The sequence below is a fragment of the Mobula hypostoma genome, chromosome 10 (genome assembly GCF_963921235.1).
Source record: "Mobula hypostoma chromosome 10, sMobHyp1.1, whole genome shotgun sequence".
In the NCBI taxonomy this organism is placed as follows: Eukaryota; Metazoa; Chordata; class Chondrichthyes; order Myliobatiformes; family Myliobatidae; genus Mobula; species Mobula hypostoma.
In genome coordinates, this window is record NC_086106.1 from 56,939,987 (window position 1) to 57,084,165 (window position 144,179).

General features: G+C 43.5%; 2 protein-coding genes across 2 annotated transcripts; one reads left to right on the forward strand and one right to left on the reverse strand.

Moving 5' to 3' along the window:
• Positions 1–37,740: 37,740 nt before the first annotated feature.
• LOC134352545 (uncharacterized) lies at positions 37,741–92,306 on the reverse strand. The gene is made up of 8 exons (XM_063059803.1): positions 92,166–92,306; positions 87,613–87,753; positions 80,426–80,560; positions 79,348–79,479; positions 75,408–76,597; positions 47,211–47,250; positions 44,968–45,084; positions 37,741–41,346 (listed from the first exon to the last, which is right to left on the reverse strand). The coding sequence occupies exons 4-8, from the start codon at positions 79,365–79,367 to the stop codon at positions 40,146–40,148; spliced, it is 2,568 nt and encodes an 855-aa protein (XP_062915873.1). The 5' UTR covers positions 79,368–79,479; positions 80,426–80,560; positions 87,613–87,753; positions 92,166–92,306; the 3' UTR covers positions 37,741–40,145.
• LOC134352546 (T-cell-specific guanine nucleotide triphosphate-binding protein 2-like) lies at positions 92,077–112,988 on the forward strand. Its single transcript, XM_063059804.1, has 3 exons — positions 92,077–92,149; positions 95,913–96,138; positions 111,036–112,988. Exons 1-3 carry the CDS (start codon positions 92,077–92,079, stop codon positions 112,198–112,200), a joined length of 1,464 nt encoding a protein of 487 aa, XP_062915874.1. The 3' UTR covers positions 112,201–112,988.
• Positions 112,989–144,179: the final 31,191 nt, after the last annotated feature.

The window sequence follows — 144,179 nt, forward strand, 5'->3', positions numbered from 1 at the left end:
CTTGGTCTTTTATTATTCCAAATAAAAGATAAAATAATAGAATCAATCCGGTCAAAAAACTTCTTAGTCAGAAAAACAGGGATTTTCTGAAATAAATATAAAAATTTTGGTGAAATCATCATTTTGGCTATATGGATGCGACCAACAAGTGAAAATGTAAGTGGGTTCCATCTACTAAATAAATACTTCATAGAATCTACCAAGGAAACAAAATTAGCTTTATAAAGATCCTTATATTTTTTAGTGATTATAACACCTAAATATCTAAAGGAATCCGTGGCTTTGAAAGGAGTACTATCACATATAGAAACAGATTCATTTAAAGGAAACAATTCACTTTTACTAAAATTTATTTTATATCCTGAAAAATCTCCAAATTCATTAAATAATTTTAGCAAGGCAGGAATAGATTCCTTGGGATTGGATATATAAACCAGTAAATCATCAGCGTAAAGAGAAATCTTATGAATAGTCCCATTCACAAAAGTCCCCATAAATATCTTTAGCTTCATGAAGAGCAATAGCAAGGGGTTCTAGAATTAAATTAAATAACAAAGGACTTAACCTTGTCTTGTCAACACCCCGTGAAAACTGAAAAAAAGGGGATCTACAGAACTTTACAGCCCCGTAGCTTCAACCAAAACCCAAACATGCAGACTGTTCTACAGAAACTGACTGCTTCTACAGAAAGATACTAAATGAAATATTCTATAGCATTAGCAATAATAATCTTAACCATGGCATTACATTCTCCCTGCACCAAAAATCATTGAGTCCTGATGACTTTGAGATTTATCAAACAATTATTAATCACACATTATTCAAATAAATTGTGTTTTCAGGATCCCAATCTATTTGTAAATGGTAGTAACATCTCTCACTCTGGGAATAGATGGAACACTTTGCTTCTCTGCTGCATCATATGCCAGCCTATCCGGGGGTTTCTGCACTACCTGAGACCTTCTTATCTCATCTTCAACCTCTTCAGCCTCAGGTACTCCTTGAGACCATTTCTGTCTACTTAGGAATGCGTCCATTCTGGCAATTACATGAGCCTTCCAGCAACTCTGGTCCCTTTGTCACCCAAGTGATGTCAGCTTCATCCCTGATTACATTGGAGCTCAGCTTTACATTGCTGTCTAGCATTGCATCTTCCTGTCCATAAGTAGTTTCCCCACCACCAACACCCCTCCCCCCCACCTACATCTGAGTCAGTCTTAGGAGATTCAGGAACCTCTTCAACAATTTTTGAGGATTTTGCATAAGGTAACAACATTTAGTGGTTGGGTCCTTTTCAGTTCCTTCTGTTGATGGCCTCTCTGTTTTTCTCCTTTTGCAAAGAATTCTCCTATTATGTGTAGGTTCAAAGTCAGGTTCTCGGTCAACATGTACCTCCTGCCCTCTGGGTAAAATGTGATTCTGATGGAGAATTTTGATAGGTCTTTCCCATCTGCTGGCTTCACCCGGAAAAATGGCATACAGTATTTGACACCTGGCTCTCCAGGACGTAAGGCGTAGACAGCCAGCAGTCAGTCTACTTATGCTTCCATGTTAGGGCAAATTTCTTTATTACAAACTCTGTCTCCAGGCATCAGTTAAGAAATCCTAATCTTTTAATCATATCTCCTCGTTTGCTTCGTTTTGCTTGAAAGTAGAGACCGCAGCGAGCTAATAAGCCTTTTGCAGTTCTTTCCTCATATCAAACACATACTTAAGATACATCTTCTCTGGCAAGTCTTCACCGCTGACTCCAAAACAGAGATCTACAGGCAATCTCGCTTCGCGCTCGAACATCAAATAGTATGGTGAGTAGCCAGTAGCTTCATTTTGCGTACGGTTGTAGCTGTTGACTAAATGTGAAATACACTGACTCCATTTACCTTTTTGCTGATATCCAGGGTTCTAACCATGTCGAACAATGTCCAGTTGAATCTTTCAGGCTGGGGATCACCCTGAGGGTGATAGGGCATGATCCTTGACTTATCAACTCCAAACATACTCAGTGACTCTATTTGAGCCGACTCTCAAAGTCACTGTGTATTATTCTTGGGAGGCCATAATAAACAAAATACTTTTCCCATAACACTTTGGCGACTGTGGATGGCCTTTGATCCTTTGTGGGAAAGGCTTGAGCATATCTGGTGTACTGATCAATGCTGACCAAGACATTTGTAACATTGTTGGAATCAGTCTTTATGCAAAGGAAATCCATATACACTAAATCAAGTGACAACATGCTCTGTAAATGGGATAATGTAGCAACTCTCGTAGACAGCATCTTCCTCTGAATACATTGAATGCTTGACTCGACCTTACCTTCATTTGGGGCCAATAGAACTGATCTCAGACCAATCCGTAGTCTTGTCAAATTCCAAATATCCTGAATCATCATGACCTCAACACAATCCTCCGATGCTTGTCAGGTTAAACCAACTGGGAAAACAGAGGCCGGTCTGGAAAAGACGTGACCCTATATAAAACCTGCATTTTGCCCCATTCCATCAGTAGGGTGTATCATCCTTTCAATGTGGACCATATCCCCTTTGCCAACAGGAGACTAAATGGCACCTATAGAGGGGTCATCTCACTGGGCCATTGCCAATTTTTCAGGACTCAATGCAGACAACAGCTTCGTAGCCACAGTGGTCAAGTTGCAATAAGATAGTGGAAAGGTGCAACCAAAACCTAGCTTACTTTGGAGTATTCCTTCACAAATCTCTTGTAGTACCTACAGAATCTAACGAATGAGCATAGGACACTCACATTCTTGGGCCTTGGCTACGTGGTCACTGCCTCTATCTTGAATGGATCCAAAGCTACTCCATCCAGTGACATTATGTGCCCAACGTAGTTGATTGACGTCTTACAGAACTGGCACTTGTCCAGTGACAATTTTAGCTCTTCAGGTTTCAGGTGGTCTAGCACCTTCAGTACCCTTGCCTCGTGCTCCTCCAGTGTAGACCCAAATACTATGAGGTATCTAAATACACTAGTGCCTCAGGCAAGTTCATGTCCCCAACAGTCTTCTCCATGATGTGATGGAAAGTAGCCAGCAATCCTTAGGTCCAGCATCCTGAAACCTTTTGCTTCACCCAGGTAGGCCAGAACATCCTCGCTCCATGGAACAGTACATTGGTCTGGGACTGTACGTCTGTTCAGTGTCCAATAGTCAACACATTCTCATTCTTCTTCCTCTCCAACACTATGGGTGATGGATAAGGACTCCTTGACTCTGATAATTCCAGCTTCCTTCAGTTTCAGCAGATGCTGCCAAATATCTTCCACCACCGCTGATGCTAACTGTCGAGACCTTTCTCTGAAAGAGGTGTCCTCTGTCACTCAGATGGTGTGGCAAGTGCCCTTGGAGCACCCCACATCAAACTTGCCAGTAGAAAAAATATCTTTGAGCTTCAACATCTTCTCCATTGGTCTCCTTTTCCATCTCTTAGGTACCGGGGAGTCACCAAAGTTGAATGGCTTTGCTGGTAATTGTCCTGATCCAGGAGATAGTCTCTCTCCTGGTTTTCTCACCAGAAAACAAGATGTTATGGTCCCCAGAAAAACATATGTCATTGGTATCCTATGTCTGCGGGTGATCTCTCTGTCTGAGGTGCTCCTGACAATCACTGTCATCCTATTGACATGAGCAGGCAAAGGTTTCTGCAGTTCAGGTCTCACCAGCACCCCAGCAGGTAAGCATGACTCTTCTTTGTGATCCTCTGGAGGGCCTCGAGATCAGGAATTTGGGGTTTCCTGTCCTTTGAGCCACTTCCGCAAGACAACACAACGGGTTTGGACTCAGTGTTCCAGATAGCTCCGCGTCTATGCTCATCATCCTGCTTAGAAGAAATTTGTATCTTCTCAAAAACAGCTCTGAACATGGGTGGATGGGCAAGGTATTCAAAAAATCTCTCCGTTTCTTTCCTTGCAGGCTCACACAAATTCCCTATAGCTGAGGGTGAAGAATTTAAGGCCAAGTTGTTTGAGACTGGCTTTGGAGGGCATTGCAGAGGTTGTTCACCAGGTTGACTCCAGAAATGAGGGGGTTAGACTATGAGGAGAGATTGATTCGCCTGGGAATGTACTTGTTGGAATTCCGAGGAATGAGAGGAAATCTTATAGAAACATCTAAAATTATGAAAGGGATAGACAAGACAGAAGCAGGAAAGTTGTTTCCACTGGCAGTTGAGACTAGAACTAGGGGGCATAGCCTCTAGATTCGCGGGAGAAGATTTAGGATTAAGATGAAGAGGAACTGTTAGAGCAAGGTGAATCTGTGGAATTCTCTGCCCAATGAAGGAGTGAAGGCTACCTCAGTAAATATATTTAAGACAAGGTTGGACAGATTTTTGCTTGTAGGGGAATTAAGGGTTATGGGGGAAAGGTGGAGATGAGTCCATGGCCAGATCAGCCATGATCTTATTCAATGGTGGAGCAGGCTCGACCCCTGCTCCTATTCCTTATGTTCTTATATGAAAGGTCTAATGGGCAATTAAGCGGGTGGTGAAAATTCTGAGATGGCTTCAGCGATTACATCTCCGGTGTAACGGCAAAATGTACCAGCGGAGAATCAAAGTTATCATTGGCTGCGAATGTTCTTGGGAGTCAAGAACATGGAGGCCTAGGGAGAAAGAAAGGGGGAAATATTATTTATATACACACATTCTTTTTCTCTCTCTCCTTTTTCTCCCTCTGTCCCCCTCTCTATACTCCTTGCCCATCCTCTGGGCTTCCCCCCTCCCCCTTTCTTTCTCCCTATGCCTCCTGTCCGATGATCCTCTCATATCCCTTTTGCCAATCACCTGTCCAGCTCTTGGCTCCATCCCTCCCCGTCCTGTTTTCTCCTATCATTTTGGATCTCCCTCTCCCCCTCCCACTTTCAAATCTCTTACTAGCTCTTCCTTCAGTTAGTCCTGACGAAGGGTCTCGGCCCGAAACGTCGACTGTACCTCTTCCTAGAGATGCTGCCTGGCCTGCTGTGTTCACCAGCAACTTTTATGTGTGTTAATTAATCCTTACAGCAATTACACAGCACTCAGCAAATCGCTGGACCACAGTCCCCACTATGAAGATCCCTCACTGGGCTCATATGGAAACTTGGCTCGCTAGCCAGCTCTGCTAGCAGCCACTGGACTTGGCGGTGAGGCCACATTTCTTAAACAATATACCCCAAGGGTTGTTATGATATGGAACCAACCAAACAGGAAAGTTGGGATGTTTCGATTACCGGAACCCTGATTTGAGCGAATGCTGTGTCCATACTGCTCATACACAATTATGTGCAATTGCAAGGAATAACAAGATCGTAAACCACATACAACTACAAAGAAAGTGCATTTACTAATTTCAGCTTTATCAAACAAATATTAAGAGGAAAATAAGAAGAAAAAAATAGAAGGACCCATTAGAATTAAATGTCTGAGGTTTCCATTGATGCGACTATTTCAACTGCTCCTTTAAATGTAAGTTGTGCTTCAGTTAAGAGCTAATTCTGAAATCTTTCTGCTAAGATTCCACAAAATAAACAACCCCTCAGTGCATCATTAAGCTCATCACTGAAATAACAATCTCAGGCAATTTCTTCAATTCAGCCACTTACATAGAAATGCACTCCCTTCCTTTTCATTCCACTAAGGCGGGAGGGGAAGATGGCGGCGCGCCTGCGTGTGCGCAGCCCTCCGGTGAAAAATGATATTGAATCTGTTAAATAGGGGCCATGGACAATTCTGGTTTGATCGAGAACGGACGTGAAAGCACAGAGGAACATCTGGAGAAATTTCTGAAACGCCTGTTCGCTGTTGTCGTTACTGTGTAGTCGGGAATCTTTCGGAGGGTAGGCTTCAAAATCCCTGGCCTTGCCTGCTTTTGGTGACCGAGATTGAGGTCGAAATGTTCAGACAGAGATGGCGCTCAGTACTTGGTGTCAGAGAGCTGATCAGAGCTCGAAGTTTTCAGATGACTCAGAGTCTGATTGTGGTCGGCATGGCAGGGAGAGTTTTTCTTCCTTCTCCCGTCTGCGTGAGATGTGGGACATTTGAGAAACTTTGAACTTTACTGTGCTGATGAACTTCTTCATCAAGTTATGGTATTGTTGCACTGTTTGTAACTATATGTTATAATTATGTGGTTTTGTCAGTTTTTTCAGTCTTAGTCTGTCTTGTGTTTTGTGATATCACACCAGAGGAAATAATGTACCATTTCTTAATGCATGCATTACTAAATGACAATAAAAGAGGACTGCGTGTCTTCATAATCTAATGAAAACCAAAGCGTTCTGCAATCAAGAATGGTTTAGGTTCTAAATGTTCCTGCATTACTTTCATAATAAGGGTTTCCCCCGCCGTCCGAAGGTAGAGCGTTCCTATGAAATGGTTCATAAGCCGAAATGCCATAAAGCGAAGAAGCAATTACTATTTATTTATATGGGAAAATATTGTGAGCGTTCGCAGACCCAAAAATAACCTACCAAATCATGCCAAATAACACATAAAACCTAAAATAACAGCAACATATAGTAAAAGCAGGAATGATATGATAAATACACAGCCTATATAAAGTAGAAATACTTTTCCACAATCATTACTGAACTGTTCTCCATAGCAAAAATCTCACGCAAGCGCTGTTGGTAAGAACACGCGCAAGCGCTCTCCAGTAACCTTTTAAGCTATGAAGCTGCCAAATCATACCAAATAACACGTAAAAATACACAGCCTATATAAAGTAGAAATAAAGTATGCACAGTGTAGTATCACTTACGGGAATTGGGAAGACAGCGAGCACACTGATCATAGTGTGTTACACTGAGTCATTGCAGGTTGGGTGGTGCAGTGGCCCCTACCCTCCAGGCCGCTGAGCGATACATTGCCGCGAAGAACGCAGGGGTCCAGCGGTAGTCAGGAGGTACACAGCACATCTTTAAGAAAAAAGCCGAAACAAACATGCTAATTAATTAGGTGCCGCCCGTAATTGTCGGCCCAGATCAGTGCCGATTTCTGATTGCATCGTCTCTGATCTGGGCTGACAATTATGTGTCAGCGGCACCTAATTAATTAGCATGTTTATTTCGGCTTTTTTCTTAAAGATGTGCATTGCGCCTCCCGGCTACCTTTGCATTCTCCGCGAATCGGTATCTGTCCGTGGCCTGGGGGTTGGGGTGGTGGGACACTGGGGTGTCATCTCGTCGCCTGTTTCCATTAGAGCAGGCAGCTCATCTTCTTCTATCTCTGCCCGCCACGATGTCGAAGGTCGAGGTTTGCCGTCTGCTGTGGTTGATGTGGAAGGCTTGCTTGACTGCTGAGACTCGCGTATTTTTCTATCACACAGTTCTTTAATAAGGACTCAAACCATCCTGCAAATATTCCCTAAACTGACGTACCCTTTCAAAATTAAAGTCGTACTTTATCATTACTCATTCGGTTTCGATTGTTATCCTTTTTTCTTCCAATTGCATCAGCTCTTCATCTGTAAGTTCTTGGTGATGGGATGCCAAAACCTCTTCAACATCATGTTAGTCAACTTCCACAAGCCAAACTCATGTTGTCCTTACTTCGTTCACCACTATCGAAACGCTTAATTATGTCTAGTTTTACAGTAAGTGAACGCCCTTACGAGCTCTTTCAGGCTTTTCCAATACCATAGAACTCATCTTGCAAATGGCTGCTCACAGGCACGTGTTAAAGCAATGCTGTTCCGAATCTGGGGAGAGCGGCTGCTCGGGGTGTGCTGCCTTTTATCGTGCGTTGATTTTTTCGCGCGCTGAAGTTTTTTTTCGTAACAGTGAAAACACATTCTAAAAGCGAAAACAGGGTACTAATGTAGGTCTTTCGTAACAGAACAGGAATTCTGCAGATGCTGGAAATTCAAGCAACACACATCAAAGTTGCTGGTGAATGCAGCAGGCCAGGCAGCATCTCTAGGAAGAGGTACAGTCGACGTTTCAGGCCCAGACCCTTCATCAGGACGAAAGGTCTCGGCCTGAAAAAAGGCGTCCCTCAGTCTCTGGCTTGCCTGACCAGTAGAGGGTGTAGCCGGCACCATGTTCTTGAAGGTTGCCTTACTCTGGGAAGCGAACTTCACTGAGAGCAGCGATGTCGACATTCAGTCTTGAAAGTTCATGCGCAACTAGAGCGGAGTGTCATTCTGGGCGACCACTGTCTGCTGTATTGAGCATGGTTGTGAAGTTCCAGCATGCGAGCTTTAGTCCTTGCACTCCTTGTGAGGCAGGTGTGTACCTTTTCTTTTTTGTTGTTGTTCGACCACATTTGAGGATGCCCGTTGATGGCGGCCAGCCAGCTGGGGGAAATGGAAATGAGCTTTGGTTAGGCCACCTTTACTAGGCCCCTCTCCGTGTAGAGCAAGCAGTGCTGTCCCTAGAGAAGGCTGCTTGGTCGTTTAGGGTGCTGCCGAATGATATCATTGTCTCTGGGGTCAACATCAGTTGACCCATACAGCTGAACCGTCTTCATGTACGATCGGAACTGTGGCTTCCAGTGTCATCTTCCTCCTGCCGTTTTCGCCCCTTTCTCATTGATGCAGGGCTTGATGAATGGTCGGGGAGGAAGGTCGTAGATGTGGGCGTGTCCTTCGGCCTGCGCAATGGAATTTTAGGTGGAGTGCAGTGTGCGCAGTACTGGCCCCACCCTTATACCCAGGGTTCATCTGCCATAGCCTAGCAAGCTGGGATGGTGACAGCGAGGTCCTCGGGTCATAGGATTTACGCCGGAGTGTCCTTCTCCTGGGTGGGTGACCCGACGAGGCTAACAAGCCCCACCTGCCTGGGTTTGGATTTTGAGTTGTCCTTCTCTTAGGCTGGCTGTCAACCAAGGCTAAAAAGCCCAGCCTACCCATCCAGTTATACCACCAGACACTCGGTCGCCCCATGACATAGCAAACTCAGTGAAAACGGCGGGGGGGGGGGCACCAACGAGAAGGTGTTGCTACAGACGTCAGCAAGATGAAGGAATTGGTTGTTGACTTCAGAAGGAGCAGCGGACCGCAGGAACCCATTTACATCGGTGGTGTGCAAGTGGAACAGGTCAAAAGCTTTAAGTTCCTCAGGGTCAATATCATAAATGACTTGACTTGGTCCAACAAAACAGAGTCCACTGCCAAGAAGGCCCACCAGCACCTTTACTTCCTGAGAAAGCAAAAGAAATTTGGCCTGTCCCCTAAAACCCTCACTAATTTTTATAGATGCACCGTAGAAAGCATTCTTGTAGGGTGCATCACAACCTGGTATGGAAGTTGTCCAGTCCAAGACCGGAAGAAGCTGCAGAAGATCATGAACACAGCGCAGCACATCACACAAACCAATCTTCCGTCCTTGGACTCACTTTACACCGCACGCTGTCAGGGCAGTGCTGCCAGGATAATCAAGGACACGACCCACCCAGCCAACACAATTTTTCTCCTTCTTCCCTCCGGGAGAGGTCTCAGGAGCTTGAAGACTTGTACGGCCAGATTTGGGAATAGCTTCTTTCCAACTGTGATAATACTGCTGAACGGATCCTGACCCGGATCTGGGCCGTACCCTCCAAATATCCGGACCTACCTCTCAGTTTTTTTGCACTACCTTACTTTCCATTTTCTATTTTCTAATTATGATTTATAATTTAAATTTTTAATATTTACTATGGATTTGTACTCCAGGGAGCGGGAAGTGCAGAATCAAATATCACTGTGATGATTGATGTTCCAGTATCAATTATTTGGCGACAATAAAGTATAAAGTATGTAGGAGAGGCCATTTGCAGTGGCCTGCTGCCGAGACAATAACCACACGGCGATCACTACACCGGGAAAGGAGAGTTGATGTATTGCCCGTACACTTTCCCTGGGTGAGCGGGACATCAGGCCCAGTCCTCACCCGCCGCCACCCCCCAAGCGGATCCTGCAGAAAAGGACAAGTTTTATACTGATCTATGCAACCTCGTATGGAACGCCCCTGCAGACAACAAGGTCCTCAGCCTTGGTGACTTCAATTACAGAGTAGGCCAAGATACAGAAGCCTGGAAAGGAGTACTTGGCAAACATGGTGTTGGAAACTGCAATGACAACAGGCGCCTTCTGTTAGAGTCTTGCGCGGAGCAGCAACTCACCAGCACTAAAACCATTTTCCAGCAGAAAGAGAGTCTGAAGATAACCTGGATGCATCCTCAGTCCAAGCATTGGCACCTCATAGACTAAATCTTGGTGCACCAGAGAGACCTTCCATGGAAGGTCTTACTTACCCGAGTGATGCCCAGTGCAGAGTGTCATACAGACCATCATCTTGTCCGCTGCAAACTCAGTCTCCATTTCAAACCCAAGCCAAAGAGAGGAGGCGCTCCAAGGAAGAGGTTTCAGGTTGGCAACCTCCAGTCAGCTGAAGTGAAAGCAGACTTTCAGACAAATCTTCAGTCGAGGCTTCAGGATCCCAGTTTCCCTACAGACTCCTCTCCAGAAGTCCGTTGGAAACACCTAAAAACCACCATCCTGAAAACTTCTGAAGAAGTCCTAGGGTTTTCCATAAAGAAGAACAAGGACTGGTTCGATGAAAACAACCAGGAGATCCAAGAATTGCTGGCGAAGAAGAGATCCGCCCACCAGGTGCATCTTGCTCAGCCGTCTTGTCCTGATAAGAAAGCAGCCTTCCGCCTTGTACGCAGCAACCTCCAGCGCAAGTTTCGAGAGATTCAGAACGTGTGGTGGACCAACCTCGCAAAGAGAACGCAGCTTTGCGCCGACACTGGTGACGACAGAGGGTTTTATGAAGACCTGAGAGCGGTGTGCGGCCCTTCGCACCAGGTGCAGAGTCTCTTGTGCAGTGCAGACAGTCAGACGTTCTTCACAGAAAAGGCGTCCATCCTGAACCGGGACATTTCCAGACTCTCTTTAGCACCAACTGTATGGTCCAAGACTCAGCAATTCATTGCATCCCACAACAGCCAGAGAAAACAGAACTGGACAAAAGTCCAACCCTAGAAGAGACAGTCAAGGCCATAGAGCAGCTGAAAAGTGGCAAGGCAGCGGGCGTTGATGGAATCCCACCTGAGATTTGGAAGCATGGGGGCCCAGCATTACACACCAAACTCCATGAGTTCTTTGTCTGCTGCCGGGAACAAGATAAACTAACACTGGACCTCTATGATGCGGTCATCATCGCCCTGTATAAGAACAAGGGGGAAAAGTCCGACTGCTCCAACTATCGGGGGATAACTCCGCTCTCTATTGCAGGAAAAATCCTCACAAGAGTATTCCTGAACAGATTGGTGCTCATCATTGCAGAAGAACATCTCCCAGAGACCCAGTGTGGCTTCAGAGCCAACAGGAGCGCCACCAACATGATATTTGTTCTCAGGCAGCTCCAAGAGAAATGTAGGGAACAGAACAATGGATTGTACGTGACATTTGTTGACCTTACCAAAGTGTTCGATACTGTGAGCAGGGAAGATCTGTGACAAATCATAGAATGACTGGGGTGCCCCCCAAAGTTCCTCAGCAAGGTCATCCAGCTACATGAAGATCAGCGTAGCCAAGTCAGACACACCAGCGACCTCTCAGAACCCTTCCCAATAGGCAATGGAGTAAACAAAGGCTGCGTCCTCGCACCGACTCTCTTCACCATCTTCTTCGGCATTATGCTCGAAAGGGCCACAGAAGACCTTGATGACGAGGAAGGTGTTTACATCCGATACTGCACTGATGGCAGCCTGTTCAACCTGAGGCGATTACAGTCCCATACCAAGACATTGGAGCAACTCACGCGAGAGCTACTCTTCGCCGACAACGCTGCCCTTGTTGCCCACACAGAGACAGCCCTGCAGCGTACAACATCCTGCTTCGCAGAGGCTGCAAAGCTCTTTGGACTGGAAGTCGTCTTGAAGAAGGCAGAAGTTCTCCATCAGCCCACACCTCAGAAAGATTACCACCCGCATCACCATCGGTGAGGTAAAGCTGAAGACAGTCCACCAGTTCAGCTACCTGAGGTGCACCATCTCGTCAGATGCCAACATCGACAAAGAGATTGGCAACAGACTGGCAAAGGCAAACAGCGCATTCGGCAGGCTGTACAAAAGAGTCTGGAACGACAAGCATTTGAAGAAAGGCACAAAGATCAGCGTGTACAGAGCCATTGTACTGGCCACCCTCCGAGTCGTGGGTCACCTACCGACACCACCTACGACTCCTTGAGCGTTTCCACCAGCGCTGCCTCCGCACCATCCTCAACATCCACTGGAGTGACTTTGTCACCAATATTGAAGTCCTCGAACAGGCGGAGGTTACCAGCATCGAGGCCATGCTGTTGAAGATGCAGCTGCGCTGGGCAGGGCACGTCTCCAGGATGGAGGATCATCGCCTACCCAAGATTGTGCTGTATGGCGAACTCTCCACTGGCCATCGTGACAGAGGGGCACCGGAGAAGAGGTACAAGGATTCTCTGAAGAAATCCCTTGGTGCCTGTCACATTGACCATCGCCAGTGGTCTAATCGAGCCTCCGATCGCAAGGCTTGGCGACACACCATTCACCAGTCTGTCTCCTCCTTCGAGAACACACACAGGGCTGGCATTGGGGACAAAAGGAGAAGGAGAAAGATCCGTAACACAGCAGCACCAAACCCAGAACAGAATTTCCTTTGCAGCCGCTGTGGCCGGACCTGCCTGTCCCGTATTGGCCTCGTCAGCCACCAGCGAGCCTGCAGCAGATGTGGGCAGCCCTCTTCCTAAGTCTTGATTCGCAAAGTCAAACCATGATGATGAATGGAAAACATCCATCCCTCTAATGTCGTCCGCTAATTGTACTTTTTGTAATGATTATAATCAACTGGTACTCATTGTTTACGAATGCATAAATTCTGTTTTCTGCTTTTTTAAAATTCGATCATGTCTTTCATAGAAACATAGAAACATAGAAAATAGGTGCAGGAGTAGGCCATTCGGCCCTTCGAGCGTGTACCTCCATTTATTATGATCATGGCTGATCATCCAACTCAGAACCCTGCCCCAGCCTTCCCTCCATACCCCCTGATCCCCGTAGCCATAAGGGCCATATCTAACTCCCTCTTAAACATAGCCAATGAACTGGCCTCAACTGTTTCCTGTGGCAGAGAATTCCACAGATTCACCACTCTCTGTGTGAAGAAGTTTTTCCTAATCTCGGTCCTAAAAGGCTTCCCCTTCATCCTCAAACTGTGACCCCTCGTTCTGGACTTCCCCAACATCGGGAACAATCTTCCTGCATCTAGCCTGTCCAATCCCTTTAGGATTTTATACGTTTCAATCAGATCCCCCCTCAATCTTCTAAATTCCAACGAGTACAAGCCCAGTTCATTCAGTCTTTCTTCATATGAAAGTCCTGCCATCCCAGGAATCAAACTGGTGAACCTTCTTTGTACTCCCTCTATGGCAAGGATGTCTTTCCTCAGATTAGGGGACCAAAACTGCACACAATACTCCAGGTGTGGTCTCACCATGGCCTTGTACAACTGCAGTAGTACCTCCCTGCTCCTGTACTCGAATCCTCTCACTATAAATGCCAGCATACCATTCGCCTTTTTCACCACCTGCTGTACCTGCATACCCACTTTCAATGACTGGTGTATAATGACACCCAGGTCTCGTTGCACCTCCCCTTTTCCTAATCGGCCACCATTCAGATAATAATCTGTTTTCCTATTTTTGCCACCAAAGTGGATAACTTCACATTTATCCACATTAAATTGCATCTGCCATGAATTTGCCCACTCACCCAACCTATCCAAGTCACCCTGCATCCTCTTAGCATCCTCCTCACAGCTAACACTGCCACCCAGCTTCGTGTCATCCGCAAACTTGGAGATGCTGCATTTAATTCCCTCATCCAAGTCATTAATATATATTGTAAACAACTGGGGTCCCAGCACTGAGCCTTGCGGTACCCCACTAGTCACTGCCTGCCATTCTGAAAAGGTCCCATTTATTCCCACTCTTTGCCTCCTGTCTGCTAACCAATTCTCTGTCCACATCAATACCTTACCCCCAATACCGTGTGCTTTAAGTTTGCACTCTAATCTCCTGTGTGGGACCTTGTCAAAAGCCTCTTGAAAATCCAAATATACCACATCCACTGGTTCTCCCCTATCCACTCTACTAGTTACATCCTCAAAAAATTCCATGAGATTCGTCAGACATGATTTTCCTTTCACAAATCCATGCTGACTTTGTCTGATGATTTCACCGCTTTCCAAATGTGCTGTTATCACATCTTTGATAACTGACTCCAGCAGTTTCCCCACCACCGACGTTAGGCTAACGGGTCTATAATTCCCCAGTTTCTCTCTCCCTCCTTTTTTAAAAAGTGGGGTTACATTAGCCACCCTCCAATCCTCAGGAACTAGTCCAGAATCTAACGAGTTTTGAAAAATTATCACTAATGCATCCACTATTTCTTGGGCTACTTCCTTAAGCACTCTGGGATGCAGACCATCTGGCCCTGGGGATTTATCTGCCTTTAATCCCCTCAATTTACCTAACACCACTTCCCTACTAACATGTATTTTGCTCAGTTCCTCCATCTCACTGGACCCTCTGTCCCCTACTATTTCCGGAAGATTATTTATGTCCTCCTTAGTGAAGACAGAACCAAAGTAATTATTCAATTGGTCTGCCATGTCCTTGCTCCCCATAATCAATTCACCTGTTTCTGTCTGTAGGGGACCTACATTTGTCTTTACCAGTCTTTTCCTTTCTACATATCTATAAAAGCTTTTACAGTCAGTTTTTATGTTCCGTGCCAGTTTTCTCTCATAATCTTTTTTTCTCCTTCCTAATTAAGCCCTTTGTCCTCTTCTGCTGAACTCTGAATTTCTCCCAGTCCTCAGGTGAGCCACTTTTTCTGGCTAATTTGTATGCTTCTTCTTTGGAATTGATACTATCCCTAATTTCCCTTGTCAGCCACAGGTGCACTACCTTCCCTGATTTATTCTTTTGCCAAACTGGGATGAACAATTGTTGTAGTTCATCCATGCAATCTTTAAATGCTTGCCATTGCATATCCACCGTCAATCCTTTAAGTGTCATTTGCCAGTCTATCTTAGCTAATTCACGTCTCATACCTTCAAAGTTACCCCTCTTTCAGTTCAGAACCTTTGTTTCTGAATTAACTATGTCACTCTCCATCTTAATGAAGAATTCCACCATATTGTGGTCACTCTTACCCAAGGGGCCTCTCACGACAAGATTGCTAATTAACCCTTCCTCATTGCTCAAAACCCAGCCCAGAATACCCTGCTCTCTAGTTGGTTCCTCGACATGTTGGTTCAAAAAACCATCCCGCATACATTCCAAGAAATCCTCTTCCTCAGCACCTTTACCAATTTGGTTCACCCAATCTACATGTAAATTGAAGTCACCCATTATAACTGCTGTTCCTTTATTGCACACATTTCTAATTTCCTGTTTAATACCATCTCCGACCTCACTACTACTGTTAGGTGGCCTGTACACAACTCCCACCAGCGTTTTCTGCCCCTTAGTGTTACGCAGCTCTACCCGTATCGATTCCACATCTTCCCGGCTTATGTCCTTCCTTTCTATTGCGTTAATCTCCTCTTTAACCAGCAACGCCACCCTACCTCCTTTCCTTTCGTGTCTATCCCTCCTGAATATTGAATATCCCTGAACGTTGAGCTCCCATCCTTGGTCACCCTGGAGCCATGCCTCTGTGTTCCCAACTATATCATAATCATTAATAACAATCTGCACTTTTAATTCATTCACCTTGTTACGAATGCTCCTTGCATTGACACACAAAGCCTTCAGGCGCTCTTTTACAACTCTCTTAGCCCTTATACAATTATGTTGAAAAGTGGCCCTTTTTAATGCTTCCCCTGGATTTGTCGGCCTGCCACTTTTACTTTTCTCCTTACTACTTTTTGCTTCTACCCTCACTTTACACCCCTCTGTCTCTCTGCACTGGTTCCCATCCCCCTGTTGTGAACTAACCTCCTCACACCTAGCCTCTTTAATTTGATTCCCACCCCCCAACCATTCTAGTTTAAAGTCACCTCAGTAGCCCTCGCTAATCTCCCTGCCAGGATATTGGTCCCCCTAGGATTCAAGTGTAACCCGTCCTTTTTGTACAGGTCACGCCTGCGCCAAAAGAGGTCCCAATGATCCAAAAACTTGAATCCCTGCCCCCTGCTCCAATCCTTCAGCCACGCATTTATCCTCCACCTCATCGCATTCCTACTCTTTCCTTCCGAAGAACACATGCTGCTCTTCTATTTTTAAAATTGAATATTTTGTTGCACTTCAACAGGTAGGTTGTCGTCTCAGGTTCTTTTTTTTTAAAAAAAAAACATCATCGCCGCTGTTTTGCTTTGTAACTCCAAAACTTTAAACCAATTCAAAGAAAGATGTGGGATTCTGAAATGTGAGTCTAAGATGTGTTTACTTTAAGCAAAGTACGGATGTGTCACGTGGTAGTGCCACGACGTTACAATCACGTATGTTTAAATATTGTGGCGAGCATTTGGTCCATAATGACAGACGAGGAAGCTTTTCACTCAACAATGGTTTTATTGTGATAGACACAAACAGACCAGGTACTATGACCCGGAGAGTGAACCCAACCAGCCTCACACCGACGGGGGAGGTGACCATCACACACCCCGGTTACAGTTAAGGTGACCCACAAATACACAAGCAAATAACTATCTAACCCAAGCAAAAATGTAACAATAAACAAACTGGAACTTCCCACCATAATCCCATAAAAGCATTTTAACACAAGAACAATGAACAGTACTGGTCATTAGAAATGCAGGGGTGGGCTATTGACCACGCCCCCACCCAGAACGTCACAATATAACCATGTTGAATTATGTAAGTTACTAAGGTTACTTTATCGAACAATATATTTGGACGATTACTCAAGTATTACTGAAATATTTAAATACGCAACAGCCCCGTTCCCATGTTCTTTTGAAAGCTGCAGGAACTGACTGGGTTGTGTAAGTTCAAGGTGATTCCGTGCCCACGAATGTGTAGCAGGTGAGTGCTCGGACTCGGGGGCGGGGTGGTGAAGGTGAAAAACATTGATAACAATGCCAGAAACCATCTCTACGCTGTGTTATTCACTAGACCCAAACTTTGTTGGGTGTTACCACCCCCTTGGCTCCCAGCCCACATCCCCGGTGCTCCCTCTCCCTTTCCGGCCATTACATAACAACCATAAGCAATTGATTTACGATGCACAGCGAAAGAAATTAGGAACTGCAATTCAAGGCAGTGACAAATAATTGCAAAATTGTTTCAAATCTATTAAAGGCTACACATACAATTATTTCATTAATTAATTACAGTAAAAGTACATCAACAATTTTCGAGTGTACGTTAGCTGTCCAATTACTCACTGATTCATTGTTTTTTCGCCTTTCAGTGAGATGGATGGGTTTGGGGCAGTGAAATCCTAAGAACTTTATACAGGGGCACAATTGAGAGCATCCTTACTGGCTGCATCACTGCCTGGTATGGGAACTGTACCTCCCTTAATCTCAGGACTCTGCAGAGAGTGGTGCGGACAGCCCAGTGCATCTGTAGTTGTGAACTTCCCAAAATTCAGGATATTTACAAGGACAGGTGTGTAAAAAGGGCCCGTAAGATCATTGGGGACCCAAGCCATCCCAACCACAATCTATTCCAGCTGCTACCATCCTGGAGTGGTACCGCAGCATAAAAGCCAGGACCAACAGGCTCTGGGACAGCTTCTTCAACCAGAATATCAGACTGATGAACGCACGCTGACTTGAGTGTACACTATATTACATTGACTGTTCTATTTATTATAAATTATTTAAAATTACTACGATTGCACATTGCACATTTAGATGGAGATGTAACATAAAGATTTTTACTCCTCATGTATGTGAAAGATGTAACAAATAAAGTCAATTCAATTCAATTTTTTTTCACGCATCAGGCTGAATGTCAATCAGGAGTCTCAGATCTCCACGTTCAGTCTGTTTCATGACTCTGAAAGAAGTTGAGACACTGCACTGAAACAATGCTCCACTGAATATGATGTTGGAAAGGCAACAAAGAATATCTTGACCTTTTTACACAGTGCAGGATAGAGTTCTTTCTGTAACCAAAAGTCTTGATATGATTTTTTGACCCTCAGCTTCAGCTCAAATTCATTTCAGCAAGATCATTTCTTCCCCCATCCTTCCTGTTAATTTCTCATTACAGGTATTCAGGAATGCATTTATTACCCGATCTGTAATTTGAATCGAGGGAAGACTCTGAAATCTCTCTGACATGTCTTTATACAGCTCTCCCAGGTGGGCACAGTATACTTGAAGATCATCAGCTGGTATTTTATCTTTGTCTTCCAACTCAGAGAGGATCAGAAACTGGAAAAGGCGATGACAGACAATGTTGCACTTAAATATGGTTAACTTGGACAGCATTATGGAGAGGAAGGTCCGATTTTGGGTGTGGATTATTTTACTCTAAAGTCGCTTCCATCGAGCTGATTGCTTCATTTAAAGTCAGCAACCCTCCTTCCCATTGGTTGGTTAACGTGCTACAGTGCCCATTTCCTGTTCCGGGCACTCTGAGGTAGAACATGTGGAGGGTTCGTTCTCTTTGTTTTCTGCCACCAACTTCAGGCTGAGAGTTGCGACCAGCACTGAAGAACCATTGGGAAACTACATTACAGATGTAGATGGACCCCAGCCTCATGTTTGGTTAGTAAAGTATCCATATGTAACATGTTTACTCATCTGCTCTCCCACATTACAAAGACTGGTTTGACTTTGATAAGATTGACATTATTTCATTGCAATTGAAGATTGATTTTATTAAACTTTGAGAGTAATTCTGACATTAACTCCCATAAGCCAAACATGCCTCATACTCCTGAGTTGATTACTGAATGAAGCGTTCCTGTCTTTAAAGTATTTTAGCACAGTATCAGAAATATGTAAAAGCACCTCAGCCAGTTTCCTTTTGAGAGCCATCTGACATCTGTGAGTAACAGCAAGTGTTCAAACTGTTCATCATTCTCTGAACAAAGCTCTTGAAATTGAGAGCATGGCATTTGATTTTATTTACCAGAGTTAACAGTACTTAATCATCTATGCATCTGATCATTGATTTTTCTGTGATAAGGTGTGGACCATAAGGCCATAACACATAGGAGCAGAGTTAGGCCATTCGGCCCCATCAAATCTGAACCACCATTTGATCATGGTTGATTCATTTCCCCCTAAATCCTATTCTTTTGCCTTCTCACCACAATCTTCTAAATTCCCACGAGTACAGGCCCAGAGCCTTCAGTCGCTGTTCATGTGATAACCCGTTCATTCTCAGAGTCATTCTCGTGGACCTCCATGGAACCATCTCCAATGTCAGCACATCCTTTCTTAAATAAGGGGCCTAAAACTGCTCAGAATACCAAGTGATGCCTCACCATTGCCTTATACATCCTCAGTATTACATCCTTACTTTGATAGTCTAGTCCTCTTGAAATGAATACTAACTTTCCATTGGCCTTTTTCACCACTGATTCCTGCACAATAACTCCCAAATCACTTCGCACCTTAGACTTTTACATTTTCTCCCCATTTAGAAAATAGTCTACTATTTCTTCTAACAAACTGTATGATTAAACACTTCCCAGCACTGTAGTCCATACACCACCTCATTGCCCATTCTCTTCATCTGTCTAAGTCCTTCTGTAGCTTCTCTGCATCCTCTAACCCTCCACCTTTCTTTGTATCATCCACAATCTTGGCCAGAAAGCCATCAATTTCATCATCCAGATCATAGACATACAATGTAAAGAGAAATGGTCCCAACACAAACTCCTGTGCAACACCAGTGGTCACCAGCAGCCAATCCGAAAAGGATCCCTTTATTCCCACTCTTTGCCTCCTGTCAATCAGCCAATGCTGAATTCATGCTAGTACCTTTCCTGTGCTACCTTGGACTCTTAGCTTGTTAAACAGCCTCATGTGTGGCACCTAGTCAAAGGCCTTCTGAAAATCCAAGTACACAAAATCCACTGATTCTTCTTTGTCTTCTCCCATTTGTTACTTTTCCAAACAACTCACATAGAATTGGCAGGTAAGATTTTCCCTTTCAGGAAACCATGCTGACTTTAGCCATTTAACATGTGCCTCAAAGTACCCTGAAACCAGATCTTTAACAAAGGACTCCAACAATTTCCCAGACACTGAGGTCAGGCTAACTATAATTTCTTTTTTCTGCCCCCCTCCTTTCTTGAAACATGGAGTGACACATAGAACATAGAAATTTACAGCACATTACAGGCCCTTCAGCCCACAATGTTGTACCGACCATGTAACCTACACTAGGAACTGCCTCGAGTTTCCCTGGCGCATCGCCCTCTCTTTTTCTAAGTTGTGTGTACCTACAGTATCTAAGAGGCTCTTAGAAGACTCTATTGTATCTGCATTTACAAATTTTCCAGTCATCTGGAACCATGCCTTGAACTTCTGGCTTACTGCTAGTGTCTTCCACAGTGAAGATTGATGCAAAATATTTATTTAGTTCATCTGCCATTTCCTTGTCCCCCATTACTATCTCTCCAGTGTCATTCTCTAGCGGTCCAATATCTTCTCTCTGCTCTCTTTTACTCTTTATTTCTTTCAAAAAAAATTTCATATCATATTTTGATATTATTGGCTAGCTTACCTTCATATTTCATCTCTTTGCCCCACATTTTTAGTTGCCTTCTGATGGCTATTAATAGCTTCCCAAACATCAAACTTCACATTAATTTTTGCTCTATTATATGCCCTGTCTTTTGCTTTCACGTTGGATTTGACCGCTTGTCAGCCACGGTTGTGACATCCTGCCTTCAGAATATTCCTCCATCTTTGAGATATATATAGATCCTGTGCCTTCCAAATTGCTCCCAGAGGCTCTAGCCACTGCTGCTCTGCTATCACCTCTGCGAGTGTCCCTTTCTAATCAACTTTGGCCAGCTGCTCCATCATGCCCTTTGCTCCACTGTAATATTGAGACATCTGACTTTAGATCCTCCCTTTCAAATTGCTGGGTGAACTTGATCATATGGTCACCAAGGGTTCCATAACTTTAAGCTTCCTAATCATATCTGGTCCATTACACAACACCCAATGCAGAATTCCTGATCCCCTAAAGAGCCAACTTGGAGTCATTCCACAAATTCTCTCCCTTGGGATCCAGCATCAACTTGATTTTGCTCATCTATCTGCATATTGGAATCTATCACATTGCCTTTTTGACATGCCTTTTCTATCTCACACCATACTTTGTAAACCACATTCTGGTTACTTTTCTGAGACCTGTAAATAACATCTGTCGGTGTCTTTTTACACTCGCAGTTTTTAACTCTACCCACAAGGATTCTACGTTTTTAATCCTTTTTCACCTCATTCTAAAGATGTGATATTATTTTTTCCCAGATGATCCACACTCCTCCTCTGCCTACCTGCCTGTCCCTGATAGATTGTTACCCTGGAAGTCCTGCTTTTCAGCTTTCCACCAACCTCCCTAACGTCTCTCTTTGGAACCTGCTCTCTTCCCCTTACAATGTCATTGGAAACCAATATGTACCAACACATCCAGGTGCTCACACTCCCCCTTTAGAATGTTGTGGACACGATTGGAGACGTCCCTGATTCTGGCACCTGGGAAGTAACATACAATCCGGGTGTCTCTATCGTGCCCACAGAATCTCACCTCTATTACTGTGAATAAGTAATCTCCTTTCACCACTGCATCTCTTCTTTGTCCCCTTCCCTTCTGTGCCACAATGCTAGGCTCAGTACAGAGACCCGATCGTTATGGCTCTCCCCTGTTAGGTTGACTCTCCTCCCCAACAGTATACTTGTTGCTGAGTGGAACGACCACAGGTGTAAACTGTGCTGGCTAAATATTTTCCTTCCGTCTCCGGACAGTCACACATCCATCTGCTTTCTGCAACATAGGGATAAACACTTTCCTGCAGCTCCTGTCCATCATCTCCTCAGTTTCCCTTATGAACTCAAGGTCCAGCATCTGCAGAATTCCTCCTGTTTGCGTCTTTAACATGTTGTCTTTCACATCTCATGAAAATAACAAAACACAGCCCCTGGAGCCTTTTTTTACTGCCCTAACTATACACTTACAGATGAGCAAGAAAAAGTTCACCAGAGAGAAACCATAGAAACCATAGAAACTACAGCACAGAAACAGGCCCTTTGGCCCTTCTTGGCTGTGCCGTACCATTTTCTGCCTAGTCCCACTGATCTGCACATGGACCATATCCCTCCATACACCTCCCATCCATGTATCTGTCCAATTTATTCTTAAATGTTAAAAAAGAACCCGCATTTACCACCTCGTCTGGCAGCTCATTCCATACTCCCACCACTCTCTGTGTGAAGAAGACCCCCCTAATGTTCCCTTTAAACTTTCCCCCCCTCACCCTTAACCCATGTCCTCTGGTTTTTTTCTCCCTTTGCCTCAGTGGAAAAAGCCTGCTTGCATTCACTCTATCTATACCCATCATAATTTTATATACCCCTATCAAATCTCCCCTCATTCTTCTACGCTCCAGGGAATAAAGTCCTAACCTATTCAACCTTTCTCTGTAACTGAGTTTCTCAAGTCCCGGCAACATCCTTGTAAACCTTCTCTGCACTCTTTCAACCTTATTTGTATCCTTCCTGTAATTTGGTGACCAAAACTGAACACAATACTCCAGATTCGGCCTCACCAATGCCTTATACAACCTCATCATAACATTCCAGCTCTTATACTCAATACTTTGATTAATAAAGGCCAATGTCCCAAAAGCTCTCTTTACGATCCTATCTACCTGTGATGACACTTTCAGGGAATTTTGTATCTGTATTCCCAGATCCCTCTGTTCCACTGCACTCCTCAGGGCCTTACCATTAACCCTGTATGTTCTACGTTGGTTTGTCCTTCCAACGTGCAATACCTCACACTTGTCAGTATTAAACTCCATCTGCCATTTTTCAGCCCATTTTTCCAGCTGGTCCAAGTCCCTCTGCAGGCTCTGAAATCCTTCCTCACTGTCTACTACACCTCCAGTCTTTGTATCATCAGTAAACTTGCTGATCCAATTTACCACATTATCATCCAGATCATTGATATAGATGATAAATAACAATGGACCCAGCACTGATCCCTGTGGCACACCACTAGTCATAGGCCTCCACTCAGAGAAGCAATTCTCTACCACCACTCTCTGGCTTCTTCCATCGAGCCAATGTCTAATCCAATTTACCACCTTTCCATGTATACCTAGCGACTGAATTTTCCTAACTAACCTCCCATGCGGGACCTTGTCAAAGGCCTTACTGAAGTCCATGTAGACAATATCCACTGCCTTCCCTTCATCCACTTTCCTGGTAACCTCCTCGAAAAACTCCAACAGATTGGTCAAACATGACCTACCACGCACAAAGCCATGTTGACTCTCCCTAATAAGCCCCTGTCTATCCAAATGCTTGTAGATTCTGTCTCTTAATACTCCCTCCAATAACTAACCTACTACTGACGTTAAACTCACCAGCCTATAATTTCCCCGATTACTTTTCGATCCTTTTTTAAACAACGGAACAACATGAACCACTCTCCAATCCTCCGGCACTTCACCCGTGGACAGCGACATTTTAAATATTTCTGCCAGGGCCACCCCAATTTCAACACTAGTCTCCTTCAAGGTCCGAGGGAACACTCTGTCAGGTCCCGGGGATTTATCCACTTTAATTTTCCTCAAGACAGCAAGCACCTCCTCCTTTTCAATCTGTACAGTTTCCATGGTCTCACTACTTGATTCCCTCAATTCCATAGATTTCATGCAAGCTTCCTTAGTAAATACAGACGCAAAAAACCTATTTAAGATCTCCCCCATTTCCTTTGATTCCGCACAAAGCCGACCACTCTGATCTTCAAGAGGACTAATTTTATCCCTTACAATCCTTTTGCTCTTAATATACTTGTAAAAGCTCTTTGGATTATCCTTGACTTTGAGTGCCAAGGCAACCTCATGTCTTCTTTTAGCCCTCCTGATTTCTTTCTTAAGTATTTTCTTGCACTTCTTATACTCCTCAAGCACCTGATTTACCCCCATCACCCAGCCTGTTCGCCCAAGCCTGTTGAGTAAAAGCCAAAAATCTCTCCTCTTCTATCAGATTCCCCCTTTTCCGGCCCTGTATCTCTTCCACCATTCAACTTCCCAGCTCCTCATCAGCCCTTCCCCTCTCCCAGTTTCACCTATCACCTTGTGGTTCTTCATCCCCTCCCCCCACTTTCTAAATCTGACTCTTCACCTTTTTTTCCCTGTCCTGATGAAGGGTCTCGGCTCGAAACATTGACTGTACTCTTTTCCATAGATGCTGCCTAGCCTGCTGAGTTCCTCCAGCATTATGTGTGTGTGTCTGTCTAAATATGTCCCACAGAAGTTCTTAAATGGCAGGGGTATGCAACCGTAGCTGACAAGGGAAGTTAAGAACTGGACAGAAGATAAGTAAAGGACATATAAGGTAGATAAAGCAAGTGGGAAGTTGGATGATTGGGAAGCTTCTAAAATCCAAAATACACAACTAAAAGAGTTATAAGAAGGGAAAGATGAAATAGAAACATAGAACCATAGAAAGCCTACAGCAGAATACAGACCCTTCAGTCCACAAAGTTGTGCTGAACATGTCCTTACCTTAGAACTTACCTAGGCTTACCCATAGTCCTCTATTATTCTAAGCTCCATGTACCTATCTAGTAGTCTCTTAAATGACTCTATCGTATACACCACCATCACTGGCAGTCCATTCCATGCACTCACCACTCTCTGCGTAAAAAAACTTACCCCTGACAACTCCACTGTACCTGCTTCCAAGCACCATCTCATCTGTGCCTACTTTATGAGGATAAACTAGCTAATCATATAAAGTGGGATACTAGAAGTTTATTCAGTTATATAAAGAGTAAAAGGGAGGTGAGATTTGATATTGGACCACTGGAAAATGATGCTGGTGAAGTAGTAATTGGGACAAAGTAGTGGTGGAACTTCTATAATCTTCATAATAGACTAAGGGCCTCTTGGTCGATCTGTGTGCAATTGCATTCTGTGATCATGAAGCAAACGCAATTGGACATTCAGATTCCATCTTTCATAGAGTGTGACCAAACAGCTCCAATTCCATAAGGGGACACGTGCACACCAGTCTGATGGGTTGAGATGGGTCATAATGGGTGAGCAGTTCATCTGATGTTATTAGTCACTTTGTTTCCTTGAATACTCTTTCACATCTTTCTGATCATTGCCACTTTGCTTCTGTCTGGAACAGTGCATTCAATGGATTCAGCACGGTAGCAATGATTGAGAGAAACCGGTGGTAAGGGTTTATAGGGCCCAAGTATGACCTGAGTTGTGACCCATTTTCCAGTTTGTGTGCCTGTAGACACTGCTTCAGTCCTTTCTTGTGACTTATGTAAGCCATGCTTGTCAATAACAAGTTCACATTGTGAAATTTTATTCTTGAAAACCTCACATTTCTCTATTTGTACACTGACCACACTCACTTAGACTGTTTAGCACTTTACCAAGGTTCTGGAGATGCACTGCATCATTCCTGCCAGTCACAATGATATCTTCAAGGTAACAGTGTACTTCTGCGTTACCTTGGAGCACTTGGTCCATTGCTCATTACCAAATTGTGGGAGCTGACGAGATGCCAAAGACAAGATGATTATATTGGAACAGTCCCTTGTGAGTGCTGAATGTGAGGAAATTCCTGCTTGACTTCTTAATCTCCTTTTTGCAGATAGGCGTGTGACAAGTTAATCTTTGAAAACTTCTCCCTACCTGGCAAAGATGGAAAAATGTCTTCTATTTGTGACAGGGGATACTGCACAGTATGCAGCACCAGGTTGATGCTCACTTTGAAATCTCAACATATGCGAATGGCTCCCGATTTCCCTTTCTCGATCACCAGGATGATGGACATGGCCCAAACACTCCACTCAACCTTGGAGAGAATTTCAGACGCCTCCAAGCTCTGAAGTTCAGCATCGGATTCAGGATGTAGTGAGTAAGGCAGTGGACGCGCTTCATGGAATCTTGGTGTTGCTGTTTCATCCAGTTCAGTTCTGGCCTTCATGCCCTTGAGTTTAGTAATCTCCTTAAAAACCTTCTCATTAACACTAAGTAGTTATGACACTGTCTGGTTAGTGCTACCGTTTAGGCTGCAGATGTCTGTTGATGACACATTGAGATCTTTGATTGTGTTCCAGTCACAATGGGCGGGGGCATAGGGAGCAAGGGTGGACCCAAATGCAAGACACATCTTGTGAGGTTAAGTAAATTGAGTTTATTGTTCGATACCAGGAGAATAAGGCAGGAGCAGGAATAGCAACCTGGACAAGGACTCAGGACTACGACTAGGCTGGGACTAAGGGTCTGGGCTAGGACTCAGAATTGGATCCCAGAACTAGAGGTGACATGAAGAGGCTAGGGTATGGACTTCGAGCCAGAGACTGGGCAAGGACCCGGTACCTGGGTCTTGCCTCGGGCTCGGACCCCAGAACCAGGCATGGACATGACATGGGCTAGGGACAGGAGGAACATGGAAAAAACAGAGCCTCTGTCTCGGGAGAGCAAGTACATGGATCCATGGACATATACACAGAACACAGAGTTGGGACCCCTCCTTGGGTACAGGACATAGGGCCGGGACTCACACACAGAACAGAGAGCCGGGACCCCTCCTTGGGTACAGGACATAGGGCCGGGACTCATGAATCCCCGTGGGGCAATGGCAAGATGGCCTGACTTACCCCACGGAGGCGAGGACAAGACAAGACCAACACGAAAGAACACCAGACAGTATCTATCTAGCTCCGGCAATAGAACTAGAATGAGGTGCAGGCGACGGCTGCAGACGAGGGCTAGAGGTGAGAGGGGCAGAGAAGGGATTCAGACAGTGGGGTAGGACAGGAATCACAGACTGCCAGGGCCAGGACTTGACTCAGAACTTGGATGCCGCCAGGACCAGGACTTGACTCGGAACTTGGATGCCGCCAGGTCCAGGACTTGACTCGGTACGTGGATGCCGCCAGGGCTGGTACTTGACTGGGAGCTTGGATGCAGCCAGGGAGAGGACTTGACTTGGTACGTGGATGCAGCCAGGGCCTGGACTTGACTCAATATGTGGATGCCGCCAGGACAGGGACTTGACTGGGTACTTGGATGCCCCCGGAGCCAGGACTTGACTTGGAGCCTCCGGGTAGTGACGAGCTCTCAACTCGGCCCAGGAACAGTAGACAGCGGTTCTTGATTCCCTCCGAGAGGTTACCTGACAGATCCACCTCGGTGAGGAAACTTTGCAGGCTCGCTTTGGCGGGGTAACTTGGCAAGGGTGCTCCGGTAAGGAAAGGCGAATTACCGGCACTCGCTTCGGCAGAGACTAGGCTTGCTCCGGCCAGATGACATTGACACTCTGTACCTTTGGTGACTTTGCAGACGCTCTCGCGCCGAACAGCTCAAAGTCTGAGACTGTAAACTACCGGTTCAGTCAAGAGTAAATTGCCTCTAATCACCAAGGCCAAGGGACACGGGAAAACAGGGAACCAAAGGGAAACAGGAAGTCAACGATCCGGATCATAACATAAGCAAAGTAAATTTAAAGAGACCCCGATCCGAACCATGACAGTTCCAGTCTAGTAAGACTTCTCAACGATTCACGTCTGAAAAGTGGTAGCACTCACTTTTTAATACATGAAGCTCTAACTGCTGTGTCTGGCCTCCGTGTGTCACATTCACTCTCAGTTTACCTTTAGGAGACACCTTTTCCCCTGTGTAGGTCTTTCGCATCACTGAGGACTTTTCTAGTGGTAGCTTAGGAAACAGTCAGCCTCTGAAATTATAGACATACAGATACATTGATTGTAATTCAGATGATTTTGTGATCTGATTCAGTAATACAATACAGTTCTGAGCCTGACAGCTCACCTTTGTCGAACTTTCTGTTGTGTGATTCTAGTCCACATCTGGTCACTTTCTGCATTTGCTTCGTCTTGTGTGTGACGCTTTTCACTCGGTTGTGCTTTTCCTCTGAATTGCACACTCTCTATATAACCTTGTCTTTGACACTTTTGGCAAACTTTTTCTTTGAATTAACCATCATTTGCATCATGAGAGGATTTGCCACATCAATAAGATTTATGGATTTTTGCACCATTCAGGGAAATTTTGTGCATTTCACAATCTAACCTTTTTTTTCTGTAGTTCTGCTGCATCCTTTGCTACAGTCTCTAACAACATTACAATGGTCAAAGCCCAGGCTAAGATTAGGTCTCTTTCTGACAGTAGCTCCTTTTCAGTCCTTTCACGATGCATGCCACATGTAAGCCTGTCCCTTAATGCATCACAAAGTCCGTCTTAAAATCACAGTACCAGGTGTCCCCCGCTTTTCGAACGTTTGCTTTACGAAACCTCACTGTTACGAAAGACCTACATTAGTACCCTACTTTCGCCTTCAGAAGGTGTTTTCACTGTTACGGAAAAAAGTTCAGCACGCGATAAAAGGCAGAGCATGCCCCGAGCAGCCGCTCTCCCCTGGATTCTCACCGGCATTGCTTAAACACAAGCCTGCGAGCAGCCGTTTGCAAGATGAGTTCTATGGTGTCGGAAAAGCCTGAAAGTGCTAGTAAGGGTGTTACACTTACAGTAAATCTAGACATAATTAAGCATTTTGATCGTGGAGAATGAAATAAGGACAACGTGAGTTTGGCTTGTGGAAGTTGATGAAGATGATGTTGAAGAGGTTTTGGCATCCCATCACCAAGAACTGACAGATGAAGAGCTGATGCAATTGGAAGAAACAAGGATAACAATCGAAACCGAATGAGTAATGATAAAGTACAACTTTAATTTTGAAAGGGTACATTGGTTTAGGGGATATTTGCAGGATGGTTTGTGTCCTTATTAAAGAACTGTGTGATAGAAAAATACGCAAGGCTCAGCAGTCAAGCAAGCCTTCCACATCAGCCACAGCAGACGACGAACCTCGACCTTCGACATCGAGGCAGGCAGTTATAGGAGAAGATAAGCTGCCTGCTCTAATGGAAACAGGCGACGAGATGACACCCCAGTGTCCCACCACCCCAACCCCCAGGCCATGGACAGATACCGATTCGCGGAGAATCCAAAGGTAGCCGGGAGGCACACAGCACATCTTTAAGAAAAAAGTTGAAATAAACATGCTAATTAATTAGGTACCGCTGACACATAATTGTCGGCCCAGATCAGAGACGACGCAATCGGAAATATGCACTGATCTGGGCCGACAATTACGGGCGGCACCTAATTAATTAGCATGTTTGTCTCAGCTTTTTTCTTAAAGATGTGCTATGTATCTCCCGGCTACCGCTGGACCCCTGCATTCTTCATGGCAATTTATCGCTCAATGGCCTGGAGGGTAGGGGGCCACTGCACCACCCAAACTCTGACGACTCAGTCTGACACACCGTCATCAGTGTGCTCGGCGCTGTCCCGATTCCCGTAAGTGATACTACAAAGTACCTACATTATTTCTACTTTATAGCGGCTGTGTATTTTTATGTGTTATTTGCTGCGATTTGGCAGCTTCATAGCTTAAAGGTTACTGGAGAGCGCTTGCGCGTGTTTTTGCCAACAGCGCTTGTGTGAGATTTTCACTCCGGAGAGCAGTTCAGTAATGATTGTGGAAAAGTATTTCTACTTTATATAGGCTGTGTATTTATCATATCATTCCTGCTTGCACTGTACGTTACTGTTATTTTAGGTTTTATGTGTTTTTTGGCATGATTTGGTTGGTTATTTTTGGGTCTGTGAACACTCACAAAATTTTCCCATATAAATAAATGGTAATTGCTTCTTCGCTTTACGACATTTTGGCTTATGAACCATTTCATAGGAACGCTCTACCTTCAGATGGCGGGGGAAACCTGTACTGGGAAAGATTGCTCAGTTCTGCAATGTATTCAGAAATACTTTTATCCTTTGACTGGTGCCTCTTGTAAAATCTAAATCTCTCAGTTATTACCAGTAGTCTAAGGATCAAGTGATTTTGTAAAATTCTAATAATTTCAAACATTTTGCTTGTGAATTTTTCAGGAGACTGTATGTTCTAGAAACCATTAAGCTCAGAAGTGTGGGAGCTTTCTTTTCCTCATGCATGTTGCTTGCGTTACAATACAGTTCACCCTCTCAATATTGGACTCCCAGCCTTCATTAGCAGTAACAAGTTCATCAACTTTCCCGATTAAAGCCATTGCCACATTATGTTCACTTTAACTTTGCTGGTCTACGCCTTTCACTGTCGAGTATGCAGTTATTCACGTGTCCCTTTGTTAGTGTCTGTGATGGCCTTTTCCATACAGTTCAAATCTTTCCTTTCATTGTCTCGTCCAGTAATTATTCTGAAACTAACGGTGCAGTTTGTGATATTTTCTGAAATTCAGGTCCATACTCATCGCCAATCTGTTGTGTCTGTGCAACAACATATCAAGTAAATTAAAGCACAAGTGGGAGATGGTTTTTACTGGTTTAATCACATCGCAGCAAAAAAGGGAGGGAGAGAGAGAACAATGCACATGTGTAGACAACAGATGAATAGCATGCATAGACAACAGTCCATACGCAGTGCTAAAGGGACTCATTGCTCTAAGAGAAATAGATCTATATATTGCACTGAGATTCATGCAATATATTTCAATGCAAGAAATATTGTAGGAAAGGTGAAAAAGTACAGGGTGTGGATCAACACCTGGAATTATGTTATTGCAGACAATAGTGAGACTTGGTTGCAGGATTGGTAGGTCTGACAGCTCAGTATTCCAGGGTTCCATTGTTTTCACGGTGACTGAACAGGAGGAGGGATGGTGTTACTAGTCAGGGAAAATAACAAGGCAGTGCTCCATCAGGACAAACTGGAGAACTCATCCCATGAAGCATTATGGGTGGAGCTGAGAAATAAGAAAGGTATGATCATGTTAATGGGGCTATATTACAGACCACCCAGCCATCCACAGTATTTAGAGGCACAATTCTGAGGAGAGATTGCAGACTGTTGCAAGAAACATAAGAAACAAAGTAGATGATTTTAATTTTCCAAATATTGACTGGGACTTCCATACTGTGAAATGACTAGATGGAAAAGAATTTGTCACGTGTGTTCAGGAAAGTTTCCTTCAACTCTAGGTAAAGTCCCAATGAAAGAGTGTGAGATACTTGATGTTCTATTACAGAATGAGACAAGTCATTTATTTGAGATCATCTCCCATCTCTTTTGGCTCCACACTGGGATTACCATTCTGATCTTCCAGAGGACCATCTTGTCCCTTGCTATCCTTTGATCTTAACACAAGTGACAAGTGACAAGGGCAAGTGACAGAAGTTTGTGTAGGAGAACACTTTGTATCTAGTGATCACAATGCCATTGCAAAGATAGAACATAAACTTGGAAAACATGGAAAAAGATAAATCTGGTCCATGAGTTGATATCTTAAATTGGTTGAAAACTGATTTTGATGGTATCAGAAGAGATCTGGCAAGTGTGTATTGGGACGGGCTATTTTCTGGCAAAGGTGTACTTGGTAAGTGGGAGGCCTACAAAATTAAAGCTTTTGGAGTACAAAGCTTCCTTGTGCCTGTCAGAATAAAAGGTAAAGATAACAGGTGCAGGGAACATTGGTTTACATGAGATATTGAGGTTCTGGTGAAGAGAAAAAAAGGAGGTTCAGAGCAGGTAGGAACAAATGAGGTACTTACAGAGTATTGGAAATGTCAGAGAACACATAAGAAAGAAATCAGGAGGACTAAAAGAAGGCATGAGTTTGCCCTAGCAGACAAGGTGAAGGAAAATTCAAAGGGATTCTACAGATGTGTTAAGATCAAAGGATAGCAAGGGACAAAATGGTCCTCTGGAAGATCAGAATGGTAATCCCAGTGTGGAGCCAAAAGAGATAGGAGGTGATCTCAAATAAATGACTTGCATCTGTATTTACTCAGGAAATGGACACAAAGTCTTGAGAAGTGCGGCAAAGTGGCACCAACTTCATGGACCCATACAGATTACAGAGGAGGAAATGTTTGCTGACCTGATGCAATGATGCAAATCAAGGTGGATAAAACCCCAGGGCCTGACAAGGATTTCCCTCAGACCCTATGGGAGGCAAGTGCAGAAATTCTCGGCCCATAGCGGAGATATTTAAAACATACTTAGTGATAAGAGGGGCACCAGAGGATTGGCGGATAGTCAATGTTGTTCTTCACCATATGGAAAAATTTTTGGAAGGTATTCCTTCGGGCCAGATATATAACTGTTTGGATAGACATGGACTGATCAAGGATAGTTGGCATGACTTCATGTGTGGGAGATTATGTCTAATCAATCTTATCGAATTTATTGAGGAAGTTACCAGGAGAGACTATTCAGGCAAGGATGTTGTCTACATGGACTATAGCAACGTCATTGACAAGGACCCGGAGGGGAAATTGGTTAAGAAGGTTCAATCACATTGACTTTGTGCAAGAAGGCGGAGAGTGGTAGTACATGGTTGTCCATTCTGACAGGAGGCTGTGACCTGTGGTGTGCCGCCATATCAGTGCAGTGTCCATTGTTGTTCCTGATCTATATCAATGGTCTGGATGGTAATGTGTTTAACTGGATCAGCAAATTTAAGGATGACACTAAGACTGGGGGTGTAATGACAGCGAAAAAGGCTATCATGGCTTGCTGAGAGATTTGGATCAGCTGGGAAAGTTAGCCAAAGAAGTGGCAGATGGAATGCAATGCAGACAAGTGTGAGGTGTGGCACTTCAATAGGACCAACCAGGGTAGGTCTTTCACTGTGAACTGTAGGGCACTGAGGAATGCAGTATAACAAAGGAATCTGGGAATACAGGTCTATAATTCATTGAAAGTGGAGTCACTGGTAGATAGGGTCATAAAGAAAGCTTTTGGCACATTGATCTTCATAAATCAGTGTACTGAGTACAAGGGATGGGTTCCGATGATGCTTTGGTCTCCTACCTACAGGAAAGGTGTAAAGAAGTTTGAAAGGGTGCGGAGAAAACATACAAGGATATTTCTAGGTATCGAGGGCTTGAGTAAAACGGAAAGATTGAACAGGTTAGAACTTCATTCTTTAGAAATAGAAGATTGACATAAGGTTTGATGCAATACAACATTATGAAGGGTGTAGATGAGTGAATGCAAGCAGGCCTTTTCCACTGAGGTTGGGTGGGACGACAACCCAGAGATCATGGGTTAAGGGTGAAAGGTGAAAAGTTTAAGCAGAACATGAGGGGACACTTCTTCACTCAGAGGGTCATGAGAGTGTGGAATGAGTTGCCTGCACTAGTAGTGCTTGTGAGCTTGATTTCAACATACAAGAGAAATTTGGATAGAGACATGGATAGTCGGGGTATGGAAAGCTATAGTCTCGGTGCAGGGTGAAAGGAGTAGGCAGATTAAATGGTTTCAGCATGGATTTGATGAGACAAGTGGTCTGTTTCTGTGCTGTACTTTTCTATGACTCCATGACTCTAAATGGCTGTGAAAGATTACAGTAAGTTTAATGGAATTTGTATTTTAATTTTAATTCAGTAACTTTACTTCAGTACCTTAGTTAGTTACTAAGTATATTTTCTCCTGTATAATTTTAATAGTTTTCTGATTTCTAATAGTTTTAGGATGTTGGGCAGCACAATAGCATAATGCTTTGCACCGCCTGTGATTGGAAGGTTGGTGTTCAATTCCCATTACTGTCTATCAGGAGTTTGTGCGTACTCCCCGTGATTGTGTGCTTTTCCTCTGGATGCCCTGGTTTCCTCCCATATGTACAGGTCAGGGTTAGTAAGGTGTGGCCAAGCTACAGTATGTTGGCACCAGAATCATGGTAACAATTGTAGGCTGTCTCCAGAACATCCTCGGACTGTGTTTGAGTGTTGATACAAACAATCTATTTCACTGAAAGTTTCAATATTTCAATGCACAGCTAGTCTTTGAACAATCATTTTCTATTTTTTCCAAATGCATTCTCAGGTTTTGAAAGCTGTGACAGCAAGCTAAAAGTTGTTTTAATATTTCCATGAGCACTGCTTGTTTATCCCTACTGTGTGAAAGTGTTACAATGTGGAAATCACTCATCGACCCTGAAACTCACCAATGAAAATAATGGGAAAAAACTTGTATAAAGATGCTTCACAGGTGAACATACATATTGTAGATCAGTGACCAACACTGTGAAAACAACCTATTGTAAATCTCAGTGGTTACTGTGATTCACTGGATTGTGGATTCGTCCTTTTCTTTATTCCATGTCATTAAGGATGGCCCTTATCTAATGGAAAAGTGTAATTCTACCAAATATCTGATCAAGCATTGTAATGAAAAGATGTTAGTGACTGACTGGTCTGGAAGATATCAGCTGTGTCCATTACTCTGCATTCTACAGGTGAGGTGTTTACATCTGGAAGATACCTTTACACATTTATATTCTCAGTGAACTGCACACCCCAGCAGTATGATGTACAATGTGTATCACTGGCCATTATTTCAACAAGATTATTCATTGTCACATTGGTACTACACCCCTCTCCTTTCCTCACGTTGTGTCATCCAAAACCTGCTTCTCCACAGGCAACACTGATGATCCTTTATCAATGTCAATTGGAAGCAAGAAGTACTGATGGAAACAATATAATTTCTGGACTGCAAGTAATCAGTTGTGTGTCTGACGGTCAGCATGGACATGGGAGGCCAAAGAGCATGTTTCCACGTCGGATCGCTCTGTGACTCTTGATGTGTTCCTGTTAATGGATAAGCTGCAATCTACGAACCAGAAGTGAAACATACAAAAATAATATTAAAATACAATTGGTATTTAGTGCATGGCAACAGTGTTTTTGCTTTCAACTTCCTCCACCGATCTCCTCCACATTTCTCTTACGTTTTCCGCTCACAGTAATGTTTCTACTTCTTCCAAATGGGCCAGTAATGTCTGGAATCATTTTCCTGTCTAGTTCTAATTTGTACATTTCTGGTGCTCCCAGTTCTTCCTCCTGCATCACACAATTTCTCTGACAGTAACAGCAGTTCAATTCCTGGTTCAATACAACATTCAACCGATCCATCAGACATCTCCCCATGGGTCTCATTCTGGTCCCTGCATTGAGGTAGCTTTCCTCACCACACAAATACTCAGAATTCTTTGGTTCAGTCCCTTCCTATCTTCATCCGTGACACTTCACCTGCTGTCAAGCACCTGAGTCACTCAGTTCCGTGGCCTTGATCACCTCGTATTCATTACAGAATTCCAGTCCCTGTACAATTCTCTCCCTCATCAGGAAGGATTTAAATCTCCCTGCTTCTTCCTGGACATCAGACCTAAACAGTTCTGCTCCGCTAACACCCTCTTCTCTTTGGCAGAACTGGTTCACCTTCGGCAACCCCAACTGTACTTGCCTTTTCATTGGCTACAAGCCTACACTGCTGACCCTCCTCAACTTTTTCCATGTGACATTAACTACTGCATTGATGCTGCTTCCTGCATCCATGCTGAGCTCATCTGTTTCATCAACTTTGCCTCCAATTTCCACCCTGCTATCAAAGGAGAAGGAGAAGATGGCGGCGCGATGCAGCTCGCAGTGGCCACTCCGGTGAATGATATCTGTTATCTGTCAAGAAGGGTGCCATGCACAATCCTGATGTGATGGAGACAGACGTGAGAGCATGGAGGAACAACTGGTGAAACTTCTGAAATACCTGTTTCACTGCCGCTGCTACTGTGTGATCCAGAATCCAGAGTGTCCTCATAATCTAATCTAATCTAATCTAAATTTACTTGTTCCATCCTGGAGACCTCGCTCCTCCTTCTTGATCTCTCTGTCTCCATCTCTGAAGACAGTCAATCAACTGATACCTTTTATAAACTTAGTGATTCTCCCAGCTATCGTGACTATACTATAGCTCTTCCCACTCTATCACCTGTAAAAACGTCATTCCCTTTTCTCATGTCCACCATCTCTGCTCCATCTGTTTTCAGTGTGAGACTTTCCATTTGAGAACAACTGACATGTCCTCCTTGTTTCAAATTGCAAAGTTTCTCTTCTACCGCCATCATTGCTGCCCTCACCAGCCATGTCCTCCATTACACACACATCTGCCCTCATCCCATTCTCTAACAGGGATAGGGTTCCTCTTGTCCTTACCTATTGTTATGTGGTTGGCAGCAATGAATATAGAATCAAGTCAGGTTTTATAAACAAACATAAACATTTATTAAACTCTGCTCAACAATAGTGAAAAGTAAACAAACGACTAACTTAACCGGAAGTTACTGCTATGTGGCAATTTAACAAATAGCCAAACTCTGGAACAGTTCTTAACGTGGTAAATTTGAAAGTCCAAGTGTTTTATACAGTCAGTATGGAGAGACTTCCTCAAAAACTGATTTCATCAAAGATGCAACATTACTGATGATCCCAACCGAGAGATGCCTTGTCCAAAGGATTCAGGACGAAGGAAATAAAATGGCTTAAAGGAACTGACGTTTTGTTGGAGGATGAACACTGCACAAACCTTCCTGATCTTGCAGGGATTATCTCAGATGCAGGCCACTATTCTTGAACGAAGATTCAATAAGGTCGATCCTTTATAAAACCTCCGAACAACACCAACTTTACTCAATCCTTCGGGTTCCCGTACTTTGATAAGATCTTCACTCAACAATACTAGACTGTAAAAGTAAAACAAAGGTGCAACAAACAAAAACTGGCAGCAATTGGCGAAACTGCCGGAACAACCCTTTGCACCTTAAAGTAGAAAGTAAAACTCCGCTTTAAAACGAAACTGCGTCATGAGACGAGTACGCAGCAAAACTAACTGATGAACTAACTATGTAACAACAGAGGTTACCCTTTATATACCTGTTGGAACATGTCATCAAGTGACCTCACACTGGCGAGAAAATTACATCATGTGACCTCACACTGGCAGGAAAATTACATCACCCCACCATCACAAGACAATTACATCATGGTCATAAGACAGTCACAAGATAACCACAAGGTATTTAACACTATCCCCACACAAGCCTCTGTATTGAGCATATCATTCTCTGTAATATTCACCATTTCCAATGGATTCCTAACACTAAACACATCTTTCTATTCCACAACACCTCAACCCACCCATAGTGTTTGGTCTCTACGTGACCCCTTGTCACTGATCCCACTCCACTGATCTCCATGCGAAAACTTGTCCCTGCAACTGAGCATGCTAAACCTGCCCCTACACCTCCTCGCTCATCACCATTCAGGGAGGATCAGTCCTTCCAGGTGATGCAACACTTTACCTGTGAGTCTGTCGGTACCATCTACTGTATCCAGTGCTCATAGTATGGCCTCTTGTACGTCGGAGAGGCCTTATATAGAATGGGGATCACATCACTGAGGACCTTCACTCTGTCTATCACTGAAGGTGGGATTTACCGGTGACCACCTATTTCAATTCAACTTCCATTCCTATTCCGAAATGTTTGTCCGTGGCCTCCTCTAGTGCCATGATGAGGCCACACTTAGGTTGGAGGAAAAACACTGTTATGTTTTGTATCCCCAAATCATAAAACTAAACAAAAGAAAAATACAGGGAGACTAGGACAAATGTGTACTCTTCATTTTTACTTTTATCAAGGCGTTCACTTATGACATGGTGATTCGATGACAGATGACATTAACGCACAGTTGCATATAACACATAATTAATTATTTTTAAAAACCAGAGAATGCTTAATCAAACAATATATTTGCAATATAACTCAAATACACACACACACATACATGTACCATTTACTACATAATACAACTGCTATATAGACATCCACAGAACAGCTGGTGAGTTGTTGGTTGTGGAGTGTGTTGCATTACAATATGCAAGGAGGATGCTCCATCAAGGGCAAGTTCATCCCGGCACTGGTAAAAATGGGGGAACTGGAACTCCTGCCACACATTCCAGCTATTTTGAGTGACCATGCAGAACTGAGACAGTGTTGGGTCTTTTCTGCTTTCCCTTTGGATTATCTCTGCTGTAAGAAACATTTGATTTGCATTAGGGAGAACACATCAAGATGAGTGTTCACTTTTGTAAAATTTCAGGTAGTTCCCTTTCCAAGAATATCAGGACAATCCATCAGCAACTCCATGATTAGTCATTCTCTTGAATTCGACCTTGTGGTTGTTGTCTCCAAGAAACCGAGCCCACCTTTGCATTCGTGCTGCTGCTGTTTGTGAGATACCTTTCTGTGGATTGACACTTGTCTCTGGTCCAAACCCTTGGCTTTTCAGTCCATCAGGTAGTGGTTGTACTATTTTACACCCCAAACCAGATTCAACACCTCCCTGTCAGTCTGTGCATTATTTTACTCTGCAGCGGTCAGGGAACATGTCACAAAGGCTATGGGGTGATCATTTCCATCAGTCACAACACTTGACATAACTGCACCTACATCGGTAGGTGAGGCATCACAGGCAAGCGTCATTGGATGAGGTGGATTGTAACGTTTGAGTCCATTGTCTAACATCACCATCTGTTGGTCAGCCTCAGTTAAATCCACAGCTGAAATGCTTCTCTCCAAAAAGATTTGCTAAGATATCCTTTATCCTGGGCAGAGGGCATTGATCTACTTTCAGGACTGGGTGGGGGATACCCTTAAAATCACCACATATCCTGTCAGACCCATTCTTCTTGGCTGCTGGAACCACTGCTGTTGTTCATGGGTTCCACTGAACCTTGAAAATAATTATTCAGTCTCCAGCCGATCCAGTTCACTCGAATCTTTGTCACAGGTTGTACAAGGGACTGGAAGGGCTTTGTTACATTGGGGTGTGGCATTTTCATTTAACACTATTTTGCCCTTGATATCTTTGAGTTTTCCAGTGCCATCCTTAAATACTGCTGTGGCATCATCCAGCACCTTTCTTAATTAATTTTCTGTTGACTCTATGGCAGAGGATGCGGCATGCAAATGGAGGATATTTCTCCAGTCAAGTTGTAGTTGTCTCAGCCACTCACATCCCCATAATGCTGGCCCCGCTGTTTTCACCACATGCAAGCCCAATGTGTCTTGTTGGTTGTTGCACCTCACTGTTACAAATGTCACTCCCACTGGAGTTATCTTTTATCCAGTGTAATATTTTAGTTGAATATCGGAGGCTTCAGTTCAGTTTAAAATGCAATTGAAACTCATTTTGTGAAATGACTGAAGCAGCCGAGCCATTGTCCAATTCCATTTTAATTAATTTGCTGTTCATTTCTGGTGTAAGTCTTATTACATGTCTCTTGTAGGCTACTCAGTCCTGTGTCACTCTCAACATTATCAGATCTTTCATCAACAGCCCATTGATTATGCTGTTTTTGAAACTGCATGTTGACTTTTTATCTTTTTCTCTTCCCTCTGCAGTCTATTCATTTTTGTCTGCCAGACATGATTTGTGACCTACTTTGTTGCATTTTCTGCAAGTTTCACCTTTAAACATACAATGGTCTGGTGTATGTGAGTCCTGCCACAATGGTAACACAAATTGATTGATCTGGCTGGTCAGACACTGCAATTTTGCTCACGCTCACTTTCATTCCTGACTTCAACTCAATTGTCTCTCTGCTGCTTCCATTGATATAGTGATTTCAACTGCTTTTTCTAAATGTGAGTTGTGCTTCAGTTAGGAGTCATTTTTTAATGATTTCTTGAAATGCCTTTTGTTTGTCATTAGTTTGTACACAGCAATATTGCATACTCTGTGACCTTATAATGATCAAACATTCTGACACTGGCCTATTGATTGACGGGTGAACATCATTCAGACAATTGGAGATGATTTCTCGGCTCCTCTTCAAATGAGGATCAAATGTCACTTATGTCCACCTGTTTCATGTCTTTAACGGAATCGCACTCCCTCAGCCAGGCACAAGTGTTCCTCAGAAATGGATAAGCAATATTTCAGAAAGGAAAGCAACAAAGGGGAAAGTTGTCATGTACAACAGTGTTTAGTGACAGGCTGATTAAATATTTCATCCACAGCATGACATGAGCTCATTGTATTGATGTTGGTGCTGACCAGTTAATCAATACCATATGCAACCTTCACCACCCTCTCTGCACTGTCTGTAAGGTTCTTCAGTGCATCAGTCAGTATTGTGTAGGTCATGAGAAATGATGATCCTGCTCCAAAAATGGAACCAATGACAGGGATGAAATCAATACAAAATTCCACAGCTGAAACAGCAAAAGTCACAGCACCCCAACCTAACCTTATAATTATATTTTTATCTATTTCCCCCAGAAGTGATGGATTAATTACGGCCTTAAGCTCTTCCACAGGTTTATCTGTGATGTTGGCCAGTCTTCGAAGAGAAGCTTCATCCAGACACAGACATTTACGAAAATGGATTATTGCCCCAATCAATATGCCGATATCACAAGCAAAAGAGAGACCAGGAACGGGAACTGCTCCCACAGCTCCTGAAAGCATTGCCAACATCCAGACACGTTTCTGCAGCATCTTGCTTTTCTCCTGAATAATCTCCACACTTCGGTTTGGATAGGCCAGGACAAAGATACTTTTCTTTATATTCGACAGATCATCTTCAAGTGTTTTATTTAACCGATTGAAATCATATCGATCCTGCTCAAGGCTGGATATCAGAAACACAGGCGGGGTCAGAATCCCGGCTTCCCTCAAATTCTTTAAACAGCCATTCCGAATATATTCCAGTTCTTCTTCCTCATCAACTTCCTTCCCTGCCTTTTTCATTGAATAAAAATCAACATCAATCTTGCTGCAGACAAAATAGAATTTTTTCCCGAGCCGTTTAATCTCTTTCGCAAGTTTTGCATCATTTTCTTTGAAACGACAAGCTGATATTATGATGAAGAAATCATATTTTTCAAAATTCATTTTCTTGAGATAAGTACCAGCTGGAAATTTTGTGGATCCGATCCCTGGCAGGTCCCAGTAGCAGACATTGGGCAGATTGGGATGTGGGTATCTGGTTGGCACCATCGTAGTTTCCCTGATCCCAGATTTAGCAGCTCCTTCATCTGTGTTCCGAAGTCCTACCATGGCATTTATGAAGGTGGATTTCCCTGTACCTGTTTCTCCCGTCACTGCGATGTTAAGCTCTGTCTCATCCAGTTCCACCAGCTTCTGCTCTATCAGAGGTTTAATCTTTTCCACCCCACCTGTTTCATAGTCGGAATTCAGTTTCTTGAGCTCTTCCTGTGTGAAGAATGTGAGATTCTCAGACTGAGCCGCCTGTTGACTGAAAGGAAACATGTTCCATTATAATTTCTAATCATAAAACTCCATTTCTACAGATCCCCATTCTTTTGTCATCCATTTTGCTAGAGACAACTTGCAGTGACCAATTACCCCCAAAATCAGCAGGTTTTTGGGATATGGGGTAAATGTCACATGCAGGCAAACCTACAAGCCTACAAACAATGCTTGTAAATTTCATGTGGATAACACCATAGTCAGGCTGCAGACTGGCTCTCTAGAACTATGAGTATTGGAAATCTATCCATACAACCTCATGATATCAATGCAGAAGTCCTTACGTGATAGCTGCCAGTTCAACCAATATCAACTCCATCATAAATATCCTCCCTTTCTTTACAAGGTCAGATGCCAGAGGTTTGCTGATAATTATACAAGATTCAATTCACTTCACAATGAAAACTAAACAAGTTCATGCCTGCTGCAACAAAGTGACCCAGGGGGTGCAGTGACACTGTACTGCAAGTGGTGCAGTGGACTGACACCACCAGTGACCTGGCTTCACTCCTGGTCTCTGGTGCTGTCTGTGTGGAGTCTGCATGTTCTCCTGTGACCGAATCAATTTCCCACGGGTGATCCTGCCACATTGTGTTAGTTGTTAGGTTAATGTGCCCCTGTAAATTGCTTGTCATGCAGGTGGGGGTGGGAAAGTTGGAAACGTGATGTGTCTGTGAGAGAGAAATAAGCAAGTGCCTGGGAAAGGTGGCAATGCTCAGTGGGGCGGGGTGTGGAGGGTGGCAACAGAGATGAGTCTGGGTATTATAAAGAAAAATAAAAAAGTGCAAGTGATAAGTACTTGGAATTATGATGTTGTGGCCATTACAGAGACTTGAATGGCTCAGGGGCAAGAATGGCTACTTTGAGTGCCAGGCTTTAGATGTTTCAGCAAGGATAGGGAGGGAGGCAAAAGAGGTGAGGTGTGGCACTGTCGATCAGAGTTAGTGTCACTGCTGCAGAAAAGGAGGAAGTCATGGAGGGATTGTCTCGGGTCTCTGTGGGTGGAAGTTAGGTACAGGAAGGGGACAATAACTCTACTAGGTGTTTTTTATAAGGATCTTGGTGATTGTAGGGGACTTGCAGCGGGCTGAAAAGCTTGAGCATATAGATATTAAGAAAGAGGATGTGCTGGAGCTTTTGGAAAGCATCAAGTTGGATAAGTCACCGGGACTGGACAAGATGTACCCCAGGCTACAGTGGGAGGTGAGAGAGGAGATTGCTGAGCCTTTGGCGATGATCTTTGCATCATCAGTGGGGATGGGAGAGGTTCCAGAGGATTGGAGGGTTGCGGATGTTGTTCTCTTATTCAAGCAAGAGAGTAGAGATAGCCCAGGATATTATAGTCCAGTGAGTCTTACTTCACTGGTTGGCAAGTTGATGGAAAAGATCCTGAGAGGCAGGATTTATGAACATTTGGAGACATATAATATAATTAGGAATAGTCAGCATGGCTTTGTCAAAGGCAGGTCGTGCCTTACAAACCTGATTGAATTTTTTGAGGATGTGACTAAACACATTGATGAAGGTAGGACAGTCGATGTAGTGTATATGGATTTCAGCAAGGCATTTGATAAGGTACCCCATGCAAGGCTTATTGAGAAAGTGAGGAGGCATGGGATCCAGAATTGGCTTGCCCACAGAAGGCAAAGAGTGGTTCTGGATGGGTCATATTCTACATGGAGGCCAGTGACTAGGTGTGCCTCAGGGATCTGTTCTGGGACCCCTATTTTTCATGGTTTTTATAAATGACCCGGATAAGCAAGTGAAGAGTTGGGTTAGTAAATTTGCTGTTGATACAAAGGTTGGAGGTGTTGTGGATAGTGTGGAGGGCTGTCAGAAGTTATAGAGGGACATCGATCGGATGCAAAACTGGGCTGAAAAATGGCAAATGGAGTTCAACCCAGATAAGTGTGAGGAGGTTCAGTTTTGTAGGTCAAATAGGATGGCAGAATATAATATTAATGGTAAGACTCTTGGAAGTGTAGAGGATCAGAGGGATCTTGGGGTCCGAGTCCATAGGACACTGAAAGTTGACTCTGTGGTTAAGAAGGCATATGGTACATTGGCCTTCATCAATTGTGGCATTAAGTTTAGGAACCGAGAGGTAATGTTGCAGCTATGTGGGACCCTAGTCAGACCCCACTTGGAGTACTGATAGAGGTGTACAAGATGATGAGAGGCATTGATCATGTGGATAGTCAGAGGCTTTTTCCCAGGGCTGAAATGTCTAACACAAGAGGGTATGGTTTTAAGGTGCTTGGAAGTAGGTACAGAGGAGATGTCAGGGGTAAGATTTTTTATGCAGAGTGGTGAGTGTATGGAATGGGCTACTGGCGATGGTGGTGGAGGCGGACATGATAGGGTCATTTCAGAGACTTCTGGATAGGTACATGGAGCTTAGAAAAATAGAGCGCTATGTGTAACCCTAGGTAATTTCTAGGGTGAGGACATGTTCTGCACAGCTTTGTCGGCTGAAGGGCCTGTATTGTGCTGTAGGCTTTCTATGTTCCGATGATTTCAAAAGAAGGAAAAGCTGTAAAACATTCATGTATGGGATAAATAAAGACTAGTAATATGTTTGTAACAAATGTCCCAGGCTGTGACCATCTCCAAACAAGGAGAGTCCAACCACCTACTCTTGATGCCAATACCATACAGACTTGTCACTGTGTGTCACATACACACCCCATACACTGTTTCTTCTTGGCTACTCTGATAACAACTCCCAACCCCCTGATCTCCGCTAATAAAACAGGGCACTACTAATCAGGGACTATATCAAAGCTGCTTTCAGAGGGAGTGGATAATGGGCGGCTTATCCACTGAGCCCATAAGGGTAAAACTCAAGGTGCAATTACTCTGATTGGATTATGTTATAGAGACCCAAGCTGCAACTGAGTGCTTATTGTAAGCATTCAACAATGGGAAAATACCAGAGAAAATACTGTGCAAATTGAACAGACCATGCAGCATCTGTGCCTGACCTACTGAGTTCCTACAGGGTTTTGTGTATTGATCCAACAATGGGAAAGTCATGGGGAACAGTGTGAGCAGTGTGGGGCATGTTAATATGCTGGGGAATTTTTGTGATAAAGGAAAAGGTAATGTTGGATCTTCTGAAGAATTTTAAGTTGCAATGGGTAATGCTGGCAATAGATTTGATCAAGGAGTCTAAGAGGTCCTTTGATATGCATGTGTAATTGCAGAGAATGGAGAGATATGGACCATGAGCAGGCATAGTAATCGGTTTAGTGAGGCATCATGAGCTTCAATGGCGCAGCATAACAACACGAGCTGAAGGGCCTGTTCCCATGTTGAGACTTTCTGTGTTCAATGACAAGGAATTTGATGCAAGGGAACACCATCACCTACAGCTTCCCCTCCATCATACACTGATATCATTGTTCAACATGGTCACTGGGTCTACACTCAGGAATTCCAGATCCAACCCCACAATGGGATCAGATTTATCAGGATGGCAGCTGATCAACAAAGCAGATCCCATGCACCAATGAGAATGCTGAGCACTCAGTGTGCAGTGCACTGGCAGGAGTTGCTGAGGTAGGGTTCATTGAAGAGACACACAGTGTGGCATGTTCTGACCTACCTGGAGCTTGCACCTCCCATTCTTGATGGCTGTTTCTCACAGCGTGGCCTGTCTGACAATCCAGTAATCCCAGCACCAAACAGGGAGAGTGGTTGGGGACTTGGGTCTCCTCTTTGTCTTCGTATAGGTTATCTCCTTGAAGGAAGTAAAAGGAGGGACTGATGGTTATTTGTCTAACAAGATTATTTAAGGATGCTCAGCAAATCACCTTTAATCACCGGAGAATAATGCAAGAAACCAGTGATAGAACAGTACAGCATAGAAACAGGGTCCTTGGCTCATATTGTTCCTGCTGACCATGATGACAAAATAAACTCATCCCATCGACCTGCACAAGATACATATCTCTGCATTCCCTGCATGTTCACGTGTCTGTCTAAATGTCTCTTACATGCTCCTGTTGTGTCTGCTTCCACCACCATCTGTGGCAGAAAGCTCCAGGCACTACCAGTCTCTGAGTAAAACATGCCCTCTGACTCTATCTCTGTCCTCTGGGATTTGATATTTCGACCTGCAGAAAGAACTCCAACACTCAACACTTCAACATTCCAGGAAAAATAAGCAACCCTGGCTTGTTCCAACTGTCCTCACAGCACATAGCTTCCCATCCAGGCAACATCCCAGTAAATCTCCTCTACGCCTTCTTCAAAGCCTCCATATTCAATCAGAGTGTTTAAGCATTGGAGGCTTGCATGGTTGGCTGTGTACTGTAACAGTATCAGATACCATTCACAAATCAATAATCATCCCCCGAAAGAGAATATCTGAAAGCCTACTCTCTCTCTCACTTAAAAGTTGCTGGTGAACGCAGCAGGCCAGGCAGCATCTCTAGGAAGAGGTACAGTCAACGTTTCAGGCCGAGACCCTTCATCAGGACTAAATGAAAGAAGAGATAGTAAGAGATTTGGAAGTGGGAGGGGGAGGGGGGAGATCCGAAATGATAGGAGAAGACAGGAGGGGGAGGGATGGAGCCAAGAGCTGGACAGTTGATTGGCAAAAGGGATATGAAAGGATCATGGGACAGGAGGCCCAGGGAGAAAGAAAACGGCGGGGGGGGGCCCAGAGGATGGGCAAGGGGTATAGTGAACAGTTGAACACCTACGCTCAGTCCGCCAGAGAAAGCAGGATCTCCCAGTGGCCACACGTTTTAATTCCGTGTCCCATTCCCATTCTGACATGTCTATCCATGGCCTCCTCAACTGTAAAGATGAAGCCACACTCAAGTTGGAGGAACAACACCTTATATTCTGTCTGGGTAGCCTCCAACCTGATGGCATGAACATTGACTCCTCAAACTTCCGTTAATGCCCCACCTCCCCCTCGTACCCTATCCCTTATTTATTTATTTTTTTTATATACATATACATAATTTTTTTCTCTCTCTTTTTCTCCCTCTGCCCCTCTCACTACACCCCTTGCCCACTCTCTGGGTTTCCCCACCCTCTCCCCCTTTTCTTTCTCCCTGGGCCTCCCGTCCCATGATCCTCTCATATCCCCTTTGCCAATCACCTGTCCAGCTCTTGCCTCCAGCCCTCCCCCTCCTGTCTTCTCCTATCATTTCGGATCTCCCCTCCCCTTCCCACTTTCAAATCTCTTACTATCTCTTCTTTCATTTAGTCCTGACAAAGGGTCTCAGCCCGAAACTTCGACTGTACCTCTTCGTAGAGATGCTGCCTGGCCTGCTGCGTTCACCAGCAACATTTAAGTGTGTTGCTTGAAATTCCAGCATCTGCAGATTTCCTCGTGTTTGCGTCTCTCTCTCACTGACAGGCATCATCATTACCAGTGGCAAGTCCACCGCTATCAGCGTGTGCAGGACTAGAAATCAGACTAGTACTTACAGAAGTTCAGCAACCGTGTGAGCAGCTCAGAAGGTAAATCACACAGAAGGGAAAGGACAACCGGCAGGAATTCATCACCATTTACAAATCTCCCTGCGTGCTACCAGTCTGAATTGAAACCAGTCATAAACAGTTCAGAATTGTCTAACTGCATATTTCTCACCAAATATCAGTGACACAAATTACTTCTTTTCAACACAAACACATCTGATGTTTTCATCAAACATGTTCAGTTTAAACAGAGTGTAGCACCCAACAGTCACATAATTGCATACGACTGAAGCAGTTCAAACTTGTTTGACAAGTCTCCTGTTCATAGTGTCAGAGATAAAGGAAGATAATTCCAAAAATTTTTGTGATTGGTGTCTCTTCTTTAAGTGTTGTCTAAAATAATTGGCTGACCTGATTAACTGATGGCCCAGTTCACAGGAATCCACTGTATCTGAATGTCAAGTGAACAACAAGAAAGTCCCAGCATCTTTCCTCCTTCATTTCATTGACAACTATATGAGGAACCACTCAGCAAGAGCTGTAATTTGCTTTGTTCAAAGCTCAAACTTCAAAATAAAGTTAGCATCAAAGTATGCATATGTTACCATATACAACTATTCTAATGGTCAGATCTGAATCCAATGCCTTTTGAAGATACTCCTTCACATAGTTATTTTAAATATTCCGCAAATGTCCGCCACCCCAACACCTCTCAGGCATTGTGTTTCCCATTACAACCACTCTCTTGTCCAGAGGATTGTTTTTTCCTCAACTCCCTTGGAACACCTTACCCTCAAACCTTTGCCCTTTGAATTCACAAGTCTCCACTATGGGGCAATGTTTCCCGGTACCCATGTATTCAAAGTTCTCCTCAGCTTTTTCATTTCATCAATAGTTGATGCTAACGGCCATAGAAGGTCACCCTCTCTCTTGTGGATGCACACCACCTCCTAGGCTAGGTATAAAGGATGGCTTCTCGGCTGGGCTGTCCACACACTCCCCGCAAACCCAGAGGTAAGAGTTAATCTACTTGGACAAAGATACTGGTCAAGGTCCCAGCAATCTCGTCTCTTGTCTCCCCCATTAATTTGGCGTAAATCACATCAGGCTCTGGGGACTTATCCACATTAATACGCATTAGGAGGCCCAGCACTTCCTCCTCCTTGACCGCTGAACACCCTACTGTATTTATACACTCAGCACTGATCTCCTGGTCTTCCATATCCATTTTCTTGGTAAGTACTGTAGCAGGCACTTATTAAGTACCTCACTCACATTCTCTGCATCCAAGCAAATGCTCCCCTCTTTACCTTCCCCCTCCTCCCCTTGACCTTTAAACACCCTAACATATTTATAAACTCAGCACCGATCTCCTTGTCCTCCATATCCTTTCCCTTGGTCAATACCGAAGCTAAGTCCTCATTAAGTACCTCAGTCACTTCCAAGCAAATGTTCCCCCCTTTATGCTTGAGTGGTCTCATCCTCTCCCTAGTGATACTCCTGCTTTTGATGTACATATAGAATGCCTTGAGATTCACCTTAACCCTACTGGCCAAGGACTTCTCATGGCTCCACCTGCCTTTCCTAATGCCCTTCCTTCATTCTTTTCTGGCTTCTTTATACTCCTCATGTGTTTTGTTTCCTCCCAAGTTCTGAAGCTTTACGTAGTTTTCCTTTTTCATCTTGACTAAATTCATCACCTCTCTGGACATCCAAGGTTCTCTTATCTTTCCATCCCTGACCGTCCTTCCAACAGGAACATACTTTTCCTGTACTCTGTGCAATTGATCTTTAAACACCTTCCACATGTCTGATATGGACTTGCTAGAAAAAGGGCATTGCCAATTAACTCTTCTTAGTTCCTGCCTGATGCCTTCGTAATTTCCCCTACTCCAATTTAAAACATTCCTGCAAGGACCATACCTATCTTTATCTATACACTGTAACTATCCTGGTGTTAAGGAGTTGGGATCACAGTTCCCTAACTGTTCACCCACTGAAAGGTCAGTTACATATCCGTGATCATTACGCCACACCAGGTCCTGTATGTTGGACAATTCACATATTGATTTAAGAAACCTTCCTGGGTACCCATAACAAATTCTGCCCTACCTAAACCTTCTGCACCAAGAAGGTCCCAGTTTATATTTGTCCCAGGCTTTGTTGCAAAATTTGCAGAAGATATGAAGATAGGTGGAGGGGCAGGTAGTTTTGAGGAAGTAGAGAGGCTACAGAAGGACTTAGATTAGGCAAATGGGCAAAGAAATTGCAGATGGAATACAGTGTCAGGAAGCATACTGTCATAGACTTTGATAGAAGAAATAAAAGTGCAGACTATTTGCTAAATGGAGAGAAAATACAAAATGTTGTGAAAGGGACTGGGGAATCCTTGTGCAGGGTTCCCTAAAGCATAATTTGCAGATTGAGTCTGTGGTGAGGAAGGCAAATGCAATGTTAGCATTCATTTCAATACGACTAGAATATAAATGCAAAGATGTAGTGTTGGAACTTTATAAATCACTGGTGATGCCTCACTCTCAGTATTGTGAGCAGGTTTGAGCCACTTATCTTAGGAAAGATGTGCTGAAACAGGAGATGGTTCAATGCAGGTTCATGAAAATATTTCCAGGATTGAATGGCTTGTCGCATGATGAGGGTTTGGTGGCTCTGGGCCTGTAATCACTAGAATTCAGAGGAATGAGGGGTGACCTCATTGAAACCTATTGAATGGTGAAAGACCTTGATAGAGTGGATGTGGAGAGGATGTCTCCTATGCTGAGAGTGTCTAAGACTGGGGGACACATCCCCAGAATAGAGGGACGTCCTTTTAGAACAGAAATGAGGAGGAATTTCTTCGGCCAGAGAGTGGTGAATCTGTAGAATTCTTTGCACAGGCGGCTGTGGAAGCCAAGTCTATGTACATTTAAGGCAGAGGTTGGTAGATTCTTGATTATTCAGAGCAAGAAAGGATATGGGGGAAGGCAGGAGATTGGGACTGAGAGGAAAACTGGATCAGCCATGACAAATTGGCAGAGGACATGTGATGGGCCAAATGGCCTAATTCTGCTCCTATGTCTTACGGTCTATATTAGGCAAGTTGAAACCCCCATGATAACAACACTATCAATTTTACACATTTCCTTAATCTGATACATATCTGTTCCTCAATATCCTGATGGCTATTGGGGGGTGAAGTCATACAATCATACAGTCATACAATACATACAGTCATACAATCACAGTGTGGTTGCACCCTTCCTATTCCTGAATTTTACCCAAATAGACTCAGTGTCTGACCCCTCCATTTTACCTCCCGAGTGCAGCTGTGATATTGTCTCTGATTCGTCATGCAACTCACCACACCCGCACTCACACATACACACACTTTTACCTCTTTCGCTATCTTTACGAACCCTTCGAAAGCCTGGTGCATTAGTCGCCCATTCCTGCTCCCCTCTCAACGAAGTGGCCACAACGTCGTAGTTCCATGTACTGATCCATGTTCATCACCCTCGCCCAGAATACTCCTGGCATTAAAAGGTAAACACTTCAAACTATCCGCCCCATCCGACCGGTTACTGGGATTTTGCCTTTCAATACTTCCGTGCTCAGACCGCTGGGTTATGTGAAAGCTGGTATTCTGTTGTATTCGCTTCGACTTCAGCTCCGGTAACAAAATCCTCGTCCCGCCCCCTTCTCGCAAAAGGGTGCAGCTTCACTTTCAAGTAGTTTGAGCCGAGGGAAGTTCCACACATTAACGTGTGTCTCAGTCTCCCCGCCCGCTTCACTGGTCGAGCCGGTATGCCTGGGTTCAGAGCCCGAGCGCTGTTGAATTCTGATCGTTCAGTGATAACGTGACGGCGCTCAGGGCAGTTCAGGGTGAGCACGGTTCATAGTCGGAGAGCGGGGTCCCAAAGGGAGATTGAGCAGTTTGGGACGGGTGACAGCCCGAAAGGAGCTGTCTGGGTTTTCAGCTGTTGACGGTATTCATGACCAGTTGGGACGGGGAATGAGAGCCATTAGTTCAGGTTTGGACAGTGCCTCCCCGCCACCCCTACCCAGTAAGCGGTAACAGCAGCATGGGCACGTCAACAAGGGACATTAACAGTTACAGAGAATGTCAGCTCAGAGAATGGGGCTGGCAGGCATGAAGTTGTTGCCTGCTGTGACTGTCCAGAGATCCGAGCGGTTAATCCGGGACTCGAAGCCAACTTTGGGAAATTTAAATCTATTCAAAATAAATAAATCAGGCAGCCTTGGCAGCGTGATCTGTGGAACCGGTGGATGCTGTAAAAACCCCTCTAGCTCGCCGAGGCCACTCAGAATCAGATTTCTTATCACCAGCATAGAAAATAGAATAGTACAGCACAGTACAGGCCCTTCGGCCCACAATGTTGTGCCGACCCTCAAACTCTGCCTCCCATATAACCCCCCACCTTAAATTTCTCCATACACCAGCATGTGTCGTGAAATTTGTTAACTTAGCAGCAGCAGTTCAATGTAATACATAACATAGAAGAAAATAACAATAATAATAGCTAAGTAAATCAATTAGTGTATACGTATATTGTGCAAAACCGTGCAAAAACAGAAATAATGTACATTTTAAAAGTGAAGTTGTGTTTACAGGTTCAATCGAATAACAGAGGGGATTGAGCTGTTCATGAATCGCCGAGTGTGTGCATTCAAGCATCTTACTTGAGTGGAGTAGCTTCACACCAGTGCTCCAAGCGATAAGAGACTACACCAAACTAAATCGTACTTCCTGGTGTTCGTCAGGCTACCCTGTTCAAACTGTTTGAGCACCGGAGGATATCTGAGAGGTCGCGTGGCGACTATTCCCGTTATTCAAGGGGTGGCGTCTCTCGGGATGGATGGCGGGTGGCGGGGGCCTGAGGTTCAGCGACTCTTGTACCCAGATATCGGAGGCCGTGCCGATCGCTAATCTACAAATAGTATTTAACTTTGGGCCTGTTGTTCATTGTAGAATTGAAATCAATAAGAGGGTTATCAACTGGGAGAAATAGGAAGACACGGCAATCGGCTCACAGTGGATTATTTCACAAAACCTGGGGTATTCTCTGGGAACATACATCAAAGTTGCTGGTGAACACAGCAGGCCAAGCAGCATCTATAGGAAGAGGCGCAGTCGACGTTTCAGGCCGAGACCCTTCGTCAGGACTAACTGAAGGAAGAGTGAGTAAGGGATTTGAAAGCTGGAGCAACCAGTTTAACACACCTTTTCTAAGTTGAAACCTCTGACAATCCGGCATCAGTAGCACCATCCGAGGTCTCAGTATAGCCTTCTGTGCGTGACACAGCCAGAACCTTTGTGGCCGGTGTTTATTGAGCTGAGCCCATTGGGCAGGCCCTCATCAACCCATCTGTTGCTCGCAAACACTCACAGACCTCCTCACTCCCATACTTTCTCCTTTTCTCTCGGCTTGGTCGTCATGGCTTTCAACGTTGTAGAATTTGTTGTCTTTGCCTTTACCGTGGATCCATTCTCAATCATTTCCTTTTTATTCTGATCTATATTACTAAACATCTACCTCCCAGAGCCAGCCTTCATTACAAAGTACAACTACATCATATTTTAACACCTTCAGTTTGGCTTGCTGATCTGCACTCTATGTTTCTGCATTTTAGTCATATAGTCATAGTTATAGTCATAGTCATAATTTATTGATCCTGAGAGAAATTGTTTTTTGTTACAGTTGCACCATAAATAATTAAATAGTAATATGTAAATTATGCCAGGAAATAAGTCCAGGACCAGCCTATTGGCTCGGGGTGTCTGACCCTCCAAGGGAGGAGTTGTAAAGTTTGATGGCCACAGGCAGGAATGACTTCCTATGAGGCTCTGTGTTGCATCTCGGTGGAATGAGTCTCTGGCTGAATGTACTCCTGTGCCCACCCAGTACATTATGTAGTGGATGGGAGACATTGTCCAAGATGGCATGCAACTTGGACAGCATCCTCTTTTCAGATACCACCATTAGAGAGTCCAGTTCCATCCCCACAACATCACTAGCATTACGAATGAGTTTGTTGATTCTATTGGTGTCTGCTACCCTCAGCTTGCTGCCCCAGCACACAACAGCAAACATGATAGCACTGGCCACCACAGACTCATAAAACATCCTCAGCATCGTCCGACAGATGTTAAAGGGCTTCAGTCTCCTCAGGAAATAGAGACGGCTCTGACCCTTCTTGTAGACAGTCTCAGTGTTCTTTGACCAGTCCAGTTTATTGTCAATTCATATCCCCAGGTATTTGTAATCCTCCACCATGTCCACACTGACCCCCTGGATGGAAACAGGGGTCACTGGTACCTTAGCTCTCCTCAAGTCCACCACCAGCTCCTTAGTCTTTTTCACATTAAGCTGCAGATAATTCTGCTCACACCATGTGACAAAGTTTCCTACCGTAGCCCTGTACTCAGCCTCATCTCCCTTGCTGATGCATCCAACTATGGCAGAGTCATGAGAAAACTTCTGAAGATGACAAGACTCTGTGCAGTAGTTGAAATCCGAGATGTAAATGGTGAAGAGAAAGGGAGACAAAACAGTCCCCTGTGGAGTCCCAGTGCTGCTGATCACTCTGTCGGACACACAGTATTGCAAGCACACGTACTGTGGTCTGCCAGTCAGGTAATCAAGAATCCATGACACCAGGAAAGCATCCACCTTCATCGCTGTCAGCTTCTCCCCAAGCAGAGCAGGGTGGATGGTGTTGAACACACTGGAGAAGTCAAAAAACATGACCCTCACAGTGCTCGCTGGCTTGTCCAGGTGGGCGTAGACATGGTTCAGCAGGTAGATGATGGCATCCTCAACTCCTAGTCGGGGCTGGTAGGCGAACTGGAGGGGATCTAAGTGTGGCCTAACCATAGGCCGGAGCAGCTCCAGAACAATTTTCATTCCCATTCTCCTTCATTGGTAGTTCTACTTCCATCAAGAGAGGTCAGATGTGAAGCAGAGGCTGGTGTTTATTGTTTTCATTCCCTGTAATGACATTGTGATTGGGAGGACTTAATCTCTTGGTCTGCCAGTGTGGGTGAGACGAAGGTGAGAATTACCGCTGATCCATTGATTCCACTGGCTGCTTGGCAGAGATACACAAAGACACGGAAATCATTTGTCAGCAGGGCCAACTGTGGTCATAAGAACATAAGACACAGGAGCAGGAATAGGTCATCTGTCACAGTCTGGACCATGAAGTCCACATTCCAGTTCATGGTCCGGTCCATGGATTCCGTACTCCGGTTATTCTGTTTTTCCCTTGTTCCACTGGGTGCTTTAATTGAGGCACCTGATTCTTGTTTCGGGCTGACAACATAAATAGCTCTGGGGACCAGTGATTCCTTGCTGGACCGTCCTCGCCAGTAACCTCGCCAGAATGGGTCCATCAATTTAACCCACCGGAGTGAGTCAAGAACCACTGTCTGTAGTTCTGGGGCCTAGTCGAGAGCTTGCTGCTACTTGGAGCCACTTCATGTCAAGATAAAAGAACTGTCTATCGTTGTGTGGTTTTGTGTCTTCGTGTCCTCATCTCCGCTGAGTAGGTCCAGCTGTTTGCCACTACCCTGAGGGGAGAACGGTCTCAGTGTTTTATGTCCTGTGTCCAAGGAGGAGCCTCGGCTCAGTGTTCTGTGTCCTGTGTCTAAAGGCCAATTTATACTTCTTTGTCAAATCTATGCCATAGATATGGAGTAGCCGCGTACCCTATGCCGTATCCTGATGCGCACCTCCCCAAAAATGTAACTATGTGTCGCGGCGACGCAGACCGCAACAACTGTGATTTGTCCGCTTGGTGCATCGCATTTCCTCCTACGCTGCAATAGCTTGCCATTGGGCGACTGAAGGGCAGGGAAGGAACTCTGGCTGCAATGCTTTCCATAAAGCTTTACAGACCTCCGAAATTATGGAGGACCCTGTGCGTGATGCCAGTTTGTAGTTAGCTGCTACAGCCTGTTGACTTCCACCTGAAGCTAAAACTCGAATGGTGTTTGCCGGTCTGTGAGTATACTGTTCATACACTGATGCAAAATAAATGGTTGGGACGATGAACCAAATCATCAAATCTACCTGCCAACATCCGATAATATTTGAAATGCATTTCCTCATCCATGTCTCTCAGTGGCCGGACAAGCACAGAAAATTCACCCTCCTTCAGTTTCAGTCGCCATTGTTTGAAGTTTGAGTTTCTTCGAGTTGAGTTTCAACATGAAGAAACTCAACACAGTGGCATAGAAACCCCACTGCCAACTAGCGTTTTGGCGGTGAATTGCAGAGCGACGCAGACACACCAATACACAAGTATAAATGCTCACAACAGCATAGGCCACTTGCGTAGGCTACTACGCAGAAGTGTAAATCAGCCTTAAGAAGAGTCCTGACTCTATGTCCTGTGTCCAAGGAGGAGCACCGGCTCAGTGTTCTGTGTCCTGTGTCTAAGTCAAGTCTGAGCCTAGTCCAAGCCCAGAGTCAAGTTCCAAGTCCAAGTCCAGAGTCTAGTCCAAGCCATGTCCGAGTTCAAGTCAAGGGCCATGTCTAGACACAGATACTGAGTCCCTGCCAAGACCCGAGTTCTGAGTCATGACCTGAGTTCCCTGTCGAGTTCAAGTCCCAAGTCCAAGTCCAGGTTTTCCGGTTTGTCACTCTACATCTACCTTCATGTTGTCATTTTCAAGTCAAGTCAAGTCAAGTCGCTTTTATTGTCATCTCAACCATAACTGCTGGTACAGTACACAGTAAAAACATGTGCTACATCAGTGCTACATGAAAAACACAAAACTAGACTACCTGAAATAACACAAAACTAGACTACGTGAAACAATGCAAAACTACACTAGACTACCTGAAACAACACAAAATTACACTAGACTTCAGACCGACATGGGACTACATAAAGTGCACAAAACAGTACAAGACTGTGTTCTACATGGGTAGGTTCCAATGAAACGGGGAAAGGATGGTAGGGTACAGGAACTATGGTGCACAAAGGTTGTTGAAAATCTAATCATGGAGAAAAGCTTACGAAAGGTTCAAAAAACTAGGCAATGATAGAGATCTAGAAAATTATAAGGCTAGCAGAAAGGAGCTGCTTAAGAATGAAATTAGGAGAGCCAAAAGGGGCCATGAGAGGGCCTTGGTGAGCATGATTAAGGAAACCCCCAAGATAATCTACAAGTATGTGAACAGCAAGAGGATAAGACGTGAGAGAATAGGACCAATCAAGTTTGACAGTGGAAAAGTGTATATGGAACTGGAGGAGATAGCGGAGGTGCATAATGAATACTTTGCTTCAGTATTCACTACAGCAAAGGACCTTGGCGATGGTAGGGATGACTTACAGCGGACTGAAAAGCTTGAGCATATAGACATTAAGAAAGAAGATGTGCTGGAGCTTTTGGAAAGCATCAAGTTAGATAAGTCACCGGAACCAGATGAAATATACCCCAGGCTACTGTGGGAGGCGAGGAAGGAGATTGCTGAGCCTCTGGCAATGATCTTTGCATCATCAATGGGGACAGGAGAGATTCCGGAGGATTGGAGGGTTCCAGATGTTGTTCCCTTATTCAAGAAAGGGAGTAGGGATAGCCCAGAAAATTATAGACTGGTGAGTCTTACTTCAGTGGTTGGTAAGTTGATGGAGACGATCCTGAGAGGCAGGATCTATGAACGTTTGGAGAGGCATAATATGACTGGGAATAGTCACCATGGCTTTGTCAAAGACTCTTGGCAGTGTGGAGGATCAGAGGGATCTTAGGGTTGGAGTCCATAGGACATTCTAAGCTGCTGCACAGGTTGACTGTGTGGTTAAGAAGGCATACAGTGCATTGGCCTTCACCACAAATGGGATTGAGTTTAGGAGCCGAGAGGTAATGTTACAGCTTTGTAGGAACCTGGTCAGGCCCCACTTGGAGTACTGTGCTCAGTTCTGGTCACCTCATTACAGGAGGGATGTGAAAACTACAGAAAAGGTGCAGAGGAAATTTACAAGGATGTTGCCTGGATTGGGTAGCATGCCCTATGAGAATAGGTTGAGTGAACTTGGCCTTTTCTCCTTGGAGCGACGGAAGATGAGAGGTGACCTTATAAAGGTGTATAAGATAATGAGAGGCATTGATTGTGTGGATAGCCAGAGGCTTTTTGCCAGGCTGAAATGGCTAAAAAGAGAGGGCACAGTTTTAAGGTGCTTGGAAGTAGGTACAGAGGAGATGTCAGGGGCAATTTTTTTTATGCAGAGGGTGGTGAGTGCATGGAATGGGCTGCTGGCAAAGGTGGTGGAGGTGGATACGGTAGGGTCTTTCAAGAGACTCCTAGATTGGTACAAGAACCCCACTGCTCTTCTCCCTTTACACTAATGACTGCACCTCACAGGATCCATCTGTTAAACTCCTGAAGTTTGCAGACGATACAACTGTCATCGGCCTTATCCGAGATGGTGGAGTCTGCATACAGACGGGTGGTGGAACGGCTGGCCCTCTGGTGTGTTCAGAACAATCTGGAGCTAAATACACTCAAGACTGTGGAGATGACAGTGGACTACAGGAGGAGCCCCCCAATACTCTCCCCACTCACTATACTCAACAGTATTGTGCCTGCTGTGGAGACCTTCAGGTTTCTGGGTGTCACAATCTCCCAGGAGCTGAAGTGGACACCCAACGCAGACACTCTTATCAAAAAGGCTCAGCAGAGGTTGTATTTCCTACGTCAACTCAGGAAGTACAACCTGCCTCAGGAGCTGCTGATTCAATTCTACTCAGGAATAATCCAGTCTGTTCTCTAGTCGTCCATCACTGTCTGGTTTGGATCAGCTACCAAACAAGACAAGAATAGACTCCAAAGAACCGTCAGGGCTGCGGAAAGGATTATTGGTGTGAAGCTGCCCTCGATCCAGTACTTATATGCATCTAGAGTCAGGAAGCAAGCAAGCAGCATCATTGTAGACCCACCACACCCTGGACATCACCTGTTCCAACTCCTTCCTTCTGGTAGGCACTTTAGATCACTGTATGCCAGGACAAATAGGTACAAGAACAGTTTCTTTCCATACGCCATCAGTCTTATGAACACTTGAATTTTAGTCTATTATAAACCAAGTCCACCTGTACATACACAGGTATACCACATAGTCATAGTCATAGTCATAGTCATACTTTATTGATCCCGGGAGAAATTGGTTTTTGTTACAGTTGCACCATAAATAATAAATAGTAATAGAACCATAAATAGTTAAATAGTAATATGTAAATTATGAAATAAATCCAAGACCAGCCTATCGGCTCAGGGTATCTGACCCTCCAAGGGAGGAGTTGTAAAGTTTGATGGCCACAGGCAGGAATGACTTCCTATGACGCTCTGTGCTGCATCTCGGAGGAATGAGTCTCTGGCTGAATGTAGTCCTGTACCCAACCAGTACATTATGTAGTGGATGGGAGACATTGACCAAGATGGCATGCAACTTGGACATCATCCTCTTTTCAGACACCACCGTCAGAGAGTCCAGTTCCATCCCCACAACATCACTGGCCTTACAAATGAGTTTGTTGATTCTGTTGGTGTCTGCTACCCTCAGCCTGCTGCCCCAGCACACATCAGCAAACATGATAGCACTGGCCACCACAGACTCGTAAAACATCCTCAGCATCATCTGGCAGATGTTAAAGGACCTCAGTCTCCTCAGGAAATAGAGACGGCTCTGACCCTTCTTGTAGACAGCCTCAGTGTTCTTAGACCAGTCCAGTTTATTGTCAATTTGTATCCCCAGGTATTTGTAATCCTCCACCATGTCCAGACTGACCCCCTGGATGAAAACAGGGGTCACCGGTACCTTAGCTCTCCTCACGTCCACCACCAGCTCCTTAATCTTTTTCACGTTAAGCTGCAGATAATTCTGCTCACACCATGTGACAAAGTTTCCTACCGTAGCCCTGTACTCAGCCTCATCTCCCTTGCTGATGCATCCAACTATGGCAGAGTCATCAGAAAACTTCTGAAGATGACAAGACTCTGTGCAGTAGTTGAAGTCCAAGGTGTAAATGTATATAGTTCACGATTATTTGCACTATTGTTTTGTTTGCTTTTTCATTCTGTACAGCGAGAGCTCAGGGAAACTGGCATCAAATTCCCTGTATGTGTCCACATACTTGGCGATAATAAAGGATTCTGATTCTGAGCCAAGCTTCTATTCAGGAGACCAAGAGACTGAAATCCAGGCAAGCCAAGACGTCTCCTTTCTTTAATCAGTTCATCGTAATACCTGGTTGTCATTAAAATCAGTGATACACCACAATGGGTGCAGCACACTTTCCTGATGTTGAACAGTAGTTTTGCTCAGAGGAAGAGTAGAACCGAAGGAAATGGATGAGATATTTAATGAATATTTCTGCTTCATTTTTACTGTGGGGAAATCAATGGACGCTAATGAAATGGGGAAATTAGTAGTGACAAGGTATTGGAGACCAAAATGTGCATTAGCATGGATAAATCTCAGGGCCTGACCTTGTGCATTAATCAGAATTTATGGAAGTTGGAGAAGAAATTGAGGAAGCACTTGCAGAGATTTTTATTTCACCTCTGTCTACAGGTGAGGTTCCAGTGGTCTAGCAAGTGGCTGATGTGGTACTAATGTTTTAAAAGAGAGGCAGAAACAAACAAGGAAACTACAGGCCTATGAGTCTGAAATCAATGGTGACTAAATTTCTGGAAAAAATCCTGATGGACAAGAGACAGGTTCTGATTTGAGACAGAACTTCGTTGGCTTTGTTCTTTGAGGAGATAATCAAGGGACACGATTAGATTAGATTAGATTATGAGGACACGCAGTCCTCTTTTATTGTCATTTAGTAATGCATGCATTAAGAAAAGATACAATGTTCCTCCAGAATGACATCACAGAAACACAAGACAAACCAAGACTAAAAAAAAACTGACAAAAGCCACATAATTATAACATATAGTTACGACAGTGCAAAGCAATACAGTAATTTGATGAAGAACAGACTATGGCCACAGTAAAAAAAAAGTCTCAAAGTCTCTTGAAAGTCCCATCATCTCACGCAGACGGTAGAAGGGAGAAACTCTCCCTGCCATGAGCTTCCAGCGCCGCAAACTTGCCGATGCAGCACCCTGGAAGCACCCGACCACAGCCGACTCTTGAGTCCGTCCGAAAACTTCTGAGCCTCCGACCAGCCCTCCGACCCCGAGCACTGAGCACCACCTTGTCCGAGCGCTTCGACCCCGGTCCCGGCAGCAGGCAATAGGCAAGGCCAAGGATTTGGGGCCTTCCCCTCTGGAGACTCTCGGTTGCACAGTAGCAGTGGCAGTGAAGCAGGCATTTCAGAAGTTTCTCCAGATGTTCCTCCGTGCTTCTCATGTCTGTCTCCACCAAATCAGTATTGTGCACGGCCCCTATTTAACAAATACGATATCATTTTGGAGCGGCTGCGTGCACTACGTCGCGCCTCCATCTTCTCCTCCCCATCCAGTAGGACAGGGATATTGTCCATATGGACTTTAGCAAGGAGATAACAAGGTCCCAAGTGGCATGCTGACCTGGAATATTAGATTGCATGAGAGCCATGGGGAGATTGGATTGGATTCATAATTGGCTCAGGTTTGGAAAACAGAGGGTGATAGTCAAGGCTTGTTTCTCAGACTTGAGCCTTTGTGTTCCACAGGGGTTGGTAATACAGATAAAACAATTTGGATGTGAATGTCCAAGGCATAATTAGAATGCTTGTGGGTGATACCAAAATCTGTGGTATTGTAGAAGATGGAGAAAGTTATGAAAAATTACAGCAAGATTTTAATCAGATACGTATCTGAGATGAGGATTGGCAAATGGTTTTCAACCCAAGGAACAATGCCATACCCCTCATACTGTGTGGCATGGCATTGCAGGGAATCAAACCAGGGGATGGTAGAAACCAGGGGAGTGTTATGGAACTGAAGGAACTAGCAATCCTCGTGCACAGTTCACTGAAACCAGTGTCACAAAAAGAGAGGGCGGTGAAGAAAGTGTTTGGCATAATGGCCGTTATTAGGGTAATGAGTACAGGAGCTGGGAAGTTATATTGCATATCTATAGACATGGGTGAGGCCACACTCGGAGTATTGTGGACAGTTTTGGTTACAGAGCTTGCAGACATGAAGCTTGGAGCATTTGGAGCAGGCCTCAGATTCAGTCCAGCGAAGGGCGGACTAATCGTCACAGAGCAGTGAGCAGAACAGGCCCTGCTCTGGCTTCTGGTCCTGACACTCTGCCTTTTCAATCTTTCTGTGCTGGTGGATAAATCATCTAAGCATCAGGTCGTTCCTCACTCTGAGACCCGGTTCTATTGCATTGATATGCTCTGGGTCTGGACCCCACTGCCAGCTTTTGGCCCAATCCTGAGCTTTTCAAATCAGCCTAGTGCTTAGATCGATCAAACCTCCTTCTTTGTTCAGGTGGACAGGACTTGAATCTACCTGTCCTCTGATCCAACGTTGTGTCACTCTGCTTGCCTCAAATATGCCTTGACCTCGCCCTGACTTTGCCTCAAACATGCCTCGTTGTTGCCTCGACTTCACCTTGTACCCGTGTGCTTCGACCCTCCACTCACCCTCGCTTTTACTCACCTTGTCATGGTTTGCAGTGATCATTTTTACAGAAAAAATATGGAAAACAATGATACCATTATGAGGTACCGAGGATCAAATACTGAAAGTAAGTAATTAAATTCTTAAATTAAGACCGTAATCCTTTAGTTGCTCCCTTGCTACCGAGTGGTCCTCCCTCCAATGCCCCCTTTAACTTTATCACACACCAATAAACTCCCACTGTGCCCATTGGAGCGATGTCACCCACTTTTGGAACCACTGTCCTCGACTGCTCAATTGGCTCAAAACACAACAAATCAACATAGGTTCATGTAAGATCTTTGCTTGCTGGTTGAGAAATTTTGTTTCCTTGGAGATTTTGCTTTTAACATAGAATATAGAATAGAACAGCACAGTACAGGCCCTTCGGCCCACAATGTTGTGCCAACCCTTAAACCCTGCCTCCCATATAACCCCCGCACTTTAAATTCCTCCATATACCTGTCCAGTAGTCTCTTAAATTTCACCAGAGTTCATTAAAGACATTGCTTTCTGTATTTCTTCCTCTGTAATCAGTGTACTGTATCTAATTCATCAGATGATAGTTTGGGGATATTCAATTTCCAGAAGAATTCATGCATTGAAGTAGTATTGTCAGGGAATTCTGACTGATATAAAGAGGTATAGAATTCTTGAAAGGATTTATTAATCTCATCATGGTCAACCGTAAAATTGCCATCCTGTTTACAAACTTTAATAATCTGACGTTTAACCGACACAGTTTTCAATTGATTGGGCAATAATTTCCCTGATTTATCACCATGCATATAAAATTGAGATTTAGTTTTAAGTAACTGGTTTTCAATGGGAGATGCATTTGAAGTTTGACTCTCTTTTTATAAAGCTTCAAATTGGGAGTAACTGAATACTCTTTACAAAAATAATTTAAGCTTTCAGTCTACGAAATATTTTTTAAAATTTTTTCCGTTTAATCAGATTGTTTATACCATTAGTATTCCATGAAACAAAATTAATAGTCTTATCCATTTTCAATAAGTAAATCATATAGTGTGTAAAGGGTTAATCCTACTGCAGGGAAATCATGTTCCCAAACAAAGGAAAACAAGTCAAAAGAAGAACCGGAAGTCATGACAGTCAGACATATTTGTAGTTTCAGGTCAGCCCAGAGAGAACAGAAAGAAAAAAGAAAACACTCTTCCCCCACCCCACAAGACCCGAAAACTAGCCAATACATAGCTAGAAAGCAATCTACCCCAGATTCTACCCCTATCTCTCTAGTGACGAAGTTCCAAAATTTAAAAAAAAGGATTCATACCACTCAGATTTTGAGCATCCACCATTTTACTAAGCACTTTTAAAGAATCACAAAAAGCCAATTTAAAAAAAAGGAAAAAGTATTAATAGATTAATTAAGTTTCACGAATTCAAAAAAGGGCAATCAGTCCATTAGAACTCATATCAAACGTAGTTATTTTAAATAATCGCAAGGGGAAAAATCAATAAAAACAGCTTTATCATAAAGATGTAACGAATACTCTTAATTCAAAACTGAATATACCTTTTAGTAAAGCTAGGAGAAAAAAAAATTTCAAAAGATAGAAGTACAGATTTTTTTTTAAATTTAAACCGAGTGTATGTTAATACATAATAATAAACAAAGTTAATCTGTAATCTGTAGGGGACTGCCATGTTTTAAATTTACACCAGCCTCAAGTAGACTAAACAAAGTAAAAACAAGTGCGTAGAACACACTGAAACAATCAGCCATTTTAAACTTTTAAAAAAAAATTTCAGAAAGCCATTTTAAAAGACAAGAAATAATTATCTTAAAAATGTGGCAAATACTTGTAATTCGAAACAGGATACTGTACACATTTTACCAGAACATAAGTAAAAAAAATATAAGATCTACCATTAAACTGTAAACTGTAGCAAATTACCATTTTAGTTTAAACTATCGAAGGTAGTTTTTAATCTTCAAAACCGTTAGACTATAACAAACTGTAGACATTTATTCACTAGGAAAATAAAATCTATCATTAAACTATGCAAAATTGTCATTTTGATTTAAACTGTCAAAGACAATTTTTAATCCATATAACCGTCAGACTATATCGAAACGGTCGAACTTGCATTTAGATCCTTGAAAAACTTTTGAGCCTGTTTGACTGAAGTGAACCATTTGAGGGATCCATCAGATAAGATTATTCTGAGGTGAGCAGGGAATAATAAAGCAGATCTGAATTTAGCATGATACAGATCACTCATCACCGATTTAAACACCGATCTTTGATGCATTACTTCGGGACTATAATCTTCTACCAATTGAAATTTGTGATTTCCATAAAAACCATAATTATTCTCTGATGAGCAAGTTGAATTAACTGTTGCTTAATATGCACAAAATCAAATTGTAATATAATATGCCTCGGTTTGAGATCCGACACCAGTTTTATTCTCGGGACATGATGCGCACGATCCAGAATTGGTGACTTTTGAGAACATTTCCCAGCCAAACACCTTCCTTAAAAATTGAGAGGAAAATTCAGTGGGGTCTACTACTTTTTCAATATCTTCAGGCAGGCCAATTATTCTAATATTTTGTCTGCGACTTCGACCTTCCAGATCAATCATCTTGATTTTCTGTTGCTCCAATGCTTGAATACAGTTTCCTTTCCAGAGACTCGACTCTGCCTTCTATCTTCTTGTCGGCTTCCTCAAGTTCAAAAACACGTCCCTGTAACTCCTTGGTCTCCCATTTAAATGTTTCCATTGCATTATTAATCATCCTTAACGTCAAATCCATGGCGTCCAATTGCAAATCTCTCTGCTCGATTTTCTCATTCAATGATTTCGAAATTTTCGTTTCCAGTTTCAAATTTTTTTGGTCGATTTTTTCATCCAGTAATTTCGATATTGCATCCAAGGTAAGCTCCCCCTTTCCACTGCTTTCAGCTAGCGTCTTTTGTCTTCTGGTATTAATTTTTACCAAATAAGGATCAAATTTCAAGCATATGAAAATGTTATATGCTTAATGTCATGTGATCGGCAACAATGAATATATCGAGTCAGGATTTATAAACAAACAAGCATTTATTAAACCCTGATAAACAATGAAAAAAAACACAAATAAAGACCCTAACTGGAAGTAAACTGCTATTGGCCATTCATTAAACCTCTACTCAGTACTAGCTCTTAAAGTGATAAATGCAAAACCAGTTCTTAAAGTGAGAAATTCAAACACAGTTCTTCGAATGATAAGTTTTGAAGTCCAAGAGATTTATATAGTCAATTAGGAGAGACTTTTATGAAGTAACGAATTCCTCAAAGACACAACATCACTGCCACTCTCAGCTGGATCCTGCCTTGTCCGCAGGATTCACGACGACGGAAATAAAACAGTTTAAAGGCACTGACCTCTTCCTCCGTAGCATAGCTCCTGCACAGCCTTTTCTGCCACTCTTAGCAAAGACTATCTCATGCAGATCACTCTTTCTTGAACGAATTCAATAATGGTAGATCCTTTTCAAACCCGTTGAATGTCTCCTTCAGGGTCATGCCTTCACTCTCCAATGTTACTGAAAAGATACATTAACAAACCTGGCAGCAATTGGTCAAACTGCCGGCCCGGTAATTCTATACCTTACAATAGAACATAAAACTCTGTTTAAAATCAAAACTGCATTACAATGCAAATACACAGCGTAGCAGAGTATCTCATTGACATTCTAACTGGAAAACTAACTGCGTCACCAGGGGTCTTCCCTTTTATGCACATGGTGAGCATGTCATCACGTGACCTCACATCGGTGGGGAAATTACATCAGGTGACCTCCAAAATACCATTACATCATTCTCACAAGAAAGTCACAAGATCTCCATGGGGTATGTAACACCTCCCTCTCAAAAGCATTTTGGTCTCTTAAGGAACAAAATTTTAACAATTAACAATTTACAAAAAAAAATAAAATGGTATAACATTTACAACATACATAATATACACCATATTATCTTTCAGCACTTTACAAACTAATATTCAGTAGGAGTGTTACAAATGTTAAAATACCACTCCATAAAAAAAAATTTCATTGTACATTTAACATCTAGAAAGACAATCTGCAATCACATTATCTTTAACTTTAATATGACTGATCAAAATATTGTACTCCTGTAACATCAAACTTTGTGGCTAAATTGGAGTTTGATTTATTTCCTTAACCATTTCCTTAACAGTCATAGTAGCATCTGTTTCTCATAATACGGTTTTATCATATGTATATGACACAGCTGTGTTGGCTTTCTTCGTTCTGGAGTTTTTATCACGTAATCCACATCATTTACTTTGGATTTAATCTCATAAGGACCATGAAATTTAGCTTTTAATGGGTTTGTTTGCACCAGGAAAAGAACCAACACTTTATCTCCAGGCTTAAATGACCTCATCCTAGCTTCCTTATCATACCAAGTCTTCATCTTTTCTTGAGCTGATTTTAAATTTTCTTTGGCCAGGCTACAAGCTTTATGTAATCTTTCTTTAAATTTTAAAACATAATCCAGCAAATTAGTGCATACCTCTTTATTAATCCACTGTTCTTTCAACAAGGACCTCGAGCTCTATGCCCAAACACAAGTTCAAAAGGACTAAAACCTAATGATTCCTGCACTGCCTCTCATACTGCAAAAAGTAGTAAACGTATGTCTTCATCCCAATCCTTTTCATTTTCCACACAATACGTCCTAATCATATTTTTAAGGGTGGAATGAAATCTCTCCAAGGCTCCTTGTGATTCTGGATGTCATGCAGATGAGGTAATCTGTTTTGCTCCCAGTTTATAAACTATCTGCTGAAACAATCCAGACATAAAATTACTACCTTGATCCAATTGTATTTCCTTAGGCAACCCAAAATAAGTAAAGAATTTTATAAGAGCCTTTGTCACAATTTTGGCTGTTATATTCCTAAGAGGTATAGGTATTGCCTCTGGAAACCTAGACGCTGTGCACATAATAGTTAACAAATATTGATGTCCAGTTTTAGTTTTTCGCAAAGGACCTACACAGTCTACAATGATTTTTGAGGACGGCTCATCAAATGCTGGAATTGGTTGCAGTGGGGCCACTGGAGTAACCTGATTAGGTTTATGCACAATTTGACACGTATGACACATTCTACAAAATGTCGCTACATCTTTTCTTAAACTAGGACAGTAAAAATGTTAGAAACCTTGTTACACATATCACAGTTCCTGGTGAATGCAGCAGGCCAGGCAGCATCTCTAGGAAGAGGTACAGTCGACGTATTGGGCCGAGACCCTTCGTCAGGGCTAACTGAAAGAAGAGATAGTAAGAGCAATTTGCCTGGCATGCTGCGTTCACCAGCAACTTTGATGTGTGTTACCGGAATTTCCAGCATCTGCAAAATTCCTTGTGTTTGCGTTTAGAAACCTTGTTCATAGTTTTCTTTACCCCTGGATAGCCACCCAAAGGAATACTATGAGCCATATTTAAAATCTCATTTTGATAAACTTTAGGAACTACTACCTGGTGATTAACTTCCCATTCTTCACTTGCAGGAATTGTAGGTGATCTCCACTTCCTCATTAATACTCCCTTTTCAAAATAATATCCTACTGGCACCTTCTCAATTTCACTACCTAGAAGAGCTTGTTCTTTTAATTTAACTATCTCAGCATCTCTACCCTGCTCTGCTATCATCTCCTTCCGAGATAAAGACAAATCTTCATGGTCAGACTTATCATAAGAACCTTGATCAAATAATGAAGGTAAGGAAGTTTCTGACACATCCTCAAAATTTGCATCCCAAGTTGAACTGTCATGGATAACAACCTCATCCTGCACATCAGTCTTTTTAGTCATAGCTCGGGTTACAACACAGGAAGTATCCGTGTTAGAATCCCTCTGTGGTTCCTCAGAAATAGGCTTCATTGTCAAATGCAGTTCAGGAAAAACTTGGCCCTTAGCTAAGTCATTCCTTAACAACAGAGCAACACCATTCACAGGTAAACTGGGCTGTAGTCCTACTCTAACAGGCCCTGTAACTAACCATGACCTTAAATTAACTCTATGTAAATGTACCGGCATAAGGGCACTCCCAATTCCTCTTATATAATTTACCTCACCAATGTCAGACGGATCACTAAACTTTAGAACACTGTCTAATATTAGTGATTGAGAAGCTCCAGTATCTCTAAGTATTTTTATTGGTACAGGAGTGGATCCCTCGAGGATACAAATCCTTCTGTTATAAAATGTTCATATCCCCTCTTAACTTGGTCAGACTCTAACAAAAACTTCATTGGTATTTATCGAACTCTGTGGCTTTACAGGTGCTTCAATATGTTGCACAGAAGCATCTGGAACTGCTTCCTTCTCCTTCTTCTTCAATCGAAAACAGTTAGCTATTATGTGACCAGGTTTCCTACAATAATTACAAATAATACCAAAATGTCTTTCTTTCACATGTCTCCCTTCATCCCTACCTTTCTCACTAACTTCAGATTTAATTTCCGGTTTACCTTGACTCCCTGTGCTATTTTTTTTCTTTTAAAGGTTCTACCCGGAGAAAATTTACTCTTATGAATTAAAGTATACTCATCAGCCAATTTAGCAATCTCCTGCAATGTAGCAGTGTCCCTTTCATTTAAATATGTCCTCACTTCAACAGCAATGCTTCTTTTAAATTCCTCCTGCAAAATCAACTCTTTTGATTTATTATACTCCCCATTCACATTTTTAGAGGAAACCCATCTCTCAAAATACACACATTTCTCATAGGCAAATTCCACATACGTTTTTTCCACTGGTTTCTTCAAATTTCTGAATCTTTCTCTATACTCTCCTGGAACTAGCTCATACGCCTTTAATATGGGCTGCTTCACAGTATCATAATCAAGTGCTTGCTCAGCATTTAAACCTGTATAAACTTGTTGTGCCTTTCCTCTAATTACACTTTGTAACATCACTGGCCATTTCTCTTTCGGCCACTCTAAACTCAGAGCAACGATTTTGAAATGCTGCAAATATTTGTCCACTTCTGTCTCATTAAATGGAGGAGCCAAAACAACCTTACGACTTGCTACAAACTGTTTCCTAGAACCAGAAGATCGATTTTCCATCTTTAATTTCTCCATCTCTAGCTCAAATTTCCTCAGGTTTTCAGCTTCACTTTCTTGAAATTCTCCTAGTTTATTTGCCTCTCTCTCTCTTCAAATTCTCTTATTTTAATTGCCTCTCTTTCAGTCATTTTGCTTTAAATTTTTCAAACTTTATCTGTTCAAGATGCAACTGCATTTCCAGTGTACTCATTGGAAACCTCCCTAACACCTCCTCATCAAACTTTCCCAAAATTACATAAGGTTCAGCGATTTTTCTCTGAATTATGGGCTTAGTTGTACCCTTCATAATACCTTTAAGGTTCAACCTTTTAGCAATCTCCGACACCTCAGGTTTTCTCGCATTCACTAAAACCTCCGGCTCTAGCATTTCCATAAACTCGCCAACATCCATTGCTGCCCAATACCACTCATACCCCAATCAAACAAAAGAATCAGGTATATTCCCTTTTCCAAATCAGCTTTGATAATTAAACAAGCACTTAAACTCAAAATTGGAACATATCTGGACAAGACCCCATATTAATATCACTTGATCGGCAACAATGAATATATCGAGTCAGGATTTATAAACAAACAAGCATTTATTAAACTCTGATAAACAATGAAAAAAAAACACAAACGAAAACCCTAACCGGAAGTAAACTGCTATTGGCCGTTCATTAAACCACTACTCAGTACTAGCTCTTATAGCGATAAATGCAAAACCAGTTCTCAAAGCGATAAATTCAAACACTGTTCTTTGATGGTAAATTTTAAAGTCCAAGAGATTTATACAGTCAATTAGGAGAGACTTTCATGAAGTAACGAAATCCTCAAAGACACGACATCACTGGCACTCCCAGCCGGATCCTGCCTTGTCCGCAGGTTTCACGACGACAGCAATAAAACGGTTTAAAGGCACTGACCTTTCCCTCCGTAGAATAGATCCTGCACAGCCTTTTCTGCCACTTTTAGCAGAGGCTATCTCATGCAGATCACGCTTTCTTGAATGAATTCAATAATGGTCAATCCTTTCCAAACCCGTTGAACATCTCCTTCAGGGTCCCGTCTTCACTCTCCAATGTTACTGAAAAGATACTTTAACAAACCTGGCAACGATTGGTCAAACTGCCGGCCCAGTACTTCTATACCTTACAATAGAACATAAAACTCTGTTTAAAAACAAAACTGCATCATAATGCAAACACACAGCGGAGAGGTGTATCTCATTGACGTTCTAACTGGAAAACTAACTGCGTCACCAGGGGTCCTCCCTTTTATACCCGTGGTGAACATGAACGTGACTTCACATCGGGGGGAAAATTACATCAGGTGACCTCCAAAAGACCATTACATCATTCTCAGAAGAAAGTTACAAGATCTCCATGAGGTATGTAAAATTAAGTATAAGTAAATAATAGAAGAGTGGTAAAAGATTGAAAAGTTTAGGTGCAAACTTCAACTCAACTCACTTCATCCGGCACCACCTAGAGAGTCCGATTATTGACTTCAGGAGGAAGAAACCAGAGGTCCATGAGCCAGTTCTCATCTGAGGATCAGAGGTGGAAAAGGTCAGTAACTATAAATTCCTCAGTGTTATTATTTCAGAGGATCTGTCCTGGGCCCAGCACGTAAATGCAATAACATAGAAAGCATGCAAACCTTTACTTCTTTAAGAGTTTGTGGAGATTCAGCATGACATCTAAAACTTTGACAAACTTCTATAGATATGTGGTGGACAGCAAATTGACTGGCTACATCACAGCCTGGTATGGAAATACCAATCCCCTTGAATGGGAAATTCTGCAAAATGTAGTGGATATGACCCAATCCATTGCGGGTAAAGCTCTCCCCACCACTGAATACATCTACACAAAGTGTTATCACAGGAAAGCAGCAGCCATCATCTGGGACCCCTACCACCCAGAACATGCTCCTTTACACTACTGCCATCAGGAAGAAGGTACAGGAGCAACTATCAGGTTCTTGAACTAAAGGGGATAACTTCACTCAACTTCACTTACCCAATCATTGAGATGGTCCCACAATCAATTGGCTCACTTTTAGTGATTCTTTATTTCGTGTTCTTGATAGTTATTATTTATCTTTTATTCTTTCTTTCTTTTTGTATTTGTACAGTTTATTTGCAGACTCGTTGAATAGCAACTAAAAAAGTAATTAAGGAGGAAAAGATAAAATATGAAAATAAGCTAGCCAATAATATGAAAGAGGATACCAAAAGCTTCTTCAGATACAGAAAGAGTAAAAGACAGGCGAGAGGTTCGCTGCTGTTGTTACTGCGCAATCCAGAATCTTCCGGAGGGAAGGCCTCAAAATCCCTGGCTTTGCCTGCTGCTGGCGACCGAGACTGAGGTCGAATTGTTCGGATAGAAGTGGTGCTCAGTACTCGGTGTCGGAGGGCTGATCGGAGGCTCGAAGTTTTCGGATGACACAGAGTCAGACTGTGGTCGGGCATGGCAGGAAGAGTTTTCTTCCTTCTCCCGCCTGCGTGAGATGTGGGACTTTCGAGAGACTTTGAACTCTTTTACGGTGCCATGGACTGTTCTTCATCAAGTTATGGTATTGTTGCACTGTTGTAACTATGTGTTATAATTATGTGGTTTTGTTAGTTTTTTCAGTCTTGGTCTGTCCTGTGTTTTGTGATATCATACCGGAGGAATATTGTATCATTTCTTAATGCATGCATTACTAAATGACAATAAAAGGGGACTGTGTGTCCTCATAGTCTAATAATCTAATATTAGAACAATGGGAAGTGATGCTGGAGAGGTAGTAATGGAGGACAAGGAAATGGTGGATGAACTGGATAAGTATTTTGCATCAGTCGTCACTGTGGAAGCCACTAGCAGTATGCTGGAGGTACGAGAGTGTCAGGGTCAGAAGTGTGTGAAGTTGCCTATACTAGGGACACGTTTCTTGGGAAACTGAAAGATCCGAAGTCAGATAAGTCACCTGGATGATGTACAGCCCAGAGTTCTGAAACAGGTGACTGAAGAGATTGTGGAAGCATCAGTAATGATCTTTCAAGGATCAGTTAAGTCTGGAATGGTTCTGGAAGGCTGAAAATTGCAAATGTCACTCCACTCTTGAAGAAGGGAGAGAGGCAGAAGAGAGGAAATTATAGGCTAGTCTGACCTGAGTGGTTGGGAAGATTTTGGAGTCGATTGTTAAGGATGTGTTTTCGGGGTACTTGAAGGCACATGATAAAATAGGCCGTAGTCAGCTGTAGTCCTCAAAGGAAAATCTTGCCAGACAAATGTTTTGGAATTCTTGGAGGAAATAACAAGCAGGATAGACGAGGGGTCCCCAAACTTTTTTGCACAGTGGACCAGTTTAATATTGACAATATTCTTGCGAACCGGCCGACCTGGGGGGCGCGGGGGTGGGGGGGGAGGTGTTCAAGTAGAGTTAAACTCACCTCAACATATCTTTCACAGTTAAGGTTGCCAACTTTCTCACTCCCAAATAAGGGACAAAGGTAGCAGTCAAATCCTGGCAACATACATCAAAGTTGCTGGTGAACGCAGCAGGCCAAGCAGCATCTATAGGAAGAGGCGCAGTCGACGTTTCAGGCCGAGACGGATGCCTTGCGCGGGCACCTGTGTGCGCATGCGTGACATGCGCACGTGATGTGTGCATGCGCACGCGTGCCAGTTTTTTTCCCCACAAATTGGTTTTGTCTTCATCTTCCCGACTATACTGTATAATCATTATTTCCACTTTATATAGGCTGTGTATTCATCATATCATTCCTGCTTTTACTATGTGTTAGTGTTATTTATTTTCGGTTTTATGTGTTATTTGGTATGATTTGTTAGGTCATATTTTGTGTCTGGGAACGCTCAAAACTTTTTCCCATATAAATTAATGGTAATTGCTTCTTTGCTTCACGCCATTTCGGCACAAAAGGTTTCATAGGAACTCTCTACCTTAGTAGGGGAAATATGGGACAAGGGTGGTCCCATATGGGACAAAGCAATTTAGCCCAATATACAGGATATCCCAGCAAATACGGGAGAGTTGGCAACCCTTGTTCAAGTTCAACAGTGCATGACAGGGAACGAGGAAAGGTGCAGCTGACTCATATCGTTTCCTCACGGCCCAGTAGCACACGCTCTGCGGCCCGGTGGTTGGGGACCGCTGGGATAGACAAAGGAGAATCGGTGGATGTGGTGTACTTTGTCAGAGGCCTTCAACAAGGTGCCACAGAGGGAGCTTAACAAGTTAAGATCCCACAGTATTGTAGGAAAGATTCTAGCATAGATGAAACAGTGGTTGATTGGCAGGAGGAAGAGTGGGAATAAAGTGAGCCTCTTGTGGCTGGCTGCTGGTGACCAGTGCTGTTCCACAGGGGTCTGTGTTGGGACTGATTCTTTTTATGTTATCTGTTATTGACTTGGATGATGGAATTGATGGTTTTGTGGCAAAGTTTGTGGGTGATATGAAGACAGGTGGAGTGGCAAGTAGCCGGAGGAAGTAGAGATACTACAGAAAGATGTAGACAGATTAGGAGAAAGGGCAAAGAAGTGGCAGATGGGATACAGTGTCAGGAAACATACTGTCATGCACTTTGTAATAAAAAATGAAAGGGTAAACTATTTTCTAAGTGCAAGGAAAATACAAAAATATGAGCCTTAAAGGGACTTGGGAGTCCTTGTGCCGAATTCCCCAAAGGTTAATTTGCAGGTTGAGTCAGTGGTGTGGAAGGCAAATGCAATGTTAGCATTTTCATTTCAAGGTGACAAGAATATGAAAGCAAAGATGTAATGTTGAGACTTTATAAATGTTACGTAAACGGCTACAATGAATATCAATCGAGACAGGTTATATAAAAACAACCAAACATTTATTAAACACGGATAAACCATAAGGTAAAAAACAAATGAAAACTTTAACTGGAAGTTAACTGGTATGCAGTCATTCAACAACTCATCACTCGTCACTGGTTTCTTAAAGCGTTAAATGTGAAAACAGTTCTTAAAGCAATAAAGTCAGATATAGTTCTTAAAATGGTAAATTCGAAAGTTAACAGATTTATACGTTCAATTGGGAGAGACTTCTCTGGAGAAGGATTTCTTCATAGACGCGACTTTCCTGCTGGTTCTGTCCACAGGATTCACAATGCCGAAAATAAACAGTTTAAAACAACTGACTTTAAATTCTTTTAGACAGAGAGCAAACCTTGAACTCCTTGCTCTTTTTGGCAAGAGTTATCTCCGATGCAGGTCGCTACTCCTCCAACGCAGACTCAATAAGGTCGATCCTTTATTAAACTGCCAAACGATGTCAACTCCTCTCGATCCTTCAATCCTGTACTTCGATAAAGTCTTCACTCTCCCTTCTTCTGTTGGAATTGAATAAATCAGCACATCTAGCAAAGATTTCCAGTCCAATAATATTGTATCTTGCAACGAAACGGAGACACAGCACGTTCTACCTGGAAATCTACAAACTAAAAACTAACTGCGTCATCTGGGATCTTCCCTTATATACCCATGGTGCACATGCCATCACGTGACCTCACATCGGCAGGAAAATTACATCAGGTGACCTCCAAAAGACCATTACATCATTCTCACAAAAAAAACACAGATCTCCTTGAGCATGTAACATAAAGCACTAGTGAGTCCTCGTTTGGCATATTGTTTGCAGTTTGGGCCTCTTAGAAAGGATGTGCTGAAACTGGAGAGTGGCCAAAGGAGGTTCAGGAAAATGATTCCAGGATTAAACAGCTTGTTATATGACGATCGTTTGATGCCTCTGGGCTCATATTCACTGGAATTTAGAGGAATGAGGGGTGACCTCATTGAAATCAATCGAATGGTGAAAGGCCTTTATAGAATGGATGTGGAAAGGATGTTTCCTATGGTGGGACACAACCTCAAAATAGAACTGCATCATTTTAGAATTGAGGCAAGGAGGAATTTCTTTAGCCAGAGTATTTAATCTGTGAATTCGGTGCCACAGGCAGCTGTGGAAGCCAAGTCTTTATATATACTTAAGGCAGAGTTTGATAGGTTCTTGATTAGTCATGGCAGGAAGGGATACGGGGGAAGGCAGAAGATTGGAACTGAGAGAAAAGACAGATAAGCCATGATGAAACAGCAGAGTGCACGCGATGGGCCAAATGGCCTAATTCTGCTGCTATATTTTATGGTCTTATAATATTAACTCATCAATGCCAAATGCAATCTTCACCACTCACCACCCTCTCTGCGCTCTCTATAAGGTCCTTCAGTGCATCGGTCAGTATTGTGTAGGTCATGAGAAATGATCCTGCTCCAAAATGGAACCAATGATGTGAATGAAGTCAAATCAAGTTCTACAGCTGAAACATCAACAACTGCAGCGCCCATCCTAACCCTGTAATTATATCTGTGTCCATTTTCCCCAGCAGGGGAATAAAATGAATTCTTGAAATGCTTTTCCATTGCCCTTTTTAAGACTTCACACTCAGACCTTTACAGATATTGAAGGGAAAACACAGCCACTAGTTTGTACACAGCAATACTGCATACACAGTGACCTTATAATGTCTAAACAGTCTAACACAGGCTATTGATTGACGGGTGAGCATCATTCAGACACCTGGCGATAACTTCTCGGCTCCTCTTCAGATTAGGGTCACGTCATTTATGTCCACCTGTTTCATGTCTTCTTTAATGGAGTCGCACTCCCTCGGTCAGGCATAAGTGACCCTCAGAAATGGATAAGCAATATTTCAACAAAGCAAATCAACAAAGGGGGAAGTTTTCATGTAGAATTATAACAGGGTTTAGTGACAGGCCTCTTAAATATTTCATCCACAGAAAGACATGAGCTCATTGTATTGATGTTGGTGCTGACCAGTTAATCAATGCCATATGCTACCTTCACCACCCTCTCTGCGCTGTCTGTAAGGTCCTTCAGTGCATCGGTCAGTATTGTGTAGGTCATGAGAAATGATGATCCTGCTCCAAAAATGGAACCAATGACAGGGATGAAGTCAAGACCAAATTCCAAAGCTGAAATGGCAACAACTGTAGCTCCCCAACCTAACCTTATAATTATATTTTTATCTATTTCCCCCAGAAGTGATGGATTAATTACGGCCTTAAGCTCTTCCACAGGTTTATTTGTGATGTTGGCCAGTCTTTGAAGAGAAGCTTCATCCAGACATAGACATTTACGGAACTGGATTATTCCTGTAATCAGTATGCTGATATCACAAGCTAAAGAGACACCAGGAATGGGGATTGCCCCGACAGCTCCCGAAAGTGTTGCTAACATCCAGACACGTTCCCGCAGCATCTTGCTTTTCTCCTGAACAATCTCCACACATCGGTTTGGATAGGCCAGGACAAAGATACTTTTCATTACATTTGGCAGATTATCTTCAAGTGCCTTATTTAACCGATTGAAATCATATCGATCCTGCTCAAAACTGGATATCAGGAACACAGTCGGACTTAGAATCCCCACTTCCGTCAACCGACTAATGCAGTTACTCCGAATATCCTCCAGCACTTTTTTTTCATTAATTTCCTTCCTTTCCATTCTCATCAAATAAAACTCAACATCAATCTTAGAGCGGACAAAATAGAAATTTTTCCGAAGCCGTTTAATCTCTTTTGCAAGTTTTGCATCATTTTCTTTGAAACGACCAGCTGATATTATGATGAAGAAATCGTATCTTTCAAATTTCATTTTCCAGGCATATCTACTAGCTGGAACTTGTATAGACCCGATTCCTGGCAGGTCCCAGTAGCAGACGTTCGGCAGGTTGGGATGTCGGTATCCAGTTGGCTCCATTGTAGTTTCCCTGATCCCAACTTCAGCTGCTCCCGGATCTGTGCTCCGAAGTCCTCTCATGGCATTGATGAAGGTGGATTTTCCTGTACCTGACTCTCCCGTCACTGCGATGTTAAGCTCTGTCTTATCCAGTTCTGATACCTTCTGCTCTATCAAAGACGTAACTTTTTTCACCCCACCTGTTTCAAAGTCGGACTTCAGTTTGTTGAGCTCTTCCTTCGTGAAGAAGGTGGAATTCTCAGTCTGAGCCACCTGTTGCCTGAAAGGAAGCATGTTCCATTAGAACTTCTAATCATAAAAACTTCCATTTCTACAGATCCCCATTCTCTTGTCATCCATCTCATTTGAGACATCTTGCAGAGACCAATTAACCCAAATATCAGCAGGTCTTTGTGATGTGGGTGGTAATTGCAACATACAGGCAAACCTACAGGACCACAAAGAATGCTTGTAAATTTCATGTGGATAACACCATAGGTCAGGCTGTAACCTGGCTCTCTAGAACTATGAGTATTGGAAATCTATTCATACAACCTCATGATATCAGTGCAGAAGTCCTCGCGTGATAGCCAACAGTTCAACCAGTCTCAACTCCATCATAAATGTCCTCCCTTTCTCTGCAAGGTCAGATGTAAGAAGTTTGCTGATAATTACACAAGATTCAATTCACTTCACAATGAAAACTAAACAAATTCATGCCTGCTGTAACAAAGTGACCCAGGGGGGTGCCGTGGCACTGTACTGCAAGTGGTGCAGCGGACTGACACCACCAGTGACCTGGCTTCACTCCTGGTCTCTGGTTCTGTCTATGTGGAGTCTGCATGTTCTCCTGTGACTGAGTCAATTTTCCATGGGTGATCCTGCCACACTGTGTTAGTTGTTAGGTTAATGTGCCCTTGTAAATTGTTCGTCATGCTGGTGGGGGTGGGAAAGTTGGAAACTTGATGTGTATGTGAGAGAGAATTTGTTAGATGGAAATAAGCAGGTGCATGGGAAAGGTGGGAATGCTCAGTGGGGGGTGGAGGGTGGCAACAGAGATGAGTCTGGGTGTCATAAAGAAAAATAAAATGTACAAGTGATTTGAAAAGATGAAAAAGCTGTAAAATGTTCACGTCTGGCATAAACAAAGACTAGTAACTTGTTTGTAACAAATGTATCAGGCGGTGACCATCTCCAAACAAGGAGAGTCTAACCAACTACTCTTGACACCAATACCACACAGACTTGTCACTGTGTGCCACATACACATCCCCTACACTGGTTCTTCTTGGCTACTCTGACAGCAACTCACAACCCCCTGATCTCCAGTAATAAAACAGGGCACTACTAATCAGGAACAATATCACAGCTGCTCTCAGAGAGAGTGGATAATGGGCGGCTTATCCACTGAGCCCACAAGGGTAAAACTCAAGGTACAATTACTCTGATTGGATTATGTTATACAACATCCAGTAGTAACCCAGACATTAAGGAACAAACATGCGGGCAGATTGGGAAGATTGTCAAAGACAACAGGGTTGTTTTATTGCATTACTGCAATTTCACCAAAATAAATTGGGGTAACCTTTGTGCAAGAGAGTTGGATAGGGCAGAACTGTTAGGTGCATCAAAGACAGTTTCTTAAAACAATATCTGGTTTGTCCAACTCGAATAGGATCCATACTAGACCTGGTATTGGGAAATGTGACTGGTCAGCTGATTGACCATTCAGTGGGGAGATATAAGAGGAAACTGATTACAATACCTTAAATTCTGATAGCTATGTACAAGTATAGGTATTGCAGCAAGACATTAAATAGTTGTGGGGGGGGTATTCTCAATGTTTTCAGCAGGAACTAAGTAGAGTTAATTATAAACAGTTATGTCTGGGCAAATCTGATCTGTGTAGGGTGTTTAATGGTCAACTTCACAGGGTATGGAATTGATATTATCCAATAAGATGGAAGGACTAGAGTGGCAAGTTAGGGGAGCATTAATTTTGTTAAGAGGGGAAAGGAGGCATATGTAGCATTTAGGAAGGACAAGGGTGGCAAGTTAGCAGAGCATTGGAAAGAGGTTATTAATTCAGTCAAGAGGGGAAATGAAGCATATGTACAGTTTAGGAAGTTAAAATAATTGAACAGAGTCCTTGAGGGATGTAAAGAAGCCAGAGAAGAACTCAAAAAGGGAATGAGGTGAGCCAGGAGGGGCAATGAAAAGTCCTTCCATGTTACATTAAAGGGAATCCCAGGGCATTCTATACATACATCAAATGTAAGAGAATAACCAGGGATAGGGGAGGACCACTCAACAATAGAGGATTAAACATACACTTGGTGGTGGAGGATGTGGAGAAGTCCTAATGAGTACCAGACAAAATACTGGGCAAATTCAGCAGATCATGCAGCATCTGTGCCTGACCTACTGAAACCCTGCAGGATTTTGTGTATTGATCCAACAAGGGGAAAGTCATGGGGAACAGTGTGAGCAGTGTGGGGCATGTTAATATGCTGGGGCATTTTGTGATAAAGGAAAAGGTGATGTTGGATCTGTTGAAGAATGTTAATGTGAAAGGGGTGTTGGCAATAGATATGATCGAGGTGTTTAAAAGGTTCTTTGATAAGCACGTGTAATTGGAGAGGTGGGAACATGTGCAGGCATAGTAATTGGTTCAGTGAGACATCATCAGCTTAAATGGTGCAGCATAACATGATGAGCTGAAGGGCCTGTTCCCATGTTGAGACATTCTGAGTTTGATGACAAGGAATTTGATGCAAGGGAACACCATCACCTACAGCTTCCCCTCCATCATACACTGATATCATTGCTCCACATGGTCACTGGGTTTACACTCAGGAATTCCAGATCCAACCCCACAATGGGATCAGATTTATCAGGATGGCAGCTGATCAACAAAGCAGATCCCATGCACCAATGAGAATGCTGAGCACTCAGTGGGCAGTGCACTGGCAGGAGTTGCTGAGGTAGGGTTCATTGAAGAGACACACAGTGTGGTGTGTTCTGACCTACCTGGAGCTTGCGCCTCCCATTCTTGAAAGCTGTTTCTCACAGCGTGGCCTGCGTGACAATCCAGTAATCCCAGCACTGACCAGGGAGAGTAGTTTGGGGACTCAGGTCTCTTGTCTTCGTGTAGGTTATCTCCTTGAAGGAAGTAAAAAGAGAGACTGATGGATCTATCAGGATTATTTAAGGATGCTCAGCAATTCACCTTCAATCATAGTAAGACCAGACTATCCCGGGATCTGACTTTGATGCCCTTGGATTACCTGCTCACGAAGGAAGGTGACACTTGTACTGTGATCGGGAAAGAATGCTGCACCTACCTTAGAGATACACTTGGAGGTGGAGGATGCAGGGCAGTCATAAATGAGTAGGAGACAAAATGCTGGGGGATCTCAGCAGATCATACAACATCTCTGCCTGACCTACTGAGTTCCAGCCGGATCTTGTGTATTGATCCTGATCTTCCGCATCTCCAGTCTCTCTTGTGTCTCGTAAATGAGTATTTATTGTAAATATCCAACAAGGGGGAAGTCATGTAGAACAGTGTGGTGCATTTTGAGATGAAGAAAACAGAAAAAGGTGATATTGGATCTCTCAAAGAATGTTAAATTGAAAGGGGTGGTGGTGGCAATAGATATGATTGAGCTGTTTAAAAGGTCCTTTGATAAGCACATGTAATTACAGAGACTAGAGAGATATGGATCAGGCAGAGTAATTTTTTTAACAAGGCATCATTATCTTAAATGAGCATCATTTAAATAACATGATGAGCTGAAGGGCCTGTTCCCATGTTGAGTCATTCTGTGTTCTATGACAAGGAATTTGATGCAAGGGAACACCATCACCTACAGCTTCCCCTCCATCATACACTGATATCATTGCTCCACATGGTCACTGGGTCTACACTCAGGAATTCCAGATCCAACCCCACAATGGGATCAGATTTATCAGGATGGCAGCTGATCAACAAAGCAGATCCCATGCACCAATGAGAATGCTGAGCACTCAGTGTGCAGTGCACTGGCAGGAGTTGCTGAGGTAGGGTTCATTGAAGAGAAACACAGTGTGGTGTGTTCTGACCTACCTGGAGCTTGTGCTTCCTATTGTTCATCACTGTTTCTGGCAGCGTGTCCTGTGTGACAATCCAGTAATCCCAACACCATACAGTGAGAGTGGTTGGGGGCTTGGGTCTCCTCTTTGTCTTCGTGTAGGTTATCTCCTTGAAGGAAGTGAAAAGAGTGACTGACTGTTCTTTGTTTAGCAAGATTATTTAAGGATGATCAGCAAATCACCTTTAATCACTGGAGAATAATGCAAGAAACCAGTGATAGAACAGTACAGCATAGAAACAGGGTCCTTGGCTCATATTGTTCCTGCTGACCACGATGACAAAATAAACTCATCCCATCTACGTGCACAAGATACATATCTCTGCATTCCCTGCATGTTCATGTGTCTGTCTAAATGTCTCTTAAATGCTCCTGTTGTGTCTACTTCCACCACCATCCGTGGCAGAAAGCTCCAGGCAATACCAGTCTCTGAGTAAAACATTACATTTAAACATGCCCTCTCATCTTATCTATGCCCTCTAGTGTCTGATATTTCAGGGAAAATCATTTCTTCCAGGTCTGTCATAATTTTCTATACTTCCATCACGTTTCCCACATCACTCCAACCCCCAACACTACACCCTCCGCCAGCACCAACCTTCAAGAGAAAACAATCTTGGTCTGTCCAAACTTTCCTCACAGCACATGGCCTCTAATCTAGGCAATATCCTGGCAAACCTCTTCTAAACATTCTTCAAAGCCTCCATATCCTTCCGATCATAGGGCAACCAAACATGAATGGAATACCCCAGATGCAGCCTAACCAGAGCTGCATCATAAGAAAGCTGGAACAAATCCATGTTTGCTCAGATTTTTTCTTGTAGTTAAACAGAAAATACACAACTGTATTTCTCTCATTACTTTAGTCAACCTGACAGAAGAAAGTATGAGGTGAGTTGTGTTTTCTCCTCAAGGTTTCAGGAAAGGATGTGGAGGGACACTGGATGCTCGGAACTGAAGGTGAATGGAAATAAGAAAGAACGTTTTCCGTAGTGCACTCTACAACATGGAATCTGCAAATCAACTATCATCTCCAAAAAGTCACACAGTTGCCTGTAATAATCACTTTGAATAGATAGTGTTTTTTACTCAAACTCCAAGATTCACAGAAACTTGTTACATCTGTGGGGTGAAGGTACATCTGTGACATTGCAACTACAATCAAGTCAGGACAACCTGCAGGTAATGAACACTGAGCTAAACTGTACTGAAATATGCCTTTTCATTTTCTGTTTTTAATATTCTGTGCTTTTCTTTTTTCTGTTGTCATTTGCGTGATTTGTTTTTGAACATGGCATGGGAGGGAGTTCCATATTTGATGTTTTTGGTTTGAATGGGTTGGTTTCATAGTTCTTCTTTGTTTTGTGATTGTATGTGGGGAAGACAAATGTCAGGGTTGTACACTACATACGTACTTTGGGGTGTATCGGGTGTCCAGGGAGGGGTAGTACCTCTGGTGACGGGCTTGTCGTGCTCTGCCCAGGGCAGCTCATCCACCATTGGTCCCCACCTGCCACCCAGCTCTCACCTGTGGCTCCAAGTAACTGTTCACATGCAACAGTGGCCACACCCCGGTACACCGCTTCGACAGGCAAGTTAAACCAGGTGAGGGTAGCCGGGAACCTCCGACCCCGGCGAGATAGGAATATGCTCACCCCAGCATGTGAAGCCAGATCCAGCAGTCTGGGCGGATGAGATCAACTACAAGATCCAACAGTGAAGAACGCGGTGCTGCAACACATTTTGGAAAGTGTGAGGCATGACAAGGCACAGAATGAGTCATGGCTATCCACTACAGCCGAGGAAGTCTCCAGTCATGACGATTTTCCGTACAATTGACCAAGATTTTTGACGCCAAAAGAGTGGAACTGCTTCAGTAGAATGGATTTTTCACTATAAAACTCTTCCCGTACAGGTTTTACATCATTATTAGAAACAACAGACAACCAACTCTTTGACAATAAATGCACTTTGAACTTTGAGATGACAGTGTGATTAAATTATAAACATATTCCCACTACCAAGAGATTCCAAGCTCAACACACGAGAGATGATACTCTCATGATCTTCCACAGCTTCCCTGATTTGGAAATCTTTCTCTGACTGTAAAGTTATTTCTCACACTACTATTTTACATTGGGAAGAGAAAGAAATAAGACTGATGAAACTGACATCTGCTGTGGGAAATGTGAACACGTCAGAGTGGGACTGAGAATTTGGACACCATGTAGTGATGACAGAGCATCTTCTCAAGTGACAATAATAAACAGGGATTCTGTAACTGGATGAGGAATGAAGAGGCATGGACTGATGATTCAGAATAAAATGAGATCAGGTCACATCACAGCAACAGGGGGATATAACTTAATGGATTGAAGTATGGTGAAAACAGCCAACTTGCATAATAGTCATGATTCAACCACCAGATTACCATCAACACTGAGCTTGTTCACCCTTTGCCCTTCACAGAAACGTATGGTGATTGAAAGTCCTTTGATGTCAGGAGTTATCCAATCCTTTCCTCCTGCTCTTTTAGCCAAAGAACCAATATATTAATAGAATCACTGGTACACACCAAGAGGAGAGTTCACAATGGCAATGACAGTATGTGAGAAAGATTGATGTTTGGGCCTTCCCTACACGGTGATAGTCATTACCTGTCATTTCAGTTGTACGGATATTACTGGACACGTTTTTCCTTTGATTAAACATTGCTTTGGCCTTGCTGCAGGCACCAGATGACAGCAATGTTTGCTGAGAAGTTTTGAAAGAAAATGAACATTGTATAATCATCAGCAGACACCTCACCTCAGACTTTAGGCTGGAAGGAAGGTCATTACGGAAGCAGTTGAAAATGGTTTGGATGAAGACACTACCCTGAGCAATTTCCACAGTGATATCCTGGGTAGCTTCCAACAACCACACCAATCTTCTCTATGATATTTTCCCCTTGATGCCACACTCTGTCAAATGCTGCCTTTATATTTCCAATCACCTGCATCCCAGTGAGTCTACTGAAGTTTGCCTGAACAATTCAGGTCCAAAGACAAAGACAAAGGTGATTTCCAGAGCCATTGTGAGAATGACTGCACTCAGCATGAACACAGTATTTGACCGAGGGTCCTGGTAAACTGATGTCAATGGGCATGATTATCTGAATTTAACATTACAAAATGGAATCAGGTATTGGTTGATGCAGGATATTCACATCATCCCCAGGACAGGAATCCTTCAGAGCAGTGGCCTGGGCCCACAGATCAATGAACGTTCCTTTCTTTATGAAAAGTAGGGATATTTGCTGCTGATTGCACAACATTCACGTCAATTCACCGTCCCTCAGATAATAAAACAAGTTGGTAGGTACTATATCTGTGACGAGATGTCAAGGTGAAGATGGTAAGGACCCACGTGCTGGAATATCCGAGATCAGAACTGAGACACAATTTTGAGACTGAGACAAGAGCAGGGTTCCTGACTCAATGCTAAATGAAAGCCTGCCGCAACTAGATGGGGAATTCAAACGAAACAGAAAGAACCAAAGTTGACCTGATGACTGAGCCCCAAACCTGAGTTCAGGTGCTCTTTAAATATCCAAATCTTGGCTCCAATACATGGCCACTAAATTGTGTAGCAGGCCAGAATCTTTAAGGGGACCATGCCACTTATCCATACTCCAGAGAATCAGAGCGTCTAAACCCCAGAGCAGGCTTGGTTGGGTGTGTACCATAACAGTTCCCGGGGGCATTTAGGGAATGCAGTAGATTCTGGTTAATTGGGACACATAAGGACCACTACATTTTGGCCCAATTAGCCAAAGTTTCATGTAAATAGTTAAAAAGGAATAAAAAATATGAGTAACAAATTAGGTATTTAAATGAAATACAGAATAAATTAGAACATTACCAATAGTACAACAGTACTATGTGACGAGAATACACATAAATTAAGATGTTTGCTGGCCTGGGCTAGCAACAGTGGCATCAGCAGTTGGTCTGCCACCTGTCCTCAGGGGAGGGAGAGATAAGGAACAATGAAGCAGCATTTGGAGATGTTAATGAAGGAGACATCAGTCTGGGTATTGTCTAGAGCGGCTCCCCCTTTGAACCCTGAACTGTTTGAAGTGATGGACAGGCGATACCCCAGCAGGGGGATAAAAAGGGACAGGTTCGCTAAGGCAGGACACACACACGACACCCGAGGTAACGAGACCCTGGAAGCGGTGCGCCTCTCACAAGTCGGTGGGAAGTACCGGGCCATAAACGCACAGGGTGGAAAGGTATGATCAGCGGGAACCCGGTGTGTGTCCGCCCTTGCCTGGGTGCCGGGTTCACTGCAGAGGATCGACCGCATCTGGAGGAGGGGTCACAGTCGGTGACCTCAGGTGACATCACAAAGGACCCGCCCAAAAGCTGCTTGTGAGTAATATCCCCGGTCTGTGAGTGGAAGCCGTTTCTGAATGATCAGTCGTTCCCGTTCTCTCTCTCTCCCTCCCCCCACGTTGTCCATCGCCATGGCAACGATTACTGCGAACTGAACTAAATTGGACTGAACTTTGTGTCACTTTGAAATTGGTCATTTACCCCTAGACAATGATAGTGCTTGATTGATGCTGTTATCTTAATTCTGTGCACATGTGTGTTTATCATTGCTGAACTGTTGCATTTATTATCCTTTCGATTACTATGTTGCTTGTTTCTTCAATAAAACTTTCTTAGTTCTAGTAATCCAGACTCCAACTGAATGATCCATTTCTGCTGGTTTGGCAACCCAGTTACGGGGTACGTAACAACTATAAAACTGTATATTAGTTCCTAATAGTTACCGACAGGGGAATTCGTTCAGTGTACGCAATGAAAGAAATCATTGCAGACACCCTGTACAGATAATGCAATGTTATCAACGATTGTACCTTCCAAGTCTTCATTTTCAATTTAACATTCAAGATGATTGCTGATACTTTCAAATTATTTGTAGTTCCTAACTTGTTGAAGTAGTGAAATCCTAACTTGTTGAAGTAGTGAAATAGTTTTATTTTCACTCCTGAATGTTTCTGGCATCTCTAAGCCTGAATGCTTGAAACCACAGTCATCAGAACAGTTCGGAATTGTCTTCCTGCTTATTTCTCAACAACTATCAGTGACAAAAATCACTGCTTTTGAACACAAACACACTCACACTTATGCTATTTAAAAACTGTGTAGTCTAACCACGGTGTAGTGTCTAACAGCCACATAAGTGTGTGCGACTAAAGCTAGTTAACCTGTTCAACAACAGTCTCCTTCCCCAATTAAGTGGCCTTGTCCCAAATAGGTGGCTGATCTGATTACTGATGGCCCAATTAACAGGAACCCACTGTATCTGTATCCCAGAAATGAACAAGAAGAAAATCTCTGCTTCTTTCCTCCTTCACTTGATTGACAACTGTAAGAGGAACCTTTCAGCAAGAGCTGTAACTGGCTGTGTTCAAAGTTCAAACTTCAAAATAAAGTTACTTTCAGAGTATGAATAAGTTACCATATACGACTATTGTAATGATCAGCTCTGAAGCCAGGGGTTTTCTTCCATGTGTTTGGTTGTAGAGAAATATTGTACAGCCCACCATGTCCGTTCCAGTCATCAAGTACTCATCTAGAATAATCGCCTTTACCAGCACGTGGTCAGAATACACACTGACAGTGACAAAGTGCGTTGGCCAGTGATGAAGTGGCATTTGGGATTGATTAGTAAGAGCAAACTGAAGGAAAGCAGGGGCAAGCACAGTGGCCGTCCTCTGAGTGGACATAGGGCCGTGATCTTGAGGCTTCAGTCAGAGAAAGCTAAGGGAAAAAAACCTCAAGTTTTTTTGTTCTCTTCTTTATATCTGTTCAGCTAGGACTGTAGGGATGATAGGCAGGATAGTGGAATGTTCCTCTTGCAGGATGTGGGAAGGAAGAGAGACATTTAGTGTCCATGATGACTACAACTGCGAGAAATACATCCAGCTACAGCTTCCAACAAACTGCACTAAGAAGTTGGAGCTGGAACTGGATGAATTCCGGATCATTCAGGAGGCTGAATGGGTGATAGATAGGACATACAGACAGGTAATTACACTCATGGTGCAGGACGCAGGAAACTGGGTGACAGTCAAGTAGGGAAAAGGGGTTAAGGAGCCAGTGCAGAGTACTCCTGTGCCCATTCTCCTCAACAACAGGTATATCACTTTGGATACTCTCGGTGGGGGTGGGGTGACCTGACAGAGGAAAGTTGCAGTGGGAGAGGCTCTGGAGGGAAGGGGGGAGAAGAGGCACGCTGTGGTGATAGGGGATTCATTAGTTAGGAGAATGGAGAGGAAGTTCTGTGGGCGAGAAAGAGATTCCCAGTTGGTATGTTGCCACCCAGGTGCCAGGGTCTGGGATATCTTGGATCAAGTCCTCAGCATTCTTAAGTGTGAGGGTGAACAGCCAGAAGTCATTCTCCATGTAGGTACCAATGTCATGGGTAGGACAAGTGACGAGGTTCTGCATAGGGAGTTCAGGGAGTTAGGTGCTAAGTTAAAAGACAGGACCTCTAAGGTTGTGATCTCAGGATTGCTACCCATGCCAGGTGCTAGTGATGCCAGAACTAGGAAGATTATACAGTTTAATATGTGGCTAAGGAGCTGGTGTAGGAGGGAGAACATAAGATTTTTGGATCATTGGGCTTTCTTCCAGGGAAGGTGGGTCCTGTACAGAAGGGATGGTTTGCCCGAACTGGAGGGGGACTAATATCCTAGCGGGAAGGTTTGTCAATGCTGCACAGTGGGGTTTAAACTAGAGTTGCAGTGGGATGGGAACCAGAATGTCTGAACAGTTAGAGGAGAAGTTGTGGAGACAGATGTTAGTAAGACCTCAGACAAAGTTAGGAATCAAAAGGCTGAGCATGGTGCAACTAGCGTCCTGAGCTGCCTATATTTCAATGCAAGAAATATCATAGGAAAGGCAGATAATAATGCTGAAGATGAGGTTGCTAGTTTACAAACAGAGGCAATATGTAGTGAGGAGAGGCTGTTGACAGGGCAAAATTGCAGTCAACAGGATGAGTTGCAACATAAAAGGTGGACAATATCAAAAAGGGTGAATACAGGATTGAAGGTGTTATATTTGAATGCACGCAGTATACAGAATAAGGTAAATGAACTTACAGCGCTGTTGCAGATTGGCAGGTATGATACTGTAGATATCATGGAATCATGGCTGGAAGAAGATTATAGCTGAGAGTTTAATGTCCAAGGATACACATCGTATCGGAAGAACAGACAGGAAGGCAGAGGATCTGGCGTGCTCTGTTGGTAAAAAATGAAATCAGATCATTAGAAAGAGGTGACATAGGGTCAGAAGGTGTTGAATCATTGTGGACAGAGCCAAGGAAATGCAAAGGTAAAAGGACCCTGATGGGAGTTGTATACAGACCTCAAAACTGTACCAAGGATGTGACCGACACATTGCAATGGAAGACAGAAAATGCATGGCAAAAGGGCAATGTTACAGTAGTGATGGAGGACTTCAATATGCAGGTGGATTGGGAAAGTCAGATTGGTGCTGGATTCCAGGAGGGTGGATTTCTAGAGTGCCTACGAGATGGCTTTTTAGAGCAGCTCGTGGTTGAGCCCGCTAGAAGATCAGCTATTCTGGATTGGGTGTTATACAATGACCCAGAATTGATTAAGAGATCTTAAGGTAAAAAAAAACCCTTAGGAGCAAGTGATTATAATATGATTGAAATCAACCTGAAATTTGAGAAGGAGAAGCTAGAGTCAGATGCATCAGTATTGCAGTGAGGTAAAGAGAATTACAGAGGCATGAGAGAGGAGCTGGCTAGAATTGATTGAACATAAGAAATAGGAGCAGGAGTAGGCCATTTGGCCCGTCGAGCCTGCTCTGCTAATCAATAAGATCATGGTCAATCTATCCATGGACTCATCGCCACCTGCTTGCCTTTGCCCCATACGCCTTAATTCCTCTACTCTGCAAAAATCTATCCAACCTTGTCCTACGTATATTTACTGAGGTAGCCTCCACTGCTTCATTGGACAGAGAATTCCACAGGTTCACCACTCTCTAGGAAAAGCAGTTCCTCCTCACCTCCATCCTAAATCTACTCCCCCAAATCTTGAGGTTGTGTCCCCTAGTTCTAGTTCTTGGAAAAGAATACTGGTAGGGATGACGGTAAAGCAGAAATGCATGCAATTTCTAAAAGGAATTTGGAAGGCACAGAATGTTTTACATCCCAAAGAGGAAGAAATATTCTAAAGGTAAGATGACACAACCATGGCTAACAAGAGAAGTCAATGCAAACAGAAAAGTGAAAAAGAAGCCATATAGTAGAGCCATTATTAGTGGGAAGTTAGAGGATTGGGAAGCTTTTAGAAACCCAAAGAACGCAACTAAAAAAGTTATTAAGAAGGTAAAGATGGAGTAAAGTAAGTAAGCTAGCTAATAATATTAAAGAGGAATTCAAAAGATTTTTCAGATACATAAAGTGTAGAAGTGAGGTGACAGTGGATATGAGACCACTGGAAAATGATACTGGAGAGGTAGTAATGGGGGACAAGGTAATGGCGGATGAACTGAATAAGTATTCGCATAAGTCTTCACTGTGGAGAAAACTAGCAGAATGGTGGAAGTTCCAGGTGTTGGGGTCATGAAGTGTTAGAAGTTACCATTATCAGCAAGAAGGTTCTTGGAAAACTGAAAAGTCTGAAGTTAGATAAGTCACCTGGAACAGATGGTGTACAACCCAGAGTTTTGAAACAGGTGTCTGAAGAGATTGTGGAGGCAATAGTACTAATCTTTCAAGAATCAGTAGATTCTGGAATGGCTCTGGAAGGCTGGAAAATTGCAAATCTTGGACAGTTTAGGAGAATGGGCAAAGAAATGGCAGATGGAATACAGTGTCAGGAAGTGTATGGTCATGCATTTTGGTAGAAGAAATGAAAGGGTTAACTATTTTCTAAATGGAGAGAAAATACAGGATTCCCTAAAGGTTAATTTGCAGGTTGAGTCTGTGGTGAGGAAGGCAAATGCAATGTTAGAATTCATTTGAAGAGGACTTTTATAAAAGCAAGGATGTAATGTTGAGACTTTATAAAGCACTGGTGAGGCCTCACTCAAAGTACTATGAGCTGTTTTGGGCCCCTTATCTTAGAAAGGATGTGCTGAAAGTGGAGGGGGTTCAAAGGAGGTTCACAAAAATGATTCCAGGATTGAATGGCTTGTCATATGGAGAGCATTTCATAGTTTTGGGCGTGTATTCACTGGAATTTAGAAGAATGAGGGGTGACCTCATTGAAACCTATTGATCAGTGATAGAGTGGATGTGGAGAGAATGTTTCCTATGGTAGGAGAGTTTAAGACCAGAGGACACAGCCTTTGGGTAGAGGGGTGTCCTTTTGGAACGGAGATGAGGAGTAATTTCTTTAGCCAGAGAGTGGTGAATCTGTGGAATTCGTTACCATGGGCTGCTGTGGAGGCCAAATCTTTATGCATATTTAAGGCAGAGGTCGATAGATTCTTGATTGCTCAGAACATGAAGGGATATGTGGAGAAGGCAGAAGATTGAGGCTGAGTTGAAAATTGGATCATGATGAAATGGCCTAATTTGACTCCTATACCTTATGGTCTTATCATCTTTTCGAAGGTCCTCCTTAAGACAGATACTTTAAATGTTCTGAGAATCTCTGTCTCCAACACCTCTCAGGTAGTGCGTTCCCCATTCCAACCATTCTTTTGTCTCGAGCACGGTTTCTCAACCAAGGATTCCGTAAGAGGTTACGAGCGATTCTGCCAGAGATCATGATTTTAAAAAAATCATTTTTGGAACTTCGCGTGACTCTAGCACTCACAGTGGTGGGGAGAGACCGAGCAGCCTCGTTAGCAATATTGTTAGCGGTCTCTCAGCCCAGTATGGCAGTGCACAGTAGGAACGTGTTCATTCTCAGTTTGTAACGGGCGATAGGGGAGGCCGTTGACAATTGGTGTGCACCCTATTGCATGGAGGGGAGGACGGTAGGCTGATAATTGGTGAGTGCCGTATGGCATGGAGGGGAGGACGGTAGGCTGATAATTGGTGAGCACCATATGGCATGGAAGGGAGGACGGTAGGCTGATAATTGGTGAGCACCATATGGCATGGAGGGGAGGACGGTAGGCTGATAATTGGTGAGCACTGTATTGCTCGGAGGAGAGAACTGTAGGCTGTTCAGGAGCGTGAAGTGCTTTTTCTGAGTATTGAACGAACTTGCCCAACCTGGGCTGTGATGTCAGCCTCTCCCTCCCAAATTACCTCCCCCAACATCTCCTTATGCGCCACCGACTGACTTATGAGAGCGAATTCTACCGTTGTAGAAAATTGGAGGGAACTTTTCATTCTCAAGAAAGAATTTTACAGACATGTCTGACAGTTGAATGTGATGATTTTTGAAGAGGTGTGAGATGGAAGGGGAGGATTCTAGGCCTAGGCCTACAGACAATTCTGATAAGGTTAATGATGAAGAATTACAATCTTCTGAAGCATTTCACCGCCGAAGCGCAACAACATATACAAAAAAAAGCCCTTCTTTACAGTGAAAGCTACTTATCAATGAGGTTTTACATGGACTAGTGATCCAAGTTGTCCGATTCCATTGTGCCTGGTCTGTGGCAAACTACAAGCACAGGTTTTACTTGCTAGGCCTATAGTTGAGCCTAATCACATCTCTTAGTAAGAAAATGTTTTTTTTTTCAAAATCTTGTATAAAATTGTGTCTTTGGCTATATTTTTATTCATATTGCTTTGGCTTATGGTTTTTTAGTAACTTTACTATTCATGGTCATGTAAATAGCATTAACTAAAATCAACTTACAATCTTTATTTAATCTACTGAGTTTACCTTTAGAAAAATTAAATCCCATTTTGGCTTCAGCCAGTTATTTAACAGAAATTTATTACGTTTGCCTCATGAGTTTTTAAAATTTATGCAAGGGAAAGAAAGATTAATTTCTAGAAAGGCAAGCTAGACTTAACTATCTGTTTTTGTTCCCTAAGAAAGGTTGGCTAAAAATTCTCTACTCAAAAGAGCATTGGCAATTATTTTTGGATTATTATATCTACAACTTACTGAGAATGTAAAGGTACCGTGAGCTGTAGGTAGAATGTTTTTTTTTTACGCAGAGGTTCCCTGAGACGTGAAAATTATTTACAGGCAATATGCGGGAGACTCCCGGAACTTCAGGGAGGTAGGATGTCTGCAAAATGATTGAGAAAGGCTGCTCTAGAGGATTAGTTTTCCTCCGATCGCCTCTAAACATCTTAACCTTAAACCTCAAACAATATAAGACCTGCAAATGCTGGAAAACCGAGCAACACACACAAAATGCTGGAGGAACTCAGCAGGCCAGGCAGCCTATATAGAAAAAGTACAGTCAACGTTTCTGGGATCAACAGCATTTTGTGCGTAACAGCATTTTGTACGTGTTATCCTTCAACTGTGCCCCTTGAATTCAGAGGTCTCTGTTATGGGGCAACGATTCCCAGTATCTAATGCCGTTCAAACTTCCCCCCAGCTTACCTATGAAATAAATGTTTAAAATGTTAGCGCTCATAAAATGTCGGACTCTCTCTCACGGATATGCGCATCAGCTCCGAGGCTAGCGCGCCCTTAGAAAAGCAGAAGGCTTCTCGGCTCGGCCGTGAACCCCGAGGTTTGAGTTGATTTACTTTTACCCGGTGTTCGAGAGTCTTGTGGTGACAAGGTCGTGTTGTCTCATTCAGCGCTCAGAATAATCAGACGGACTGAGAAAGCGAATGGAAGCACGAACGTTAACTTGTCTATCTTACTTGTTTCGTCCTGTTCCGCAAAAGTTCCCCGTACTGAGTGCAAAACTTCCGGCTTCTCTGAATTTTGCACCAATCCCAATGCGCGGAAACACTCCATTTTGATTTTCTTTTCATTTTTGGGCAATTTTCTTTTCGTGATGTGGAAGTTTAGTTTCACATTCACTGGACTCCTCACAGACCTCTCTGTAAACTCTGCAAACAGTGGAAGAGATGTCAAGCGTGCCGACAGGCTACGGATGGACACTCTGCTCCAGAGAGAGAAATGCTGGGAACTACACAACAGGAAGCCCGGGCTCGGGTGGTCAGGTATCGACTCCTGGTCCAAATCAATCTGAGAACAGAGCGGCGACAATTTCACAGTCCTGTGAACGAGCTCACTGTTCCAGAAGGCACAACAAAGTCAAAGTAAAACTTGGTATCAAAGTATGTCTATGTTACCATATACTGAGATAAGTTTTTGCAGACATTTACAGGAAAATAAAGAAATACAGTTGAATTTATGGAAATATACTCTACATACACAAAGGTGGCCAAACAAGCAATGTGCAAAAGGAAACGATTTGTGTAAATACAAAATAATACCATGAGTTTAAGTGTAGGGTCCTTGAAAGTGAGACCGTAGGTCACACAATCAGTTCAGAGTTGTGCTGAGTGAAGTTATCCATGCCATTTCAGGAACCTGGTGGCTTTAGGGTAATAACCGTTCCTGAACCTGATTGTGTGGGACCTATGGCTCCTGTACCTCCTGCCTGAGGGTAGTTGTGAGAGAAGAGAAGAGCCTGGATTGTGGTGTCCTTTGGTGATGGATGCTGCTTCCTGTGGCAGCGCTCCATGTAAATGTGCTCAATGGTGGCAAGGATTTGGCATGTGATGGACAGGGCTGTTTCCACCCCTTTCTGTCGACTTTTCCACACCAAGCAATGACGCAACCAGTTAGGATTCCCTCCACTGGGCATCTATAGAAGTTTGTCAAAGCTTTTGGTAGCATGCCAAATCTATGCAAACTTCGAGGAAAGTTTAACAAGTTAATAAGGTGATCTGAGGATAACCATCTTGTGAAATGGACGGACAGATAAATTGAAAAAGCATAAACAAGCGTGCTGGGTAATTAAGTAACAGATGGTTGAGGTAATTGTGAAATGGCCCTTGTTGGACTTTGAAGTCAAAGAAACATACACCTGTTTCTGGACTGGGTCAATATACTGGAACTCCCTTCCTCACAGCATGTGGCTGTACCCACACTTCAAGGACTGCAGTGGCTCAAAAAGGTAGCTGATAAGTGATTTATTCACCTCCTGTCGGCTGGCACTTCTCTTGTGGTGCAGTAAAGACTTAAAAATCTATCAGAACACAATAGTCCCAGCAGAGCCTGTACAGCATTGCATCGGGCCAATGTGACTTGTCCACCATTATGCTTACAAAGACAAGTAATAGCTCTTTCATGTTAACCTGTTGAATTAACCTCTGCAACTGCAATGTTACTTTTCTCTCAATGCTTTTGAATGTCATGATTTGCTTAGGTGTAGAGCTATCTGCAGTCAGCTGCTTCCAGTTTAGTTTGGTATGTCCTTTCCTGTGATGTTGAAATTGACCACCCCGTCAAAAAATAAAATTGATCCAAATGGTGACAAGGTTGCAAAGGATCTTGCAAACTACATTTAATAATGATAATGAAAACAGTTTCAAATATCCTCTCTCTCCCACTTCTGCTTGTAGATGAGGGTAATGATGATCTTCCTTGTAGATTCTGACATATTATTTGCTAAAAGCAGAGCATTGTAGACTTTTAGCAGGTCTAGCACAATCTTATCCATGCGGAGGGTTTTCGGTGAACGTTAGTCACAAAACCAACACTCCATCAACAACTGATTGTTATTACCAAGTCTATTTTTGGATCTGGTGTAAACACACAAAATTCTGCAGATGTTGGAAATGTAAAGCAACATCTGCTGGAGGAACTCAGGTGGCCAGGCACTGTCTACGGATCTAATGTACCAACTTGTCCAGGATCCTATAGGCTCTAACATTTTTGACTAGTGCTCAAGGGGAACTTGTTAAAAGTCTTTCACTGACTCACAGGCCTGTAATCAATACTTTATCCAAGAAGGATAGTATATTTGCTGTTATCCAATTAAAAAGAACAAATCTCTGTCAGAAACCTTGTAGTCTTGTGTCCTACCATGACCTGGACTACATCACATCTGGCCCTGGGGATTTGTATGCATCAACTGCAAAGCCAATTAATACCATTTTGCTTCCAATGATAAGGTTTTCTTGAATTTTAGGGAACATGGTCATTGGTGAAGCAACAGGAATGCAGTGGGTGGGGCACTGGGGTTATTGGGGGGGCAAGGAGATAGTTCAGAAGAGAGCACTGAGAATTTATTTCATAAAACACAGAAAGAGGGCGACTGGACGCTCACAGTCAACATGGAACTTAGCACAGGAACAGGTCATTCTGCCCACAGTGTCATGCAAACACAGCTAAAAAGCAAACCAAAAACACCCAAACACTAATCCTTCCCACCTACACAATATCCATATCCCTCCATCTTCCTCACATTCATGTGTCCATCTAAATATGTCTTAAATGCCTGGAGTGTATTTGCCTCAACCACGATACCATGCACCCACCACTCTCTGAGTAAAGAACCTACCCCTCATATCCACTTGAACTGACCCCTCTCACCATCAATGCATGCCTTCTGGTATTAGACATCTTAATCCTGAGAAACAGATATTCCCTGTATCTCTGCCTCTCATAATCTTATAAACCTCGATCAGATTCCCCCCTTAGGCTCCACCATTCCATAGAAAACAACCCAAGTTTATCCAGCCTCTCATGATAGCATAGTGTATGCTCTCTAAAGCAGACATCATCCTGGAAAGCCTGTTCTGCATCCTCTCCAAAGCCTCAACATCTTTCCTGCAGTGGGATGACCAGTACTGTATGCAATACTCCTGATGTGGCCTGACCAAAGTTTTATAAAGCCGCAACATAACCTCTTGACTTCTGAACTCATTGCCTCAATTAATAAAAGCAAGCATTCCAAAAGCCTTACTGACCTGTGTAGCCACTTTTAAGGAGATGTGAACTAGGATCCCAAAATCTCTGTGCTCAGGAACTCTGTTAATGATCTTGCTCTTAACAGTGTATTGCCTCCTTGCATTTGCCCTATCAAGGTGCGACATCTCACATATATCAGGGTCTGTAGTACAATCCCATCAGTGTGATTGCCCTATTGAGGTGTGACATCTCACATACATCTAGGTTATCTAGGCCTGTAGTACAGTGTGTTTGCACCCTGTTCCTGAGTTCCGCCCAAATTAATGTGTCTGACCCTTCTATTATGTCTCCCCTGAGTGGAGCTGCGATATTGTCCCTGATTTCCCTCACCCCACCCCTTGCTTTACCTCCTCCTCTATCTTTTCTCAAACTTCTAAAACTTGGGATATTGCTCACCCATTCCTACCCCTCTCTCAACCAAGTTCCAGTAATGTACTGATCTATGCTCAAGTTTATCACTCTTCCCAGAATGCTCCTAGCATTTAAATATACACATTTAAAACTATTTGACCCATCCTGCCTGCTAATTCGGTTTTGCCTTTCAATGCGCCTGTGTTCAGTCGGTTGGATAATATGCAAACTGGTGTTGTGCTGTTGTATTGGCCTTGACCTTGGCTCCGGTAAAAGTTCTGTCTTTGTCCCGCCCCGTTCTCGGAAAAGGTGTAGTTTCATTTTCACTGAAGATTACTGCAGTTCTTCAGTGAATCCCTCTGATCACAAGGATTCGCGTTCAAACCCACACAGATCCATAGAAGAAAGTGAGCTGGGAAGGTTCCACACAATAACGTGAGTGTCTCGCCCTCCCCGCCCGCTTCACTGGTCCCGTAGGGTTCTCCGATTTCACAAGCCCGGGCGCTGTTGAATTCTGTTGGTTCCGTGAAAATATGATGGCGCTTGCAACAGCTCAGTGTGTGCGCGGTTCACAGTCCGTGAACAGCAGGGGCGCGAAGAGAGATTGAGCAGTTTGGGACTAGTGATGACCCGAAAGGAGCTGTCTGGGTTTTCAGGTGTTGGCGGTATTCTTTCCCATTTTAATGGAGAATGAAAGTCATTAGTTCAGGTTTGGAATGTGCCTCCCCCCACCCGCCTCCGGGAAGCAGTGAAAGCGGTAACAGCAGCAAAGGCACTTCAACAGGGGAAGTCAACAGTTACAGAGAATGTCAGCTCAGAGAGCAGGGGTTGCGGGCGTGAAGTTATTGACTGCTGTCCGGAGATTTGAGCTGTTAATCTTTCTTTTTCAATATTTTTATTGATTTCTTACATAAAAGAATACAGAGTACAGTAGGATATATAATATATATCGATTACAATATATTGGAATAACAAATATAGTCTCATTACCCCATATCCGTATACATTAAATTTAAACATAATATTGAAAAGAGATAATTTTATTATACAAAAAAAATCTAACTCACTACCAGAGGGGAAAAAAAAGCTGTTTGGTTAAAAAGAAGAAAAGGAAAAAATCCTTATATAATAAAACATATTGTTAGCCAACATCTGTGCTTAATAGTAAATCAAAGATTATGAAAATAATTCAAAAAAAGGTCCCCACAATGTTAAAAATCTTGTCTAGGTTCAGAAATTGAACAGCATATCTTCTCTAAGTTTAAACATGACATAACATCATGTAACCAATGAGTATGAGTAGGTGGCGTGGCATCCTTCCACTTCAGCAACAATACCCTCCTGGCTATAAGAGAAATAAAGATCAAAATATGCAAATCATGTGACTCCAAAATAATATAATTTCCTCCAACAATACCAAATAAGGCAGTCAAAGGATTAGGTTTAAAATTTGCTTTAAAAAGCACCAAAAAAGTTTGGAATACTTCCAATATTTTTCAAGACTCAGACAAGTCCAAAACATATGAATTAGTGAAGCTTCTCCATTGTTACATCTATCACAATAGGGAGATATATCCAAATAAAAAATGAGAGAGCTTATCTTTAGTCATGTGGGCCCTATGAATCACTTTAAATCGTAGAAGGAAATGACGGGGACATAACGATGAGGTATTAACCAATTTAAAAATTTCATTCCAAATATCCTCAGAGATTGGAATCTGTAAATCTTGTTCCCAGAGATTTGTCTAAAGGAATATTTCTCATTCCCAACTACATACCATAGTGCCACTATGGGGTGCTGGGAACAGACCCAAATGCAAGACACAGACACTGAAGTACAAGGAACAGGTCTTGACTAGAGCAGGGACGTGACAGGATACAAACAAGGAGCAGGGACAAGAACGCAGACTAGGGCGTGGACCCCGAGCCAAAGACTGGACAAGGACCCAGAACCTGGGTCTTGCCTCGGGCTCGGGTGCCAGAACCAGGCATGGGCATGACATGACTGCAGGGCTTGAGGCTGGGGTCTTGGTCTTGAGGCTTGAGGCTTGGAGGCAGGCTTGGTGTCTTGAGGCTTGAGGCTTGGAGACAGGCTTGGTGTCTTGAGGCTTGAGGCTTTGAGGCAGGCTTGGTGTCTTGAGGCTTGAGGCTTGGAGGCAAGCTTGGTGTCTTGAGGCAGGCTTGGTGACTTGAGGCTTGAGGCTTGGAGGCAGGCTTGGTGTCTTGAGGCTTGAGGCTTGGAGGCAGGCTTGGTGTCTTGAGGCTTGAGGCTTGGAGGCAGGCTTGGTGACTTGAGGCTTGAGGCTTGGAGGCAAGCTTGGTGTCTTGAGGCTTGAGGCTTGGAGGCAGGCTTGGTGCCTTGAGGCTTGGAGGAAGGCTTGGTGTCTTGAGGCTTGAGGCTTGGAGGTAGGCTTGGGGTCTTGGTCTTGAGGCCTGCAGGCTGGGGTCTTGGTCTTGAGGACTGCAGGCTGGCGTCTTGGTCTTGAAGTGCGGAGGCTTGGGTATGGACTCCGAGCCAGATACTGGGCAAGGACCCAGAACCTGAGACTTGACTTGGGCTCGGACTCCAGAACTAGGCGAGGACAAGACAAGGCTACAGGACTGGACATGGCTTGGGTGAGGAACTCCTGGGTAGGGAAAAACACAAGGACAGGTAAAGGCACATGGACAGGACTTGGATAGGACTGGACTAGAAGAGACAGGAGCACGGAACACAGAGCCAGGACCCCTCCTTGGGAACAGGGCGTAGGGCCGGGACTCACACACATAACACAGAGCCAGGACCCCTCCTTGGGAACAGGACATAGGGCCGGGACTCATACACAGAACACTGAACATGAAGAGACAGATCCCAACACAAGGTGGCGGCAAACGGCCGGACCCACCTAGCGAAGGCATGGACACAGAGAGACAAACCACAGAATGAAAGACAGCTCCTTATCTTGACCTAACAAGGCTCCAGTCTTGCTCTGGTGCTAAAACTTCAGTGGTACAGTCAAGGTATACAGGCGGGGTATCCAGGCTAGGTGAGCAGGCAGAGAGTCAGGCGAGCGGGGGAAAGACAGGGAGGGGAACAGAACAGTCCAGCAGGGAATCCCTGGTTTGCAGAGGTATTTATGTCTCAGCCCCATAACGAGAAACATGTACCCACAACAGAAACTGGGGAAAACCAGAAACCCCGAACAAGGAACCGTGGACCGGACCGTGAACTGGAACACAAACTTCACGGACCGGACTATGACACATAGATCCATTATGGAAGGGTTTCAAATTAAAAATTGTATCAAGCAAATTCTTGTCTGGACTTTTAGGAAATGTATGTACCTGAGAACGCAAAAAGTCTCTAATGTGTAAGTATCGAAAAAAGTGGGATTTGGGTAGGCTATACTTGCTGACAATTGTTTCAGGTAGATGGAGCTCATCAGCCTGGGAAGGCAGTCCATCTAAGAGAAGGAAAACTCTGATTTCAAACCTCCGCTGCCTTGCGGCCATACCCACGCATGGGAAAGGCTTTGGGAGTAAACCCTGAGGACAAATCCAGAACTGGAGTCCCAAAGGCAGTACGACATTGCCTTCAACCTCAGTCTGGCAACTCCTGCGACGACACTGGTGCCAACCAGCCCTTGCCCTTCCCTTGGGTAACACCAGTGTTATGGAGAGGGGAGACTAGCAGCATTATCATCTGCTGGTCTTCCATACAATCTTGCCCGGGCCTACACCTTGGAGATGAAGCAAGACTTTCCAGGCACAGATCCGTGGTCTCACGAGACTAGTGGATGCCACCACCACCAATTGTTCAAATGAAGAGAGACTATCTCCAAAAAACAAATCCTGAAAACATTTAATACCCAATCTATTCCACTCTTTAAAAACTACATGTCATAGAAGGTTTAAAGAAAAGTTAGAAAAAATGGGACTTGAAAGTGATAAACTCAATAAACCAAAATATTTTCTAAATTGTACCCAAATCCTCAAGGTGTGTTTAACTGCAAAATTATCAGTTAAATTACTTAAAGATAAAGAAATTGAGGATCTGAGAAGAGAAATGATAGAAAATTTATTAACAGAATTAGCTTCTAAAGAAACCCAGACCGGACAGTCCTCTCGATTAATATAATATAACCGAAACATAAGATTCCATATATTGACTGCCCAGTAATAAAACCTAAAATTGGGTAAGGCTAAACTTCCATTCCTTTTAGCTTTTTGAAGATGAACTTTATTTAATTGAGAAATTTTATTTTTCCATATATAAGAAGATATAATAGAATCCAGAGAATCAAAAAAAAGGATTTAGGAATAAAAACAGGTATGGCCTGAAATAAATATAAAAATTTAGGCAAAATATTCATTTTAATGGAATTAATTTGGCCAATCAATGATAAAGAGAGGGGTGACCAATTTGATACTGCCTTCTTAACATAATTCAGAAGTGTAAAAAAAAAATTCTTTAAAAAGGAATTTGTAATTCCTAGAAATTGTTACGCCCAAGTAAGTAAATTGATTTCGTACAATTTTAAAAGGAAGGCTAGTATTAACTAATACCAAATTATTCAAAGGATAAAGTTCACTCTTATGAAAGTTAAGTTTATATCCTGAAAACTGACTAAAGCAGGAGAGTTCAGAAGGTAAAGAAGACACCACAGTAGAAATGTAGAGCAAAAGGTCATCAGCACAAAGCAACACTTTGTGAGTAATATCCCTCCTTAAAATACCAGTGATATCATTAGATTCCCAGAAAGCAATAGCTAAAGGTTCTAAGAACAAATCAAAAAGCAAAGGACTCAAAGGACAACCTTGTCTGGTTCCATGTTGAAGTTTGAATGGTTTAGAATTCTGAGAGTTAGTAAGAACCTGAGCGGAGGGAGATAAATAAAGTAATTTAATCCATTGAATAAAATCGAACCCAAAGTTAAATTTTTATAAAGTTTTAAATAAATAATTCCATTCAACCCGATCAGAGGCTTTCTCAGCATCTAAGGATATCACACATTCCAATATCTCTTTAGAAGTAGAATAAATAACATTCGATAAACGGCGAATATTAAAGTGGGAGTGTTGAGTTTTGATAAATCCAGTCTGATCATCAGAAATAATAGATGGCAAAATATTTTCAATCCTACGAGCCAAAAGTTTAGATAAAATATTAGTATCAACATTAAGTAAGGAAATTGGTCTATAAGAAGAACATTCAGTTGGATCCTTATTCTTTTTAAGAATAAGCGAAATAGAGGCTTCATAAAAAGTTTGTGACAACCTACCTAATTTAAAAGAGTCAGAAAGGACTGAATATAAGTGAGGTATAAGCAAAGAGGAAAAAACCTTATAAAACTCTCCAGAAAATCCATCAGGACCCGGAGCCTTTCCCGAGTGCAAAGAGTGAACAACCTCTGCAATTTCCTCATAAGAAATGAGCTGATCCAGCAATTTTCGATTATCATCAGAAAGTGTAGGAATGTTTAAGCGATCTAAGAAATTATTCTTTACAGTATTATCTTTAGGAGGATCAGAACTATAAAGTTTAGAATAGAATTCTCTAAAAGTATCATTTATTTCCAAATGATCAGATGTTTTATTGCCATTAGCGTTACAAATTTATTTAATTTGGCGTTTAACTATACGAGTTTGAGCGGTTAATGACCAGATCATTTGTTTCTGATGGAGCTAACTTAGAATATTGTGAGCAGTTTTGGGCCCCTTGTCTTAGAAAGGATGTGATGACTCTGGAGAGGGTTTAAAGGAAGTTCACGAAAATGATTCTAGGATTGAATGGCCTATCATGTGAAGAGGGTTTGATGGCTCTGGGCAGGTATTCACTGGAATTCAGAAGAATGAGGGGTGACCTTATTGAAACCTATCAAATGGTGAATGGCTTTGATAGTGTGGATGTGGAGAGGATGTCTCTATGGTGGGAGAGTCTAGAACCAGAGGACACAGCCTCAGAATAGAGGGGCATCCTTTTAGAACGGAGATGAGGAGGAATTTCTTTAGCCAGAGTGTGGTGAATCTGTGGAATTCATTACAACAGGCAGCTGTGGAGGCCAAGTTTTTTTACATATAGTTAAGGCAGAGGTTGATAGATTCTTGATTGATCAAGACATGAAGGGATCAGGGAGAAGGCAGAAGACTGGGGCTGAGAAGAAAAATGAATCTGTCATGATGATATGGTGGATCAGACTTGATCGGCCGAATGACCTAATTCTGCTCCTATATCTTATGGTCTTATGTGCTTGGTGGTGGGATCCCGTTTGAGATGACAGAAGTTACAGAGAATTATGTGATGCATGTAGAGGCTATTGGGGTGGGAGGTGGGGTGGGGTAGTGGAGTACTATATGGACCCCAGTTAACATACCTTCTGTAAGTTGAAAGCTCTGTAAATCTGGCATCCTGAAGCACTACCATAAATCTTAGAATAGCAAGCTGTGCGTGACACAGCCAGAACTCGTGGCCGATGTTTATAGAGCTGAGTCCATTGGGCAGGCCCTCATCTACTTACAAGTTGCTCTCACACACTCACAGACCTCCTCTCTCGGATATTTTCTCTTTTTCTCTCTCAGCCTGGTCTTCATGCCTTTCAACATTGTGGAACTTGACGTCTTTGCCATTACTTGGGATCCATTCTCAACTATTTCCTTTTAAATCTGATCTATGTTACTAAACATCTACCTCCCAGAGCCAGCCTTCATTACAAAGTACAACTACATCATATTTTAACACTTTAATTGTGGCTTGCTGATCTATGCCCTGCGTTTCTGCATTTTCAATCCCATTCCCTTCCTTTGGTAGTTCTACTTCCATAAGTAGTGGTCAGATGTGAAGCAGAGGCTGGTGTTCATTGTTTTCATTCCCCTTAATGACATTCTGATTGGGTGGACTTCATCTCTTGGTCTGCCTGTGTGGGTGAGAAGAAGATGAGTATTAACACTCAGCATGATCCTTTGTTTCCACTGGCTGCAAAAAAGAGATGCACAAAGACATGGATATCAATTGTCAGCAGGGCCAACTGTGGTCCAATCTACCTGGGAGCTAAGCCTGTCTTTTCTGGGAGCTCTTGTAACATGACATGGTCACCCAGCTGTGGGACAATTACCTTCTCCCTGTCTGGCTTTTTGTGATCAGAAATACGTTGCTGCTGTTTTGCTCATTTTGTAAAAAGTTCTCTAAGCTGCTAAGAAAGGTCTTTTGCATATTGGGCCATTTCATCCCTATAGATTTCCTGAGAGAGAGGCATTTTCCCCCTGTCAGTAACGTGTACTGGCCAAGAATCACTGTGTGGTTTGCGGTCGCTTGAGATCTCATCAAGTTTGCCAGCAGTATGTCAAACCATGTTTTCTTTTCTTTTCTATACCATAATAAAAAGTTGTGACTGTCAATGAAAGGCACCAGAGGGACACACAGCTGGTAATATAAAAGTCTGTTTTTGTCCCACACAAGCTGACAGCATTTGGAGTCACTCTGGGAAGAGGTTCCCTGACCCAATATTACATCACATTTTTACGTGCCAAAGAACAAAGGTAACAACAGGACAATTTCATTAGTTACAGTGCATTCAGAATGTCTTCTTGAGTTGCATATAATTTTCAGATATCTAGATCTTCACTTCAACACACCTAAAATATGTCCCCGAGCTTCATTCATGCATATGCAGATATCTCAGGTCAATTGGGTGCTTCATAGTCTGCAATTTACTCTAAAATGCAGTTTCATTGCCTGAGCTACACTTTAAATTCGATCTCCAATTGATATTCACATTTGAAGATTGGTTTCCGTTGAAATTAATCTTTGCTATTTTCCACAACTACAGAATACACCCTGACAGTCCCTCCTCTTGGCTTTGCTGCACAAAAATAAATTTGTTCTCGGTAAAGGCCAGACTTTAAGGAGGATCTAATAAAGTAGGGCAGCAAAATATGCCCTGTATTTCAGACTCCTTCCACAATTACCTATCATATCCCTTATGTATTTCTACATCTATGCTATCATCCCTAATGGCTACCCACAAGACTGTAAGCAGAGATTGTTCTAGAAATTTGACCAACATATTCAAAACACAGCTTTGTCATTGGTATGCCCGTCGCCTCCTTGCCTGCTGGCTGATTTCAGTTTATTCACGATCTTTTCCTCACCCCTCCATTATCTGATAGTTAAAGCTCAGCAGTGGCTGTCAGTGGTTACTCTCTGGTCAGGGACACCAGCATAGTAAATGTATCAGGCTCACAGGCAACTGTTTACACTCCATATCATGACAAAATATTGCCAGCACCTTGTAAACTAGCCTCTCAGACCCTCTCATCGATGTTCATGAGGGGTTGGGGTGGTCTCTATTTGAATGTCTTCAAGGACCTCACCCCAGTGGCACCCCCTTCTGGACTGTCCATTCGATCGCTGGCCCAACCACTGAAAGAGCCCACTCAGCCTCCATTCCGACTGGGGTGACTGCCTTCAGACGCAATGTATAATTTCTTCTCTTTCTCAGTCTGCCATTCCATTGAAGTTGAGGAACCTGATGTCTCTGCTGTAACTCAGATCCCTCCCAGTCTATTTTCCACAATATCTTCTCTATTTTGAGTTATACAACTAATCATCTACCTTCAGCAACCAGCCTTCACTACAGTTACCGTTGCCCTTTAATGCACTATTCACAGCTTGTTGTCATGGTCTCGCAGGGTTTTCTCCGATTGAGTTTGTTTTGGGTCTGTGTCCATCAGCTCTGGTCAGGTCTCATGCAGCTGGCTAGTGTTCATCACTTGGTTCTCTGCAATGACACTGTCACCAGGAATACTTGATCTCTTGCTCCATCTGTGAGGGTGACAAGAAGGTGGGTCATTCGGTTTAACCCAAGTCCTGTGCTTCCACTGGCTGACTCACTGGTTGACTCACAGGCGTCATTCGTCTGGAGCACCACCTTTGGTTCCATCCACCTGGGAGTGAAACCTGTCTTTTCAACCAGCTCCCTTACCATGACTTGGTCACCTGGCTGTGGGGGGACTACCTTCCCTCCCGCTGGCTCTCTCCGATCAGCAACATGTCACTGCTGTTTTGCTCGATCTCTCAATGTGTTACCATGGTTACAGTAGTCCTTCACATCTCCATGTAATCTTACTAAATCAGCACTTGTAGCTTTTTCTCCTACACTTGTCATTCCTGTTTTCCTGTTCTTCCACTGCCCTTCTCATACTAATGTCGGTTGACTCATTCCCTTTCTGCTTCTTACTGTCCCCTTTCTGGTGAGCCTTTACTTTAATCTCAGCTAACCCCTCAGGCAGCTGCACTACTGACAGCTCCTGGCTGTGCTTGGCCCAACCCTTGAGACCTCCTGACACGATTCCCACACATTGCCCTGTCTCTCTTCCTTGCTTAAGGCTACTGTCTCTCTGTGGGTCGAATGTGTTCCCTGGCCTTGTCTTGTCCATGTTATTTCTCCTTTTACTGAGTCTATGACAGCACCCACCTTACTTACTATGTCTACCCGCAATACAGTACCCTCGTTGTTTGGGCAAACCAAAAATCGACAGGAGTCTGCACTCCCTCAATCTCAAGTACCGGGGCTGACTTCTCTCTGCCCTCATTGTTTCATCTCCTTCATGGTAATGTAAATCGCCTCTCCAGTCATGGGCAAGAGTAGATCAGTTACCAATACTGAAGACACCATGTCCTCAAACATATTCTATTGCTGGCCCCCCAAGAAGCCTTTTGTGTACATCTATGGATGACCTCCAATGGCAATAGTCACTGCCGCCAGCTATTTGTCTGACCTGGATGCTGACCTCACCAACTCTATAATCTGGTCGGCAGTTGAATCGAAAAGAGGGAGCCGCTGTGGATTCTGCCTGCTTTGGTGAGTGATTCTCACACCTTCCCTTTTGAGGACACTGTCCAAAGATGGCCTGAGAGGCCACAGCTGTAACAAGTTATCTCCTTTACCATTCTATGTCTATTCCGGCAGTTCCTTGCTAAGTGCCCCTGATGCTGGCACACAAAGCAAATCCTCAGTGACATCTCAGCAGCTGCATCCACTACGGCCACTTTACGTCTTCTCTTTCTGCCCCTCTCATCTATTTCCCTAGCTCTCGATACTATCATGGGGTAGGTTGATTCCACTGCTATCCCCAAATTTCAAACTCCCTGGTGAGCTGAGCTCAGGCCTTCCTTCAGTATTTTCAGGAAGACTAGGTCAACCCTCCCTGGAGTATCCAGCCATGAATATGCCTCATAAGCTCAATATTTACAAACGGTACATTCTGCATAATCCATGGCAGGATCATCAGCTCAAAAGGCATTAGTACGTTCTCCCCATGACTGCGTGTGTTTTCCTCTGCATGCTCCGGTTACCTCCCACAGTCCAAAGATGTACCAGTTGATAGGTTAATTAGTCATTCTAGGTTGTCCCATGATTAGGGTAGGATTAAAATCGGGGGGGGGGGGGGCGCGGATTGTGGTTGCTGGGTAATGCTGCTCAAAGGGCCGGAAGGGCGTATTGCACACGGTACCTCAATAAGAAAATGGATGCTCTCCAAACCAAATTATTGCTCTCTCCTCCCCCCTAGTCGCTGCCTCACTTCCCCCTTAAAGACGCGATACATCTGTTTGTTTCTGGCATTCCCGGTAGTTGCCCAGGTACCATCCTGCACTCCCTGGGCCACACTATCCCACATATTCCTTGGGCACTTTGCTTTTACCAGCACATGTATATCTTTGGGTTCCACCTGCTGAAGTTGAATCATTTCCTTGATTTTGTGCCAGAATTCTGAATTCTGGCAGGTGACCTTAAGTGAGGGCAGATCTGACAAAATGTTCTGCTTCTCCCCAGGGGTGAAGAGCTTATGGATGGTTCTAATCAAGCTCAAGGGATGGCACAAGTCATCAGGGTTCTCGACCTTATGTTGCCTAACCTCAATCGGTGCCACCCCAATGGACATATCTGGGTATACCTCTCCCTCAAGTATCTCCACACTAATTCCCACACTACGCAAAGTACAAATGATGGATCAAAATTGAACAGTACATACTTAACCACAGAGTGGTTTGCCACATACATGTATCTGAACTCATAGCCTGTTGTATTCCTTTGCATTTAAAACTTTTACACCAAGGTTACTGACTTAATCATAAAACACACAAACACACTCAAAATATACAGTTCCCTAAATGGGTATACACACACCCCATTAGCATCCTGAACAGTCAGTAACCGCACTTCGCAAGACCGGGTGGTCCTGTCTCACCAAACTAACCAAGAATGCCTGGTGTCTGACATGGACACACAGGTGTGCATACACCATTTCACCTTTCTGCTGTGTTTGTGATACTTCATGATCTCGCGGTCACTGACCTGAACAGTTCCAAGGGTGAGTGCTCTCCTAAAAACACTCACCCACTTAGACTGCTGAGATCACTGGTCACAAACCTATCCCAGACAAGCCCCCTAAATGTGACTGTCAACAAAAGCCACCAGAGAGACACCAGAGAGTCTGTTAATTGGCACACACACAAGCTGACAGTGTCAGTATCGATTATAACTCCATCTGTCCCCCTCACTATACCCCTTGCCCATCCTCTGGGCTTCCACCCCCCCACTTTTCCTTCTCCCTAGGCCTCCTGTCCCATGACCCTCTCATATCCCTTTTGCCAATCACCTGTCCAGCTCTTGGCTTCATCCCTCCCCCTCCTGTCTTCTCCTATCATTTCGGATCTCCCCCTCCCCCCCCCCACTTTCAAATCTCTTACTAGCTCTTCCTTCAGTTAGTCCTGACAAAGGGTCTCGGCCCAAAACATCGACCTCTTCCTAGAGATACTGCCTGGTCTGCTGTGTTCACTAGCAACTTTTATGTGCTGCTTGAAGTCCAGCATCTGCAGATTTCCTCGTGTTTATCGATTATAACTGATGTTTTGATGACAAACTCTGCTATCTTCTTTAGGTATCATACTGAACAGGATTACCGCTCACCTCCTTGATGACATTGTTTCAGAGAGCCAATGTGGTTTCTGATCTAACAGAGGGACAGTGCACATGACCTTTGCTGTCAGACAGATCTAGGAGAAGTGCCAGGGACAGAACCAGAATTTCCGCATCCTCTTTGTGGACCTGACAAAGGCATTTGATACCGTCAGTTACACAGGCCTTTGGCACATCCTTTCCAAGTTAGGCTCCCCGCCGCCCCCAGGGCTGGTCAGCATTGTCAGGTCACTCCATGTCGGCATGATGGCCAGAGTCATCAAGCACCTCTGACCCCTTCCTGGTAACTAATGGTGTCAAGCAGGGCTGTGTCCTCATGCCTACTCTGTTTAGCCTGCTGTTTGCCATGATGCTGTTCTCTACTGTCTCACAGACTGATGCGGGAATCACAATTCGCTACAGGACTGATGGATGTTTCTTTGATCGGCAAAGCCTCAAAGCCAAGATCAAAATGCTGGAAGCAATAGTATGAGACTCCCTCTTTGCAGATGACTGTGCTCTTGCAGCGTATAGTGAAAGGGACCTGCAGGACCTCGCTGTGGCAGCAAGAAAATTCTACCTAACCATCAGCCTGCAGAAGACAGAAGTTCTAATTCAGCCCGCACCCCATGCCAACCCTGCAGATCCACGAATTGAGATTGAAGGCACATAACTGAACAATGTTGACGCCTTCACGTACCTGGGAAGCTGCCTCCCCTCTTCCTGAAGTCTAGATCGAGAAGTCTCAAACAGACTTGTAAAAGCTGGGCATCCTCTGGCAGGCTATGGACATGTGTCTGGGGAGAATGCGGCATCTGGCTGAAGAACAAGATGGCAGTCTACAGAGCAGTGGTCCCGACTTCTCTGCCGTATGGCTGTGAAACATGGACCCCATACCGCAGGCACATCAAGATGCTTGACCAGTTCCACCTGCGATGTCTTCGCAAGATCATGGGCATCTCATGGCAAGACAGAGTCCCCACGACAGAAGTGCTACGAAGGGCGAGACCTCTGGCACAGAGGCCCTGATCGTGAAGGCTCAACTTTGATGGGTTGGACATGTGGTCTGGATGGAAGACAACCGCCTTCCAAAGATGATATTCTCTTCCGAACTGGTACATGGCACCAGAAAGCAGAAAGGCCCCACAAAACACTACAAAGTCTGCGTGAAAGTGTCCTTGAAAGCAGGCAATATCCCTGTGACTGGTTGGGAGGCCTTGGCCAAATTCCGTACTGCCTTGTGCCTGGCAGTCGACAAAGGCACCAGCACATTCGAAGAGCGACGGCTGAAGGATCTCGATCAAAAGCACCAGGACTGAAAGGAGAGACAACCTGACCCGACCCTTCAACGTCCGTAACATGCCCGATCTGTGGGCACACCTGTGCTTCCCTGTTCGGGCTTTGTCTCATCAGAGGCGTCACTGACATCATCATCGTTCCCAATGGACTTCCAAGAAGAAGACCCAACTTGCAGACCAAAAAAAAGTTTATTCATCATACATGCTAAGAAAGCACTGAATCCTTTTTCAATATTTGCTATATTCCACACCTCTAGAAAACACCCTAACAGCACATTGGGTCACTTTATCCCTATAGATTCCCTAAGGGAGCTCCATTCTTCACCCTTTTAGGAACGTGTAGTGGCTAAGACCCACTGTGAGGTTTGCAGTCGCATGAGATCTCACAAGTTTGCTTGTAGTATGTCAAGCCATGTCTTCTTTCATTGTTGTGGCCTTAGCTTAGGTAGTATTGATTGTTCAGTTTATTCTCTTGAGCATTCGTGTGCTCTGGAGGTGGTAGGGTACGAAGATTCATTGTCAAATCCCTAAGAGCTTGCACATTTCCTCCATTACTTTCCCTCTGCTGCATGATCTGAATCAGCCTGAGTTGGAATTCCCAACTGGAAAGGATTTCCTGAGCTAAAATCCTGTGCTGGCAGTAAGTGTAATGTTGTGAAAGTAGCTTTTCCTCCTACTCTTTGCAAGGACCCCATGAAGTCCACCTGGACATATTCCTAGGGTCTCTGGTTGTGGCTCCTTTATGCCCCTATGTGAGTTATGCTCTGTACAAATAATACACTGTGGATGGAATTTCTTCACATCTTTGTCCATCCCAGGCCTTCTGGAGGATTGTAATCATGCTCTGATTCCCTGATGCATCGCTCCATCGTATTAGTTTAGTAGTATTTACCTAATACACATTGGGATTACAGCGACCACCGCCTCTGCATGAGACCAGCTAACATCTAGCCCCACCTTTGCTTCTCCCCTGCCTCCAGCAACTAAACTGGCTTCAGAAGTTTTTTTCTTCATGCTCTGAGACAAATTGTTTACATCTTGTAAGGTGATCATGCAGCAGTCTGTCATATTGAGCTTTCCTGTAGTCCAGTTCTTCTTTGCATGTTCCCCTTTCTTTTATTTGTGCACTATGTGTCTCTTGCTGTACCTGACACTTAATTCTCTCCTGTAGGTCCAGAATATCCATGCTAATTCCAATAATAAGCAGATAAGGAACAGCAAAACAGAGCCCATCCATGAGTTCTCCCCTTTGTGATCACCTCAATCTCAGCACAGCCATTGCGAAGATTTGCACCCACTCATCTGTGTGCTTACTGTATATAGCCTCCCAAACCACGATACATACACCCTTGTATAACCATATGCAACTGTGGGCCCTATCTCATCAAACTACCCAAAGCGGTCTGTAGCCTGTCCTTTACACAAAGACACGCATACACACGCTTCACACTTTTATATATAGAGTTCAGCACCCAGACATATTCTACGATATTTCATCACCCATCGTCATTGGCTTGAACAGATCCAAGCACGGGTGCCACATTTAAAAGTGCTCATCCCTCAGGACTGCTGAGGTTGCTGGCCATGTAGGAGGTGATGCGCATATCCAGATGAAATCCCAAAGGTGACTGGCTAAACTAAGCTGTTGTAAACTGGAAGATTCGCTCCGAAGGTATGCTGTGTTAAATAAATACTTTTAAATTTCCCAGTTACAGTTTCCGTGTGGCTCAGTTAGAACAAGGTGCACTAGTGGAATTTGTGCGTGTTGTTCTCACAACCTGACCCCATGTGGGCTGATGTTACCAATGTTTACTCATGGCTTTTAGCCCAAGTTGCACAGAATTGCTGCCTTGCCTGATAGATTTCTTCCCCATAAAGTGTCTGGCCATTGTTATCTTAGTGTGCTATGAGTAAGTTAGTGGGCTGTCTGCTTTCTTATTTTCATTAGGTCTGTGCGCCAGACAGAAGTCCCCATTGTTAGTGAAGCCCTCTGAACTGTTCAGAGGCAGTAATACAGGGTCCGGTGACACAGTCTGAACAACTAATGCCTTGAATGTTCCCAGTGTCAGGTTGATGTTGTGATCTTATTTCCTTCCAGGAATAAAATGCCTGCCCTGTCCAAGTACTTCAGTGATCAGGAGGTGAGAAACCTACAGTCCATGTACAGTAAAGGTGATGTGGTAATGGTGATCCTTGAACTGAAGCGGAAGGCAGAGGATTTAGCCGGTGTAAAGATCAACGTTGCCGTGCTGGGTGATGTGGGCTCCGGGAAATCCACCTTCATCAACGCCATGAGGGATGTTCGGAGTGACGATCCCGGAGCTGCTCCAACTGGGAATGGTGAAGCCAGCAAGGAGCCAACTGCTTATCACCTTCCATCCCTGCCAGATATTCAACTCTGGGATCTCCCAGGATTAAACTCCTTTGGCTTTGAACTGAAGCGTTACCTGAAACAAGTGAATTTTGAAAGCTATGACTTCTACATCATTGTGTCTCAGGCGCGATTCAGAGAGTGTGATGGGGAGCTCTCCAAAAGGATTCAAGCACAGCAGAAAGAGTTCTACTACATTCGATCCAAAATTGACAATGACGCCTATTCCATGCAGATGCAACGCATTGACTTCAGCCAAGGGAAGATGCAAATCATCCAGGACTGTCATAAAAACTTTAAAAGTGTTGGAGTCAAACCTCCGGCCATTTTCCTGATCTCCAGTTTCGATGTGAAAGAATATGATTTTCCAAAATTAAAGTCTACCCTTGCCACTGATCTCCAGAGCATAAGATTAAAAGTCTTCCAGATCTTGAGTGAAAAGATGATGTGGGAAATCCAACTTTGTTCAAGCCACAGGAGGAAGGTCTGGTTGTGGTCCATCATTTCTGGGGTGCTTGGCTTAGTTCCTGCCCGAGGCTTGCCCCTCCTCACTGCTATTGGCTCCACTGTTGCCGGGTGGATTCATATCCGGCGACAGCTTAGCATCCGTGAACAGGAGCTGCAAAGGTTGTCCAACAAAATTGACAAACCCCTCTCAGCACTCCTTAATGCAAGGCAGCCCTGCAGCTGTTTTTCAGCAATTGTTAGGACACTACTGGGGGCTGTCACTGTGGGTTGCACTACAGATTGGTTCACACACAATATCTCCCCTCGGGCACGCTTTGCCATTGGGGCAGTGTCCTCTTTTGCTTTTACTTTCTACTTTCTAAACAGCTCACTGTATCACCGCTTGCAAGGTGAACGAATTCTCACCAAGATGGCACTTCAGTGAGATGGCAGTGACCTTTATCAGGCCACACGTCTTTCAGTGGTCCCCATTACCAGTCCAGAATACCACCATACTCAGAATACTCTCCAACAGTTGGGTTGGGTTTGGAAAAAGAGAATCACATCCATTTTCTACCACCCGATACCTGCACACTTGACATATTGTAGAAGTATTAGTGTAGACATTGCTCAATATAAACGATTGATACCATTCCGTATTTCACATTTGTTAACTGTAACTTGCTGTTCCATATCACTGGAACTTCTGTGCTTGAATCATTGCTGTAACATTTGCAGAAACTGAAAGGGCTCATTTCTCTCTTCGATAAGCACACTGGAACCGTGGGCCACATTTGAATCAGTCCCCTCAACGTCTAAACCTCGGCATGATTCCCTCAGACCTATAATTTGTTGTGATGAAATTTCCCTAGTTCACTGTTCTAAATAAACTATCACCTAAATATCAGATTTGAACTTGTCCGTTTCTTTTCCTGAAGTCCAGAATCACAATCATGTTTATTTTCAATGACATAGGTTGTGAAATTTGTTGTTTTGCAGCAGTTTCAGAAATAAATAAGTAATGCCAAAGAGGAATGACGAGGTAGTGTCCATGGGTTGATGGACTGTTCAGAAATCTGATGGTGGATGGAAGAAAGTTGTTCCTAAACCATTGAATCAGAATCAGGTTTAATATCACAGGTATATGTCATGAAATTTGTTAACTTTACGGTAGCAGTGCAATGAAATACATGTTAAATATAGAGAAAATAAACAGAGTTACATTAACTATCTATCTCTGTCTATTAACTAGTCAAGTTAAAAGAAATGGTGCAAAATAACAGAAATAAAAAAGTAGTGAGCTAGTGTTTCGTGGGTTGAATGTCCATTTAGGAATCAGATGGCAGAGGGACAGAAGCTGACCCTGAATCACTGAGTGTGTGCCTTCAGGGTTTTTTCCCTCCTTCCTGACGGTAACAATGAGAAGAAGGCATGAACTGGGGTCTTCAATTTCCTGTATCTCTTCTCGGATGGTAGTAACAAGAACAGGGCATGTTCCAGATGATGAGGGTCCTTAATGATGAATGCCACCTTCCTGTTTAAGACATCCTCACATGGGGAGGGTTGTACCTGTGAGTCTACATCTGGTATGCCTCCAGAAGAACCCGTGGATCTCATTTTAGCCTTTGTGATATTAGAGGGTGTGTGTATTGAAATAATATATTTTTAAAATCAGTCAGAGGCACATGATTCTTTGTATAAATAACTGTCGACTGTTCTGTAAACAGTTTTATATCAAGTTCTGCAAACATGCATTATCATAGTCTTGGTGCATGCCTTTAACACACACTGGGTGAGCTGGGTGCACTATCACTGACCTGTCAACAGAGAGAGAATAGCAAAGAGCGAATATACACTGGGTGCTAGGATAAGGGAAACTGTCGTCTCAGGAGAGAGGAGAGTAGGGAGGAAGCAAGACCACCTGGATGGGAGGAATGAAGAGGGAGAGAAAGATTATTTGGTAGTTTGAGAGATATCCACCAGATGGCAATCTTAATAAAGGAATCCAGTTCATTTCTCTACAGAGCAAAGTAGACGCGAGCACCACAGTTATTTAAAACATTGGTATACGTTGGACTAACTTAAACAAACATTATTTTTCTAATGCATAGACTTCTGCTGTAGACTAGGTGTTCAACCCAGTCTTTTCACAACAGACGTTTTAGAACTACAATCCCCAGCGGAAAAAAATCCTGTCTCGGCGCCCAACCCAACAAGCTACGACGCGGAGGCTTGATTGACATATTTGCAGTCCAATCAAAAGAAGGTGTTCTCAGCAGCGCCCTATCGGTGAGTAGCTGTGGAGGGAAATAAAGCCAGTGAGACGGAGCTGTGAGCACAGAGCGGAGAAGTCAAGGAGTTGAATTGTTTGGAGAGCAGTGCAGGTAAGGTGGAAAATTAGCCTGCAGTTCGGCCGTCATTGGAGACAAATCTTTGCACTAATGTTAGCAGATCTGTGTTCAAAATTTCATGTCAGCAGTATTTTCCCGATTTGCTCCGGACTTTTTAAATTTTATTTTGTGCGATGATGCATTCCGTGGGATTGTTCGGGGGAATAACGCAGAATTGTTCATCAACTCTAACATCTCCCGTTCTTTACTTCGACATGGCGTGTAAGAGAATCGAGTCCAGTGCTGCAACAGTTGTTTGCAAATAAATCTGCTGAAAATTAACATTAAAACAGAATGCAGCTTGGTGTGTTATTCATGTCTATCCCAGATTAAGTAAATTCGCAACGGGAGGCTAAATGGATGTAGGGAAAGGGGAAAACGTAGAGGTCTATTGAGCGCTTTAAGAACGTCTTGTAAAGTACTGAATGAACGTCCATCTATTTAAGAGAGGTGGCTTTACCGGAGATCAGGTGTGTAGAAGTGGGGTGCGTTCTCTTTGCGCTGATTTCAACTCAAGTTTATTATCAACTGACTGTACGTATATACAACCAAACAAAACAACATTCCTCCGGACCACGGTGCACCACAGCACGCATCGCATGTTCTTTCTCTGGGTAGGGTGCTCCAACTCCTGCAAAGAGGAATTTTTTGGAGGCTGGAAATACGATGTGATCCAAGAAAGTTCTCATTCCCTAGCCGCCCCTTATGCGTCTTGAGCTAAATTTGTTGACACCAGCTTGCTCCTGAATCGGGAGTTTCCTGGTACTGATGCTTGCTTGCTGGAAGGGATTTAGCAGAATCCTAGAAATGAGGTGAGTGGGATTGCCTGAGGGAGCAAGGCAGGATCGATGTTGATATGTTTTCACTTGTAGAGAAGTTTCAAACAAAGGGTTTTAGTTTTATAGTAAGGATCTAATCATATGCACCTAGAAATTTATTCTTTGAGGGCATTGTTGTTCCTCTCCGTGCCTTGTGGCGCATCGGGCGGCAACCTGGCCGTTTCTTCGGCATTTGTCTGTCTTTCACAAGGCCGAGATGCCATTGGACGCTCAACCCAGCACGGGTGGAAAGCGTGCAAGGAAGGGGTCGGCCGAATGCGAACCCGGGGCCACTCGCCTCGAAGTCCGATGCGGATGCCTTTACACCACCGGCTGAGGGCATGGAATTCTTGGAATTTCGTTTTTGCCCTAGAAAACTAATTAGAATTATTTAAAGTGGAGTTAGCTAATTCTTGAAAGTTTGGAGAATTGGCACAGAAGGGAGAGTGAGGCCAAAGGTAGGACAGCCATGATCATCTTGAATGGTGAGGTGGGCTGGAAGGGCCGAGTGGCCTATTCCTGCTCGTATTTCTTTTGTTCCTGACTTCATGGTAACAGCGAGCGTAACATCCAACAGTCTTGTTGAAACTACGCAGGAGCACAAAGGGCAATCTCTGCAGAGGTTGAAGTCAGACTTCTCACACAAAAAAAAAATAAGTTGTGGTTATTGGAGGTCGATCATCCCAGCGCTCAGACACTACTGTAGGATTTCCATCGGGTGTGCTTCTCGACCTAATCGCCTTCAGCTGTTTCATCAATCAAATACATTGGAGGTTTTTAGAAGAGGAGTAGATGGGCACATGAATAGGAGGAAGATGGAGGAATATGGACATTGTGTAGGTAGGAGGGATTAGTTTTTGGTTTACTTTTTAGCTGGCTCAGCTCTACGTTGTGTGTTGAAGAGCCTGCTCCTGCGCTGCACTGTACTGTACTGTTCTACTTTGTCTTTCATGAGAAGCAATTCTGTCTGCAGCTCTGCAGATACTGTAACAATCTGCGTCCCAAGTGCAGCATAGCGAGATGGTATTCAAGCAAGATGACAGTCTGTGACTGGGAGAGTCTGCCAGTTCATTCTGCCATTTGGAGACTGACAACAGTAATCCCACCAGATGGACAGCATACAAGAACGCCACCACTGCAGCTTTGCTCTGGTGTGAGGTGGGGCAGCCTGTGTATCAGTATTTCATAGGTGGGGCTTCTCTAGGTGCTGTGTTAGTCCAGAAAGCTGCATAACACTTCATATTGCTCTTAGATTGCCATGAGTACTTTCATGGATGTAGTGTGTGTCAAACATGTCATTAAGTTACTGCTTTCCTCTATGTGTTAAACCCCTTGTCCCTCATCCTGAGTTAGGTCCAACTTTACTATTTGAGTGTTTGCCATTTCTTTTGGCATCTCTTTCCTCTTAGGAAAAGTTTGTAAATGTCAAATATGTGTTTTTTTTTGTTTAGTTACAGTGAACAGCAAAAGATGTCGGACCAACCAAGTGACAGTCAGAAACGGGACATGTCAGAGGTGAAGAATTTTAAAAGGAGCAGCTTAAAGAAGACAGAAACCAACGAAAAGAATGAGCTGCCAACACAAGAGGGTGTGTATGACGTGCACTGCACCACCTGGCCTTTGCTAGGGGTTGGTGTGTGTGTGTGTGTGTGTGTGTGTGTGTGTGTGTGTGTGTGTGTGTGTGTGTCCCAGCTACCTTGTACAATTTGAAATAAAATCTACAAATCATAACATGAGAAATTCTACAGATACTGGAAATCCAAAGTGCTGGACACACAAAATGCTGGAGGAACTCAACAGGTCAGGAAGCATCTCTGGAAATGAATAAACAGTCAATATTTTGAGCTGAGACCCTTCTTTAGGACTGGAAAGGAAGGGTGACGATGCCAGAATTAAAAAGGTGGGGAGTGGAAGGAGGATAGCTAGAAAGTAATGGGTGAAGCCTGGTGGCTAGGAGAGGTAAAGGGCTGGAGAGGAAGGAACCTAATAGGAGGAAGGGAAGGAGGAGGGGATCCAGAATGAGGTGATAGGCAGGTGAGAAGTAAAAGGCCAGAGTGGGGAATATAATAAGAGGTGAGGGGAGGGAATTTTTTTCCTGAAAGAGAAATCAATATTCATGCCATCAGGTTGGAGGCTGCCCGGATAGAATATAAGTTGCTGTTCCACCACCCGGAAGGTGGCCTCATCTTAGCACAAGAGGAGGCCATGGACTGGCTTGTCAGAATGGGAATTGGAATTTAAACGTTTGCCCACTGGGAAGTTCAGCTTTTGGCAGATGGAGCAGAGGTGTTCATCAAAGCAGTCCCCAGTTTACGACAGGTCTCACCAATGTAGAGGAGGCCACATTGGAAGCAATGGACACAGTAGACAACCCCAGAAGATTCGCAGTTAACTGTTTCCTCACCTGGAAGGACCTGTTTGGGGCCCTGAATGGAGGTGAGGAGGAGGTGAATGGGCAGGTGTAGCACTTTGGCCATTTTGCAGGGATAAGTACTAAAAGGGGGATTATTGGGGAGGAGAAAATGGACAGATAAAATGCTAAGAATAACAGTTAGTGTGAAAAATCTCTGGGGTGAGTTAATATTTCAGATCATCGCTGAGAATCCAAGTTGTCTTTATTTCAGATTTCTGGTGTCTGCATTATTTTGCTTTCATTCTAGTAATTGGCAGTGTCCTGTGACCTTTGCTGGAGAAGGTTTGTCAGGCAGATGAAAGGTCATGGTTTTGTTGCTCGTGAAGTAGGGTCTGGTTTCGTGGAGGTTCCTGGAAATGCATGGGTTGGGGAGGACATGGTACTGCTGAGACCACCCACAGCTTGCAAGGTAATGGAGTCTGGAACAAGGGAGATGTGGAGGTCTGGGGGCCCATTCACTGTGAGAATGCAGTGGACTGCAGGAAATGGTCATTGACCTCTGCGGTGGCTGTGGAGATGGATGAGTGGTCATTTGCCACAGGCTTGTTAATAATCCCAGTAAGAGGCTTCTCTGTCCTGGAATAGAGGGGGACCAGAGTCTGTGTCTGGGCTGGATGATAATTCATATGCCTGCCAGTGGTTCGGTGTGGTATTTCAGAGGCTTGTACATTATTAAATGTGTTGTATATGAATTACAGGCTCAAATAAGTCATTCAATATCACAATCTTGCCAGCCACACTACAGTAATCCCATTAAGTCCATATTCCTCTATCCTTTGCCTGTTTGTGCTATATCAATGTCTCTTAAACATGATTGTATCCAATTTCCACCACCACCTCCAGCAGCACATTCCAGATATTGACCACCTTCTGTCCCCATCACAGGGGATAAATTCTTAATATTTACCCTACGTAGCCCCTTTTTTTTTTGTATTTTTATCAGGCTACTCCTCTGTTCCACAGTAAACAAACCCTTAATATCCAATTGCTCCCCATAACCAAAGTCCTCCAATAAGGGCAACATCCAAGTGACTCTTCTCTGTCGCAAGGATTATGATTTAATGAAGGTTATTGGATGAATGTCACAGTATGCTGGGCTAGTGTTAGTCTAGCTGTGACTACCAACAAGCAGGGCGTTCATGTCCTTACTCCTTTACACCAGGCTGACACCTAAGCTCCTCGACTATCCACTTGTGTGACTTCCCAGAGCACTGCAGATGGGCAGCCTGCCTCCTGGCCACCTTACTGACAAGAATTCCATCAATATTGGGCGCACATTTAATCTCGGCTGCTTTACAGGCCTCTCCACGTCATAAAGTTAGGTCGCCATGGTAACATAGCAGTTGGCACGACACTTTCAGCTTGGGGCGTTGGAGGTCGATTCCGATGCTGCCTGTACGAAGGTTGTACGTCCTTCCTGTGGAGTTCCTCCAGGCACTCTGGTTACCTCGCACAGTCCAAAGATGTACTGTTTAGTAGGTTAATTGGTCATTGTAAATTGTCCTGTGATTAGGCTAGGGTTATATAGGTGGGTTGCTGGGCAGCTGCGGCTCATTGGGCCAAAAGAGCCTGTTCCATGCTATATTTCTTCTTTTTTTTTAAAGAAAGCACAGAACCAGGCCCTTCATGCCACAACATATTAGGCACCACATGCATTTCTGTACAAATCCTGTTTGCCAGCCTTCAATGTGTTGGTATTTCAAGTACCTATTTAAGTACTACAAAAATACGAGTGTGTGCCTGAAGCAGTGCATTCCAGACCCTGGCTGGAACAAGTTCTTCCACTGTGTCAGTGTTGCCACCGGTTAGAAGCTGTAACTGCCACTCCTGCTCTTGTATGGCTTTGGCACATGCTGGTTAAAACCATGTACAAAATTGAACCCCATGAACATTTGGTGACACAATGAATAGTGTGCTCCCCACAGACATCATGATTGTGTGGCTGTGCGAATCTTTTGGGCACCCTGCATTGGATCAAACAAGGTCAGGTGGATTAACACAACATCATAGAAGCAGGCCTCCGGGCATAGTCTCAGGCCCTTCTCCTCATCTGGCAATCCTCCCTTTCCATGTAGTATTATCACGCCTGATTTACCCTCAGCCTTAATTCTTGTGTGCCAGTTCCCTATGGCCCTAAATTGTCTGATTGTTCAAAAAATGTACCCATATCCCCTCCTATAAAAACCACCAAATAGTCCAGCCTTCTCAACCCCTGGGTAGAGAATTCTTCTGCCATTCCAGAGCCACTGTCTGAATGATTAAGTAAGTAAGTAAGTAAGTGTGTGTTATCCTTTGCCAATCTTCAGCTGCAGTGGTATGCTTATCTGCAGCAAGGTGTTATCTTACACTAAGTCACAACTAGCTGGTTTGGAGTAGTTTTTTTCTCTTGGCTTTGCAGCTGTTGTGTCTTGCGGGCCTCTCCAAAACCAACAAAGGCAATTGCATAAGTACACAAAAAAGAAAACAAATTGAAGCAGAATGTGAAAAGAGTGGCTTCATTCTGTGAAAGGGAAGAACCATAGGCTGCAGGAGTGAATCCTCTCCAATGCTGCAGGATTCTATGACAATGAACATTAATGAATTCAAACCCATTGAAATACGAGGGGTGATTGATAAGTTCATGGCCTAAGGTAGAAGGAGTCAATCTTAGAAAACCTAGCACATTTATTTTTCAACATAGTCCCCTCCTACATTTACACACTTAGTCCAGCGGTCGTGGAGCACACGGATCCCTTCTTTGTAGAAGTCGGCATCTTGGACCTCCAGAAATTGGTCCACAGCAGGGGTGATTGATAAATTCGTGGCCTAAGGTAGAAGGAAATGAGTTATTAACTTCAAACTTTCTGTATAATTACTCAAAGAGTTGAACTGCACGTGCATGTAACGAGAACTGTATAACAATTCTCTATCAATTTAACATTAGGTTCCTCTTATCAAAGTGCACAACCTCACATCTTCTCACGTAAAATTTCATTTATTACATTTTTGTCCACTCGCTCAGCCTATCAATATCCTATTGCAGAGTCTAAAGCTGTTTACCACAACATGCCCTCCCAACTATTTCTGTGCCAACAGTAAATGTGGACACCTCCACGATCTAATATAGATAGTAAATGATCGATGGTCAAAACTCATCAAAGGGCACTCCACTAGTTGCATCCTTCAAGCCTGAAAAAAGACCCATTTATTCTGACTTTGTTTTTTTATCATGGGTGACTTTAACTTCCCTAATATTGATTGGCACCTGATTAGTTCCAAGGGTTTAGACGGGGCAGAGTTTGTTAAATGTGTCCAGGACGATTCCTGTCACAGTATGTGGACAGGCCGACCAGGAAGAATGCCATACTAGATCTAGTACTAGGTAATGAACCGGGTCAGGCCACAGATCTCTCAGTGGGTGAGCATCTGGGGGACAGTGACCACTGCTCCCTGGCCTTATCATGGAAAAGGATAGAATCAGAGAGGACAGGAAAATTTTTATTTGGGGAAGGGCAAATTATGAGGCTATAAGGCTAGAACTTGCGGGTGTGAATTGGGATGATGTTTTAGCAGGGAAATATACTATGGACATGTGGTTGATGTTTAGAGATCTCTTGCAGGATGTTAGGGATAAATTTGTCCCAGTAAGGAAGATAAAGAATGCTAGGGTGAAGGAACCATGGGTGACAAGTGAGGTGGAAAATCTAGTCAGGTGGAAGAAGGCAATATACATGAGGTTTAGGAAGCAAGGATCAGATGGGTCTATTGAGGAATATAGGGAAGCAAGAAAGGAGCTTAAGAAAGGGCTGAGAAGAGATCAAGAAGGGGGCATGAGAAGGCTTTGGCGAGTAGGGTAAAGGAAAACCCCAAGGCATTCTTCAATTATGTGAAGAACAAAAGGATGACAGGAGTGAAGGTAGGACCAATTGGAGATAAAGGTGGGAAGATGTGCCTGGAGGCTGTGGAAGTGAGCGAGGTCCTCATTGCTGAATACCGAAGAGAAGTATTCAATGAGAGGGAACTTGATGATGGTGAGGACAATATGTGTGAGGTTGATGTTCTGGAGCATGTTGATATTAAGGCAGAGGAGGTGTTGGAGTTGTTAAAATACATTAGGACGGACAGGTTCCCGGGGCCTGTCAGAATATTCCCTAGGCTGCTCCACGAGGTGAGGGAAGAGATTGCTGAGCCTCTGGCTAGGATCTTTATGTCCTCGTTGTCCACGGGAATGGTACCGGAGGTTTGGAGGGAGGTGAATATTGTCCCCTTGTTCAAAAAAGGTGTAGGGATAGTCCGGGTAATTATAGACCAGTGAGCCTTACGTCTGTGGTGGGAAAGCTGTTGGAAAAGTTCTTAGAGATAGAATCTATGGGTATTTAGAGAATCATGGTCTGATCAGGGACAGTCAGCATGGCTTTGTCGTGTCTAACAAGCCTGATAGAGTTCTTTGAGGAGGTGACCAGGCATATAGATGTGGGTAGTAAAGTGGATGTGATCTACATGGATTTTAGTAAGGCATTTGACAAGGTTCCACATGGTAGGCTTATTCAGAAAGTCAGAAGGCATGGGATCTGAAGAAGTTTGGCCAGGTGGATTCAGAATTGGCTTGCCTGCAGAAGGCAGAGGGTCATGGTGGAGGGAGTACATTCAGATTGGAGGGTTGTGACTAGTGGTGTCCCACAAGGATCTGTTCTGTGACCTTTTCTTTTCATGATTTTTATTAACGACTTGGATGTTGGGGTAGAAGGGTGGGTTGGCAAGCTTGCAGATGACACAAAGGTTGATAGTGTAGGGGATTGTCGAAGATTGCAGAGAGACATTGATAGGATGCAGAAGTGGGCTGAGAAGTGGCAGATGGAGTTCAACCCGGAGAATTGTGAGGTGGTACACTTTGGAAGGACAAACTCCAAGGCAGAGTACAAAGTAAATGGCAGGATACTTGGTAGTGTGGAGGAGCAGAGGGATCTGGGGGTACATGTCCACAGATTCCTGAAAGTTGCCTCACAGGTAGATAGGGTAGTTAAGAAAGCTTATGGGGTGTTGGCTTTCATAAGTCGAGGGATAGAGTTTAAGAGTCGCAATGTAATGATGCAGCTCTATAAAACTCTGGTTAGGTCACACTTGGAGTACTGTGTCCAGTTCTGGTCAGCTCACTATAGGAAGGATGTGGAAGCATTGGAAAGGGTACAGAGGAGATTTACCAGGATGCTGCCTGGTTTAGAGAGTATGGATTATGATCAGAGATTAAGGGAGCTAGGGCTTTACTCTTTGGAGAGAAGGAGGATGAGAGGAGACATGATAGAGGTGTACAAGATATTAAAAAGAATAGATAGAGTGGATAGCCAGCACCTCTTCCCAGGGCACCACTGCTCAATACAAGAGGACATGGCTTTAAGGTAAGGGGTGGGAAGTTCAAGGGGAATATTAGAGGAAGGTTTTTTACTCAGAGTGGTTGGTGTGTGGAATGTACTGCCTGTGTCAGTGGTGGATGCAGATACACTAGTGAAGTTTAACAGACTACTAGACAGGTGTATGGAGAAATTTAAGGTGGGGGGTTATATGGGAGGCAGGGTTTGAGGGTCGGCACAACATTGTGGGCCAAAGGGCCTGTAATGTGTTGTACTATTCTATGTTCTATGTTTTGTATATGATAACGAGTTTTCAGCCCATGTTAGCACACCTCCCCAAACCCCATAGCACAAGGGTCTTGTGCACCACCCTTTTATGTGAATCCTTGTCTAATGTCTTTTGAAAAAAAAAATCTGTAAAACAAAAAAATGCTGGAGGAGCTCAGCAGGTTGGGCAGCATCTATGGAAAAGAGTACAAAGTTTTGGCTGAAACTTTGACTGTTTACTCATTTCCATAGATGCTGCCTGGCCTGCTGAGTTCCTCCAGCATTTTATGTGTGTTGCTCAGATTTCCAGCATTTGCAGATCTTCTGTGACTGGATAAACAAGCTGTAATTTGTTTCTCTATTGATTCTGCCTTTCGAAGAACCCCAGCATATTTTCTCACAGGCTTTACTATGTTGACTTGGTTTGATTACAAGAAGCTTTCCAATTGACTTGAGTCTTCCATGATTATAGACTTCAACAACAGGAGTTAGAATAGTTTGCTTACATTTTCCTGCATTTTTTTTTTACCTTCCTTTGTCTTGAACGAAAGTGCCACAGTTGTATTTTGTTTTCTTAGTTGTGGGAGTGTACCCGTGCCTTACGAAAGCCTTCAACAAACAGCACCACTATCTCTGCAGACACTGTATATCCTCACGTGCAAACCATTGGGTGCTAGTGAATTAGCTGCCTTTAGTTCCATTAGCTTTTCTAATGCCTTGTAACAAGCAATACTTCAGAGACATTATCTTTCTATACTCATTACCTTTCCGATATTAGGACATCTTCCAGCATGAAATATTGATTTAACTTAACTGCAATTTCTTATTCCCCAAAGTTAATTTCCTAGTCATACTCTCCAAGCATCCCTTCCTTGTCTTAGTTGTCCATATATATACACACACACACACACAAGATCTTGATATTTGTTTTGATATCACTTGCCAATTCTGGATCATAGTCAGTTTACTCCTTCCTCCTCAGCATTTTATCCTTGTGCTGGTGCCTGTGCAATTCCCTGTCCTAAGCCCACCTCCAGCCCTTGCCCTTTGTAAGCTCTAGGTTTAGGTTTAATTTTTTTTCTTAATCTCCTTTATTAAACATAGAAGGTTCATCTTTCTCAGGGAATCCCTCTTTCATATTGGGATAAAGTTCTTCTGAGCAGTATAAACTAGCTGCTTGAACATCTGCCAGTACTCATACTATCCCTGAGCCTATTTACCCATATCCACCCCAAAAAAAAACCTCAATCTTTTTATTTAACTGGAAGGTAAATATGTTGAACTATGGAACATTAGTTTATTTTTCTAAGTTTGCTGTAACATGGACTGTAGTATTTCAAGGAGTAAGGGAATTAGAAATGAAATAGCTTTGTTATTGAACCTAGCATGGAAATTACTGCTGCTAGTAAAAGGCAGTCTGAACACTTGGATGATCAAAGTGACCATGGAACTAATCAGCATTGGCATAGGATTATCAAGCTTTAGGACATATCATAATTTAGTTGGAAGCTTTGTCACCGGCGTGATGTGTAATGCAGGATTGATGAACATTGCTTGTGTGGGATTTGGTAAGAGCTTCATACCATGCCACATGAGATCAGGGAAAAGGAGATGGAGGATGGACTGGTAGATCGTTGGGTGTTTGAAATAGAACTGAAAGGGATCTATTTTTAAAATGGTGGGTTTTTGGGAGAGGGCTAGACAATTTCACTGAAGGAGCAATAACGTTGCTTCAACTTTATATTGAGGTGGCACTTGAGCCCTTGTGTACTTGGTGCTCTCTTATTATCTAAAATGTCCATTAAAATATTTGTGGTTTGCTTTGTGCCACATGAACATTGTTTAACCTTATTGGCTGATCAGGTAGCTGACTGGTATCATGCTCTTGTTGGCAATGTCTAAGCTCAGTCTGATGTTAGAGAAGGGCAGCTCAGAAGTTCCTCGGCCTTCGGCATAGTAAAGAAATAGTGGTTTGATTGTGACAGCTGGAGGGACCCAGAACAGAAGAGTTCTTAACATTGAAGGCAGCTGCAGTGTGGGTGGAATTGAGGCACATTCTCACCCCCAAGAACCCTCTCTTCCGAACATAAAGGTTGTTAGCTGCACAGTACTGATGAGGTCAGGATTATATCTGTTAGGTGAAAATTTTGTGCATTGTGCAAGAATGCCGCTGATGGAGTTGAGTTCCAGGCATGCCTTAGAATTAAAAGAAGAAACATCTTTCAGGGGCTGGACAGCCTGTTCTATGTGTGCACTTGGAATTATTCCACATTTCAAACAAAACTCTTAAAACCAACCTGATCTAAATTAATCCTGTATGTGAGTGTGTGTGGTGGTGGTGATAGTTGGGGGGAGGTGTTTCAAAGAATTTCACAGCATTCCTTGTTCCAAATTTTCTTCCCACACTCTGATTATTCTCTGAGGCTTTGGGAAGGCTCCACCAGCCAATTTCCCTGGTTTCTCTGTTAATTACCAGCATATTGTCACCCTCAGCAGAGGTTGACCTGCTGTTACAGTTCTGGAGATCGGCCATGCATTTGCAAGGAAATCTGCACCAAATTGAATCTAGAATGAAGAACAAATTCCGCATGTATAATTTTAACCAGTACACCCCAGTATTTCAGAATGAATTGGGTGTGGTTCATGAATGTTTATCCAGTTTATTTAAAAAAAACACCTTGGAAACCAAGACTAATTCAAAACTAATGCAAGCAAAATAACTTTTTTTATTGCACAATCCAGCAGTGAGCTGGACTAATGCTCAGCTGATAGCTGGACAGATTAAAGCTGCTGCAGGCACTAGGGTATTGACTGTTCCCTTTAGTAGGAAGTTGGTGTATTTACCTATTAGAAAGCAGCCTGTTCGCAATTGGTGATGTTCCTCTTTTAGTAGAGATTTGGCTGGCTAACTGGATTGCTTTTGTTTCAGTGATTCAGCAAGAGAAGGATGCAATGAAGTCAACCTCCTGATAGAAGCTCATTTCCTGCTGCTTCGCCGAAGTGCATTCCAAACGCCAACCAGTTTGCTTTATACACAAGTCTGGCACGTCCATAATCAGAGCACTGTGCCTTGACGACCCTCGCCTTCCGATATTCAAGGCACATTCCACTTGTATTTGGTGATTATATCTTCTGTTGTTTATTTGTTTTGCTTTTGACACAGGTTTGAGCGCAGAAAAGTGGGAGTAATGTAGGCCAGGGTGAGGATGGCAGATACTGGGTTTTTGCATGGCAGATCCCAGCTGGGTTTAGACAATGTAATGGTGATTTGTGGCTGTTCTTTTTACTTCTGCCTTCCAATTTAAAAAAAACACACAAAACTTAACTCATTGTTTAATATGAAAAAGAAATAAAATGTACATTTGAAATAAGCTGATCTTGTTTTGTCTTTGGTATCAAGAGTTGCAATTTGACTTTGGGTTGGGTGAGTACAATTTCTGAAGGAGTGCTTTTCTCAGAAGTGAGATATTTAAATAGAGTACAAAAGAGCTACACTACACAAATATTTTGCCCATCCAGAGTAATATTATTGAACAGTTTGCTAAAACAGGTGATGTTTGAGCTGAAGTTCATGGGAGTTTACTGTACGTAAAATAACTTGGTACATAAGATAGTTATAATACTATCGTTACTAATACTAGAGGGCATCTAAGCAAGGCATTTTCCCATGCTGAGGTATATAGAGATGAAGATGGTTATGAACCTTGCCTAATTTAGGTGAGGAAACTTTTAAAGATCAAAAATTGGAGAAATAGGGTGAAAGGGGGCTGTCACAAAACTCATCCAAGTAGCTGCTTGAATGTACTCTCTAAGAAAATTTATCCCACAGCTATAGGAAAGTGTGGCTTCCCCTGGAGTACATTAAGAACTTCAAAGAGGTAACAATGAAAGGTTAAAGTTAACATCAATAGTGATGCTGTCAGCAGCAGAGTGCAGTGGGCAAGCAGAGGGATAGTAGTGTGAATGAGAGAAAAGAGGTTTTAAGTGACAGTAATGAGCACAATTTACATCTGTGAACACGAAAAGAGAAGTAGGCTGTTTGGCCCATCAAGCCTGTCCCACCATTCAACATGACCATAGAAAAGTAAAGCACAAAAACAGGCATTTCAGCCCATCTATTCATGTTGAAACATTTAAACCACCTACTCACATTCACCTACACCGGGTCCATAGCCCTCCTTATCCCTACCATTGAGCTCGCATACACCACACTCCCAGCCTGATTCACATTTTCACTACCCTCTCCGTGAAGCAATTCGGCCATCTGGCTCATTGACTCGGCACTGCCGTTCAATCATTGCCGATCCTTTTTTTTTATCACCTCTTCAACACCAGTTCCCGGCCTTCTGCCCGTAACCTTTGATGCCATGTCCAATCAAGAACCTATCAATCTCTACCCTAAATACACCTGGCCTCCACAGCTGCATATGGCAACAAATTTCACAAATTCACCACCATTTTGCAAAAGAAATTTCTCTGCATCTCTGTTTTGAAAGGGCACCCCTCTATCCTGAGGCTGTGCCTTCTTGTCCTAGACCAGGGGTCGGCAACCTTTTCACCTCTGTGGGCTGGATCACTTATTAATGAGCGGACGGTGGGCCAGATAAATACCATTAAAAAACTTGAAATATGGGAATTATCCATTTAAATACATCTAGTTATGTTTTGCCTCAAATTAATGAATAACACATGCTAGAAAATCATTTGTGCTTAACCAAGGATGCCAATTAGTAATCAAAGAACTCAGTTTAGTTTTTCTGTCCCACTATTGCTGGTGCCTCATCAGTTGTGATGCCAATTAGCTTCGACACATTAAGTTTCATTTCTGACACCATTTTCAGCAAAGCTTCAAAAATACCTGCTCCAGTAACTGTGTCCTTCATAGGAATTAATTGAATAAACTCTTCAAAAATTTGAAAAGTTGAGGTCACTCCTCGCACAAACACTACAAATTGAGCAGTGTCTTTCAAGTCTGTACTCTCATCAAGAGCAATTGAAAAAAAATGCAATTCATTGCAAGCATCCCTTAAACAACTTCCAACATCTGCTCCCACACAAAAAATGCTGGTGAACGCAGCAGGCCAGGCAGCATCTAGAGGAAGAGGTACAGTCAACGTTTCAGGTCGAGACCCTTCGTCAGGACTAACTGAAAGAAGAGATAGTAAGAGATTTGAAAGTGGGAGGGGGAGGGGGAAATCCAAAATGATAGGAGAAGACAGGAGGGGGAGGGGTGGAGCTAAGAAATGGAACGTTGATTGGCAAAATGGATACAAGGCTGGAGAAGGGAGAGGGTCATGGGACAGGAAACCTCGGGAGAAAGAAAGGGGGAGGGAAGCCCAGAGGATGGGCAAGGAGTATAGTGAGAGGGACAGAGGGAGAAAAAAGAGAGAGAAAAAAAGAACTTTTTAAAAATAATTAATAAATAAATAATGGATGGGGTACGAGGGGGAGGTGGGGCATTAGTGCAAGTTAGAGAAGTCAATGTTCATGCCATCAGGTTGGAGGCTACCCAGACGGAACATAAGATGTTGTTCATCCAACCTGAGTGTGGTTTCATCTTGACGGTAGAGGAAGCCGTGGATAGACATATCAGAATGGGAATGGAACGTGGAATTAAAATGTGTGGCCACTGGGAGATCCTGCTTTCTCTGGCAGACATTTCTTCAACTCGCCATGTGATCGTTCTTGCTGACCGGCTGATAGATGCAAATAAAGATTCTTTTCAGGACAAACAATATCCACCACTGCCAGTCAACATTCTTTGACAAACTCTCCATCTGTAAAAGGCTTCATCTTTTCTGCAATACGGTTTGAGACTTTGTAGCTGGCACGGGTGTTTCCTTCATTTTCACTGCTTTTTCAGCACTCAGTGTCTACCTTCCTGCCTTTTACATTCATCGCCATTGGAATGTTTTTCTTTGATTTTATTTCGAAACGTGAGTTATTCAACAAGTATCGTAGCACATGTAAATATCTGGATAATTAGCGTGGATTTCTTGTTAAAACACAGTGACGCTGTTTCTGTTTACAAATTTGAACGATCCCATCTGAAAACATGCGCGTGCACGGAGAGTATCTGATATATATTAATCAAGTAGTCTGCCTTCCCGTCATTCGTATATACCAGTGTTTGGTTTGGAACAAAACGGAACCTGGAGCCAGTGTAACAAGACACCATGCATGTCCATCAGTGCGGTCGCGTGAAACACTCAGAATAAGGAAAAATCGCTTGCGAGCCGGATAAGCATAGTATCCCAATATTTGCTCATGGGCCGTAGGTTGCCTACCCCTGTCCTAGACTTTCCCACCACAGGAAACATCCTTTCCATATGTACTCTCTCTAGGCCTCTCAACATTCAAAAGGTTTCAATGAGATCCCCCTCATCCTTCTGAATTCTAGTGAGTACTGACCCAGAGCCATTAAATGTTCCTCGTATGATAACCCTTTCATTCCTGGAATCATCCTTGTGAACCTCCTCTGAACCAACTGTAATGCCAGCACATCTTTTCTAAGATGAGGGGCCCAAAACTGTTCACAATACTCAAGGTGAGGCCTCACCAGTGCCTTATAAAACCTCAGCATCACATCCCTGCTCTTGTATTCTAGACCTCTTGAAATGAATGCTAACATGGCATTTGCCTTCCTCACTACCGACTTGACCTGCAAATTAACACAAGGACACCCAAGTCCCTTTGCATCTCAGATTTTTGGATTTTATCCCCTTTTAGGAAATAGTCCACACATTTATTTCTACTACCAAAGCGCATGACCGTGCATTTTTCAATATTGTATTTCATTTGCCAATTTCTTACCCATTCTCCTAATCTGTCCTTCTGCATCCTACCTGTTTTCTCAACACTACCTGCCCCTCCACCAATCTTCTTATAATCTGCAAACTCGGCAACAAGCCATCTATTCCATCATCTAAATCATTTATATACAGCATAAAAAGAAGTGATCCCAACACCAGCTCCTGTGGAACACCACTAGTCACTGGCAACTGGCAGCCAACCAGAAAAGGGATTCATTTATTCCCACTTGCTGCCTCCTACCAATCAGCCAATGATCTAACCATGTTAGTAACTTTCCTGTAATACCATGGGCCCTTAACTTGGTAAGCAGCCTCATGTGTGGCCCCTTGTCAAAGGCCTTCAAAGTCCAAATATACAACATCCACTGCAACCTCTTTATTCACCCTGCTCGTAATCTCCTCAAAGAATTCCAACAGGTTCGTCAGGTGGATTTTCCCTGAAAGAAACCATATTGACTTTGCACTATCTTGTCCTGTGTCACCAAGTACTCCATCACCTCATCCTAACTCTAACATCTTCCCAACTGAGGTCAGGCTAACTGGTCTATAATTTCCCTTCTGCTTCCTTCCTCCTTTCTTAAAGAGTGGAGTGACATTTGCAATTATCTAGTCCAATGATATTTGAAAGATCATTTCTAATGCCTCCACAATCTCTAATGCTACCTCTTTCAGAACCCTAGGGTGCAGTTCATCTGGTCCAGTTGACTTACGTACTTTTAGGTCTTTCAGCTTTTTCAGCACCTTCTCTCTTGTAATAGTAACTGCACCCACTTCTCTTCCTTCACACACTACAACATCATGTATACTGCTAGCGTCTCCCACAGTGAAGACTGATGCAAAATACTCATTTAGTTCATCAGCCATCTCCTTGTCCCCCGTTATTACTTCTCCTGCCTCATTTTCTAGTGGTCCTATATTCACTCTCATTTCTTTTTTATTTTTAACATACTTGAAAAAACTTTTGTTATCCACTTTAATATTATTTGCTAGCTTACTTTCATTCTTCATCTTTTCCCTTCTAATAAGTCTTCTAGTTGCTCTCTGTAGATTTTTTAAAACTCCCGAATCCTCTATCTTCCCACTAATTTTTTGCTTTGTTGTATGCCCTTTCTTTTGCTTTTACAATAGCTTTGACATCCCTTGTCAGCCATGGTTGTACTATTTTACCATTTGAGTATTTCTTCATTTTTGGAATACATATGTCCTGCACCTTCCTCATTTTTCCCAGAAGCACACGCCATTGCTGCTCAGCTGACATCCCTGCTGGCAGCTCCTTCCAATTTACCTTGGCCAACTCCTCTCCAGTTTACTACCTCATCTTGAATGCCAAACAATTGAACCTACTTGTCCAACCTCCCATGCAAGACCTTGTCAAATATCTTACTAAAATCCATATAAACAACATCCTCTGCCTTGCCTCGATCAATTTTCTTGCTAATTTGCACTTATTGACCTCCCTATTCTGAAACTCTAAGTCCTACACAATAAAAGCCAACATATGATTTGCTGCCTTAACAATTTGTTGGACCTGCTTGCTGACGTACTGTGATTCATTAACTAGAGCACATTGAACCCTCTGAAGGAAAGCATGCAAAAAACTGCAGATGCTGGAATCTGAAACAAAAATAGGAATATAGAAATGCTAGAACAACTAGAGCAAGAGTAAGAGGATAAGATGTGAGAGAATAGGACCAATCAAATGTGACAGTGGAAAAGTGTGTATGGAACCAGAGAACACAGCAGAGGTACTTAATGAATACTTTGCTTCTGTACTCATTGCGGAAAAGGATCTTGGCGATTGTAGGGATGACTTAAAGCGGACTGAAAAGCTTGAGCATGTAGATATCAAGGAAGAGGATGTGCTAGAGCTTTTGAAAAGCGTCACGTTGGTTAAGTCACCGGGACCGGACAAGATATACCCCAGGCTACTGTGAGATGCAAGGGAGGAGATTGCTGAGCCTCTGGCAATGATCTTTGTATCAACAATGGGACAGGAGAGGATCCAGAGGATTGGAGGGTTGCAGATGTTGTTCCCTTATTCAAGAAAGGGGGTGGAGATAACCCAGGAAATTATAGACCAGTCAGTCTTACGTCAGTGGTTGGTAAGTTGATGGAAACGATCCTGAGAGGCAAGATTTATGAACATTTGGAGAGGCATAATTTGATTAGGAATAGTCGGCATGGCTTTGTCAAAGGCAGGTCATGCCTTACGAGACTGATTGAATTTTTTGAGGATGTGACTAAACACATTGATGAAGGTAGAGCAGTAGATGTAGCGTATATGGATTTCAGCAAGGCATTTGATAAGGTACCCCATGCAAGGCTAATTGAGAAAATAAGGAGGCATGGGATCCAAGGGGACATTGTTTTGTGGATCCAGAACTGGCTTACTCACAGAAGGCAAAGAGTGGTTGTAGACGGGTCATATTCTGCATGGAGGTAGGTGACCAGTGGTGTGCCTCAGGGATCTGTTCTGGGTCCCCTTCTCTTTATGATTTTTATAAGTGTCCTGGATGAGGAAGTGGAGGGATTCGTTAGTAAGTTTGCTGATGACACAAAGGTTGGAGGTGTGGATAGTGTGGGGGACTGTCAGAGGTTACAGTAGGACATCGATAGGATGCAAAACTGGGCTGAGAAGTGGCAGGTGGAGTTCAACCCAGATAAGTGTGAGGTGGTTCATTTTTGTATGTCAAAGATGATGGCAGAATATAGTATTAATGGTAAGACTCTTGGCAAAGTGGAGGATCAGAGGGATCTTGGGGTCCGAGTCCATAGGACACTCAAAGCTGCTGCGCAGGTTGACTCTTTGGTTAAGAAGGCATACAGTGTATTGGCCTTCATCAACTGTGGGATTGAGTTTAAGAGCCAAGAGGTAATGTTACAGCTATATAGAACCCTGGTCAGGCCCCACTGGAGTACTGTGCTCAGATATGGTCACCTCACTACAGGAAGGATGTGAAAATTATAGAAAGGGTGCAGAGGAGATTTACAGAGATGTTGCCTGGATTGGGGAACATGCCTTATGAGAATAGGTTGAGTGAACTCGGCCTTTTCTCCTTAGAGCAACAAAGGATGAGAGGTGACCTGACAGAGGTATATAAGATGATGAGAGGCATTGGTAGTGTGGATAGTCAGAGGGTTTTTCGCAGGGCTGAAATGGCTAACATGAGAGGGCACAGTTTTAAGGTGCTTGGAAGTAAGTACAGAGGAGATGTCAGGGGTAAGTTTTTAATGCAGGGAGTGGTGAGTGCGTGGAATGCCGGTGATGGTGGTGGAGGCGGATATGATAGGGTCTTTTAAGAGACTCCTGGACAAGTACATAGATCTTAGAAAAATAGATGGCTATATGTAACCTTAGGTAATTTCTAAGTACATGTTCAGCACAGCATTGTGGGCCGAAGGGCCTGTATTGTGCTGTAGGTTTTCTATGTTTCTATGTTTCTAACTTAGGCAGTCAAGCACGTCTGTGGTGTATGGTTTTCTCCAAAGTGTATTGGACCATTATCTCCCAGTCACAGATCTCCTTTCTTCGGTAAATTTCCTTTCCATAGCCTCCAACTTGGTGCTTGTCCAAGCTCTGCACTTTCGGCTTCTACCTTCCACCCAATTCACAAACAGACTGTCCTGGTAGATCTCTTGTTTCAGCCAGCTCTTGCCTGATTCCCAGGTCTGAATCAACTTATCACCATAGATGTTTAATAAGTTTTGCATCCCTTTCCCACTTCGGGAAACTCGGAGGGCCCTTCATTTTATCCTCCAGTGAAGACCCAGATAGTTGCATTCCGCCAACACCCTCATCAGCTTGTCCTTGCACTCGCTTTTTCCAGATTAAAGCTGTGGGAACTTACATGGGACTAAGCTACTCCTGTCTTTTTGTTGGATACCTGGAACAGCCCTTGTTGTCGGTATATTTGGGACAATTCTCCAACTCCTTCTCAGAAACATTGACAACTGCATTAGGGCCACATCCTGCACCCAGACAGATCTCAACAATTTCAAAACTTTTGCTGCCAGTTTCTACCCAGCTTTCATTCACATGATTGATCTCTGGGACCCCTTTCTGCGTCTCATTCTCCATCTCAAGAGACAGACCAGTTACTAACCAGTCCCACAGATTCTTACAGGTGCTTTGACTAGATATTCTTCTATCCTGCCTCCAGTAAAATTATTCTTCCTTTCTCTGCCTCTTCAGCTCTGTCACATTTATTCCAAAGGTCTTCTGCCTCTGAAATATCCTCTTCTTCCTGAAACATTTCTCTCTCTCTCATGGCTATCCATCCCATAGGATGATGATGGTTCTTTTCAGTTTGAAAGGAACAGTGTGTGCGTGAATGGATTTTAGGTGAGTAGGGGGTTGCACATGTCCAGTCCGACCCTCTCAACATCCCCTCCCAGATCCAGTGGCATGGCGGGGTTCAAGACGGCTGGGTGAAGTTCTGTTGCAGTGAATGGCCAGATCAAGCTTCGATGCAAAGGATGCTCTTTCTGCTCTTCACGGCACGTGTTTGCTAGATGGCCGCTGACCCCACGAGAGGCTTCATCCGCCCTTTGACAGGTCTTGTTTTTCATCCTGCAGGGTGTCTAGCCACCCTCCTCACCAGGCAAGCCTGGTGGGAGAGCCAGTTCAGTTGCCGACCACCCGACCATGCGACAGGTAGTACTGGGTCACATGGTACCAGTAGCACTCAGACCAGTGACCTGACTAGAGAAACATGGCTGCCCCTCTGCTATAGTGGATGGAGTTCTCAAACAAGTTTCCGCAACTTCCTGCATGTCTGCTCTCACACCCCTTCTCCCTTGGCCAAAACAAAGATAGAGTTCCTCTGAACAAAGTTTCTGCTGCTGAGGCGCGGACACCATAGAAACCCTGTGATTAGCGTGTGGGCAGAGTTAGCTTATTTTACAAACCCTTTAATTGCAGGGTGATGGCTAAGGTATGACAATAGACCATAAACAAGGTAGGAAAATCATCAAATAATCAAACTTGGCACCTACAAACGTACTTGCTTCCACAATAGCTCACTGCTTATTTCTTTAATGTGGGATAAACATTTGGCTTGCATTCAATTACTTAATTTTTTTGCCTTGCACAATATCGATTTCATTCACTACAGATTTATTGTGATTACATAGAGACATGTACAGAGAACAGATTAGACACATTCTGGGCAGAAGCAAGGTACATCCACATACGTCTGAGTACTGGCTATGTCAGAGACGGAGTGCATCTGGCGATGGCAGAACTAGAAAATCCTCCATAGATCCCATGTGCAGACAGACACAGCATGGAAGATAAAGTATGGAAATCTGAAATAAAAGCAAAAAGTACTCAGCAGCTCAGATTGAAGTCGTGTCTTTTGTGAGTCAACATTACAGGTCAATGAGATTCCACCTGCTAAGTTGCAGAGGAGGGTGGAGTGAATGAAGGGAGTGGCTGTGACACGGAGATGCAAGGACAAACTGAGTGGCATAATTAAAGTCGGTACCTGCTGAGAGAGGGTGTGCAGGGGCTGATAATCACATCTAGACTGTCTGGAGGTGGTGTAAATACAACGAGTGGATGTACATGGGGGGGGGAGATAGAGAGAGAGAGAGAGAGAGACAGGGAAAACAAAACACAGCATTTGCTGATGATCAAAAGAGAAGACAGCAGGTCAAGCAGCTTCTCCTGAGAAAAGTCAAGAAAGGGAAGAGGAGTGTCAGATATTCACCACAAGGAAGTGAGAGCAAGGGTGAAATTAGCAACTAAGGTACTGAAATTTTGAGTTCTGTATGTGAGCAGGAAGCCACACCAGTACAGTCATTAATATATGAGGGGGCCTGAGCAGGAGTGAAACAAAGATAGTTCCACAGCTTTCACAATGATGACACCAACCCTTGGCAGCTGCCAGGGTTACATCTTTGTCTTGGAGGAAGTGGACAGACTTCAAAGAGAAGTTGTTCTGTATGTGAAAGGGTTCAGTCAAGCAAAGGAACGTTGGTGCCTGGGGATGGTGGAACTAATTTGTAACATGCTGGAGAAGGTGGCCATTTGGTCGATTGTCTCCACACTGGCTGAGCAAGAATCAAAAACTACACATCTTCCAGCATTGGATCTGTAGCCAGAGATAGCATTTCAATGAGGTGAGGCTTTCTGCCTCTCTCACCCTATGAAGCAATGAGTTCTAAACCCCTCATTATTTGATAGACATAAGAGAACTGAGCAGGTGAATATTTTAAAGAAAATGCTTACTGATTGCTGCATTATTTGATAAGATCATCGAAAAAATCTCTCCCTCAGCACTACTTTCCTGCACCCAACACCTCCCTAAAAGTCAATTGGCAGCAGCAGTTCAATGTAATACATGACAATATAGAAAGAAAAATGTAAGTAAATCATTTACTGTAAGTATATATATGTATGATTGAATAGATTGAAATAGTGTAAAAACAAATAATATATGTTTTAAAAAGTAGTGAGGTAGTGTTCATGGGTTCAATGTCCATTTAGGATTTGTATGGCAGAAGGGAAGAAGCTGTTCCTGAATCGCTGAGTGTGTGCTTTCAGGCTTCTGTATCTCCTTCCTGATGGTAACAATGAGAAGAGGGCATGTCCTAGTTGATGGAGGTCCTTAATAATGAACATCGCCTTTCTGAGGCACCACTCCTTGAAGATGTGTCCGGTACTATGGAGGCTAGTTCCCAGGATGGAGCCTTCTTGCCTTCCTTATAGCTGCATTGATATGTTGCAACCAGGTTAGATCCTCAGCAACTTTGACACCCAGGAACTTGAAACTGCTCACTCTCTCTCCACTTCTGATCCTTCTATGAGGATTGGTTCGTGTTTCCTCGTCTTACCCTTCCTGAAGTCCACTACCAGCTTTTTTATCTTACTGACATTGTGAATGGTCGCTCCTGTACACCATCTCATCTCCATCTGAGATTCCACCAACAACAGATGAATCATCAGCAAATTTATAGACGGTATTTGAGCTATACCTAGCCACACAGTCATAGGTATAGAAGGAGTGGAGCAGTGGGCTAAGCACACACCCCTGAGGTGCACCAGTGTTGATCGTCAGCGAGGAGGAAATATTATCTCCAATCCTCACAGATTGTGGTCTTCTAGTTAGGAAGTTGAGGATCCAATTGCAAAGGTAGTTACAGAAGCCCAAGTGCTATAGCTTATCGATCAGGATTGTGGGAATGATGGTGTTAAACGCTGAGCTATAGTCAACAAACAGCATCATGACATAGGTGTCATGATGTCACCTAAGGCCATATGAAGAGCCATTGAGATTGTGTCTGCTGTTGACCTATTGTGGTGATAGGCAAAATGCAGTGGGTTCAGGTCCATGCTGAGTCAGGAGTTCATTCCAGCCATGAGCAACCTCGCAAAGCATTTTATCACTGTAGATGTGAGTGCTACTGGTCAATAGTCATTAAGGCAGGTCACACTACTCTTCTAAGGCACCGGCATAATTGTTGCCTTTTTGAAGCTGATGAGAACTTCCAACGTAGCAGTGAGAGGATGAAAATCTAACTAGCCATTAGAGGTATTTGCTCATTGCTACTCCTGGGATATCTCAGTGCACAGAGACTTGCAAAGGATTACTCTCCATGGTAAAGTAGGAAAGACCAGTAAGGATGTTTGAGCATTTCCTAAGGCAGTGATGTGATGAATCCTTTTTCTCACAGAGGGGTAAGTAATAGGGGTGTGTGCTTAACCCACTACTCTTTTGTTCTTTCTCAAGTGCACCTGCCAGAGGTGGCTGACTGAACAAGATATTCCTGCAACCTTAGCCTTTTATACATTGACTACCTCCCACAGGAACCACTGCTTAATTCTTGAATCTTTCTTAATTTTTCTGCAGATGTTGCTGTTAGTCATGCTCACTATTTAATGAGTTAGGTTATGCCCAATATATAAATGTTCCTTTATTTTCTCTTAATTCCACTGAAAAGACTCTGAACCTTCAACCTGACCTCATGATAGCATTTTCTTTGATCAATACTGACCCATCTGGTTTACTTTGCCTTCCTCTGCTTTGCCAAAAACCTAGAAGGCTGGAGTATTAAGTTCCCCATTGTCCCTTAAATGAACTCTCGAAGTGACAAAACATTGTGATCTCAGCTTATAATTCCAGACATGTTACCATGCTCTGTACGTGCTCCAAACCCCTGCTAGACTCCAGAGCAGGGGTTTCCGACCTGTGGTCCATGGACCGCTCAGTAGGGATCCATGGCATTGGAAGCTCTCGGGAACCCTGGCTCCAGAACAATTCCCCTTCCTGCTTGATTTGTAGTTGTCTTTCATTCTGGAGTGTTTAGTTCTCACCACACCTTGTATCTTCTATTATCCAAGCCTTTGCCCATCCCTCTTCTGAATTAAGTCAAAATATCCCTCATAAGGATGTTTTAATTAGCTAATCTGCCAGGTAAGTTATTTGCCACAGCTCTGATCAAAGACAGGTGCTCATCTTGAGCATATTACTGTTTCAGGAATCTGCAGGCCTTTGTCTTGCACAGTATTGCCAGCCATGTGCCAACCGGTTTCATTTCTACACGTACTAAATATGACACTGAGAGATTACCATTTGAAAAATCTTGCTGTTTTAACCTGCTCCCAATCAGCAAGTGCAGACATGGCCGCTTCTCTTTCCCATATGAATGGTTCTCACACAGACCCCAACTTTAAGCTGTTCCGCTTTCCTAAATGGCACTTCCCCTAAGCTGTAACCATCCTCACTTGTTTTTAAGCATTGAGGTCTGGTTCAAGCCAGTTGCATCCTGGCCTGTTCGAATCTTACTACTCCACTGCTTTAACCGAGGGCCACACATGAATGACCAGTTGTTATTTGTAGGTTTGTGCCACAAGCTCCTGGGTTATCCTGCAGGAAATGCTTCACTTCCTCTAGGCCAAGCAGTGACTCCAATGACTGCTCAGGCTCAGAAACTCAAAGTAATGACATTGAAGCATTTCCTGCAGGATAATCCAGGAGCTTGTCGCACAAACCTACAAACAACAACTGGTCATTCACGTGTGGCCCTTGGTTAAAACACCCTCTAGCACATCGCGGCCCCAGTTCCCAGTTTGGTGAGTACACCAAGGCCCCATTGTCCATGGTGCCTTGAAACTCACCTGATTCATCAGCATATTTATTATACAACTACACCACATCATCTTTTTTTTAATAAACTGAATTAAAAGAGTGTTGGAGTATTAATTAGAGTTGCATCCTATAGCTCAGAAACTTTACTAGTCTGACACCATCCCAAGTATGGAAGACCAACAGATTTTAAGGGTTTCTCCTATTCCCAGAAAACAATTCCTGATTATCTAGTCCATCCTCCAGGCTAAAGTTCTCCAACTGTAGCCTGATGCATCACTGTCTGAATTGGGTCTAGTTGTAAATGTTATCTGGTTACAAGATCCCATAAACAATAAAGTTATGATGAGCTGATTTTCTGTACATTGTTGTCATTTACAGGGTAAGTATTGGCAAAGATAATAGGAGAGTTTCACTCATCTCAAATTATTCTCACAAAATATTTTAAGCCTCTTGATAGGTCTCACCTTAATATCTTGGGGTCCTGCTAGCAATGCAATGCTCTCACAGTTCTGCACTGGACTCTCGCCCACATGCTCAGATGAAGGAAAGAATCAGGCACGACAGCCTTTAAACCGAGACATGACTGTTAGCAATTAAGTCATGGCACATTCCCTAATCACAGTGTTTATGGACCGTACAGATATCTGATAGTGGAGGGGAAGAAGCTGTTCCTAAAACACTGGGTGCAGGCTCCTGTACCTCTTCCCCGATGGTAGTAATGGGAAGAGGGCATGCTCCTCTTGTGGAAGGTGTAACTCCTACACACTGCACAAATACAGGGTGATTGAGTAGAACAGCACAAAACAGGACCTTCACTCACCAAGTCCATGCTGACCACCAAACACCCATATACGCTGATCGTACACTTCCCCATTTTTGGAGAGACTGGGCTTGTATACACTGGAATTTAGGATGAGAGGGGATCTGATTGAAACATATAAGATTATTAAGGGATTGGACATGCTAGAGGCAGGAAACATGTTCCCAATGTTGGGGGAGTCCAGAACCAGAGGCCACAATTTGAGAATAAAGGGGTAGGCCATTTAGAACGGAGTTGAGGAAAAACTTTTTCACCCAGAGAGTTGTGGATCTGTGGAATGCTGTGCCTCAGAAGGCAGTGGAGGCCAATTCTCTGGATGCTTTCAAGAAAGAGTTAGATAGAGCTCTTAATGATAGCGGAGTCAAGGGATATGGGGAGAAGGCAGGAACAGGGTACTGATTGTGGATGATCAGCCATGATCACAGTGAATGGTGGTGCTGGAAGGGCTGAATGGCCTACTCCTGCACCTATTGTCTATTGTCTATTTTATGCCCCACAGCAACTACTCAGATTCTCTCATTTACACACCACAGGGGTCAGTTGTGCTTCTGCCCTGCACGTCCTGGGGTGTGGGAGGGACCTAGAGCAGCAGAATAGGGTTATCCAAAGCAAAAGGGCCTAGGCTTGTGAGGTGTTTTGAAGGGGATAAACACACAGTGTGGTTGAAGTGGCGGAATCAGATACAATCACAGCGTTGAATTTAGATAGGCATTTGAATGGGTGAGGCATAGATGGATATGTTCTCTTGTAGGTAAATGAGATTAGAGAGAATTGACAAAAAAAGGCAGCTGGGTCAAACGGCCAATTTCTGTGCTGTGCAATTATGACTCACCCAAGGGAAACCCACTTAGTTACAGAAAGAATGCTCAAACTCCACACAGGTAAAATCTAAAGTGGGATTGAACCTGGGCTGGATGGACTGAAAAAGCAGGGTGTTGGGACCGGAGGGGCCAGGGTCCTAGTGCACGGAACGACCCGTTGTTTGGACAATATAAATGTCGGGCCAGATGGACTGAAAAAGCAGGGTGTCGGGACCGGAGGCGACGGTTAGGTCGGTTCTGCTCACTGCTCTGTGATGTTTACTTCACTTTCTGTGGCACAGAGGCTGAGGCTGTGACCTGTTCTGGCTGCTCCAGGCTTCGTGTCTGCAAGCTCTGTGACGATTTGTCCCTCTGTGTGATGAACTGAGGCTGAGGCTGATCCAGTCTTTGTGTCTATGGACTCACTTTTGTTCTGAATGCTGTTGCTTGCACAATTTGTGGTTCTCTCTCTCTCTATCTCTCTCCCCCCCTCTCTCTCTCTCTCTGCACATTGGGTGTTTGTTATCCTTTTTATTAATGGGTTATTTTGAGGCTTCTTGTTTTGTAGCTGCCTGGAAGGAGTGAATCTCAAGGTTGTATAATCTATAGATACTTTGATAATAACTGTACTTTGAACTTTAAATTTTAGGTCTATGCAACTGTGAGGCCGTGGTTGTACCAGCTAAACCATTCTGCGTTCCACAAACCATCACGTGCATGGACAACACCATGGCTAAAAACAACGATTCATCCAAGGAGAAGAGTTTCCGATGATGTACACACATGTGGCTGTGCACATAATGGCTTTGTGGAATGACAAACTCTTGGTACATTATTCTCCAGGGCCATTCAGCAGAGTAACACATCATCCAAAGAGGAACATATCCTCTTCTCATTACTACCATTGGGGAGGAGGTACAGGAACCTGAATCTTTCCCTCCATCATCAGATTTCTGAATAATCCATAAACCAATGAACACTGCCTTCTCACTCCTCTTTTGCACATATTTTGTATTCTAGTAATTTTTATGTCGTGCACAGTACTGCTGCTGCAAAACAGCACGCTTCTTGATATACGTCTGTGATAATAAGTGCATTTCTGATTCTGATGCTGTGCCTTTTCTTAGAAATTACATGCACATTACTCACACATGTTCCAAACGATAGAAGGTAAATAAGTTTTACTTTTGCAGTGACTGTGGGATTTTGCAGTGCATGCTGCACCCACTTTTCTGATATCAGGGGCTTAGGCTGATTACATTGGCTTTTGGATTTTATTTGCCAACGTGCTATTGTCTGAAATCAAAGGCGAGGCTGACTTTTGTTTCAAGTAAACAAACTTTGGAACTGGTAGCTCTCCAGAAAATATTCGTCACTTCTGGCACGCACAACATGGCCAGCAGTTCACATCAGTAAATAATTAGAACTCAAGGCCCTAATTGCAAAACATGCACCCAACTCCACATGCGGAGTCAATAACACAAGCTGTAATGTTCATACCAACACTCACAGTAACGTACACAGACATCAACACAGAGGTACTGATTTGTCCATTTTGGAACATAAATTAGCACATGCAGAAATATACAATCATACATCTAACAAATAGTATGTACACACAACAAGAAACACGGTCAATGAGTTGCCGAAAGGTAAGGCAGGGAAATAGGCCCGGCAGTCCAATGAGTTTGCATTGACCATCAAGCATCCTTTTGCACTAGTCCTAACTAGGATTGAGTTTAAGAGCTGAGAGGTAATGTTGCAGCTATATAGGACCCTGGTCAGACCCCACTTGGAGTACTGTACTCAATTCTGGTCGCCTCACTACAAGAAGGATGTGGAAACCATAGAAAGGGTGCAGAGGACACTTACAAGGACGTTGCCTGGATTGGGGAGCATGCCTTATGAGAATAAGTTGAGTGAACCTGGCCTTTTCTCCTTGGAGTGATGGAGGATGAGAGGTGACCTGACAGAGGTGTATAAAATGATGAGAGGCATTGATCGTGTGGATAGTCAGAGGCTTTTTCCCAGGACTGAAATGGCTAGCACGAGAAGGCACAGTTTTAAGGTGCTTGGAAGAAGGTACAGAGGAGATGTCAGGGGTAAGTTTTTTACTCAGAGAGTGGTGAGTATGTGGAATGGGCTGCTGGCGATGGAGGTGGAGGCAGAAATGACAGGGTGTTTTAAGAGTCTCCTGGATAGGTACATGGAGCTTAGAAAAATAGAGGGCTATGGGTAAGCCTAGTAATTTCTAAGGTAAGGACATGTTCGGCACAGCTTTGTGGGCCGAAGGGCATGAATTGTACTGTAGGATTTCTATGTTTCCATGTTTCTATGTTAATCAGATTTTCATCCTCTCCACACATACCTTGTACATATCAATTCCCACCTGGATTCTGCCACTCACCTGCCCACGTAGTGGTCAATTAACCCTCCAACCTACATGTCTTTGGATTGTGGGAGGAAACTGGAAAACATGAAGTCACAGGGAGACTGTGCAAACTCCACACAGACAGTACCCAAAGTCAGGATTGAACCCGGGTCTCTCGTGCTGTGCAGCAGTAGTTCTACAGCCGTGCCACTGCGTAGCCACACTTATATGTACAAACCCCATTTCCAGAAAAGTTGGGATATTTTCCAAAATGCAATAAAAACAAAAATCTGTGATATGTTAATTCACGTGAACCTTTATTTAACTGACAAAAGTACAAAGGAAAGATTTTCAAGCAACACACATCAAAGTTGCTGGTGAACGCAGCAGGCCAAGCAGCATCTATAGGAAGAGGCGCAGTCGACGTTTCAGGCCGAGACCCTTCGTCAGGATTAACTGAAGGAAGAGTGAGTAAGGGATTTGAAAGCTGGAGGGGGAGGGGGAGATGCAAAATGATAGGAGAAGACAGGACGGGGAGGGATGGAGCCAAGAGCTGGACAGGTGATAGGCAAAAGGGGATACGAGAGGATCATGGGACAGGAGGTCCGGGAAGAAAGACAGGGGGGGGGGTGACCCAGAGGATGGGCAAGAGGTATATTCAGAGGGACAGAGGGAGAAAAAGGAGAGTGAGAGAAAGAATGTGTACATAAAAATGAGTGACAGATGGGGTACGAGGGGGAGGTGGGGCCTAGCGGAAGTTAGAGAAGTCAATGTTCATGCCATCAGGTTGGAGGCTACCCAGACGGAATATAAGGTGTTGTTCCTCCAACCTGAGTGTGGCTTCATCTTTACAGTAGAGGAGGCCGTGGATAGACATGTCAGAATGGGAATGGGATGTGGAATTAAAATGTGTGGCCACTGGGAGATCCTGCTTTCTCTGGCGGACAGAGCGTAGATGTTCAGCAAAGCGGTCTCCCAGTCTGCGTCGGGTCTCACCAATATATAAAAGGCCACATCGGGAGCACCGGACGCAGTATATCACCCCAGTCGACTCACAGGTGAAGTGATGTCTCACCTGGAAGGACTGTTTGGGGCCCTGAATGGTGGTAAGGGAGGAAGTGTAAGGGCATGTGTAGCACTTGTTCCGCTTACATGGATAAGTGCCAGGAGGGAGATCAGTGGGGAGGGATGGGGGGGACGAATGGACAAGGGAGTTGTGTAGGGAGCGATCCCTGCGGAATGCAGAGAGAGAGGGGGAGGGAAAGATGTGCTTAGTGGTGGGATCCTGTTGGAGGTGACGGAAGTTACGGAGAA

Coding starts and splice junctions, on each gene's coding strand:
- LOC134352546 (XM_063059804.1), top strand. CDS start 92,077: ATGCGCATCAGCTCCGAGGCTAGCGCGCCCTTAGAAAAGCAGAAGGCT. Junction 92,150..95,912: donor GCTCGGCCGTGAACCCCGAG/GTTTGAGTTGAT, acceptor GCCTGTGTTCAG/TCGGTTGGATAATATGCAAA. Junction 96,139..111,035: donor GGAAGGTTCCACACAATAAC/GTGAGTGTCTCG, acceptor ATTTCCTTCCAG/GAATAAAATGCCTGCCCTGT.
- LOC134352545 (XM_063059803.1), bottom strand. CDS start 79,367: ATGGGAGGCGCAAGCTCCAG. Junction 47,251..75,407: donor GGTGGTGAAGGTAGCATATG/GCATTGATTAAC, acceptor CTTGACATTCAG/ATACAGTGGATTCCTGTGAA. Junction 45,085..47,210: donor CTGGGCCATCAGTTAATCAG/GTCAGCCAATTA, acceptor ACCTATACGAAG/ACAAAGAGGAGACCCAAGTC.